Source organism: Ranitomeya imitator, chromosome 1 (genome assembly GCF_032444005.1).
Source record: "Ranitomeya imitator isolate aRanImi1 chromosome 1, aRanImi1.pri, whole genome shotgun sequence".
NCBI classification, from domain to species: Eukaryota; Metazoa; Chordata; class Amphibia; order Anura; family Dendrobatidae; genus Ranitomeya; species Ranitomeya imitator.
The window spans coordinates 849,514,966-849,659,144 of record NC_091282.1 but is presented as its reverse complement, the minus strand read 5'-3'; the positions used below and the strand labels follow the sequence as shown (position 1 = coordinate 849,659,144).

General features: G+C 45.6%; 3 protein-coding genes across 3 annotated transcripts; 2 read left to right on the top strand and 1 right to left on the bottom strand.

Moving 5' to 3' along the window:
- Positions 1-60,414: 60,414 nt before the first annotated feature.
- YJU2 (YJU2 splicing factor homolog) lies at positions 60,415-105,736 on the top strand. The gene is made up of 8 exons (XM_069741402.1): positions 60,415-60,498; positions 62,991-63,091; positions 65,896-66,040; positions 66,713-66,847; positions 85,355-85,536; positions 85,611-85,731; positions 88,704-88,971; positions 105,340-105,736. The coding sequence occupies exons 1-8, from the start codon at positions 60,475-60,477 to the stop codon at positions 105,432-105,434; spliced, it is 1,071 nt and encodes a 356-aa protein (XP_069597503.1). The 5' UTR covers positions 60,415-60,474; the 3' UTR covers positions 105,435-105,736.
- Positions 105,737-106,374: 638 nt separating this feature from the next.
- Positions 106,375-108,899, top strand: LOC138658164 (uncharacterized). The gene is made up of 3 exons (XM_069745692.1): positions 106,375-106,702; positions 107,481-107,900; positions 108,372-108,899. Exons 2-3 carry the CDS (start codon positions 107,481-107,483, stop codon positions 108,897-108,899), a joined length of 948 nt encoding a protein of 315 aa, XP_069601793.1. The 5' UTR covers positions 106,375-106,702.
- A 4,778-nt stretch (positions 108,900-113,677) lies between these two features.
- LOC138651298 (uncharacterized) lies at positions 113,678-119,094 on the bottom strand. Its single transcript, XM_069741391.1, has 3 exons — positions 118,992-119,094; positions 115,072-115,520; positions 113,678-114,593 (listed from the first exon to the last, which is right to left on the bottom strand). Exons 2-3 carry the CDS (start codon positions 115,513-115,515, stop codon positions 113,793-113,795), a joined length of 1,245 nt encoding a protein of 414 aa, XP_069597492.1. The 5' UTR covers positions 115,516-115,520; positions 118,992-119,094; the 3' UTR covers positions 113,678-113,792.
- Between the last annotated feature and the right edge of the window lie 25,085 nt (positions 119,095-144,179).

The window sequence follows — 144,179 nt, the reverse complement described above, 5'->3', positions numbered from 1 at the left end:
AGATGCTGGGATCCCTTCCAATGTTAATATAGCAGGGGAAGAGTTTGTAAAGCTGCGCTTTTTAGGCAATTTAGATGACTCACAGGAAGCCTCACTTGATGTAGAATATCCAGAATAATTATCCGTTTCATAGTCAGAGAAATTAAAGCCTTCACTATTCACAGATGACTCGTTTGATATTGAACGCTCTGATCCCTCTAAGGATCCATTACAGCTGTTAGATATATTAGTCATTACATCTTCTACTTCTTCTCCTTCCCCCTCCTGCTTTCTTCCTGTAGCTCTGTTTCTATTAAAGTAAGTAATTAGGGACTCATAAAACTCAGAATTAAACCCAAGATCATCCATTATTATTTTTTGACTCCTAGATATTTCCCCTAGTTGGGATTCTCTCTCTGCAGCTCTAAGATGGTATGGCAGGGGGGCTTACAACAGTTGGGCTGTGCTGTAATTGTACTTCAGTAGTGTCATGTTTCCCCTTAATGCTGGTAAACCCAGCTAAGCCCCCTGCAGTGCTATTGTAAGGAGATGACTGTTCATTTAAAATGGGGTAGTGCAGCACATTGCTTAAGGTACCGTCACACTTTAGCGACGCTGCAGCGATACCGACAACGATCCGGATCGCTGCAGCGTCACTGTTTGGTCGCTGGAGAGCTGTCACACACAGCTCTCCAGCGACCAACGATCCCGAGGTCCCCGGTAACCAGGGTAAACATCGGGTTACTAAGCGCAGGGCCGCGCTTAGTAACCCGATGTTTACCCTGGTTACCATCATTAAAGTAAAAAAAACAAACGCTACATACTTACCTACCGCTGTCTGTCCCCGGCGCTCTGCTTCTCTGCTCTGGCTGTGAGCGGCAGGCAGCCGGAAAGCAGAGCGGTGACGTCACCGCTCTGCTTACCGGCCGCTGGGGCCTGATCGCTGGTACGTGTCACACATAGCGAGATCGCTACTGAGATCGCTGTTGCGTCACAAAACTTGTGACTCAGCAGCGATCTCGCTAGCGATCTCGCTATGTGTGACGGGGCCTTTACCCACACAGAAGTCCCTTGATCCTCTCCTTTCTCAAGTCCGTGTGTTTTATAATCCACTCCTGTAGTAGTAGCGCATTCTTCTTTATCCAGGTTCCCTTGGTTCAGCAACCTGTCGCTCCATTCCATATGCAGCAGCGCTCCCTCTTGTAATTCCAGTGTGAAACTTCCCTGGGGCGATCCCGTTACCGCTTTCTCTGCATAGAGCGGCATTCCTTTCTGTGACCCCTGTTCAGCGGTCAGAGTCGCGGTCTCACTCCGGGTCCCGGCAGCTGTCAGTGTCTTCGGCACAAACTCCTGTGCCCTGTGGTTTAGGCTGCTCCTCTGTGCTTGGCTAGGCAGCTGCAGCTTGCCGGGCGCCTGTAAAGGATGAGCCATCTTTGTTCTCAGCTGTTGCTTGCTTCATCCCGGCGCCCAGTTCCACCACAGCTCCCTGCTTCTTTCTGCTGCCACTCACCAGTGACAGCACCGCTGGAAGGGGAGCTTTCTTGCTGGTCTGCACCCCGGAGATCAGCTTTACTCCAGGAGTCCTTGGTTTAGCTGGGGTCTGACAGGGTGTCGGCTTCAGCTGTGCAGATCCTCCATGCTTTCCTCCTTGCAGGGACAGCACTCCTCCAGAGCCACGGCTATGTTTCTGTCCTGGAGAAGGTTTTCTCTTCACAGGACTGGGTCCATTCTTCTTGGAGTCAGTTCCAGGCATGTTGATAGAGCTTTAGGACCCAAATAATCCACTTTTTGTAGCTTTTTAGTAGCTTGGATCTGGGAAATTACAGGAGCTCCTGTAAAGTAGGTCTGCTCCTGCTCCCGTGCAAACCACACCCCCGTGCAGTAAGTATGTTGACTCTACATGTGCCTCACAGAATTTTATACTATTGGGCGGTGAAGAATCAGTAGTTAAATTTTTACCACTAAAATGTTTTAGCCCCAAGTTTTTAATTTTTTTATAAGGACTAATGGAAAAAAATGGACCTCACAGTTTGTACTGCAATTTCTCCTGAGTGTGCCAATGCTCTACTTTTCAAGCACAGTGGAAAGTTTAGAAGGGAAGGAGGGGCATATTAATAGTGCAGCTTTTAATGCTATGGTTTGCGGGTGCCAGAACCCACTGTAGGAGTCCCTGAGGTGCCAGAACAGCAGAATCCCACATAAGTGACCCCATGTTAAAAACTATACCTCTTAATGAATTCATCTAGGTGTGCAGTGATATGGACACCACAGTTGTCACAGAATTTTAAATCTCTTGCAGTATAAAAATAAGCACATTTTTTTCCAACACAATTTGTTTTGGCCCCAAATTTTACATTTTCTCGTGGGGAAAAACTGCACCAAAATTGTCAACTTCTGCTGAATGTGGAAATACCGCATATGTGGCTGGTATTGTACTGCTTAGCCGTACGGCAAGACTCGGGAGGGATGGAGTGCTATTTGACTTATTTGGAGAACAAATTATCATAGTTTGTGGACTGCAAATACAGAGCCCCTAAGTACTAGAAGAGCAGAATCCCTCTCAAGTGAACCATTTTGGAAAAAGGGGTTCAGAGCAGAGAGGGGCATTTGAATTTGAGAGCGCAGAATTTGCTGGATTTCTTTTAGGATGCGAGGAGCCAATTTTGTTTTTTCAGAGCCTTTGTGCTACTAGTAACGTGGAAGCCCCCTATATTTCCATTAACAGATGACGGACCTGAGTGGGGACTTGTTTATTTTGTGAATTGACCTGGAGCTTTTATTGGGAACATTTTAAATTAACGTTTGGGATCACATTTATCCTGCGCTCTACGCTGAGCACTTATATCGGGGTTTCCATCTAAATCCCTGAGTGATGGGATTCAGATGAAACCCTAAAGGAATCCATTCACTATAATGCAGCAGCAGTGTTAGGAACTGCTAACATCTGCACATAAAAAGTAGCTGAGATTCTCAGCAAGAAAAGTTGGAAAGAGTCATGCAAGTGTCTTTTTTTTTTTTTTTTTCCCCTCACATCGGTATGACATGAATATGCAATGCGTTTTTAACATCAGCTTTTACATATAGTAATTTTGTCATTTCAAGCTAATTTTCTAACCAATAAAACAATGTTATTTACAAACAGATAACATAACTATTGCGATGCCTGTGTAGTTTACTGTACAGGTAGTAGGTACTAATCAAAGAATTAAAAGAAAAAATGGCGTGGAGTACCCCTAATCTTTAATAACAGCTGGGGGCTGATTTTTATTGCCTGGGAATAAGGTAACAAACATGGAGGTTCCCAGGCTATTAATATCGCCTCACAGCTGTCTACTTAGCCTTTACTGGTTATTAAAATGAGGTACCCTAAAAATAAAATGATGTTGGGTCCCCCTATAATTAATAACCAGCATTTTTTTATTCTATATATATCGCTTCTATTGTTTTCTAGTGGTTCACGCTGTGAATCTTCTGTACTTGGCTGATTAAATGACAGGTTTCCTATGGGACAGGTGCATAAAAATTGCACGGCACACATATGGTCTGTGGCGTGCAATTTTTTTTTTCTCGCACCCATTGACTTTAATTGGTGATTCCAGGTGAGGAAAAACTTGCACATGAGCACTGCCTCATTCACTAACTTTGTAGCGAGTGCAATGCAAGGTTTTCTCACATTGCACGTGCTGAGTTTAAACGCAGATGTGAGCGCACCATTAGGCCGGCGTCACACTCGGCATATAAAAATACGGTCTGTAATTTACGGCCGTAATACGCAGAAAAGTCCCCAAAATTGTAACATATATACTGTATATATATATTTATATTTCATCCAGCGCGAGATGGCTTTAAAGCCGGTAATTCAATTGCCGGCTTTTGCTATCTCCTTCCTAAACCCGACATGATATGAGACATGGTTTACATACAGTAAACCATCTCATATCCCCATTTTTTTTTTTGCATATTCCACACTACTAATGTTAGTAGTGTGTATGTGCAAAATTTGGGCGCTCTAGCTATTAAAGGGTTAAATGTCGGAAAAAATTGGCGTGGGCTCCCGCGCAATTTTCTCCGCCAGAGTAGTAAAGCCAGTGACTGAGGGCAGATATTAATAGCCTGGAGAGGGTCCATGGTTATTGTCTGGCACTTGGCCACTCTCTTCCCATTCCCGTGTAGCGGTGGGATATGGGGTAATGAAGGGTTAATGTCACCTTGCTATTGTAAGGTGACATTAAGCCAGATTAATAATGGAGAGGCGTCAATTATGACACCTATCCATTATTAATCCAATTGTATTAAATGGTTAAAAAACACACACACACATTATTACAAAGTCTTTTAACGAAATAAATACACAGGTGATGCGCCCTCTGCTGGTTGTCCTCATATGACCTCGAGCGTGGGAACTTTTCAGAATATTTTCCCAGCCTCGAGGTCATATGAGAACAACCAGCATCACCGCGAATGAAGGTAACTACAGGTCATTGACCTACTTTCCATTCATTCGCTGAGGTTTTACAGGCAGGAGCACAGCTGCATTTTAGTAGAGCTCCTGCCTGTAAAATAATTTAACCCCTTCAGATGGATTTACATCGTGGGACGTGACAGATCATCGGAAGGTATGCGATATTGTTGTTTTTTTATTTTTCCTTTGTTACAGAGCGAGGGTCTTCAGGTGGATTAAGAGTCTAATAAAACATTACAGCAACCTGTGTCTTTATTTCATTAAAAGACTTTTTAATAATGTGTTTGTGTTTTTTTTTAACCATTTCAGACATTTGGATTAGTAATGGATAGGTGTCATAATTGACGCCTCTCCATTATTAATCTGGCTTAATGTCACCTTACAATAGCAAGGTGACATTAACCCTTCATTACCCCATATCCCACCGCTACACGGGAATGGGAAGAGAGTGGCCAAGTGCCAGAATAGGCGCATCTTCCAGATGTGCCTTTTCTGGGGTGGCTGGGGGCAGATGTTTATAGCCAGGGGGGCCAATAACCATGGACCCTCTCCAGGCTATTAATATCTGCCCTCAGTCACTGGCTTTACTACTCTGGCGGAGAAAATTGCGTGGGAGCCCACGCCAATTTTTTCCGCCATTTAACCCTTTAATTTAATAGCTAGAGCGCCCAAATTTTGCACATACACTAACATTAGTAGTGTGGAATATGCAAAAAAAAATGGGGATATGAGATGGCTTACTGTATGTAAACCATGTCTCATATCATGTCGGGTTTAGGAAGGAGATAGCTTTAAAGCCGGTAATTCAATTGCCGGCTTTTGCTATCTAGCGCTGTATGAAATATTAATATATACATATGTGTCTCAATGATATATATATATATATATATATATATATATATATATATATTCTACCTATTCTATTGTAAGCTGTCAGTGTGATTTTACTGTACACCGCACTGAATTGTCGGCTTTTCTCTCTAACACCGCTGCGTATTTCTCGCAAGTCACACTGCTGGTCTGTGTGTAATCTGTATTTTTCTCGCCCCCATAGACTTTCGTTGGTGTATTTTTTGCGCAATACAGTGACTAACGCAGCATGCTGCGATTTTCTACGGCCGTAGAAAGCCGTATAATACGGATGCGTAATATACGGCTGATAGGACCTGACCCATTGCCAATCATTGGGCAATGTGTAATGCGTGTTTTACGGACGTATTTTATGCGCTCATAAGTCCGTAAAACTCGCTAGTGTGACGCCGGCCCTACTCTGTACTTCACCTGGCCTTTGTTCTGCGGCGTATTTTTTTCAGAGGTGCACAAAACTGTAACTGACTGTGCTTTTATGCACACTTAAAAAGACACCACAGAATCATGTGTTTCACAGATTCACATGGAAACACTCGGTGTAAGTGATCAGCATAGAATTTTTTTTAATGAAAATCCCAACTTATGTGATATTATTACTCCTGATGATCGCAGACATTCAAGATCGCTGCTGTATGAAACATGATATGGCTGTTGTCAGCGATATGCGCACTATTGATTTGTGGCATATAGGTTTGGGTTACAGGTATGAAAAAAACACGCATCATCTTCCCATACATCTGAAAATGTATAGTTCAATAGTGATGGAACATACAAATCTCAATTTTTATCATTTTCTTTCAGAAATGCCAAATCTGGTGGGAACAATAGTTTCTTCCTCTTCTCTATCTATGTGTAAACACTTGTACCTTGGTTATCCAACCCTATGAAAAGACCTTTTCTGCCTTAAAGGGAACCTGTCACCCCCCCCCCCCCCCCCTGCCATTTTTAACTAAAAGAGCCACCTTGTGCAGCACTTGGGGCTGAGTGATGGCTGGGAGGCGTTTGAGTCTGGGGAGAAAAGATGTGCCCCCCAGACAGACAACAGGTATGGCGGGCAAATAAAAAAAAACCGAATATTGCAGCTTTGGAAGGGACCCCAAATAAAAGACCCACCTTGACAGAATGCAGCATTAGTGCTGCACAAGGTAGCTCTTTTAGTTAAAAACGACGGGGGTGACAGGTTCCCTTTATTTACCTGTCCAACCTATATACCTTTGTCTACGTACAATAGACATCCTATTGGCACTGCTAGGGTCTTATACTTGAAATAGGAGCTGCCTGCATGTTAATTAAGACTGGCATTTCCCAACTATGCCCAATTTCCTACTTATGTCCATTGTAGCAGTCCATTTCTAAGAGATTCAGGATGTCATCTCTTGTTTCCTTACTGGAAATCTGTGAGAGAGGAGGAGGGAGGGCAGTGAAAGCCTCTCCACTCTCACTCACTCTCTCGGGGCTTCAGAGATTTTAATATTCCCTATCACAGTAAGCATTCAGAAATAGCAGCAACTTGGCCAGAAAGTGAAGACCACATAAAATTGCCTTGTCTTCTTATAAAAAAAAATGAAAATGTTAAATTCCTTACTTTTATAACATATTTTCAAGTGCACAGTATTTATAGTTTTTTTTTTTATTATTATTTTGCAGCCTCGGGGGGCTGCCATTTTACTTTGCAGGAGTGTAAGGGTATGTGCACACGTATTCTGGAGCACTGTGGATTTTTCCGCAGCGGATTTGGAAAAACCGCAGTGCAAAACCGCTGCAGTTTTTCCTGTGGATTTATCGCGGTTTATACTGCGGATTCCGCTGCGGCTTTACACCTGCAGTTTTCTATTGGAGCAGATGTAAACCGCTGCATTTCCGCGCGTTTTTTTCCGCAGCATGTGCACTGCGGATTTTGTTTCCCGTAGGATAACATGGTACTGTAAACTCATGGGAAACCGCTGCGAATCCGCAGCTGCGGAAACGCTGCAGATCCGCAGCGTGTGCACATAGCCTAAGAGTCGCTGCATGCACTTACACTCTGCAAATACAGCTGCCCTGGGCATAGACATCAGCGGTCAGAAGCCGACCCTATCTATAACACTGTAGCCGCTTTAGCTGTGACCTGGGCATGCCCTCCTGGGCTGTCCATGTCACAGCTGTGGGAGGAGATCACGGCCATTTTTTTTGTAGCGCTGCAGCATAGGCTGTGGGCTTTATTTTCCCTGTCTTCGCGCACACTGCTCAGTGCGTGCCATGACAGGAGCTGCGCGGTCATGCTGTCACATGTCAACGTAACCCCACAGCTACGACTGTCACCTGCAATAATGCTACCGCCGGGTATCGGTCACAGCGCTGCGGGATCAAGCTGGCAGAGGTCAGGGTGATCCCGCAGCTGACTGTGACCCGCAGCGGTGACCTGCGGTAAAAAAGCAGGTGCGGGGACGATGAGACTACTGCTCCCATCGGGCTATGTCTGATGGGAGAGTAGTGCCAAAAGATATGTGGTGCACTGCTATCACAATTATATCAATAAATATATTTGAAAAGTGGAGTGCAACACCTAGTTTGTATAGAAACGAGCAAACAGGAGAAAAAGACTAGACTAATAATGGTCTGCACATCCACTAGGTAAAATATGAAAAAAAACTTTATTCCACCTCAAAAACAAACAACATTTAAAAACACATAAAATACCTGTATATGACACAACCAATAAACCAACACCACCGAATAATGAAGAGAAAAAAAAATCACAAAATGCGTTTGTAGAGAGTTCAATGACCCTGTTATACCTTTCTAATGAATCTAAATGGTGCACGCAAACAAGTGTGAATGGCGACCTGCACAAACATCCCAAACAAAAAGGAGGGAGTGGTGTATCAATGAGGTATGGAAAATAGACACACTACGCCCTGTTTAGTATGCTGAAGGATGACAGCATGCATATGTTTGTGCCACCACGAGGACCCCTGTCAGTGTAGCAAACACATAAGCTAGCACATATAATAATGTGTATCAGCTCCCATGTCCCTGGTGGATGGAGCACCTGGGGGACAAATGTAGGCAAAACCCTTTGTAATTATGTGCCTCTACTCCGAGACCGCTCTGGTATATGGAAAATCGAATACTGACAAAAAAGATCAAGATGTCAAAAGAAGGAAATATACAACCTGATAAGTAATCGCTTGAGGTGGCCTGAGGATTACAAAAAGGCTATCATAGCCTAAGGGAGTGGTCCCCAACCTTTCTGACCTTGAGAGCCACATCCATCTATGAAAGAGGGTTGTGAGCCACATTCAGCTCTGAGAGAGGGTCGCGTGCCACAACCAGCTCCTTCCCCACTCACAGTAGTGACATTTAGAGCCTCCATTACCGGTATAATGACAACCACACTGAAATCACACCAAGGCAGTATGCCAAACTCCACGGTTTCCTATCTCACCCCCATTCATATCTACTCTTCTGTACAAGGTTACACAGGAAAGTCACCATTTAGAGATCTGCTCTTAATAGTTATTTATACCTGGCGTTAATGCAACAAGCTGTTAGGCAGCCGCGAGCCACACATCACGAGCTCGCGAGCCACATGTGGCTCCCGAGCTACAGGTTGGGGACCCCTGGAAGGGATGTGAGCAGGTGAAGCCCCATGATAAACTCAGAACAGGCTATAAAATAAAGCCATGCAAGCCTGAGCAAAAGGGGGTGAGGTAAAGGCCCCACGCGTATTGCTGTCGCCGCAGCTTCATCGGGGGATGTGACTTTGAGGCAGACCCTTTCGGTTTATATGCATGCAGAAATAAGATATAACGACATACCGGTGTGAGGCTGTGGAGCCAGGAACGAGAAGACAAAGCCAGCTGCGTGAGCAGAGTCAGGGCGCGAGTAATGATCTAATCGCGTCCGAGAACAGATGCCGTTGCCATAGTGCAGGTGGGCGCATGCACAGTGAAGATAAAAGAATATAGCGATAGCGCACGCGCTGGTACCAGCAATGGAAAGTAGCACAGATAAGATATAGAAGAGAGGGAATCTGTAAAGGTGAAGGCTAAAATGACCAGACTATCTACAGTAGATAAAGAGGCTTGACACCAGACCGCTTGGCAAACAACATAGGAAGACAATAAAACGCAAAACAAAAACTCAGAAAATCTGCAAACCTTTTTATACCTGCGTTTTTGCTGTGGATTTGACTGACTCAATTGAAGTGAATGGGTGCAGAAACGCAATAATAATAATTTTTATTTACTGTATACAGCGCCAACATATTCCGCAGTGCTTTACAGTTTAACAGTTTGAAACACAACAGTCATAAGAAACAATGTTAACAATACAATAATTAAAGCGAAATAAGACGACCCTGCTCGTGAGAGCTTACAATCTACAATGAGGTGAGGGAGATACAAAGTACGGGTGTGTATTTACAATGATGGTCCAGCCATCTTCAGGGGGTGGGGGGGTAGATGGAGATAGTGAATGGGCTACACACACACACAAACATAAAATGACTGATTAGTGAACGTGGTAGGCCGCTCTGAACAAATGTGTTTTGAGCGAGCACCTAAAACTATAAAAACATAAGTTGAGCGGGCACCTTCCAACTTAAATAAAGAAAAAGGGGGGGGGGGGGGGCCTCGACCAATCACCAACGGACACAGTATCAACGTAGATGTCATAACAGTTGCCATGGCAACGATGATGTCATAAAGGTTGCCTCGACCAACCAGCGACGGGCACAGTCTGCCGCGAATTCTGGAATCATCATTGTCCATATACTACGGGGACATGCATATTCTAGAATACCCGATGCGTTAGAATCGGGCCACAATCTAGTAATATATAGTTGCATATGAAGCGGTATATCTCTGCCGCAAGACATACAAAACCCACCCAAATTCTATATTTAGCAGCGACACCAAAAGGATATGTGTCGGGGCGGCGTATTATAATGGTCAGTGCGCAAGTGCTAAATTACCTGCTTGACCGGATACCTAACTCCAGCGCACCTTAGACTTAACAAGCGGGTATTGGCAAGTCCCTGTGGCTGAGAGAGATAAGGAAAAGACGGCATTCACCACACCAATGGGTCTATGTGAATTTAATCGCATGCCGTTCGGACTCTGCAACGCATCCGGTACCTTCCAGCGGCTGATGGAATGCTGCCTCGGACACAAGAACTTCGAGACCGTCCTCCTGTACCTAGATGATGTGATCGTCTACTCAAAGACTTACGAACAACACTTAATAGACCTAGCAGAAGTGTTCGAAGCCTTATCCAGGTATGGCATGAAAGTCAAGCCATCCAAATGTCACCTTCTCAAGCCAAAGGTACAGTACCTGGGACACATCGTGAGTTCGGAGGGAGTAGCACCAGATCCCGAGAAAATAAGCGCCATAAGGGATTGGCCAAGACCTACCAGCGCAAAAGAAGTGAGACAATTCCTGGGATTGGTGGGTTACTATCGCAGATTTATAAAAGGATTTACCAAGTTGGCAGCACCCTTGCAAGACACCTTGGTAGGGCAGAGGAAGAAACCTTCAAACCGAAACCCTCCTTTTCAGTGGAACGACGAAAGGGAAGACTCCTTGAACAACTAAAGAAGGCACTAACCGGAGAAGAGGTTCTGGCATACCCAGATTACCATCAACCTTTCATCCTCTACACCGATGCCAGTAATGTGGGACTAGGAGCGGTGCTGACACAAAAGCAAGAAGGTCGGGAGAAAGTCATCGCCTTTGCAAGTAGAAAGCTCCGGCCTACTGAAAGAAATCCAGAAAATTATAGCTCCTTCAAATTGGAACTACTGGCAGTAGTTTGGGCTGTGACTGAACGTTTCAAACACTATCTGGCCGCTGCAGAATTTATTGTCTATACTGACAACAATCCGTTGACCCACCTGGACACAGCCAAATTAGGTGCGTTAGAACAGCGATGGATAGCCCGGTTATCTAATTACAACTTCAAGATCAAGTATCGAGCAGGTCGCAAGAATGGAAATGCCGATGCCCTATCCCGGATGCCACACTTGAGAGATGTAGAAGAAGAAACGGGGGAGCTTGAAGAAATTGAACTACCAGCCTTCCATCATCCCAAGGCAAAACATCATCAGTCAAGTACCTATCAGAAACAACAAGAGGTGAATTTTAATCCGTTAGCACACCATAGATGGGCTGACACCCGAGACAGCAATCCGGCTGTGAAGTTGGTGAAGGAACTGTTAACTGAGCAAAGTGCATATCCCGATGAGGATGCCCCAGAAGAGACGCATCAACTCTGGAAAGAGAGAGGCAAAATGTTCCTGTATCAAGGGAAGCTCTGTAGAAGGTACACCAATCTGAAAACACATGAATTGGTTTGGCAAATTATCGTGCCTAAACAAGATGTCAAGATGGTCCTCGAAGCTTACCATAATGGTGCTGGTCACTTTGGTTGGAAAAAGTTAGAAGTACTTCTAAGAGAAAGATTTTATTGGGTCGGGATGAGAAAATCAATCGAACAGTGGTGCAGAAATTGTGGCCCGTGCAACCTCAGAAGAAACGATCAAAAGAACCAAAGAGCACCACTGCAGCCCATAATCACCAAACAACCACTTGAACTTGTAGCCATAGACCACGTGAAGTTGACACCAAGCCGGTCCGGCTATGTCTATGCCTTGACCATAGTGGACCATTATTCACGCTTCTTGGTAGTAGTACCCGTAAAAGATCTGACAGCAAAAACAGCAGCCAAAGCGTTCCAAACATACTTTTGTAGACCCCATGGATATCCGGAACGGGTTCTCACCGACCAAGGTACAGCCTTTGAATCAGAGATCTTCAGAGAATTCTGTAATATGTATGGTTGCAAAAAGATCCGGACGACGGCCTATCATCCACAAACAAACGGCTTATGCGAGAAGATGAACCATATTGTAATAGAACTACTAAAGACTTTACCTGAGACAGAAAGGAATCAATGGCCAGAGAAATTGCCTGACTTGGTGGATCTGTATAATCATGTCCCGGTGAGCTCCACCAATTGCACCCCAGCTTACCTTATGCGTGCAAGACCCGGCCAATTACCAATCGATCTAGAAGTGGGAATTCTGAAACCAGACGCAGAAGTCCAAGACTCCAATTGGGATATCATACGGCAAAAGCAGTATCGCCAAGTGCAAGAGAGTGTGGAAAGAAGCCTTCAGCAAACTAGAGAAAGACAAGAGCGAACTTTCAACCAGAATGCTCTAGCGACCCCATTAAGACCGGGTGACCAAGTGCTCAAGAGAAATCGTGGAACCAATAAACTAGACAATCAGTGGGAAACCGTACCCTACACAATTTTACCAACAAGAATGGATAATCCTAAAATGTGTCTCATTAGCAAAAACGGGGGCTTAACATCTGTACTAGTGTCAAGAGACAATCTTAAATTATGTCCAGAAGCATTGAAAGAGCCAGAAGTTGTCCAGCCAGAACCAGAAGTTATTCAACCCATGCAGGTCCAACCAGTAAAGGAAAAAGAAGATGAAATGTATCACACCTGTATAGGAGACTTTCCCAAAACCCTACTAACATACCATGGTGCAGTAGTTGTTCCCATGGTGACCTTTTACCCAACACCGAACCCAATACCAGAAGTCCCAAGACAGGAAGAGGCTGACCCCGTACTACAGGAGATTCCAGGCCAGGAAGAACAGATTCCTGATCAGAGTGATCCCATTCACGGTGGACTTGCCAACTCCATAGTCGTGGAATTATCTTTAGCAGAGCGGGCAGATACTACATCCGCAGTAGACAGTAGTACACCACATGAAGATATACCGCTATTACGTAGATCACAGCGTAGTACCCAGGGCCAATTACCGGCCAGGTATGCAGATTACCAACTATAAAGCTCATAATGTGAATTGTATATATGTTATGCCATATATAGTTAAACAGAAAATGTAGTATAGTCATTGTTATCAGTCTGCAACGTTTAAGCCCAGTACCTACAGAGACTTGTCTGTATGAACTTCTTGCATATTCTTGAACTTATCAGCCCGGAGGCACTAAATCAAAGCTCCGGAAAGACTGCTTTTTGAACTTTGCTTTTTGCTCTTTTTGAACTTTCTTTAGACTTTCTATTGAGTACCTTCAAGGGTAGAACTGTATTAATGGACGCTATTTGAAGTGACTTTTTACAGAACTCTATTTTTGTTTCCTTGAGTGGTTTTTGTAACTTTTCATTTTTAAGACTCTGTACATATTAATTGTTATTTCGAAATGTTATCGTCCCACAGTCCCGGAGTACTGTTCTTAACTAAGGGGGAATGTGGCACCCCTAGGGGTATTTGCCACAAAAATAGTTACTGACACTAAACACAAATATTAAGATAGCAAACCTGCACTACCACCTCCGGCCAGAAGGGGGAGCTCCAGAGACTTCCCTTGATCCATTCTGGTCTGAGAGAAGAAATGGCAGTTGGGCTAAGGAGCTGAAAGTGAGAGGTCATACAGTTGAATCTCTAACAGCCCTGTGACTGTTTCCAGGCCTAAATCACCGGCCTGAGGAGAAGAGGGACAGAGAAAAAGGACATTGTGAGAACCGGGTAGCATTAATCACTACCCAGAACAGGCGCAAAGACGGATACCGGATCCGTGGCTGTATTCATTATACATAATACAGCAACCGGAAAAACGTGAGGTGATATCAGCTTCACTAGGGTCGGACGCAGCAACAGACACAGAGTTCAGCGGTACTCCCGGAGGGGGTAAGCTGATAAAAGGACTCGGGTTGCCCGTCGAACCAGGACCCGGAGGGGACAGGTTGGGCCGGCAGCCAGTTCACATACAGCAGCAGGGCCACACAGAAATTGCGCACAATAAGAGGCGAAGACCCCGGCAGGGTCAAAGTAACTCAGAGTTCCCATACAGACTCCGTGCAGTATGGTAAGTCCCTGCTACAAACCCCACAGCCCTACCTAAACAATTTAAACTCAAAGTGTGTACAAGTTCACTCAAAGGATCTGCACAAAAGATGAAATAACAGCATACCATAATTGAGTGTAGGTAAGGGATAAGATTACATAAGGGCAGTCAAAAAGGGCAGAGGCAAGACCTGCAAAAGATAGAATTGTGGCAGGCCAAGAATAAAGGAGGAGTTTAGCCTCCACATACATGCTGGATCTGTCAAAATGTACACCCAAATGGATGAACTGTAATACAAATAACTATTGGCTGTAAGATAACGCATGGGCAGCTGATGTAGCTGAAAAGTGATATAGATTACCAAGTGATTGCTGCACATTTATTTAGAATGGAATACTCATAGCATGGCTACCAAACCCCAGCCAAATATGCTGATGAATAAATACACGCATTCCTAATCCTCCAAAATACAGCCTCTTCCCATTATCTGTAAACAGAGATGGGTGCCTAAGATAACTAAAGTGCAATGGATGCCTTGATTCACTGATATACAAAGAATGAGCAACACTCAGGGAGACTTAATAAAGGTAACAGAAAGTAAGCCTAAAGGCCCCTTCACATTAAGCGACGCTGCAGCGATACCGACAACGATCCGGATCGCTGCAGCATCGCTGTTTGGTCGCTGGAGAGCTGTCACACAGACCGCTCTCCAGCGACCAACGATGCCGGTAACCAGGGTAAACATCGGGTAACTAAGCGCAGGGCCGCGCTTAGTAACCCGATGTTTACCCTGGTTACCATCCTAAAAGTAAAAAAAACAAACAGTACATACTTACCTAACGCTGTCTGTCCTCCAGCGCTGTGCTCTGCACTCCTCCTGTACTGTCTGTGTGAGCACAGCGGCCGGAAAGCAGAGCGGTGACGTCACCGCTCTGCTTTCCGGCTGACCGACGCTCACAGCCAGTGCAGGAGGAGTGCAGAGCACAGCGCTGGGGACAGACAGCGGTAGGTAAGTATGTACTGTTTGTTTTTTTTACTTTTAGGATGGTAACCAGGGTAAACATCGGGTTACTAAGCGCGGCCCTGCGCTTAGTTACCCGATGTTTACCCTGGTTACCAGTGAAGACATCGCTGGATCGGTGTCACACACGCCGATCCAGCGATGTCAGCAGGGAGTCCAGCGACGAAATAAAGTTCTGGACTTTCTTCAGCGACCAACGATCTCCCAGCAGGGGCCTGATCGTTGGTCGCTGTCACACATAACGATTTTATTAACGATATCATTGCTACGTCACAAAAAGCAACGATATCGTTAACAATATCGTTATGTGTGAAGGTACCTTTAATGATCTGAGCACCAGATCAATCCCTGTAGAGAAAGATCCAGCATGCATATATGAGAAAAGGTGACCTAGACCCATATGTTACTTATACTGAATACAAAAAAAAAAGAGAGAGGAAGGAGAAAATATTATATTATTGTGTACAATTTTTTTTTTAAAAGTCCTGAACAATATTGTTCCAATAATCCAACAAATGTCCATATGAAGTTGAAGCAATTTTTTGGGCTTGATCTTGTGATTCTTCAAAAAGCCAAAGGATGATGTTCCATTTACTCCAAAGTCCAAGCAATCCAAACTGATGCGGGGTCTGCAAAAAAAAAGAAAGAATAATCAAAAGCTATTCCATTAGCCAGCACCCCTACCTAAAGGACTGTACCACTAGTAATTCACAAATATATGTGTCGCCAGGGTCACTATAGTCTTTTGTAGAAGCCCGTGTACAGTAGTTCCTCATTCAGACCACCAGGTGATAAGTTATTCAATTTGTAAATCCAACGGGATTCCCTTCTCAGGAGTTCATCCGTTATTCTACCACCCCTAATGTTCAAGGTAACCCCCTCCAATCCCATGACCCTAAGGGTTCTGGAGGTACCACTATGGTAGTGCAAAAAGTGAGCCGCAAATGAGGTGATCTGCTTACCCTTTTCTCTGTCGGTCCTGGCCGTAGAGATATTTGATACGTGCTGTTGGATCCTGCGGCGCAGTTCTTGAGTGGTCTGTCTAACATAAATCTTATTGCAACCGCAGATCAGGGCATAGACTGAATTTCGTGTACGATAGTTGAAGAAAAATCTTGGGGACACCTGAAAGGGTAAGAAAGGTATTGAGACTCCAACATCAGCTATCATGAATGTACATACAGAACACCCTCCACATGGATAAGATCCAAAGGTTGGGTGGTCTACACGGATTCTGGATATGGGTCGTCTGAAGTGACTTCTGGAGAGACAGTCCTACGTGGATATCCTCGTTCACAAAAACGGCTTGTAAGTAATTATGAGCCAGCTCTCTCATCCAACAGCAGTGTCTAACCTCACAAATGCTCTTACAAAAAAAAAAAGGACTCCTCAAACTTTTTATTGCCTAAGCCTGCGTATATGTAATGGTGTGTGTTAATATCCTCATCGATCACTGTTTTAAGTCTCACTTATCCACTACTATTAGCGCTTGAAACTAGGTAAGGCTATGTGCACACGTTGCGGATTAGGCTTAGGAATTTCTGGTGCGGATTCTGCCTCTACTGGCAGAAAACGCACCTGGGGATTTGTCGTGTTTTTGTGCTGTTCCGCAGCATTTTTTGTGCGTTTTTGCTGCGGGTTTTCTTGCGGATTTCCTGCGTTTTTTACACCTGCAGTTTTCTATAATGGAATGGGTAAAAAACCACTGCAGATTTACAAAAAAAGAAGTGACATGCTACTTCTTTTAAACCGCAGCGTTTCCGCAGCGGATTTTCCACAAAGTGTGGCATTTTTTTTTCTCATTGATTTACATTGTACTGTAAATCAATTGCGGATCTTCAGCGTTTCTGCCCCTCAAAAAATGCTGCGGATCCGCAGAGAAACCGCAACGTGTGTACATACCCTAAGGTGGTGTTCGGTGAGTATATTACCACAATAAGGCCGGGGTCAGACCTAACGTATAAAAATACGGTCCGCTTTTTACGACCAAGATACGTAGAAAAGTTCCTGAATAGTGATCCATATTCAATGCGAGGATGCTATTTTTTTTTTCTCCAAAAAGCATCCGTGTGTCATGGCATGGCATCCGTACAGCGAGATTTTCTCGCCGGCTTGCAAAATGGACATATAATGGATCCATGGGCTCAAATATTCCTGAAAACATATACAGATATATGTATATAATACATATAGCAGCGCTCCTGGTTGTAAATGTATTTAACCCCTTCAGATGGATTTACAGGGTGGGACATGACTGTACGGCGGACAGGTATGGGATATTGTTGCTTTTTTATTTTCCTTTTTTTTTCAGAAGAACAAGGGTCTTCAGGTGGATTGAGCGTACAATAAAGATATTAAAATCCCATGTGTTTATTTATTTCATTAAAATACTTTATTCATAATGTGTGTGTATTTTTAACCCTTTACTACTATTGGATTAATAATGGATAGGTGCCTTATTGTCATCTCTCCATTATTAGCCATTACCCCTTATTACCCCATATCATATCGCTACTCGAGAGTGGGAAGAGAGAGGCTAAGTGACAGAATAGGCGCATCATACAGATGTGCCTTTTCTGGGGTTGCTAGGGGTAGATGTTTTTAGCCGGGGGGGGCCAATAACCATGCTCCCTGTCTAGGCTATTAATATCTGCCCTCAGTCACTGGCTTTCCCACTCTGGTGGAGAAAATTGCGCGGGAGCCCACGCCAGTTTTTTCCATGATTTAACCCTTTATTTTAACACCTAGAGCTCCCAAATTTTGCACACACAAATTACTAACATTATTTGTGAGGAATATGTAAAAATATAACTGATATGAAATGGTTTACTGTATGTTAGCCATGTCTCATATCCTGTCGGGTTTGATAAGGAGATAGCAAAAGCCGGCAATTGAATATATATATATATATATATATATATATATATATATATATATATATATATATACAGTTAGGTCCATATATATTTGGACAGAGACAACATTTTTCTAATTTTGATTACAGACATTGCCACAATGAATTTTAAACAAAACAATTCAGATGTAGTTGAAGTTCAGATTTTAAGCTTTCATCTGAGGGTATCCACATTAAAATTGGATGAAGGGTTTAGGAGTTTCAGCTCCTTAACATGTGCCACCCTGTTTTTAAAGGGACCAAAAGTAATTGGACAGATTCAATAATTTTAAATAGAATGTTCATTTTTAGTACTTGGTTGAAAACCCTTTGTAGGCAATGACTGCCTGAAGTCTTGAACTCATGGACATCACCAGATGCTGTGTTTCCTCCTTTTTGATGTTCTGCCAGGCCTTCACTGTGGTGGTTTTCAGTTGCTGTTTGTTTGTGGGCCTTTCTGTCTGAAGTTTAGTCTTTAACAAGTGAAATGCTGCTCAATTGGGTTGAGATCAGGTGACTGACTTGGCCATTCAAGAATTTTCCACTTCTTTGCTTTAATAAACTCCTGGGTTGCTTTGGCTTTATGTTTTGGGTCATTCTCCATCTGTAGTATGAAACGACGACCAATCAGTTTTGCTGCATTTGGCTGGATCTGAGCACACAGTATGTGTATGAATACCTCAGATTTTGTTCGGATGCTTCTGTTCTGTGTCACATCATCAATAAACACTAGTGACCCAGTGCCACTGGCAGCCATGCATGCCCAAGCCATCACACTGCCTCCACCGTGTTTTACAGATGATGTGGTATGCTTGGGATCATGAGCTGTACCACGCCTTTGCCATACTTTTCTCTTTCCATCATTCTGGTAGAGGTTGATCTTGGTTTTATCTGTCCAAAGAATGTTCTTCCAGAACTGTGCTGGCTTTTTTAGATGTTTTTTAGCAAAGTCCAGTCTCGCCTTTTTACTCTTGATGCTTATGAGTGGCTTGCACCGTGCAGTGAACCCTCTGTATTTACTTTCATGCAGTCTTCTCTTTATGGTAGATTTGGATATTGATACGCCGACCTCCTGGAGAGTGCTGTTCACTTGGTTGGCTGTTGTGAAGGGGTTTCTCTTCACCATGGAGATTATTCTGCGATCATCCACCACTGTTGTCTTCCGTGGGCGCCCAGGTCTTTTTGCATTGATGAGTTCACTAGTGCTTTCTTTCTTTCTTAGGATTTACCAAACTGTAGATTTTGCAACTCCTAATATTGTAGCAATTTCTCGGATGGTTTTTTTTCTGTTTTCGCAGCTTCAGGCCATGTTCACACTATGCGGTTTTTCCTGCTGAACCGCGGCGATTTTGCCGCTGCGGGTCCGCAGTTGTTTTCCATGCAGGGTACAGTACAATGTTACCCTATGGAAAACCGAAACCGCAGTGCACATGATGCGGAAAAACCCGAAAAAAACCGCGCTGAATTACTGCGGAAAAAAAGAAGGACCATGTCACTTCTTTGTGCAGAATCGCAGCGATTCTGCACCCATAGAAATGCATTGATCCGCTTACTTCCCGCATGGGGCTGTGCCCACCATGCGGGAAGTAATGCGGATAATGTGCGGGTTATACCCGGGGTGGAGGAGAGGAGACTCTCCTCCAGGCCCCGGGAACCATATTTGTATTAAAAAAAAAGAATTAAAATAAAAAATCATGATATACTCACCTCTGAAGTCTCAGCGCTGCACGCGGCCGTCCGGTCTCAGGTTTGCTATGCGACCAGGACCTTTGGTGACGTCGCGGTCACATGACCGTGACGTCACCGAAGGTCCTGGTCGCACAGCATCTTTGGAACCGGACCGCCGCCTGCAGCGCCGAGGAGATCGGGACGTCAGAGGGTGAGTATACCATGATTTTATTATTTTTAACACTACTATTGATGCTGCATATTGCTGCATATGCAGCATCAATAGTAGGGGTAAAATCCCGCAGCGGAACCCGCAGCGGAACCCGCAGGACAAACCGCGATAAATCTGCAGGGATAACCGCAGCGGGTTTGCCCTGCAGATTTATCAAATCCGCTGCGGGAGAACCCGCAGGATAAAAAGGAACATGTGAATGTGGCCTAAGGATGGTTTGTTTCACCTGCATGGAGAGCTCCTTTGACCGCATGTTTACTTCACAGCAAAACACCACACCTCAAATCAACTCCAGGCCTTTTATCTGCTTAATTGAGAATGACATAATGAAGGGATTGCCCACACCTGTCCATGAAATACCCTTGGAGTCAATTGTCCAATTACTTTTGGTCCCTTTAAAAACAGGGTGGCACATGTTAACCCCTTAAGCCCCAAGGGTGGTTTGCACGTTAATGACCGGGCCAATTTTTACAATTCTGACCACTGTCCCTTTATGAGATTATAACTCTGGAACGCTTTAATGGATCCCGGTGATTCTGACACTGTTTTCTTGTGACATATTGTACTTCATGATAGTGGTAAAATTTCTTCGATATAACTTGCGTTTATTTGTGAAAAAAAACTTTTTTTGCCCTTAAATCACAGATATATGTCGTGTAAAATAATTAATAAGTAACATTTCCCACATGTCTACTTTACATCAGCAAAATTTTGGAACCAAAAATTTTTTTTGTTAGGGAGTTATAAGGGTTAAAATTTGACCAGCAATTTCTCATTTTTACAACAACAATATTTTTTAGGGACCACATCACATTTGAAGTCATTTTGAGGGGTCTATATGATAGAAAATAGCCAAGTGTGACACCATTCTAAAAACTGCACCCCTCAAGGTGCTTAAATCCACATTCAAGAAGTTTATTAACCCTTCAGGTGTTTTACAGGAATTTTTGGAATGTTTAAAAAAAAAATAACATTTAATTTTTTTTCACAAAAAATTTATTTCAGCTCCAATTTGTTTTATTTTCCCAAAGGTAAGAGAAGAAATTGGACCCCAAAAGTTGTTGTGGGGGTAAACCACTGTTCGGGCGCATGGCAGAGCTCGGAACCGAAGGAGCGCCGATTGACTTTTCAATGCAAAATTGACTGAAATTGAGATGGGACGCCATGTTGCGTTTGGAGAGCCCCTGATGTGCCTAAACATTGAAACCCCCCACAAGTAACACCATTTTGTAAAGTAGACCCCCTAAGGAACTTATCTAGATGTGTGGTGAGCACTTTAACCCACCAAGTGCTTCACAGAAGTTTATAATGCAGAGCCGTAAAAATAAAAAATCATATTTTTTCACAAATATGATCTTTTCGCCCCCAATTTTTTATTTTCCCAAGGGTAAGAGAAGAAATTGGACCCCAAAAGTTGTGCCATTTGTTCTGAGTATGCCAATATCCCACATGTGGGAGTAAACCACTGTTTGGGCGCACAGCATAGCTCGGAAGGGAAGGAGCGCCATTTGACTTTTCAATGCAAAATTGACTGGAATTGAGATGGACGCCATGTTGCATTTGGAGAGCCCCTGATGTGCCTAAACATTAAAACCCCCCACAAGTGACACCATTTAGGAAAGTAGACCCCCTAAGGAACTTATCTAGATGTGTGGTGAGTACTTTAACCCACCGAGTGCTTCACAGAAGTTTATAATGCAGAGCCGTAAAAATAAAAAATCATATTTTTTCACAAATATGATCTGTTTGCCCCAATTTTTTATTTTCCCAAGGGTAAGAGAAGAAATTGGACCCCAAAAGTTGTTGTGCCATTTGTTCTGAGTATGCCGATAGCCCACATGTGGGGGTAAACCAATGCAAAATTGACTGGAATTGAGATGGGACACCATGTCACGTTTGGAGAGCCCCTGATGTGCCTAAACATTGAAGCCCCCCACAAGTGACACTATTTTGGAAAGTAGACCCCCTAAGAAACTTATCTAGCTGTGTTTTGACAGCTTTGAACCCCCAAGTGTTTCACTACAGTTTATAATGCAGAGCCGTGAAAATAAAAAAAAATTTTTTTCACAAAAATTATTTTTTAGCCCCCAGTTTTGTATTTTCCCAAGGGTAACAGGAGAAATTCGACCCCAAAAGTTGTTAACAAATTTGTCCTGAGTACGCTGATACCCCATATGTGGGGAGGAAACACCGTTTGTGCGCATGGCAGAGCTCAGACGTGATGGAGTGCCATTTGGAATGCAGACTTAGATGGATTGGTCTACAGGCGTCACGTTGCATTTGCAAAGCCCCTGATGCACCTAAACAGTAGATACCCCCCAGAAGTGACACCATTTTGGAAAGTAGACCCCTTAAGGAACTTATCTAGCTGTGTTTTGACAGCTCTGAACCCCCAAGTGTTTCACTACAATTTATAATGCAGAGCCGTGAAAATAAAAAAAAAATTATTTTCACAAAAATTATTTTTTAGCCCCCCGTTTTGTATTTTCCCAAGGGTAACAGGAGAAATTCTAGCCCAAAAGTTGTTGTCCAATTTGTCCTGTGTACGTTGATACCCCATATGTGGGGGGAACCACTGTTTGGGCGCATGGCAGAGCTCGGAAGGGAAGGAGCGCCATTTGGAATGCAGACTTAGATGGACTGGTCTGCAGGCATCACAATGCATTTGTAGAGCCCCCGATGCACCTAAACAGTAGAATCCCCCCCACACGTGACACCATTTTGGAAACTAGACCCCCCAAGGAACTTATCTAGATGTGTTTTGACAGCTTTGAACCCCCAAGGGTTTCACTACAGTTTATAACGCAGTCGTGAAAATAAAAATAAATTTTTTTCCCATAAAAATGTTTTTTAGCCCCCCAAATTCTTTTTTTCCCAAAGGTAACAAGAGAAATTGGACCCCAAAAGTTGTTGTACAATTTGTCCTGAGTATGCTGATACCCCATATGTGGGGAAGAACCACCGTTTGGGCGCATGACAGATGTTACACTCGGTCTGTTTACTGTACCTCCAGGGGGTCTCTGTCAGGACTCTCGCTCTGTGCCGGCTTCACTCTGCCTGGACGCAGCCCCCACCTCTCCTTCCCCTACTGCTTCCTGGCGTGCAACCAGCAGGTTCCCTGGAAGGGTTCTTAGGACGCACGTGCGCCTGCTCCCGGTCTCTTAAAGAGACAGTGTGCATTTTTCAAATGTTGCCTCTAACCGATGGCGTGTGTTTGTCTATTTTTTCTAGCCCTTCCACCATAGGGAGGGCGCCGGAGCAACAAGTGTCTACTGTTGCTAACTTCCGGTTCCTGTTATTCTGCGCTTCTATTTCTGTAGTATCTGCAAGGAACTCCGCTTAGGGTACCGTCACACTAAGCGACGCTGCAGCGATACCGACAACGATGTCGATCGCTGCAGCGTCGCTGTTTGGTCGCTGGAGAGCTGTCACACAGACAGCTCTCCAGTGACCAACGATTCCTAGGTCCTCGGTAACCAGGGTAAACATCGGGTTACTAAGCGCAGGGCCGCGCTTAGTAACCCGATATTTACCCTGGTTACGAGCGTAAACGTTAAAAAAACAAACACTACATACTTACCTTCAGCTGTCTGTCCTCCGGCGCTCTGCTTTCCTCTGCACTGTCAGCGCCGCTCAGCCGGAAAGCAGAGCGGTGACATCACCGCTCTGCTTTCCGGCTGGCCGGCGCTGACACAGGATGCAGGAGGAGTGCAGAGAAGCACAGCGCCGGGGACAGACAGCTGAAGGTAAGTATGTAGTGTTTGTTTTTTTAACGTTTACGCTGGTAACCAGGGTAAACATCGGGTTACTAAGCGCGGCCCTGCGCTTAGTAACCCGATGTTTACCCTGGTTACCAGTGAAGACATCGCGGGAAGTCCAGCGACGAAATAAAGTTCGAGACTTTCCTCAGCGACCAACGATCTCCCAGCAGGGGCCTGATCGTTGGTCGCTGTCACACATAACGATTTCCTTAACGATATCGTTGCTACGTCACAAAAAGCAACGATATCATTAACGATATCGTTATGTGTGACGGTACCTTTATTCTGTCTGTTTCCACAGATCCTCTGCTACCAGTTACCCGGTTACAGGAACACATGGGCTACTTGCACAGTGAACAAGTCTGTAAGAACATGTTCACACACCACCAAGAAACCTGAAGACACAAAAGAGAATGGTAAAACCAAAAACACTCAGTTTGAAAAAATGTTTGCAGCAATCCGCAAGTGCTAGTAAAAGATGTAAATAACAGGGTATTTGGTTGATAAGTTTTTTGCAAAAAATGTATACTAAGCTGCTCTACCAATCTTCACGGTATACCCATATCAGAGCAGTCCTAACTAATGTATGCAATCCCTATCTGATGTATTTAAAAACCTGATCATCTGTATATTACCTGTGTGAACAGGGTTCAGAGAGGAAAAATCCATGTGTGCATACAGGACAGAACAGCTTTTGTGCAGCTAGCCCAAGAGGAGTGGTGGAACTCCCCAGTCTTGTAGACACAAGAGAACAATCATGGAAACAGGAACACATGGGCTACTTGCACAGTGAACAAGTCTGTAAGAACATGTTCACACACCACCAAGAAACCTGAAGACACAAAAGAGAATGGTAAAACCAAAAACACTCAGTTTGAAAAAATGTTTGCAGCAATCCGCAAGTGCTAGTAAAAGATGTAAATAACAGGGTATTTGGTTGATACGTTTTTTGCAAAAAATGTATACTAAGCTGCTCTACCAATCTTCACGGTATACCCATATCAGAGCAGTCCTAACTAATGTATGCAATCCCTATCTGATGTATTTAAAAACCTGATCATCTGTATATTACCTGTGTGAACAGGGTTCAGAGAGGAAAAATCCATGTGTGCATACAGGACAGAACTACTTTTGTGCAGCTAGCCCAAGAGGAGTGCTCTGATATGGGTATACCGTGAAGATTGGTAGAGCAGCTTAGTATACATTTTTTGCAAAAAACGTATCAACCAAATACCCTGTTATTTACATCTTTTACTAGCACTTGCGGATTGCTGCAAACATTTTTTCAAACTGAGTGGTTTTGGTTTTACCATTCTCTTTTGTGTCTTCAGTTACCCGGTTAATCTGGACTGCATCTGCAGTATCTACTCTGGACCCGTCTAGTTCTGCCAGTCCGCCAGCCTCACTTCCGGACCACGCCAGTACCACCGGCACCAGCTTCTACACCTGGTATCCTCCAGTCAACTCTGCAATACCCGCTGACCTTGCTGGTCCGTCTGTTCCGCTGGGACAGCCTCCACGAGTACGGGGTCTAACTGAAGGTAGCACCCGTGTCCTCCAGGCATTCCATTCTGTCCCTGTTCGAGGAGACTTACTACGGGTGTTGTGAATTCTGTTGTCGAATTCCCTCCTGTGGTCGTGAATGGTACTTCGGCGAGTTCTTTCTATGGGCTCCCTCTGGTGGCTATGAGTGAAGCTGCTGCTTCTGAGGTTCCTTACACAGGTGACGTGGTTTAGCCTTTGTGGGCTGCTCTATTTAACTACTCTCAGATCATTACTCCATGCCAGCTGTCAATGTTTTTGCATTGGTTCAGTTTGCTCCTGGATCTCTCTGGTGACCTGCCTTCTCCTGCAGAAGCTAAGTTCCTGATAGTCATTATTTGTTCACTGTTTTCTTGTCCAGCTGGTTATCATGATTTTGTCTTGCTAGCTGGTAGCTCTGGGATGCAGAGTGGCCCCTCCGCACCGTGAGTCGGTGCGGAGGTCTTTTTTGCACACTCTGCGTGGTCTTTTGTAGGTTTTTGTGCTGATCGCAAAGTTACCTTTCCTATCCTCTGTCTATTTAGTAAGTCTGGCCTCCCTTTGCTGAAACCTGTTTCATTTCTGCGTTTGTGACTTTCATCTTTACTCACAGTCAATATATGTGGGGGGCTTCCTTTACCTTTGGGGAATTTCTCTGAGGCAAGGTAGGCTTTATTTTCTATCTCTAGGGCTAGATAGCTCTTAGGCTGTGACGAGGCGCCTAGGTCTGGTCAGGAGCGCTCCACGGCTATTTCTAGTGTGTGTGATAGGATTAGGGCTTGCGGTCAGCAGAGCTCCCACATCCCAGAGCTCGTCCTGTATGAGGTTTAACTATCAGGTCATTCCGGGTGCTCCTAACCACCAGGTCATAACAGTACAGCTGGCCCAAAGTATTAATGCATCTCAATAGAGGGATAAGAGAACTTCTGAGACCATTTTTTTTTTCTATGCACTGTGTTTTGTCTTTCTTTTCCCCTAGACCTTTGGGTGGTTCAGGACACAGGTGTAGATATGGACATTCAAGGTCTGTCCTCTTGTGTGGATCATCTCACTGCAAGGGTACAAAACATTCAAGATTTTGTGGTTCAGAATCCTATGTTAGAGCCTAGAATTCCTATTCCTGACTTATTTTCTGGGGATAGATCTAGGTTCTTGAATTTCAAAAATAATTGTAAACTGTTTCTAGCTTTGAAACCCCGCTCTTCTGGTGACCCCGTTCAACAGGTAAAAATCATTATTTCTTTGTTGCGTGGTGACCCTCAAGACTGGGCATTTTCCCTTGCGCCAGGAGATCCTGCATTGCGTGATGTTGATGCGTTTTTTCTGGCGCTTGGATTGCTTTATGATGAACCAAATTCAGTGGATCAGGCAGAGAAAATCTTGCTGGCGTTGTGTCAGGGTCAGGATGAAGCGGAGGTGTATTGTCAGAAGTTTAGAAAGTGGTCTGTGCTTACTCAGTGGAATGAATGTGCCCTGGCGGCAATTTTCAGAAAGGGTCTTTCTGAAGCCCTTAAGGATGTCATGGTGGGATTTCCCACGCCTGCTGGTCTCAATGAGTCTGTCTTTGGCCATTCAGATCGATCGGCGCATGCGTGAGCGCAAAGCTGTGCACCATCTGGCGGTATTCTCTGAGCATAGGCCTGAGCCTATGCAGTGTGATAGGACTTTGACCAGAGCTGAACGGCAAGAACACAGACGTCGGAATGGGCTGTGTTTTTACTGTGGTGAATCCACTCATGCTATCTCCGATTGTCCTAAGCGCACTAAGCGGTTCGCTAGGTCTGCCACCATTGGTACGGTACAGTCTAAATTTCTTTTGTCCGTTACTCTGATTTGCTCTCTGTCGTCCTATTCTGTAATGGCATTTGTGGATTCAGGCGCTGCCCTGAATTTGATGGACTTGGAGTATGCTAGGCGCTGTGGTTTTTTCTTGGAGCTCGTGCAGTATCCTATTCCATTGAGAGGAATTGATGCTACGCCTTTGGCCAAGAATAAGCCTCAGTACTGGACTCAATTGACCATGTGCATGGCTCCTGCACATCAGGAGGATATTCGCTTTTTGGTGTTGCATAATCTGCATGATGTGGTCGTTTTGGGGTTGCCATGGCTACAGGTCCATAATCCAGTGTTGGATTGGAAATCTATGTCTGTGTCCAGCTGGGGTTGTCAGGGGGTACATGGTGATGTTCCATTGCTGTCAATTTCGCCTTCCACTCCTTCTGAAGTCCCTGAGTTTTTATCTGATTACCGGGATGTATTTGAAGAGCCCAAATCTGGTGCCCTACCTCCTCATAGGGATTGCGACTGTGCTATTAATTTGATTCCTGGTAGTAAGTTTCCTAAGGGCCGTCTGTTTAATTTATCTGTGCCAGAGCACGCCGCTATGCGGAGTTATATAAAGGAATCCTTGGAGAAGGGTCATATTCGTCTGTCGTCGTCACCATTGGGAGCAGGGTTCTTTTTTGTGGCCAAGAAGGATGGTTCTTTGAGACCTTGTATTGATTACCGCCTTCTTAATAAGATCACAGTCAAATTTCAGTATCCTTTGCCGCTGCTGTCTGATTTATTTGCTCGGATTAAGGGGGCTAGTTGGTTCACCAAGATAGTTCTTCGTGGTGCGTATAATCTTGTGCGAATTAAACAGGGTGATGAATGGAAAACGGCATTTAATACGCCCGAGGGCCATTTTGAGTACCTGGTTATGCCATTCGGGCTTTCTAATGCTCCATCTGTGTTTCAGTCCTTTATGCATGACATCTTCCGAGAGTACCTGGATAGATTCATGATTGTATATTTGGATGACATTTTGGTCTTTTCGGATGATTGGGAGTCTCATGTGATGGACAATTTGACATTGTCCCAGGAGAAGGCACAACGTTTCGCTAACCGCCGGCGTTGTGTTGGTCCCCGACTTCGTGTTGGGGATTTGGTTTGGTTGTCATCTCGTCACGTTCCTATGAAGGTTTCCTCTTTTAAGTTTAAACCTCATTTCATTGGGCCATATAAGATTTCTGAAGTTCTTAATCCTGTGTCATTTCGTTTGGACCTTCCAGCTTCTTTTGCCATCCATAATGTGTTCCATAGGTCGTTGTTGCGGAGATACGTGGCGCCTATGGTTCCCTCCGTTGATCCTCCTGCCCCGGTGTTGGTCGAGGGGGAATTGGAGTATGTGGTGGAGAAGATTTTGGATTCTCGTGTTTTGAGACGGAAACTCCAGTACCTGGTCAAATGGAAGGGTTATGGTCAGGAAGATAATTCCTGGGTTTTTGCCTCTGATGTTCATGCTGCCTATCTTGTTCGTGCCTTTCATTTGGCTCATCCTGATCGGCCTGGGGGCTCTGGTGAGGGTTCGGTGACCCCTCCTCAAGGAGGGGGTACTGTTGTGAATTCTGTTGTCGAACTCCCTCCTGTGGTCGTGAATGGTACTTCGGCGAGTTCTGTCTATGGGCTCCCTCTGGTGGCTATGAGTGAAGCTGCTGCTTCTGAGGTTCCTTACACAGGTGACGTGGTTTAGCCTTTGTTGGCTGCTCTATTTAACTCCTCTCAGATCGTTACTCCATGCCAGCTGTCAATGTTTTTGCATTGGTTCAGTTTGCTCCTGGATCTCTCTGGTGACCTGCCTTCTCCTGCAGAAGCTAAGTTCCTGATAGTCATTATTTGTTCACTGTTTTCTTGTCCAGCTGGTTATCATGATTTTGTCTTGCTAGCTGGTAGCTCTGGGGTGCAGAGTGGCCCCTCCGCACCGTGAGTCGGTGCGGAGGTCTTTTTTGCACACTCTGCGTGGTCTTTTGTAGGTTTTTGTGCTGATCGCAAAGTTACCTTTCCTATCCTCTGTCTATTTAGTAAGTCTGGCCTCCCTTTGCTGAAACCTGTTTCATTTCTGCGTTTGTGACTTTCATCTTTACTCACAGTCAATATATGTGGGGGGCTTCCTTTACCTTTGGGGAATTTCTCTGAGGCAAGGTAGGCTTTATTTTCTATCTCTAGGGCTAGATAGCTCTTAGGCTGTGACGAGGCGCCTAGGTCTGGTCAGGAGCGCTCCACGGCTATTTCTAGTGTGTGTGATAGGATTAGGGCTTGCGGTCAGCAGAGCTCCCACGTCCCAGAGCTCGTCCTGTATGAGGTTTAACTATCAGGTCATTCCGGGTGCTCCTAACCACCAGGTCATAACATACGGGTGTCTGGGGCTCACGCAGATAACGCCCCCTTCGGAGCCCCCCGGACTGTGGTCTAGTGGTTCCACATCAAACCTTAATAAATACGAATGTGAACTTCTACATCTGTGCCTCCGTTTCCATTCGTTACAGCAGAACTCGGAAGGGAAGGAGCACCATTTGGAACGCAGACTTAGATGGATTGGTCTGCAGGCGTCACGTTGCATTTGCAGAGCCCCTGATGCACCTAAACAGTAGAAACCCCCCAGAAGTGACACCATTTTGGAAAGTAGACCCCCTAAGGAACTTATCTAGATGTGTTTTGACAGCTTTGAACCCCCAAGTGTTTCACTACAGTTTATAACACAGAGTCGTGAAAATAAAAATTTATTTTTTTCCCACAAAAATGTTTTTTTTTAGACCCCCAAATTTTTATTTTCCCAAGGGTAACAAGAGAAATTGGACCCCAATAGCTGTTGTCCAATTTGTTCTGAGTATGCTGATAACCCATATGTTGGGCTAAACTCCTGTTTGGGCGCACGGGAAAGCTTGGAAGGGAAAGAGCACGGTTTTACTTTTTCAACGCAGAATTGGCTAGAATTGAGATCGAACGCCATGTCGCGTTTGGAGAGCCCTGATGTGCCTAAACAGTGGAAAGCCCCAATTCTAACTGAAACCCTAACCCCAACACACCCCTAACCCTAATCCCAACCATAACCCTAACCCTGACACACCCCTAACCCTAATCCCAACCGTAAATGTAACCCTAACCCTAACTTTAGCACCAACCCTAACTTTAGCCCCAACCCTAACTTTAGCCCCAACCCTAACTTTAGTCCCAACCCTAACCCTAGCCCTAACCCTAGCCCTAACCCTAGCCCTAATGGGAAAATGGAAATAAATACATTTTTTAAATTTTTTTTATGTTTCCCTAACTAAGGGGATGATGAAGGGGGATTTGATTTACTTTTATAGCGGGTTTTCTAGCGGATTTTTATGATTGGCAGCCGTCACACACTAAAAAATGCTTTTTATTGAAAAAAATATTTTTTGCGTTACCACATTTTGAGATCTATAATTTTTCCATATTTTGGTCCACAGAGTCATGTGAGGTCTTGTTTTTTGCGGGACGAGGTGACGTTTTTATTGGTAACATTTTCCCCCCCGTGAGCGTGGTCGATCGCGTATGACTTACTATCCCGTCACTGGGAATTAAGTCCCAGGTCACCTTGACGGGATAGTACGTCATATGGGATTAAGGGGTTAAGGAGCTGAAACTCCTAAACCCTTCAACCAATTTTAATATGGATATCCTCAAATGAAAACTGAAAGTCTGAACTTCAACTGCATCTGAATTGTTTTGTTTAAAATTCATTGTGGTAATGTCTATAAACCAAAATTAGAAAAATGTTGTCTCTGTCCAAATATACAGTACAGACCAAAAGTTTGGATACACCTTATTTAAAGATTTTTCTGTATTTTCATGACTATCAAAATTGTACCTTCACACTGAAGGCATCAAAACTATGAATTAACACATGTGGAATTATATACTTAACAAAAAAGTGTGAAACAACTGAAATTATGTCTTGTATTCTAGGTTCTTCAAAGTAGCCACCTTTTGCTTTGATGAATGCTTTGCACACTCTTGTGTCTAGTCACCGGGAATGGTTTTCACTTCACAGGTGTGCCCTGTCAGGTTTAATAAGTGAGATTTCTTGCCTTATAAATGGGTTTGGGACCATCAGTTGTGTTGAGCAGAAGTCTGGTAGATACACAGCTGATAGTCCTACTGAATAGACTGTTAAAATTTGTATTATGGTAAGAAAAAAGCAGCTAAGTAAAGAAAAACGAGTGGCCATCATTACTTTAAGAAATGATGGTCATCTGTCCGAAAAATTGGGAAAACTTTGAAAGTGTCCCCAAGTGCAGTTGCAGAAACCATAAAGCGCTACAAATACACTGGCGCACATGAGGACTGCCCCAGGAAAGGAAGACCAAGAGTCACCTCTGCTTCTGAGGATAAGTTTATCTGAGTCACCAGCCTCCGAAATCGCAGTGACAATGAATGAATCAGTGACAAAGTTGAAGTTACACAGGGGATGGATCTTTCAGCAAGACAATGATCCAAAACACCGCTTCAAATCTACTCAGGCATTCATGCAGAGGAACAATTACACTGTTCTGGAATGGCCATCCCAGTTCCCAGACCTGAATATCATTGAACATCTGTGGGATAATTTGAAGAGTGCTGTCCATGCTCGGCGACCATCAAACTTAACTGAACTGGAATTGTTTTGTAAAGAGGAATGGTCAAAAATACCTTCATCCAGGATCCAGGAACTCATTAAAAGCTACAGGAAGCGACTAGAGGCTGTTATTTTTGCAAAAGAAGGATCTACTAAATATTAATGTAACTTTTCTGGTGGGGTGCCCATACTTATGCACCTGTCAGATTTTGTTTGAATGCAGATTGCACATTTTCTGTTAGTACAATAAACCTCATTTCAAGGCAGAAACATTACTGTGTCCAACAGTTATTAGATATATGAAACTGAAATAGCCGTTGCAAAAAAAAAAAAAAAAATTTTATAAAACATTAAGCTTAAGATTAATAGGGGTGCCTAAACTTTTTCATATAACTGTATATATATATATATATATATATATATATATATATATATATATATATATATATATATATATATATATATATACAGTTAGGTCCATATATATTTGGACAGAGACAACATTTTTCTAATTTTGGTTATAGACATTACCACAATGAATTTTAAGCAAAAAAAATTCAGATGCAGTTGAAGTTCAGACTTTCAGCTTTCATTTGAGGGTATCCACATTAAAATTGGATGAAGGGTTTAGGAGTTTCAGCTCCTTAACATGTGCTACCCTGTTTTTAAAGGGACCAAAAGTAATTGGACAATTGACTTCAAGGCTATTTCATGGACAGGTGTGGGCAATCCCTTCGTTATGTCATTCTCAATTAAGCAGATAAAAAGCCTGGAATTGATTTGAGGTGTGGTGCTTGCATTTGGAAGGTTTTGCTGTGAAGTAAACATGCGGTCAAAGGAGTTCTCCATGCAGGTGAAACAAGCCATCCTTAAGCTGTGAAAACAGAAAAAACCCATCCGAGAAATTGCTACAATATTAGGAGTGGCAAAACCTACAGTTTGGTACATCCTGAGAAAGAAAGAAAGCACTGGTGAACTCATCAATGCAAAAAGACCTGGGCGCCCACAGAAGACAACAGTGGTGGATGATCGCAGAATAATCTCCATGGTGAAGAGAAACCCCTTCACAACAGCCAACCAAGTGAACAACACTCTCCAGGAGGTCGGCGTATCAATATCCAAATCTACCATAAAGAGAAGACTGCATGAAAGTAAATACAGAGGGTTCACTGCACGGTGCAAGCCACTCATAAGCATCAAGAAGAAAAAGGCTAGACGGGACTTTGCAAAAAAACATCTAAAAAAGCCAGCACAGTTCTGGAAGAACATTCTTTGGACAGATGAAACCAAGATCAACCTCTACCAGAATGATGGAAAGAGAAAAGTATGGCAAAGGCGTGGTACAGCTCATGATCCAAAGCATACCACATCATCTGTAAAACACAGCGGAGGCAGTGTGATGGCTTGGGCATGCATGGCTGCCAGTGGCACTGGGTCACTAGTGTTTATTGATGATGTGACACAGGACAGAAGCAGCCGAATGAATTATGAGGTATTCAGAGACATATTGTGTGCTCAGATCCAGCCAAATGCAGCCAAACTGATTGGTCGTCGTTTCATACTACAGATGGACAATGACCCAAAACATAAAGCCAAAGCAACCCAGGAGTTTATTAAAGCAAAGAAGTGGAATATTCTTGAATGGCCAAGTCAGTCACCTGATCTCAACCCAATTGAGCAGCATTTCACTTGTTAAAGACTAAACTTCAGACAGAAAGGCCCACAAACAAACAGCAACTGAAAACCACCGCAGTGAAGGCCTGGCAGAGCATCAAAAAGGAGGAATCACAGCGTCTGGTGATGTCCATGAGTTCAAGACTTCAGGCAGTCATTGCCAACAAAGGGTTTTCAACCAAGTACTAAAAATGAACATTTTATTCACAATTATTTAATCTGTCCAATTACTTCTAGTCCCATTAAAAACAGGGTGGCACATGTTAAGGAGCTGAAACTCTTAAACCCTTCATCCAATTTTAATGTGGATACCCTCAAATGAAAGCTGAAAGTATGAACTTCAACTGTATCTGAATTGTTTTGCTTAACCCTTTCATGACCTTGGGATTTTCCGTTTTTCCGTGTTCGTTTTTCACTCCCCTCCTTCCCAGAGCCATAACTTTTTTATTTTTCCATCAATATGGCCATGTGAGGGCTTATTTTTTGCGGGACGAGTTGTACGTTTCAACAACATCATTGGTTTTACCATGTCATGTACTAGAAAACGGGAAAAAAATTCCAAGTGCAGTGAAATTGCAAAAAAGTGCAATCCCACACTGTTTTTTTGTTTGGCTTTTTTGCTAGGTTAACTAAATGCTAAAACTGACCTGCCATTATGATTCTCCAGGTCATTACAAGTTCGTAGACACCTAACATGACTAGGTTATTTTTATCTAAGTGGTGAAAAAAAATTCCAAACTTTGCTAAAAAAAATATAAAAAATTGTGCCATTTTCCGATACTCGTAGCGTCTCCATTTTTCATGATCTGGGGTCGGTTGAGGGCTTATTTTTTGCGTTCCGAGCTGGCGTTTTTAATGATACCATTTCGGTGCAGATACATTCTTTTGATCGCCCGTTATTGCATTTTAATGCAATGTCGCAGCAATAAAAAAAACGTAATTCTGGCGTTTCAAATTTTTTTCTCGCTACGCCATTTAGCGATCAGGTTAATGCTTTTTTTTAATTGATAGATCGGGCGATTCTGAACGCGGCGATACTAAATATGTGTAAGTTTGATTTTTTTTTATTGATTTATTTTGACTGGGGCAAAAGGGGGGTGATTTAAACTTTTATATTTTTTTATTTTTTTCACATTTTTTTAAACTTTTTTTTTTACTTTTGCCATGCTTCAATAGCCTCCATGGGAGGCTAGAAGCTGGCACAACATGATCGCCTCTGCTACATAGCAGCGATCTGATGTTCGCTGCTATGTAGCAGAATTGCAGGTGTGCTGTGAGCGCCGACCACAGGGTGGCGCTCACAGCTACCGGCGATCAGTAACCATAGAGGTCTCAAGGACCTTTATGGTTACAATGTACAAGAATCGCCGACCTCCGATCATGTGACGGGGTCGGCGATGCGATCATTTCCGGCCGCCCGGCCGGAAGCGGTAGTTAAATGCCGCCGTCAGCATTTGACAGCGGCATTTAACTAGTTAATAGGCGCGAGCAGATTGCTATTCTGCCCGCGCCTATTACGGGCACATGTCAGCTGTTCAAAACAGCTGACATGTCCTGGCTTTGATGCGGGCTCACCGCCGGAGCCCGCATCAAAGCGGGGCTTCTGACCTCGGACGTACTATCCCGTCCGAGATCAGAAAGGAGTTAAAATTCTTTGTGGTAATATCTATAAACAAAATTAGAAAACTGTTGTCTCTGTCCAAATATATATGGACCTAACTGTATACATATATATTTATATATATAAATAATCTCTACCTATTCTATGTGTAGACATTTATTCTATCTATTCTTTTCTAACCTGTCAGTGTGGTTTTACTGTACACCACACTGAGTTACCGGCTTTTCAATAGAACACCGGTCGTATTTCTTGCAGGTCATGCGCATGGTCCGTGTCTAATCCGTAATTCTCTCGCCCCCATAGACTTTCATTTGCGTATTTTTGGAGGAATACGCTGACAAACGCACCATGCTGCAATTTTCTCAACCCGTAAAATACGGCTGAGAAATATACGGCTGATGGAAGCTGCCCCATAGAGAAACATTGGTCCACCTCTCCCTGGTCCGTATTTCTCCCTAGTGTGACGCCGGCCTTAAACTCACATTTGGTACTGCTGCATCTGTAGATGACCGATCTATGAAATATAGAATTGTGCAACCCATATTATGCTATAAGCCAAACAAATCTAAATTGCCATTTTTGAGTTTTTTGGGGGGTTGCAGTTACCACAAAAAAATACAATAAAATGTTCTCAAAATGTCATAGGTACCAAAATTACACCACTAAAAACTACATCTTTTACCCACAAACCAGCTCACCCTAGACAAGGTTGTGACACAGAATAAACCATTCCTGCCTAATGTGGTAAAGCAAAGGTCAAAGGTAACAAGTCCTCCAGCTGTTTTCAGGACAAAAGTTATAAACTTTAGTTCAACAACGGTTAAAAGATGACATCCCCAAATAAATCCAAAATAATATTGGTTTTCCTTAATGCTAGGGATGCACAACATTTTTGGGTACAAGACCACCATTGTCATACTGAACCAATCCAAAGGGCCACAAAAAATGTACTTAATTGATCTACATCACTAGTACCTATATGAATATATAACCAGAAACTTTGTCAGTACATTAATGCATAACTGGGACCAAGTGTTAAGTATTTGATGAAGATTTGGAGAGTTTTTGCTTCCCAAAAAAATCAGTGTGAATACACCCAAACACTTAGGCCGGGTGACCACCATCCAAAACTAGCAGCAGTTTGGACACAGCGAACATGTTCGCTGTGTCCAAGGCGCTACCTTGTATTGCACACAGGGAAATCCGTATGTGTTCACTGAACCGTGTGGATTTACCCCATTCCATACCTTTCTATTGATGTAATTTGACATGGTGCGGTCTTGATAGATGCACCGCATGTCAGTGTCTGCGGTTGATCCGCAGGCGACTGTACACGCACAGTGAACATGGTATTTCTAGAAATCCCATCCACAATGTTGTCACAGCTGGCCGCTGCAGGTTTGATGCTGCATAAATACACAGCGTCAAGCCCGCAGTAGTTCCTGATTGTGGCCACATACCCTTAGGCTATGTGCACACATTGAGTACCATATATATTTGGGCATAAGTCGACCCGAGTATAAGCGGAGGCACCTAATTTGGCCACGAAAAACTGGGAAAACGTATTGACTTGAGTATAAGCCAGGTATGCATTATCCCCTTATCCCTATCCTTGTATGCGTGGCTCCCCATCCCTGTCCTTGTATGCATTGTCCCCTCATCATTATCCTTGTATGCATGGCTTCTCATCCCTGTCCTGGTATGCATGGCTCCTTAGCCCCTCCTTATTAAAAAAAAAGCCCTCCTACTTACCTTTCCCACGCGCCCTCGCAGCATCCTGTTCCAACTTCCAGCAGCTCATGCGGCCGAGTGATCACGTGACCCCGCTCATTAAGGTAATGAATATTCACCTCTCTCCACTCACTTGGGACACGTGATTGATCGATCGCAGGAGCTGCTGGAAGCCAGAAGAGGATGTTGCGAGGGCACGCAGGGAAGGTAAATAGATTTTTTTTACAGCTGCTGGAAGCCGGAAAGCCGGTAGCTGTGGCTGTAACTGTGCCCGCTGCTAAAGAGAAATGAATATTCACTGCCAGTGCAGTGAACATTGATTCCTCTTTAGCAGCATGCACTGTTCCAGCCACCAGCTACTGCCTCATGTGACCAGCGGCTCCGCCGCTCCCCCTCCTCGCTGGCTTCTAGGACAATGACTTGTCTATAAGCCGAGGGGGTCATTTTCAGCACAAAAAAATGTGCAGAAAAACTGGGCTTATACAGGAGTATATACTGTAAATGGATGCAGAAATTTCAGCACCATTTCTGCATCTCTTGGCAGAAAAACGCAGCTGACAAAATGCGCGTTTTTGATGCATTTTTGGCCTGCAGTTTCCAACTGATTTGAGTGAGGTCAATGGTGAAATTTGTAAGTCAAAAACGCACAGAGAATTGACATGCTGCAGTCAAATATGCTCAACATGTGCATGACACTTCAGGTTTCTCATTCAATTAGCTGGCATTAGAATTATTTTAGGTTTTACTAGCAAATCTACATGGCAAAAACACAGCAAATCTACAAAGTGTGCACAAGCCCTCATACTGAGTTTTTGGAGAAGGAACTCAACCAAATACTCATAATCTCAAAACTAAGGTTTGAGGATTTTTCAGATTTAACTTGAAGCACGTTATGGATTGCTACATGATCAAAACCACCATTAGTACATGAATGCAGTGCCACAACTACTGTCAGTACATGAATGCAGTGCCACAACCACTGTCAGTACATGAATGTAGCGTCAAAACCACCGTCAGTACATGAATGCAGTGCCACAACCACCGTCAGTACATGAATGCAGTATCCCATCCACCTTCTGTACATGAACATAGAGCCAGAACCACTGTGAGTACATGACACAACCTTACTACAGTGATCAATTGCAGTTTCAAGTCAGCCTCATATACACTTGTGTCATATGAATCTCAAGCTCCCAGTAGCTCATTAACAATGGTGAGGAAATGCTGGGAGTTGTTGTTACTAGTTATCATCAGACTGCAAATCATGCAGGAACCAGTACTGACAAGATATGGAGCATCATAAATAAACATTTAAATCCACGTACCTTATATGTGACATCTTTGATTGAAGTCATTCCCATCTCTTTTGTCTCTAACCTGTGAAGCTAGTCACTACTAAACAAAGGGGTGAGACAAAGGCATAGTCAAGTAGGAAGTAGGAAGGTAGCAAATCAAAATGGGGGCTAGGCAAATGGATGGTGTAGCATAGCTGGGAAGAGCATTGTTAAATCCCAGCTCTGCAGTTCTTGATTAATTGTGCCTGCAGTGTTTTCCTAAGGCTATGTGCACACGTAGAATGGTCCTCTGCGGATTTTTCCGCAGTGGATTTGATAAATCTGCAGGGCAAAAATGCTGCGTTTTTGCTGCAGATTTATCGCGGATTTACCGAGGTTTTTGTGCGGATTTCACTGCGGTTTTACACTTGCGGTTTTCTATTGGAGCAGGTGCAAAACCGCTGGGGAATCCGCAGAAAGAAGTGACATGCTGCGGAATGTAAACCGCTGTGTTCCCGCGCGTTTTTTTCCGTAGCATGGGCACAGCGTTTTCTGTTTCCCATAGGTTTACATTGTAATGTAAACTCATGGGAAACTGCTGCGGACCCGCAGCTGCGGATCCGCAGCAAAATCCGCAACGTGTGCACATAGCCTAAGAAGCAGGAATCAGACTGATGTAATGGCAGTCTCCTGAGAAAGTGTCAGTCTGCTGGATGATGGTGAAACTCGATGTATGTGTCCAAATCTGCGCTGCTGATAAAGATGGATGGTGGACGATATTCTTCAAAGCTTTATTTCAAACAGGTTAATAGTCCATGCTTTTCGAGGTCATGCAGGACCTCTTCCTCAGGACAAAACCTTGCAAAAACTTTTTGGACTATTAACCTGCTTGAAATAAAGCTCTGAAGAATATCGTCCACCATCCATCTTTATCAGCAGCGTAGATTTGGACACATACACTCGGTTTCACCATTATCCTCGGTCTCTGGACCCGTGTCCTGCAGCAGCTAATCCATGCTTTTTTACATGTTGCTTCATTGCAACAAAACAAGGTGAGCGCATCTCTCCCCGCTGCACCCCATGTTTTTAACCAGTGAAGACCCTATTTGTGCTTTTTTTGCTCTCCAGATCTTCTACTTCTAGTCTGCTGGATGAAGCAGAATCAAGTGTGAACTGTAGCTGAAAGAGAAGACATGCCAGGGTCTCTCACTGAATGGAGACTGCAGTAAGCGGTCTGTTTGTGAGAACTGCAGAGAATCGTGTGGAAACTGCAGCTTGTTTAGGGTTAACTGTGCCCGAAGTTGAACACTTCTGTTTGGCGCTGGAAGTTGCTAGAGCTCATGGGATACTGAGACTGGTAGGATCGTGCCTCTTCTTTGTATGAAGTGTTCTGGTGAGCCCACACTGACATATGTGATCATGATTAAATGCACAGGTCGTGTGCAGAGAACCACAAGTATCAGTGGTTGCTATGGACAATGTCTATATTGTTTGACCGAGCTGGGGCTGGCTCAGCTGAGTATGAGTAGCCAGGGCTCGTTCTGTTTAGTTAACACATAGACAAGGCTAGGGATTTAAGTTTATGATTATGTTTTGGTGCTGAGCACCCTGTGGAAAGCAGTAAAAACTGCTCGTGTTTGGACCAAAACTGCCTTGAATGTGAGAACACTACCTAATGGCTAATGTCTGCCTGAGAGTGAACCCCCACTATTGGAGGAAGAAATGCGGGTGTGAAATCCTTGAGAGCACAGGCAAATGCAGTGTAAGGCCGGCGTCACACTCAGCGTAAGGAAATACGGTCCGTATTTTACGGCCGTAATACGCAGAAAAAATCCAAAAATAGTGTTCTGTATGTAATCCGTTGGCAAGGTGTGGTCGCGTATTTTGCGCATGTAATATTGCGTATCTAATCTGTATGACATCCGTAATGCGTTTTTTCAACGCGACCTGACAAAATGGACATTTAACGGTTTTTGAGGCTGAAATTAATTTAAATCAGCATCAGCAACCCTATTTAAGGCCACTACAACAGGTGGCACCCTCCCATATGGTCATTTTGTGGTTGTGCATCTGTTGTTGTGTTGTGGCAACGTTTGTACCATGTCTGACCTACTGCACTTCACCCCAACTCAGCGGGTTTTGTTTAACTGGGTCTTGTCGCGTCGGTTTGGCCAGCCATATCCTGTGATTGTAGATCCGCGAAGGAGGAGAAGCATCCTCTTTTGACCCAACGCCTCACTAAAGGCCATGTTCAGAAGCTCTATACAGCTCTGCGTGCACATCATGATAAGTTTTACCTATACTGTCGAATGATAATACCAACATTCGATATCTTATTGGTGACAGTACATCCAGGACTCACGTATCAGGACACCAGGATGCGAAAAAGCATATCCGCAGAGGAGCGTCTTCTCCTTACCTTACGGTATGTATTCAACATCCTCACATACTGTATGTTGATGATGTTTTTTTTTTCTGGGTTGTTTGCTATCAGCTCTTTTAAAATATAAGTGTAACTTTGGAGCAAACCACAAGAAAAATATATTTTTTTAATGTTCTACTTACCGTATATACTCGAGTATAAGCCGACCCGAGTATAAGCCGACCCCCCTAATTTTGCCACAAAAAACTGGGAAAACTTATTGACTCGAGTATAAGCCTAGGGTGGAAATGCAGCATTTACCGGTGAATTTCAAAAATAAAAATAGATCATTATTTCCCCATAGCTGTGCCATACAGTGCTCTGCACCGTTCATATTTCCCCATAGCTGTGCCATATACGGTGCTCTGCACCGTTCACTGTGCCCCATAGATGTGCCATATACGGTGCTCTGCACCGTTCACTGTGCCCCATAGATGTGCCATATACGGTGCTCTGCACCGTTCACTGTGCCCCATAGATGTGCCATATACGGTGCTCTGCACCGTTCAGTGTGCCCCATAGATGTGCCATATACGGTGCTCTGCACCGTTCACTGTGCCCCATAGATGTGCCATATACGGTGCTCTGCACCGTTCACTGTGCCCCATAGATGTGCCATATACGGTGCTCTGCACCGTTCACTGTGCCCCATAGATGTGCCATATACGGTGCTCTGCACCGTTCATTGTGCCCCATAGATGTGCCATATACGGTGCTCTGCACCGTTCATTGTGCCCCATAGATGTGCCATATACGGTGCTCTGCACCGTTCACTGTGCCCCATAGATGCATTGTGCCCCATAGATGTGCCATATACGGTGCTCTGCACCGTTCACTGTGCCCCATAGATGTGCCATATACGGTGCTCTGCACCGTTCACTGTGCCCCATAGATGTGCCATATACGGTGCTCTGCACCGTTCACTGTGCCCCATAGATGTGCCATATACGGTGCCCTGCACCGTTCACTGTGCCCCATAGATGTGCCATATACGGTGCCCTGCACCGTTCACTGTGCCCCATAGATGTGCCATATACGGTGCCCTGCACCGTTCACTGTGCCCCATAGATGTGCCATATACAGTGCCCTGCACCGTTCACTGTGCCCCATAGATGTGCCATATACAGTGCCCTGCACCGTTCACTGTGCCCCATAGATGTGCCATATACGGTGCTCTGCACCGTTCACTGTGCCCCATAGATGTGCCATATACAGTGCCCTGCACCGTTCACTGTGCCCCATAGATGTGCCATATACGGTGCTCTGCACCGTTCACTGTGCCCCATAGATGTGCCATATACAGTGCCCTGCACCGTTCACTGTGCCCCATAGATGTGCCATATATGGTGCCCTGCACCGTTCACTGTGCCCCATAGATGTGCCATATACAGTGCCCTGCACCGTTCACTGTGCCCCATAGATGTGCCATATACGGTGCTCTGCACCGTTCACTGTGCCCCATAGATGCTCCACATAAATCTCTGTCGCCGCCGCTGCTGCTGCTGCAATAAAAAAAAAAAAACACATACTCACCTCCCTTGATTGCAGCTCCCGGCGTCTCGTTCCGGCGCCTCCATCTTCCCGGCGTCTGCGCTCTGACTGATCAGGCAGAGGGCGCCGCGCACACTATATGCGTCATCGCGCCCTCTGCCTGAACAGTCAGAGCGCAGACGCCGGGAAGATGGAGGCGCCGGCCGGGAAGATGGAGCGACGCCCGGCGGCTGGAACGAGGACAGGTGAATATGCTATACTTACCTAGTCCTGGCGATCCTCGCGCTGTCCCTCTGCCTGGTCTTCGGTGCCGCAGCCTCTTTCTCTATCAGCGGTCACCGGCACTGCTGATTAAAGGAATGAATAGGCGGCTCCACCCCTATGGGAGGTGGAGCCGCTTATTCATTTCTCTAATGAGCGGTCCCACGTGACTGCTGAAGAGGGGAAGAAGCTACAGCACAGAAGACCGTGGGACGGCAGGGACAGCGCGAGGATCGCTGGGACTAGGTAAGTATGCCTCAGCGCCCTCTCCCCCTCACCCGCCGACCCTGCCACCCACCTTGACTCGAGTATAAGCCGAGAGGGGCACTTTCAGCCCAAAATTTTGGGCTGAAAATCTCGGCTTATACTCGAGTATATACGGTATGTCCCCTAGGTAAATATCGATAAATTTCATTTATATTCCAGTGTTTTCTAGTATGCGATTTCTTATGTTTATCTAAACTATTGTTACATAACTAATAATTTTTTGGGGGTCCTTTCAGCTTCCTGTCAACTTGCTTGTCTTATGCGGGACTACACCTGGAGTTTCTGATTGATCGCTCCACCATTTCTGGCATTGTGGGTTCCACATGTAGTGAAATATGGGCAAAACTACATGAAATTGTCATGCCTGAGCCAAAAATGGCTGATTGGCTAAAAATAGCCCGTGGATTCAATGACATTTGTGACTTCCCACACTGCATTGGAGCCCTGGATGGGAAACATATCCGGGTGCGTAAGCCGCCAAACTCTGGCTCCCAATTCTACAATTATAAGCAGTTTTTCTCTGTAGTTTTGTTAGCTGTAGTTGACAGTAACTACAGGTTCATAATTGTAGACATTGGGGCCTATGGGCGAACAGGAGACTCAAGGGTCTTCAATTCGTCAATTATGGGTCGGCGGCTACGTGAAAACCAGTTAGACCTCCCACCCCCACAACAACTCCCAGGCTCCAATACTGAAGCAGTGCCATATGTTCTTGTGGGAGATGAGGCCTTCCAATTGACAAGCAATGTCATGAGGCCTTATCCCAGGCGCAACCTGGACCACCGGCAGCGTGTTAATTTGAGGCTTTCCAGGGCGTGTAGACTGGTGGAGCGTGCCTTTGGGATTCTGTGTGCCAATTGGCGTCTCCTCCAGTCTGCCATTCAGCTGAGTGAGGCTACTATTAATGAAGTGATTAAGGCTTGTGTTGTTTTGCACAATTTTACTAGACTTCATGATTGCCCGTCATCTGTTATTGGTGAAGAAATGTTGCCCAATGTGAGTAGCCCTAAACCACATGTCCCTCCTCCGCGCCGTCCCCTTTCTGGAATCAAAGTGAGAGATATTTTCACAAATTATTTTGTTTCTCCTCAGGGTGCTACTCCCTGGCAACATTATGCTGTTTCTCAGTTGTGATTTACTTATTTTCCAAAAATATTATCAACATTATACATTTGTTTCATACAGAAACTGTACTCTGTGTGTTGTATTTACTTATTTATCTGATGCTTATGAACACAGCATATGTGTGTGATGTAATAATGATTGTCCCACAAACGTCAATTGGCTTTTGACAACATTTTTTACTTACAGCAAAAGCCTTTTGTTGTAAACTTGAAACCATATTTTTTTCTTATGGTTTTTCTTTGTGTTTCTCTTTTTTTTTTTTTTAGATCCACAACAGAACAAACTGCAATTATAGCACAAAGTGAAACAAAACATGGTTACGCGTAACAAATATAAACCAAAATAACTTTGTGTTACAGATTCCTGTAAGTTGGTGGAGGTGACGGCGGCAGATCAGGGTCCTGCTCAGGGGGCCTTTGTTGGTCCAATTGTCCTTCACCCTGTGTGGATGCTGAGTGTGGCGGATTAAAATAAAGGCCTTGCTCATACTGGCCAGTTGGGTATTGGCCATAAGAGAATTGTCTCTGGCCCTCATGCTGCAGAACATATTGGCTGGATTCATAGCCACCCCCAATATGGCCATGTCGTCCAAACCCAGGTTGGGACCAGCCTCCAGCACTGGGTCTGGAAAAGTGGCCATATTGGGAAGGTTGGTTGTAGGCTGTCATATGGTATGGTGCTGGCCTCGGTTGATTTTGGGTGGGGAGGGGTTGCGGTGTAGGCACACGTGGAGGAGGTGCTTCAAATCCTGATTGACTATGCACCTGTTGAGGTTGTGGAAGGCGCAAGTGGTTATGTGGTATAAGCTGCCTTCTTTCAATAAATTCCAAAACCTCATAGGGGTTATTTGGGGAGGTGCATAAATCAATCAGGATTTGAATACACCCTCTCACACGTAGCCTCACCTAACGGGGAAGGGGACGAAGGTACCGGGCAAGGCTACGAGCAAAGGCCTCCTCTCCATCATCTGTGGCTGCCCTGGCCAAATAATTGAGGACACCAGCGTCCACATCCCTCCTACTGGCTTGCAGCGCTCTCCTTCTGTGGCCTCTGTGTAAAGGCCCAGCTGCCTGTGGGGAGGACACCAGTGGGACAGTAGGGCTGCTGCTGTGTCCATGCTCTTCCTTGCTTCCAGGATCAGGTGCTGATGAGGGTGGTGGTGCTGCTTCTTGGACACTTGCTGTCTCTTGTGATGCAGAAGCCGATGGTCCAGGAAGGATGGAGGTAGAAGAGGCCAAAGATGGGCCTGCCACCTCTTCTTCAACACCAACGGGATCGATCACAGCCTCACAGCCTCCGAGTCCGACCTGGTCTCCCTCTCAGTGAGGTTGGACTGTGTTCTGGTATTAAAAAAAATTATAAAAAAAAAAATAAAAATTGTTGAGTCATTTGCTAGTGCAGCGCCCCAGAGATCTGGTCGTTGCAGTAATGTCGCTCTGCCACTAAGGGGAGTGATGGTACGTCTGATGACACTAAAGGAGTTCTACTGACCAGGTATCACCAAGCACACACTACACTTCACACTCCGGCCACTAGGGGGAGCAAAAGGCTTATTTATTGGGCCACTTCTCACATTGGTAAAACTAGGGGTCGGACAGGAAGTTAGGCAGAACGAAGCCTGGGAGAGCTCCAGGGAGGACCTGTCAGAACTGGGAAATCTGGCAGGTACCTAGCGAAAGGACAGATTGTTACGGAACCGCGCCTGCACTACCTTGCGGCGGTATCTTAAGAAAGAGACAAGAAAGGAAGTATATTGTGGAACAGTGAGAAACGAGATCAGCACAAAGGAGATCCAGTAGGAGTCGTGCCACGAGAACGGCAACATCTTACTGAGGCGCATAGCCGGTGGCCGGAGCACCGAATAATTAACAGTCTCCACGCATTACTTCAAACAGCGGCAGGACAGTTAATTACAGGTTAGCTTTCTACCATACAACACCTAAGAAGGACATAGGAGGCAATCGTGGGAGAGGGGTGACACTAGGGTTCCAGAATAACTCCAGGCCTTCCTGTCATAAAGGTGCGTCCTAGCCATATCATACCTGGGGGACGGAGAAGAGAAAGATCTAGAACGAACGAGAGCAGAAGTTGTGAGGACTATCCTGAATGCTCAGCAAGGAAGCAATACAGCACACAGGCGCTAGTGGATAGACACTGATTTCCACCTGCAAAGGGAACTCTGGATGTGCCTTCGGACCGGCCGGTCTCAGACAGCCCTGTTGAAAGTGCCCTGGATTGAGGATCCTGAAACCTTCAGTAAAAGGTAAAGAAACTGAACCCTGTGTCCTCGTTATTCCTCGCACTACGCACCATCATCCTTTATTGGACGCCCCTTAGCAGGGTCACGGACCAGGTCCAGCCACCGTGACAACCCCAGAACTGAGACAGAAAGGACCGGTACCAAGTAACCTGTGACCCTGTGTCTGGGGGCGATCCAACTTGGCGTCACGAACAGGATTGTACTTAAGCCTGAAGAATCAGGTCATGTGTGCCTTGGAACTGTGATTGAACTGTGACTTATTGCAAAGACTATGTACTGCTATTTGCCGCCAAAAATCCGCCATTGCCGCGCCGCGTGGAGCGCGAAGGGAGGAGCCATAGCTTCGTGGGTGGAGCCGGCTGGAAAAGCGCGTGGAGCGGAAGACGCCGACCCCGGAAGGAGAACCCCGACCGATTAGCAAGGGGGAGGAACGGCCATGTCGGACCCCCGGAGGAGCGGCGGCCACAGCTGCAGACTCGGGAGCACTTCCGGATTCCGCAGTAAGCACAGCCACAAACCTGGTATCACCGCTAGAGGCCGCGGGGCTTACCGCTCCCACCAACCAGCCGGATAATGCCGCCGCTACAGCAGCCATAATGCCCTTCTCTATGCCGTACCTACCAGGGGCCGCCTGGCTCCCGCGATACTTTGGAGAAGCTCATACGTTAACTGACTTTAAAGAAGGGATTTGTAGCCTGCTCGAGTTTTATCCCTTGACGGAGCCTCAGAAGGTTCATATGATAATCGGCCAACTCTTTGGAGCGGCATTGAGGGAAGTAAAGTCCTGGCCTGCTGCGGACAAGAAAACTGCGCAACAATTATTTGCCAAGCTTAAAGTCACCTTTGACACCCGCACCACTACGGAAATTAAATTGACGTTCTATGGGTGCAAGCAGCGGCCGCAGGATAGCTTACGGGACTATGCCCTTAATCTGCAGGAGGCGCTGCGGGCCATCAAGCAAAGTGACCCAAGCAGCATGCAAGATGAAGATAAACTCCTGAAAGAGCGGTTCATCGAAGGGCTCCTGTGCAGTAACCAAAGGGCCCAGCTACACTTCCTGGCCATGCAGAATCCAGACCTGACTTTCGCGCAATTCAAAGATAAAGCTATGCAGGCGCTACCGGAGTGGCAGCCCAGCCGTGCCACACTTCCCAGGCGGCAAGCCCTCACATACCACCAGGAGGTGGCGCCGGACGCACCTGTCTCCGCCGAGGCCGATGCCCAGATCCTGGACGACGACTCCCCTGCAGGACTGCGCCTCCAGGTACAGGAACTGACCAGGAGCGTTGCTGCCCTAGCCTGGACCATCCAGTCCCTACAGGAGGCCCCCAAGGAGAAGATCCAGCTGGCTTCCAGACCGGAGGATGTCCCCTGGCAACGACCAAGGAGGGTTCCATCGACCAGAGGCAGAGACGACGATGGTTTTCATCAGGATGGACGACCTATCTGCCGCCGCTGCCATCAGGTGGGCCATCTTGCAAGGTACTGTCAGTTAAACAAGCAACCCCTGGGGCCAAGGGCCAACCCCCAGGAGTAGAACGCCCAGGCCCGCAAAATTAGAGAGCCAAATACGTCGGGGGGCGTCCTGTTCTCCCCATCGTGATCGACGGTATCCCCATGAACGCTTTGCTGGACACCGGTTCCCAGGTGACAACTATGCCCTACATTCTTTATAGGCATTATTGGGAGGACACTGACATCACCTGTGCCCCTGATGATGATTTCACCATAATAGCTAGCAATGGTCAGCCACTCCCGCAAGTGGGATATAAAGAGGTCACTATTAAGGTGGGGCGGGTAGAATTGGAGGCCCAAGGAATTGTCACTGTTGATATTGACCGACGTGAACGTAACCCCATGATGACCATCGGTACTAATGTCATAGAAAATTGTCTTGCAGAAGTTATCGTTTTGTTGCAGCAAGTAGCAGAGACAGCTGGTCACAGCGAACAACGTGCCCTACAGAAAGAAATCAGAGCCCTAATGTGGAGACAGCAAGTGGAGCTGACTGGTGGTGAAATTGGCCGGGTCACAGTGAGTGATTCGAACCCCATTGCAATACCCCCCAGGAGTGAAATGTTAATATGGTGTCGGGCAGCCATAGGTCTCGGGGGTAAAGACTATCAGGCCCTGGTAGAACCCGTGTATTCAGATAATAGGCCTACCCTCCTGACAGCCAGTGGGGTGGTTGATGTCCGCAAGGGGAGGGTGCCGGTACGTGTTCTTAACTGCGGGGAGGAGGAAGTCCACCTAACTAAATATGTCACACTTGCCAAGTTGTTTACTGTTAATAATAGTGTGATACAGGCACCCGGGCCCTTGGCTCCGTCCAAGTCGGCGGAGGACAACGGCTCTGCAGAGCAATCAAAAGATTGGTGCCAAGAATTACATGTGGGTACTGATGCTACTCCATCCCACCAGATACAGGGGGCCTACAGGGTGGTTCACGAGTATGAGCGGGTATTCAGCAAACACCCTCTTGATTTCGGGCAGGTAAAAGGGATTCAACATCACATCCCCACAGGAGATCACCCGCCCGTAAACGAAAGATACCGTCCTGTACCCCCAGCTCATTATCAGTGTGCCAAGGACATGTTGCGAGAGATGAAGGAGGCTGGGGTAGTGAGAGACAGCTGTAGCCCCTGGGCAGCTCCATTAGTCCTCGTTAGAAAGAAAGATGGCACCATGAGGATGTGTGTGGATTATAGGCAATTAAACCGCATTACACATAAGGACGCATACCCCCTGCCTAGGATAGAGGAGTCCTTGGCTGCGTTAAAGTCTGCTAATTACTTCTCTACTTTAGATCTCACCAGTGGGTACTGGCAGGTTCCCGTGGCAGAGGCGGACAAAGAAAAGACAGCCTTCACGACGCTGATGGGTCTCTGCGAGTTCAACTACATGCCCTTCGGATTGTGCAACGCCCCGGGGACGTTCCAGAGGATGATGGAGTGCTGTTTGGGAAACAAGAACTTTGAGACCGTGCTGCTGTATCTGGACGATGTCATTGTCTTCTCTAAGACCTATGAAGACCATCTGAAGCACCTGGCCGAGGTCTTTGAAGCGCTGTCCAACTTTGGCTTAAAGGTGAAACCGTTCAAATGCCATCTGCTCAAACCCAAAGTACAGTACCTGGGCCATGTGGTGAGTGCCGAAGTAGTGGCCCCAGACCCCGACAAGGTCACGGTGATCAGGGACTGGCCGCAGCCCAGTAACATTCATGAGGTCCGGCAGTTCCTCGGGTTGGTGGGTTACTACCGGAGGTTTATCAAGGACTTCACCAAGAAGGCCGCGCCGTTGCAAGACCTGTTGGTGGGCCAGCCCAAGAAACCCAAGGGTAAGAATACCCCGTTGGATTGGAATGACGGACTGGAAGGATCGTTCACTTGCTTAAAATCGGCATTAACGGGAGAGGAAGTACTAGCCTACCCGGAATACGACCAACCATTTGTATTGTACACGGACGCCAGCAACGTGGGGCTGGGAGCGGTGTTGTCCCAGGTCCAGAAGGGCAAGGAACGAGTAATCGCTTATGCCAGCAGGAAGCTTCGCCCCACTGAAAGGAACCCAGACAACTACAGTTCCTTTAAGCTGGAGTTCCTCGCAGTCGTTTGGGCCGTGACGGAGAGGTTCAAGCACTATCTGGCCTCAGCCAGTCTTCACGGATAATAATCCACTTACGCACTTGGACACAGCGAAACTCGGCGCCTTGGAGCAGCGGTGGATGGCCCGGTTGTCTAATTACGATTTTACCATCAAGTACCGGGCAGGGCACAAGAATGTGAATGCCGATGCATTGTCCCGAATGCCTCACCTACCCGAAACAGAGGAAGACCCAGAAGCATTTGAAGAAGTGGAGCTGCCCGCTTTCCATCGTCCCAAGGCAACTCAGTGTTCCCATCAGGTGGAGAACAGGCGCAGAAACAAACGGCGCGCCCCGTTGAATCCCCTGCCCCACCATGGGTGGACAGAGAACCAGTATGGTGACCCTGCGGTCCGTCGGGTGAAGGAGCTCCTGACGCAGGCAGGTTTGCATCCTGGCCCGGATGATCCACCGGAGACATTACAGTTGTGGAAGGAGAGGGGCAAACTGTTTCTTCACGATGGCAAGCTGTGCCGAAGGAACATCGACCCTCGCACTCACAAATTAGTGTGGCAGATTGTGGTCCCCAGACAAGATGTGCCCATGGTCCTGGGAGCATACCACGATGGGGCAGGACACTTCGGATGGAGAAAGCTGGAGAGGCTACTCCGTGGGAGGTTCTATTGGGTCGGCATGAGGAAGGCCATCGAGAAGTGGTGTCAAGAGTGTGGCCCCTGTGGCCTACGCCGGAAGGATCGTGACAGCCAATGGGCTCCCCTGCAGCCCATCATCACCAAACGGCCGCTCGAGTTGGTCGCGCTGGATCACGTAAAGCTAATACCTAGCCGGTCAGGGTATATCTACGCTCTCACCATTGTGGACCACTATTCCAGATTCCTGGTAGTCGTACCAGTCAAAGATCTGACGGCTAGGACGGCTGCCAAAACCTTCCAGCAGTACTTCTGTCGACCCCATGGGTACCCAGAGAAGGTGTTGACCGATCAGGGGCCGGCATTTGAGGCGGAGGTGTTCCAGGAGTTCTGCAATTTGTACGGGTGTAAGAAGATCAGAACCACGCCGTACCATCCACAGACCAACGGGATGTGTGAAAAGATGAATCAAGTGGTGATCGACTTACTGAAAACCTTACCTGTAGAGGAGCGGAACTTGTGGCCTACAAAGTTACCAGACTTGGTGGACATGTACAACCACATTCCGGTGAATTCCACCAACTGCACCCCAGCGTACCTGATGCGAGGAAGGTCTAGCAAGTTACCCGTCGATCTGGACATGGGGGTTCTGACCCCCGAAGATATATCACCAGATGCGGATTGGGATACCGAGAGGCAGCAGAAGTACCGCAAAGTACAGGAATGTGTGGAAAAGAGTCTCGCTCAGGCCAGACAGGAGCAAGAGAGGGACTACAACCAGCATGCTCCCGCGGCTCCATTGGCACCTGGTGAGCAAGTACTCAAAAGAAAGAGGAGACTACACAAGCTTGATGATCAATGGGAAGCGGAACCGTATACCATTCTCCCCTCCGACTTCGACAATACAAAGGTCTGTCTCATCAATAAGGACGGAGGAGAGACCTCAGCGGCCATATCCAGAGACCACCTGAAAATATGCCCAGATAAGCTGAAAGATGGGGAAACAGATCCCAGAATTTCTCCGCCTGTGGAAGAAGAGAAGATGATACACACTGTTCTTGGCGATTTTCCCCAGTCCTGGACTCAAATAAATCAGGCCATTGTGGTACCTGTCCTAACGTTCCGTCAACCGAGACCGCCAGAACTAAATGTGGTGCCAGGGCAGCTGGACCCGCCAGCGCAGCCGACCCCACCAGAAGATGCGATGCCAACGGTCGAACCAGCGGGTCCTCCCACTGTCATCGGTGAATCTGCCATGCCCACCACTAATAGTGGTAGCACTGAGGACGCCAGTATGCCAGTGCTGCCCAGACTCACTAGAAGTGTAGCTAGAAGACAGTGCACTACACTAGCGATAGCAAGCGTAGCGGGTCCTGTCAGGCCAGTAGCAACCCCTGCGCTGCGGAGGTCCACGCGTAGCACCAAGAATCAGCCTACACTTCGTTATAGACCTTGGCGATATTAACGATAGTTGTTATTTGGTTGAAAATGCTTGCGTAAATATTTGTGTTATAGGTTAAAAATGGACAATGGTGTGATGGACAGTGAATCACTCCAAAACTTTCACAGGGGCCCCTTTGTTTACCCGGGGTCCCTGCTATTCTATGGTTACACCTACAGAACTGGGAGTCATGGACTGTGCATGACCAATCTTCTGCAACGTTCAAGCGTCCTTATCTTCCATAATGGAAAGCACTGTTATGTTTATTTGTTCATAGTATATATATAAGAATTTTTGTGCGTTTTCTATTAACATGTATTGTTGTTCTTCTTTTCCCAGTCCAGGAGTACTGGATTTAACCGGGGGGGAGTGCAGCGCCCCAGAGATCTGGTCGTTGCAGTAATGTCGCTCTGCCACTAAGGGGAGTGATGGTACGTCTGATGGCACTAAAGGAGTTCTACTGACTAGGTATCACCAAGCACACACAACACTTCACACTCCGACCACTAGGGGGAGCAAAAGGCTTATTTATTGGGCCACTTCTCACATTGGTAAAACTAGGGGTCGGACAGGAAGTTAGGCAGAACGAAGCCTGTGAGAGCTCCAGGGAGGACCTGTCAGAACTGGGAAATCTGGCAGGTACCTAGCGAAAGGACAGATTGTTACGGAACCGCGCCTGCACTACCTTGCGGCGGTATCCTAAGAAAGAGACAAGAAAGGAAGGATATTGTGGAAGTGAGAAACGAGATCAGCACAAAGGAGATCCAGTAGGAGTCGTGCCACGAGAACGGCAACATCTTACTGAGGCGCATAGCCGGTGGCCGGAGCACCGAAGAAGTAACAGTCTCCACGCATTACTTCAAACATCGGCAGGACAGTTAATTACAGGTTGGCTGTCTACCATACAACCCCTAAGAAGGACATAGGAGGCAATCGTGGGAGAGGGGCGACACTAGGGTTCCAGAATAACTCCAGGCCTACCTGTTATAAAGGTGCGTCCTAGCCATAACATACCTGGGGGACGGAGAAGAGAAAGATCTAGAACGAACGAGAGCAGAAGTTGTGAGGACTATCCTGAATGCTCAGCAAGGAAGCAATACAGCACACAGGCGCTAGTGGGTAGACACTGATTTCCACCTGCAAAGGGAACTCTGGATGTGCCTTCGGACCGGCCGGTCTCAGACAGCCCTGTTGAAAGTGCCCTGGATTGAGGATCCTGAAACCTTCAGTAAAAGGTAAAGAAACTGAACCCTGTGTCCTCGTTATTCCTCGCACTACGCACCATCATCCTTTATTGGACGCCCCTTAGCAGGGTCACGGACCAGGTCCAGCCACCGTGACAACCCCAGAACTGAGACAGAAAGGACCGGTACCAAGTAACCTGTGGCCAGGGCCGTATTTAGAGTTTATGCTGCCCTAGGCACTTTTCGTGCTGCCTCCCCCATTGGTATGACTAATGCAGATACTGCCGACACTGACTTAGGCTTCTTTGACATCAGCAATTTTTGCCATTTGCGGCAGATCCAGCAGTTTTTCTGCATCTGCCACGTAACGGATCACTTACGGCAACACTGTGTTCGGCCTCATTCGTTCAATATGGGGCTTGCAGACATGTGTGGCACTTGCCACGATCCGGTTAGCAGTGTTTTTGTCTCACCACAAGTGCAAAACTGCAAGTGCCGCACATGTCCGCAAGTAGCCATCACTACCTGTCCCTGCACCTTGCTAGCTCATCCCCAACATCCCACTCTGACCTAAAACTACACTATAAAGCTTTAGAAAAACAATTTATTAACTGCCGGCCGGCGCTCACCAGTCAGTGCACTGCGGGAAGCTGAAGGCGAGGGACCTGACCAGACACCGGGAATGTAAGTATGTAGTGTTTTTTTTTTTACATTTACAACGGTAACCAGGGTAAACATCGGGTTACTAAGCGCGGCCCTGCGCTTAGTAACCCAATATTTACCCTGGTTACCAGTGAAGACATCGCTGAATCGGCGTCACACACGCCGATTCAGCGATGTCAGCGGTAGATCAGCGCCGAAATAAAGTTCTGAACTTTCCCCAGCGACCAACGATCTCCCAGCAGGGGCCTGATCGTTGGTCGCTGTCACACATAATGATTTCGTTAACGATATCGTTGCTATGTCACAAAAAGCAACGATATAGTTAACGATAGCGTTATGTGTGACGGTACCTTAAGCAGCTTAAATGCAGCTTTAAATTTGCATTAACAAAAATGCAACATGTGAACATAGACTAACAGTTCCATACATGTCGTCATCACTATGTACAGCGCTGCCTAAAATAAAATAGTGGACAAGCTGCTAAATATCACAAATGTCACAATAACAATCAATCATAAATGCTGACAACCCCATATGTAGGCGCAGACCGTATGCCAGGGTAGTGTCATTATGGATAGCAGAGCTCATATTGGACCTGTCTATGACCTTCTATGGACCACCTAGTATTTTCCCCCATAGTGACCCTTAGGCTAAGTGCACACGCTGCAGATTCCATTGCGGAATTTTCCACAGCGGATTTGCAAAATCCGCAGTGAAAAACCGCTGCGGTTTTTACTGTGGATTTACCGCAGTTTCTTTTGTGGTTTCCTCTGCGGGTTTTGCCCTGCAGATTTCTATTGGAGCAAGGGCAAACCCGCAGCGGAATCCGCAGAAAGAATTGACATGCTGCGGAAAATAAACCGCTGCGTTTACGCGCGTTTTTTCCGCAGCATGTGCACTGCAGATTTCATTTCCCATTGCTTTACATGGTACTGTAAATGCATGGGAAACTGCTGCGGATCCGCAGCAAAATCCACAGCGTGTGCACATACCCTTAGGCTAGGTTCACATTGCGTTAATGGGTTAACGATAGCGGACTCCATTACATGGTGAAATTGTCGCAATTAACGCCATGCAACGGATCCATTAAGCGCACCCATTGACAGCAATGTGCTAACAGATCTCTAGTGCATCGCTAGCGCATGCCATTTTCGGCACGCGCTAGCGATGTCCCATTAGTTTCGGACGGACCTCGGACGCTGCTTGCAGCATCCGAGGTCCGTTCCTCGCTAGCGCAGATCGGGCATCTGCGCTAGCGGGATCGGCAAACGCGATCCCTTTTGAGACATTGCGTTAGCGCAGTCCGCAGCGCTATGTGCTAAACGGACTGCCCTAACGCAATGTGAACCTAGCCTTACATGACAGGCGGCTGCAGACCATCTGCTGACAGCACAGTGACATGATGAAGGTGCCAGGACTTGCAGGCATTGCTGGGACCATGGCATCCTCTGGAGGTGCACAGAGCAGTATCAGCCCCCATTCCTCCCCCAAGACGTTTCACACATCATTACCTTTCTCTCCAACACAGACTCCTTTGATCAGTGCTCCCCGGCTATACCGCCCCCATCGCAGCCCCAAGCCCCTGCCGTGCACTTACACTATCCACGTCTCCGTAAAGAGAATGCTGGCAGCGTGTTGGGCAGAATCACTTAGCCTGGATTCCCGGAGAGACGCATGCAGGTGCCAAGGCTGTGCTGACGGATGTCCTGGCCTTCAGCACTTCACAGTACATTGCCGGGATCCAGGTGGAGGCTTCACCCTCTGTTTCAGCTGCTCTTCTCCCAGGATGGCACGCCCCACCACCAGCGCCCCCCACCGCCAGCCGCTCGCAGAGGTCCTGATGGTGATGGGCAGAGGGCTTCAGCCTTTCCGATCCCCGGCCAAGGCATCAGCAGTAATGCCGGGGTACAGCAGAGAGACGTGATCTAGGATGTGATCCTCAGCAGCCAGGACACTGAGGTGGGCGGGTGGACTGTCAGGGAGCAATTGAATTAGGCGCCTCAGCGAGGAGGGGGCGGGGCCTATGATGTGACGTGTTTCCGCTTCTGGCTCCCTGTGCAGTACATTTGACTGCGTGGGATCTGAGACCCGCTGCAGCCAGAAAACGTAGGTGGGTGGAGGGAGCAGGGAGGAGGAGGAGGAGGGCGGAGGGCGGAGGGCGGAGGGCGGAGTGAGGAGGGCGGAGGTGGGCGGGCATGCCCCGGACTATTGAAAAAAAAAAAAAAAAGCAACAAAAAAACAAAACCCTTGTTCAGGTGCCGCCCCCCCGCATCCTGCCGCCCTAGGCACGTGCCCTCAAGTGCCTAGTGGTAAATACGGCCCTGCCTGTGGCCCTGTGTCTGGGGGCGATCCACTAACATAAGTTTATTATACATCTGTGACCTCGTCTCCCGGTAATTACCTACACGCAACCTCCGATACTCACAAGATCTCCTTCTCTACTCCCCTCTTATCTCCTCTTCCCACAATCGTATACAAGATTTCTCTCGCGCATCACCCCTACTCTGGAACCCTCTACCACAACACATCAGACTCTCGCCTAACATTGAAACCTTCTAAAAGAGGCTGAAGACCCACCTCTTCCAACAAGCATATAACCTGCAGAAACCACCTATCAACCAAACCACTGCATGACCAGCTCTACACTCGCATACTGTATTCTCACCCACCCCTTGTAGATTGTGAGGCTTCGCGGGCAGGGTCCTCTCTCCTCCTGTACCAGTTCTGACTTGTATTGTTTAAGATTTTTGTACTTGTTTTTATGTTTATCCCTCTTTACATGTAAAGCTCCATCGAATAAATGGTGCTCTAACATTCAAAAATAACAATAACAAGATTTATAATAATGGTGTTGTGATGTTTTTACTTACGGTCTAAGATCCATAATGGAATCCAAAAAGGAAAGTCTATCATAATATATGTATTTTCCGTATTTGCGCTTTTTGGGTGGAGCTGCTGACCCACTTCTTGCCCGCTGCTGCCTTTCCCGGCGGTATTGATCCCTGATGCTGCGCCATCGTGTCATAACATCTTCCACTGCAATGACATGGTAAAAAATATTGTTTAAGCTCATTCTGCACATTGCTTAACCCCTTCATGACCTTGGGATTTTTCATTTTTCCGTGTTCGTTTTTCACTCCCCTCCTTCCCAGAGCCATAACTTTTTTATTTTTCCGTCAATTTGGCCATGTGAGGGCTTATTTTTTGCGGGACGAGTTGTACTTTTGAACAACATCATTGGTTTTAGTATGTTGTGTACTAGAAAACGGGAAAAAAATTCCAAGTGCGGTGAAATTGCAAAAAAAGTGCAATCCCACACTTGTTTTTTGTTTGGCTTTTTTGCTAGGTTCACTAAATGCTAAAAATGACCTGTCATTATGATTCTCCAGCTCAGTACGAGTTCATAGACATCTAACATGACTAGGTTATTTTTTATCTAAGTGGTGAAAAAAAATTCCAAACTTTGCTAAAAAAAAAAAAAAAAAATTGTGCCATTTTCCGATACTCGTAGCGTCTCCATTTTTCATGATCTGGGGTCGGTTGAGGGCTTATTTTTTGCGTGCCGAGCTGGCATTTTTAATGATAGCATTTTGGTGCAGATACGTTCTTTTGATCGCCCGTTATTGCATTTTAATGCAATGTCGCGGCGACCTAAAAAACGTAATTCTGGCGTTTCGAATTTTTTTCTCACTACGCCGTTTAGCGATCAGGTTAATGCTTTTTTTTAATTGATAGATCGGGCGATTCTGAGCGCGGCGATACCAAATATGTGTAGATTTGATTTTTTTTTATTGATTTATTTTGATTGGGGCGAAAGGGGGGTGATTTGAACTTTTATATTTTTTTTATTTTTTTCACATTTTTTTACTTTTTTTTTTTACTCTTGCCATGCTTCAATAGCCTCCATGGGAGGCTAGGGGCAGGCACAACTCGATCGCCTCTGCTACATAGCAGCGATCTGCTGATCGCTGCTACCGTATGTAGCAGAAATGGAGGTGTGCTGTGAGCGCCGACCACAGGGTGGCGCTCACAGCTATCCGGGATCAGTAACCATAGAGGTCTCAAGGACTTCTATGGTTACCATCCTGACGCATCGCCGACCCCCGATCATGTGACGGGGTCGGCGATGACGTCATTTCCGGCCGCCCGGCCGGATGCGGTAGTTAAATGCCGCTGTCTGCGTTTGACAGCGGCATTTAACTAGTTAATAGGTGCGGGCAGATCGCGATTCTGCCGGCGCGTATTACGGGTACATGTCAGCTGTTCAAAACAGCTGACATATCCCGGCTTTGATGCGGGCTCACCGCGGAGCCCTGCATCAAAGCAGGGGATCTGACCTCGGACGTACTATCCTGTCCGAGGTCAGATAGGGGTTAACACAGTTGGCATTGATTGATCATATTTTAACGATGCTAATGAAATGCCTTCTTAAAGGAATTTCCTAAAGTTTAAATTGCTTAAACCAAAAAAAACATTATACACAATAAAATAAAACAACACAAGGACAGGGTACACTCCCCTCTGCACCAGTCTGGCGTTTACAAAAATAGGACCCAACGCAACATCTAGATTATGTACGTATGTACGTAAACCCTTTCTCATGTTCAGCATCTTTGTTTTTGGACAAAAATAAAAAAAAACATACCTGACTAAGCCAAAAAAAAAAAAGGAAATCATGTAGGTAAAGCATTTGTCAATGTTAATTAATGTCGCAACATGAGTGCACTTACAAAGTTGTGTCTCCTCCAAGCTGCCTCTTTCCTGGCCCGGTTTGAATAATTTGGATCACGCTGGTCCCAGATTTCAGGCCTTTCTTGGACCAGGAGGAGGAGCATATCAACATTGATGATGCTTGCCATGCTGCTTGCAACTCCGTGGAGGCGAGCACCAGACTTCCGGGATGTTTGTCTGGCTTTTTCAGCTAATTAGCATGTCTGAGCTTCCTGATTGAGGGCTTGGCACATTTCCTGGCACCTGGAGATGTCTGGCGTATTTCTCGCAAGTCACACTGCTGGTCCGTGTGCAAATCCGTATTTTTCTCGCCCCCATTGACTTTCATTAGCGGATTTTTTTGCACAATACGCTGACAAACGCAGCATGCTGTGATTTTCTACGGCCGTACAAGACAGTATAATACGGATCCGCAGATAGGAGCTGGGCCATAGAGAATCATTGTACCGTGTCCAATCCGTATTTTCTGCGCCTCTCATACATCCGTAAAACTCGCTAGTGTAACGCCGGCCTAAGGATTACATGTCCTGGATAAAAGCAGCTCCAGCGTTGGATACGTGGTCTGAAAGCATGAAGGAGCTGTCCTAATGGAAGGTGACATTGCCTCGGTGTTATGGTGTCACTGGTGCAGCTCAGGGGAGCGCTGAGAGCGGGGACCTGTCACTTTAAGTGGCGTTGTGTGGAGGACTGGGTGCCATGATGCCAGTAGCCGATGGACTGCAGCACTGGCCGCTGCAACCCCTACTTTGCCTACACTGCCTGCAGTGCTGTTCCTCATCCTGGCGAGGGACCTCAGGAGTGCAGATGGCTGTGAAACAGTGTCCAAGGGAGTTTGGTGTTAGTCCCTGGGGTGTAAGGCGTATTGATGGCGACACCAAGAACTATCCCTTGGCCCAGGTTGACATTCGCATAGCCCTTGGGCCGTATGTTGTGCAGGCCTACTTTATGCGTTTTACACTGAAACTCAGTCCTTAGTCATCGATAACAAGGGACCTTTGTTGCTGCCTTGTTCTCTCACCCACGCCTCGGTGGTCGGCCCCTAGTGAATCCTCTTCAGCACGCTGTCTGTAGGATGCCATACAATTTACCCTGAACAGGATCATCAGTGTGTATGTTTGAAAAGTGTCTATGTAAGAGTGAAACATAACACTTTCTGGACACAGTTTGGGCCCCATAATCTTCTCCATTCTGCGAGTCTGCGGAAATCCAAGAGCAGTCTGATTTCCACGCACCCAAAGACTTGAATGCTTGAGTGCGATCGGATTTGCGCTGTTAATTATAGCATGCTGCGATTTTTTTTCTCATGCCGAATTGGTATGAGAAAAACCCAGCTGATCAGCATCGCCCCATTACACAGAATAGGTCTGAGTGCTATCCGATAAAACAGTACTAGTACGATGCATACGCTCGTGTGAGCCCTCCAGCTTATCCCCTTTCCTTAGTATAGGGGATACATTCCCAATTTCTGGGGGTCCGACTGCTGAGACTCCCACTGATCTCAAGAACTGAAGAGCCCCAGGTGAATGGAATGGTGGCTGATCATGGTTGTCAGCACTCCAATTAAAGGGGTTATCCATTACCTGGACAACCCCTTTTAAAATGAGGTTGCTCCCCCTTGTAAAATAAAACCACCGTATACTCACCTCCAGCACGGACTGTGTTTCAACAATGTTGGCGCTAGGTCTCCCAGGGCTTGTGTGACATTATGCCACGTGAGCCCTGCAGCTAATCAGAGGCGGCTATTGGGCTTTGGCGCTCTTACTATCTGTGGACGACTGCCGGGCAAGCAGAAGACATGGAAACGGTGCAGCCCAATGGCAACCATCGATTGTCTGCAGTGCTCACGTGGCCTAACAATGTCACACAGACCACGGAAGACCTAGCGCCATTGCTGGACTGCTGCGGGAGGGGAGGATATGGGATTTTTATTTTTACAAGGGGGGCGACCTCATTTAGGAAGGGGCTGTCCAGGTAATGAAGAGGCAGTGCGCATCACCCACTTTAGAATATAAAGATATGGGGGCACCACAGGATATTCAACATTGGGATCCAAGTTGGTAAGGGATCACTTCCAAACTTAATACCCTTTAAGAAAAAACAAGTCCTCATAGGACTACGTAGAAAAGCTTTAAAATAAGTTATGGCCTTAAAACAACCGAAAAAAAAAATAACAGCTGAAAATGAAGCTATTGTCTGGCCTGGTCGGTAAGGAGCTGAGGAGCGCACTGAGGGCACAGTGCACACAGCGAAGCCGGCGGAGTCTACAAGAAAATGGCCGCCGCGGAGCGAGTTATTGAAGACACAGTGATCGCTTGCTGGATTCACCACTTTCACCGCTGTTAAACCGGGGCCGTGAAGGCTGTGACGTCACTGACGTGTATTCCGTGCGACGGGGAGACGCCTGAGGAGCAATAATGTCGGAGCGGAAAGTTCTCAATGTAAGTTTGTGGCCGGTCTGTACTGCGCAGCCGCCGAACACAGGCGTCCTACCCCACATTAGTACAGACCATTAGAGGGGCTCTATGGGTCCTCATCACAGGGGCATGTCTCCGTGGAAATAAGGGTCTTGTGAAATGAGCAGCCCCCCACTGAATCCCAGCAGTGGCCCCTGAGCCCCTCTACCTGCTTCATGTTGGTTATGGAGAAACTGTTCCCACAGTGGTGTGGTTTCCACGTAGATTTCCTCAGGTGAAAATCTCCCACGTAGCGCCTGAGTGGGTCATTGACCGAGGCAACTCCTCAGCAGACCACCGGCAGCTGACATTTGGGGTCACCACGGATTCCTGCATATACATGTCGGGGTTTGCAGCTGAATTCTGGTGTAGGACAGTTACAATTGGAGCAACATGTTCTCCGGTCCCTCACTGGAGTATATTTCTGGCGTACGGAGGCCGAATGATGCGCTAATTCATTAAGAATCGCACACTTAAAGGGGTTGTCCAGTTACCACGTGTGTGCACCTTCCCTCGTCTATTCTTTGCCCTCGTTCTGGGGTGTACGGCCACTTTATGTTTCAGTCTATACACGGTGTCCCCTATTCACCGGTGGGAACCTTTATCCCTCTTAATAAAATCAGTGGCCCAACCACCGCTCCATTTACTGTCCAGGGGGCTGCTGGGAAAAGCCAAGCACAGCATTCAGTAGCCCTATAGGGAATGTGTTGGGTCATTTTTAAAGGAGAATGTGTTTTTTTCTTTTTACTGGGCTAGTATTGGGGGTGTCTGATAGACACCTCTTCATTACTAACACCAGGGCTTGATGTCCGCCGTGATTTTGGACAATTCACAGCTGCCATCAACCCCACATACCATTACCACGATTGCCACCACACCAGGGCAATCGAGAAGAGTCAAGGCGAAGTGCCAGAACTGGTGCATGTAATGTGATGTTCCACTTCTGGGGCGGCTGCGGGCTGGTATTTTTAGGCTCGGAAGGGCCCAACAACCAGGGATCTTCCCAGCCTGATAATATAAATCCCCAGCTGTCTGCTTTACCTTGGCAGGTTATCTAAAATAGGGGGGGGCCCATGTCTTTTCGTTAAATTATTTATTGTGTTAAACCAGCCCAAACAGCCATCACTGCCACATGAAAAGCAAGTTGTGTGTGTTTCTTATTTACTTGCATTGGTGAGTCTCAGCTGTTTTACGCGGCCATACGCAGCATACTGCAATTTTTGATTCCAGCTGAGGAAAAACTCACAGATGAACACTGCCTTATTGAATAACAGTAGTGGGAACGCAATACTTTTATTTATATATAGATATATATATATATATATATATATCTATATATATATATATATATACGGTATATATATATATATATCAAAATTGGAACAGCATCACGTATTACCGCAGTTGTCGTACAGCGCTTTCCCAACCAATGTTCAAATGGCTTCCAATAATAGAGATAAAAAATGGAAAACAGCACAAAAATGAAAGAAAAACGGGCTTTAGTGCTTGAACAGCGTGGCAACGTTTCGGATATGGTATCCTTTCTCAAGGCTTGAGAAAGGATACCATATCCGAAACGTTGCCACGCTGTTCAGGCATTAAAGCCCGTTTTTCTTTCATTTTTGTGCTGTTTTCCTTTTTTTTTTTCTATCTATCTATCTATCTATCTATCTATCTATCTATCTATCTATCTATCTATCTATCTATCTATCTATCTATCTATCTATCTCTCATATTGCACTCAATGTATCTATACGCAAGTGTGAGCCAACCCTTACTTGTATTATCTGTCTAATGGATGAGTTATGGCACCTGTACAGACATGGCTTTTAAGAAAACGGCTGTATTTTTGGCATTTTTTTTTTTGCGACAAAATTTCACGGTATCCATCTATTGGCCGTAAGTCAGTAGGGAAGTATGAACACTACAGTGAGTTACTTTTGTGGTGTTTTTTTGTCTTGCTTTCTTTGGTGTTTAAGATCACCTGTTCTTTTCAGAAGTCGACATGCGCTAGGTTTGCCTTTTTTTTTTTTTTTCTTCATATGTTTTACCAAAGGCTTCTCTATTTGAGGGCCGTATCTCCACCAATGGCTGAAACCAGTTTCAGGGCACTTTTGGGATGACTACCAGTCAAATACAGCAATCACATTTCACTTATTATTATGAAGTACTGGAGGTAATGGATGTAAGAGAACGGTCACCCATAATATGCCGACCAGCCATGTTGTGGCTAGCAGCCATCTTGGACAATGTCTACACAATTAGAGTTGAGTCTTTCCCCAGAATGAAGGTATAAAAGGACATCGGTAAGTATGGATGGAGGCCAGCAAGACCTACCTGCGTGCTTCAGCTATCTGGTCTTCTGTATCTGCTGCTTCATATGGGAATTGTCTGCAGTGTCTTCTCCAACTTTGTAAAGCTCTCAGGACCTTCTAGCAATAGAAAATTACTACATTTTGCTTTTTTTCCACTTTTAGAAATACTATCCACCAGATTTTGACCCATCTAAAATCCCTAAACTAAAGCTTCCTAAAGACCGTCAGTATGTGGTACGTCTGATGGCCCCGTTCAACATGAGGTAAGCCTTCATAACGGTTGGTGTTTGTGGCCAGGTAAGAATGTAAGCTTTTCACCCACTACAGAGGGAACGTTGCATCTGTAATCTGCCGTTTTCTTCTCTAGTGCTGCCCCTATTGCAGTTGTGCCCTGGCCCTTTGTCACTACCTAGTGTGATACACCCTAGAGGGCTCCATGATTGTATTGTCAATGTCTATTTCCTACTAAATCTTATGTAAAGTAACACTAGGCATAAATTCTATGTACTGCCAACTATACCCTCCTCAGGATATACCATGGTCACAAGGATACATTCACATGGATTTGTTGCTGAAAACTTTCACTGCAATTCTGATACATGGGGCAAATCTGCCCAAATTGGGCCGCTTTTGTTTGAAGAGTCTTGTATTATACTCGGCTTCCACCATCTTCTCCGGGATCCAGCACCGTTCTGCTCTTCTTCTCGGTGACATCTCCACACTCCAGACTCTCCGGATCACTTTGTGTGAGCCAGCAGTCTCTTTTACAGTAAAAGCCTCGTACTGACGTTCCATAGACACACTGTAAAAGTCATTTCTGTGTCGCTCAGGGTGCAGCGTGACCTGGAGAGTCTGCAGAGCGGTGACGTCACTGAGAAGAGCAGAACGGTGCTGGATCCCGGAGAAGATGGTGGTAGCTGAGTATATTACAGTCGCACTACACTACATGCGTATACACATTTAATGAAGAAAATATTCATGGGGCTGCTCCTTTAATTATTAATGTAAATGAGCTATTCAGGACTATGGTCGGGACACAGATCTCCCTGAGAATCTGCCATCGGGGCTTATTTTACTCTAGAGGGGCAATACCAGTGCATTGTAAATGCTGCTCTCATTGCAGAGCTGTGAATAAGACAGCTGCACAGAATTTCTGTCACGCTCGGGGCAGGAGCGCCCGCCACCAACAGCCGGTCGGAGTATTGTGGTCCTCAGGTGAGTAGCACAGCAGTCTAACGGACACATCCGCAGGTTCCTCTCTGCACCAGCTGCCATCTCATAGGCAGACAATGGTGTTGCAGCAGAGCTGTGGGAGCTGCAGCTGCTAACGTGTTTGTTATGAGACTCAGTTCAGTTCTGCTGTCTTGTGTTAGTTACATGTCTCACACGGGTAATGCCTCCTTTTATTTATATAAGCTATGGAGGCAGATTCTCAAGTCCTATAAATAATTAGACGTTAGAATACCAAACCATGGTATGCAAAAAAAGAGAAACTCCCTTGAACAGCAATATTTGATCTTTATTATATATATTCCACTAATGTGTGCATCTGACTTTGGTGTATTTCCTGCCTCAGGAGGGTCTTCCTAATAAGACATTTGAGCACTAGCACTGTCTGGGGTGGTGTGGCATCTATACACAAAATTCCAGTATAGAACCTTCATCATTTACTCTGTATTTAATGTATAAATGTGTTTCCATCTTTGCATTAGCTGTGTGCTGGGGGGATATTCATTTTTTGACAGCTTTCAGCTGTTTTACTGCTTCCACCACTTCTAGTTATGGGTTATGCATTTTTGTTGTGTTTTATTGTCTGTTAAATTATATTGAATAAGGATCAAATATTGTTCTTCAAGGGAGTTTCTCACTTTCGGATACTCTCATGCAGATCAGTGTCCGGCCCATTTACATAGAAGAAAAAAAAGTGGATATCTCTGCTATAGGATATTGGCTCACAGATATCAAGGCATCATTTTATTCTTCTTCCTAGGAGGGATGATCCTACTCACGGATTCCATTATAACGTAAAAATCCTCTCCGTACACATGTGAGACAGAGTGTAAAGGGACCCACGGCCTGGTTCACATGATGAGTATTCAGTGCGGTTGTTTTTCTTCCGCGTAATTTCATGCACAAAAAAACACAGCGCCTTACAGTTCTAGCAAAATGTTTGGGATTTCTATAAATCCTATGTGCACTGAGCTTTATTTTATGGTGTGTAAACTGATCTGCGGTGCGATAATTTTTTTTTTTTATTGTTAATATATGTCTGCAACATCTTAATTTCTCTTGCAGTAATTATGCAATTTATTTCAGGATTTACCCCATAGATTTGAATGATATGCAGAAAATCTGCGATTAAAAAACACATACGGTATATGTTTTTAGTTGATGTCTGCAAAAAAATGCATGTAATAACGCAGATGACTTTATCAAGAACGTTTTATCAAAGCCAGTTAACAGGAAGTATCAAAAGCAAAGTATTTTATCAAAAAGAGACAAAAAAGCAGAAAACTAATGCAATAAAAACACGTGGAAAAAAACAGAAATTAACTACCGTAAATTATTTAATAGATGCAAAAATGCTGTGGAAAATCTGCATCACCAAATGCTCATGGTGGGAACACAGCCTTAGTATGACTGGCACATTACCATGTGGTGTTTTTGTAAGTCATAGTCCAGTCAGGCAATATGTCTCCTATGTTTACTAGCCTTGTAATGGCCGCTCTTACCTCAGGATGGGCTTTATTTGCACTGTGTAGCCGTCTTTTACTAGCCACGTATGGTTATTCCATTAGCATTGCATTCAGTACCAGCCTATATATGCAGGCGTAATGTCATGCCATGGACGATTGGGCAGCATTTAGGGAGAAGGGGGTTGGAAGTGACACTTTACCCATTGGCTACATTGCCTCTGCCACGCTCCGTTACCCATGGTATTACCAAAGCAGTTTAGTCCTTATATATAGTGTCTGCTATGTGTAGTTTTATTTCTGTGAGCAGAACCCTGTACCCCAAGTCCCATTCCATGCTATGCTTTGGAAATGAACACTTTTCTCTCTTCTAGGTGTAAAACATGTGGAGAGTACATATATAAAGGAAAAAAGTTTAATGCCAGAAAGGAAACCGTGCAAAATGAGCAATATTTGGGACTCCCCATCTTCCGTTTCTATATCAAATGTACCCGATGCTTAGCTGAAATCACCTTTAAGGTATGGAAGCCACAAGAAAGCCATGTACACAGTCACTGTGATGGATGATGTGAAAATAGCCTATATTGCTATAAACATGCACGGCCTTGCACGATGGTATCTGAAGGTAGTGCCAGTATTGTAGTTGCCCCACTTGTAAGTGCATCCCCAAAAACCGCGAAATGTATCAGGCCGTGCAGTTATAATGATTGGGTGCGGTAATTCTGCTCTGTGGGTACGTTGGCGCTGGTTCAGAGAGGGGTGCCAGCACTAATGAGGAACATTAGCTCAGTTACACCCCAGAGTGCTAATAGACCCCTTTGACTTAGTCCCCTTGTCAGCTTAGGTCTGTGCACTGCATCCGATCCCTCTGACTTAAGGCATTTCCACTCTATGGGCATACAGTGCTATGTGCCATACGGAAAAAAATGTATACCTCTCTGTATCCTTTTTTTTTTGGGTGGGGGTAAAGGGGCACTGTATAGGAAATTGCCTCATCCTGCCCTGTTACACAGTCGGAAGCAGGCTACATTTCTATGGCTGCCACAGTCTGATCTGCTCTTCCACCTGCTCTAGTTGTCTCTTAAGACATGGATGTAGGCGCAGGAGAGTGGCAATAGCAGTCCTGAGTTTGGTCTGGTTTTCATTTTTTACTTTAAGTTGTAACTGTCTCACAACTTGTCGTCCTACTAGACAGATCCAGAAAATACAGACTACGCCATGGAGCATGGAGCTACACGAAACTTCCAAGCGGAAAAGCTAATTGAAGAGGAAGAGAAACGGTTTCAGAAAGAACGTGAAGACGAGGAGCTCAATAATCCCATGAAGGTACTAAAAAACGCTGCTATTGAGCTTAAATGAGTCTTGTAGCATAGACCAGAATGGACCAGTAATAGCAGCTACTTAACTCCTTCATGACCGATGACATATGTTTACATCATATGAGCCCGCATCTTTCCCTGCACTTTATGGCTGATTTAATCAGCCATCAAGCGCCTCTAACAGCCGCGGGTGGATCCAAGATCCACCCACGGCTGTTAGCCAGGTTATTGCTGCTGTCAGTCACTGACTGCGCGTGTTAAGTCCTGCTGACAGGAAGCACGTCATTGATCCTGCCTGTCACCTAACCACAGGGTGCCAATGGGTTGTCATCACAGCCAGGGGTCTGTTGAATACCCTCAGTCCTATCATCACGATACTCCTAGGAAATTATGACTTTTGCTATGCATAACAAAGGCGATTATACAATCGCAGCTCCAAGTCTCTTAAGGGAACTGTTAAACACAGTAAAAAGTTTAAAAAAAAGTTAAAAAAACAAGTTCAAATGGCCCCCCTTTAGCCCAATTAAAAATACAACAACAAAAAAATACACATTTGGGATCGCTGTGTTCAGAAACACCCGATCAATTAAAATGAAAAATATATTAATCCGATCTGTAAACTGTGTAACGAGAAAAAAATCAAAACGCCAGAATTACGTTATTTTGGTCACCGCAACGTTGCAATAAAATGCAATCAAAACATTGTACCTACACCAAAAAGGTATCAATACAAATGTCAGCTCAGGGCGCAAAAAATAAACCTTCACACAATCCCAGATCCCTAAAAATAAGAATGTTACAGTTCTCTGAAAATGGCAATAAAAACAAAAAATTGTTTTTTGGGGGGGTTTTATTACCACTTAAATAACAAAAAACTATACATGTTTGGTACCTTCAAACTCGTATTGACATGGCGAATCATGATGGCAGGTCAGTTTTACCACGTATTGAACATGGTAAATAAACCAAAAAGCCATTATGGAATTGCATTTTTTTTCTTTTTTGCAATTTCACCACACTGAGAATTTTTTTCCCGTTTTCCAGTACACTATATGGTAGAATCAATGGTGTTATTCAAAAGTGTAACTCGCCCTGCAAACAACAAGCCCTTATACAGCTTTATGGCTGGAAAAATACAAAAGGTATCTTAAAGAGTAAAAAACGTAAAACCACACGGGGTAAAGAGGTAAAAGGGCTATTCTCAAGTTTTAAAGAAATCCCCAATTGCTGGGTTTCTGACCACTTGGACACCCACTGACCCCGGCAACTAGGGCTGTGAAGATCCTGTGTGAATGGAGCAGAGGTAAATCTTGTGCACTGCTGCATTCGGTCCCATGGGAGTGCCGAAGACCAGCAGAGCCCAGCATGATCAGTGCAGTATTCCAGAGCTCAGGCTGGGGAATGGATTGTATGAGTGTGGGCAGACATAGCCCAATATGCCCAAACGGCTGCCTGGGTAGTATTAGGACAGGCTTATACTGTAGCTAAACATACCTTCTAATATTTCAGTCCCCATTCACAAAACATTGTAAGTCCTGCCTTTACCCACCTAGGAATACTCCACATGTTGGGATACAGGCTCATACATTAAATTAATAACTATGGTGAAATGGATTTTTTCCTACATTTTTTTTTTTTTTCAAATATATATTTTTTTTAAATTGAAGTGGCTTCAGTTGACATTGATGCAACTTATTACATCATTTGTATTATTCTAATGGTTGCCGCTATTAGTAATATTTTTATTTTTAAATAGAAGATAAATCTTCTATAAAAATACTAGATTTCATAAATGAAGTTCTGATGTACAGGAATCATATAGCGTATGTTTGGTAGCTTTCCTGTGACAATCAGACATCCGCTTTCCTCCGGTAAAAGTAGACTGATTTTTGCCTGTGTCATCCTCTTGATTGTCTTGTGCATGGTTTTTCCTTCAGTTTTTAAAAGCCCGAAAAAGGTAAATTATCTTAACTTTTTCTCCCACTGTCGCTTATCAATGGATGGAGCATGGAAAAAATTTTTTTTTAAAGGATGTCTGTCCTATGACATTCTCCTAATGGATAAGACCACGCAAACTTACAATACTTTGCTTGTTCTAAAAGATTGTTTTTTTCCCCCCTTTGAGATTTCAGAGCTTCCATATCTGTGGCTGTCCCTTAGTAGTTTCATATGTCTTTCTGTATTGACTGCTAATACTAGAAGAGAATTTTTACACAAATTTAATAAAATATCATAAATCAGTGTCCAATTACAAATGGCGATTTGTTGAAAACACTCATTACAAACGTTGGCTTATGCTCTGACATCTGATGTATGCAGTTATAAGTGTGCAGGACCGATTGCTGCCCAAAATACGTACAAATGGCCACAGGTGGCTGTCAGTGTGTGCAGAGCGAGCTGTGTTACTGTGCCAGGGAGTGATTCTAGCGAGCGGTGACTGTAACCCCCCACTACTGCAGGAAGCCGACTAATCTGGACTTACACACTACTTACCTACTATATATGCAGGGGAATGGCGCTCAGAGAGGACACCGGTTCCATTTCAGTAATCCTATAACAATCACTAGCGTATTAGCAGTGCGGTGGAGTCGGTGTCATGGAACTTGAGGAGTCGGAGGTTTGGCTCACAGACTCCACAGCCCTGCGTATTAGTATGAAGAATCCAATAGCGTTAATTCTGAGGCCATGCGCAGACAGTGATCACCCTTTATTTGCCAGCTACTATTGTTTGATTCACGGACGGCTGTTTGCTATTCATGTGTGGCCAAGTGCTTCTCCTGCTGCTGTTTATTTAATTACCATATTTTTGAGGTTATTCTGTAAGGGTATGTGCACACGTATTTTGGAGCTCTGCTGATTTTTCCGCCCCCGGATTTGAGAAATCCGCAGGTAAAAGGCACTGCGTTTTACCTGCGGATTTACCGCGGTTTTTATGTGGATTTTGTGCGGATTCCACCTGCGGTTTACACATGCGGATTCCTATTGTGGAGCAGGTGTAAACCGCTGCGGAATCCGCACAAAGAATTGACAAGCTGCGGAATGTAACCCGCTGCGTTTCCGCGTGTTTTTTTTCTGCAGCATGGGCACTGCGGATTCCATAGGTTTCATTGTACTGTAAACGCATGGAAAACTGCTGTGGATCCACAGCAAAATCCGCAACGTGTGCACATAGCCTAAGACACGCCTAAAAATATACACTAATAAAGCTTCTTTGATGGTGTGAGCTGTTTGGTTAAAAAATACTCAAGTCAATTCTATAGGGAGGGGTAATGGGTTAAAGGGGTCCGGTCTTCAGCGTCTGGGGCCACTCTGTGTGACTGCACACTTGTGAATCCTTACATCATGTGCGCAGTGAGGATTTTCCGGTTGCGGGGGCTTGACCGCAGGTATGTGAATTGCATGCATGTTGTCAAGTACCGACTAGATGCACCGGCCTCACTCAATGCAAGTGTATTGACAGAGGCCGGAAACAGTCTAGTGGGAATGTGGCCGTTAGTATGCAAATCCCATACATGTGCTCACATGACTGCACGTTCCTGGCCCCCGGGAATCATCACAGCACACAGTCTGCAGTCACTTACAGTTTAACAATCAGATCCTTTGTAGCATTAATTCATGTATACAAGTCTACGATGCACACAGCACTACTGCATGTACAGTAGACACAATAAGCCCTGCTGTATGAACCGTATATAAACGCACCACTCTCCGGCACAAACGGCACTGCTGCATGTACAGTAGGCACAATAAGCCCTGGTGTACAGACAGTATATATACACCGCTCTCCAGCACAGTAGGCACAATAAGCCCTGGTGCACAGACAGTATATATACACCGCTCTCCAGCACAGTAGGCACAATAAGCCCTGGTGTACAGACAGTATATATACACCGCTCTCCAGCACAGTAGGCACAATAAGCCCTGGTGTACAGACAGTATATATACACCGCTCTCCAGCACAGTAGGCACAATAAGCCCTGGTGTACAGACAGTATATATACACCGCTCTCCGGCACAGTAGGCACAATAAGCCCTGGTGTATAGACAGTATGTACACACCGCTCTCCAGCACAGTAGGCACAATAAGCCCTGGTGTACAGACAGTATATATACACCGCTCTCCAGCACAGTAGGCACAATAAGCCCTGGTGTACAGACAGTATGTATACACCGCTCTCCAGCACAGTAGGCACAATAAGCCCTGGTGTACAGACAGTATATATACACCGCTCTCCGGCACAGTAGGCACAATAAGCCCTGGTGTACAGACAGTATATATACACCACTCTACGGCACAGTAGGCACAATAAGCCCTGCTGCACAGACAGTATATATACACCGCTCTCCGGCACAGTAGGCACAATAAGCCCTGGTGCACAGACAGTATATATACACCGCTCTCCGGCACAGTAGGCACAATAAGCCCTGCTGCACAGACAGTATATATACACCACTCTACGGCACAGTAGGCACAATAAGCCCTGCTGCACAGACAGTATATATACACACCGCTCTCCAGCACAGTAGGCACAATAAGCCTTGGTGTACAGACAGTATATATACACCACTCTACGGCACAGTAGGCACAATAAGCCCTGCTGCACAGACAGTATATATACACCGCTCTCCGGCACAGTAGGCACAATAAGCCTTGGTGTACAGACAGTATATATACACCACTCTCCGGCACATTAGGCACAATAAGCCCTGGTGCACAGACAGTATATATACACCGCTCTCCGGCACAGTAGGCACAATAAGCCCTGCTGCACAGACAGTATATATACACCGCTCTCCGGCACAGTAGGCACAATAAGCCCTGCTGCACAGACAGTATATATACACCGCTCTCCGGCACAGTAGGCACAATAAGCCCTGGTGTACAGACAGTATATATACACCGCTCTCCAGCACAGTATGCACAATAAGCCCTGCTGCACAGACAGTATATATACACACCGCTCTCCAGCACAGTAGGCACAATAAGCCCTGGTGTACAGACAGTATATATACACCACTCTACGGCACAGTAGGCACAATAAGCCCTGCTGCACAGACAGTATATATACACCGCTCTCCGGCACAGTAGGCACAATAAGCCCTGGTGTACAGACAGTATGTACACACCGCTCTCCAGCACAGTAGGCACAATAAGCCCTGGTGCACAGACAGTATATATACACCGCTCTCCGGCACAGTAGGCACAATAAGCCCTGCTGCACAGACAGTATATATACACCGCTCTCCGGCACAGTAGGCACAATAAGCCCTGGTGCACAGACAGTATATATACACCGCTCTCCGGCACAGTAGGCACAATAAGCCCTGCTGCACAGACAGTATATATACACCGCTCTCCGGCACAGTAGGCACAATAAGCCCTGGTGTACAGACAGTATATATACACCGCTCTCCGGCACAGTAGGCACAATAAGCCCTGGTGTACAGACAGTATATATACACCGCTCTCCGGCACAGTAGGCACAATAAGCCCTGCTGCACAGACAGTATATATACACCACTCTCCGGCACAGTAGGCACAATAAGCCCTGGTGTACAGACAGTATATATACACACCGCTCTCCAGCACAGTATGCACAATAAGCCCTGCTGCACAGACAGTATATATACACACCGCTCTCCAGCACAGTAGGCACAATAAGCCCTGCTGCACAGACAGTATATATACACCACTCTACGGCACAGTAGGCACAATAAGCCCTGGTGTACAGACAGTATATATACACACCGCTCTCCAGCACAGTATGCACAATAAGCCCTGCTGCACAGACAGTATATATACACACCGCTCTCCAGCACAGTAGGCACAATAAGCCCTGGTGTACAGACAGTATATATACACCACTCTACGGCACAGTAGGCACAATAAGCCCTGCTGCACAGACAGTATATATACACCGCTCTCCGGCACAGTAGGCACAATAAGCCCTGGTGTACAGACAGTATGTACACACCGCTCTCCAGCACAGTAGGCACAATAAGCCCTGGTGCACAGACAGTATATATACACCGCTCTCCGGCACAGTAGGCACAATAAGCCCTGGTGCACAGACAGTATATATACACCGCTCTCCAGCACAGTAGGCACAATAAGCCCTGGTGTACAGACAGTATATATACACCGCTCTCCAGCACAGTAGGCACAATAAGCCCTGGTGTACAGACAGTATATATACACCGCTCTCCAGCACAGTAGGCACAATAAGCCCTGCTGCATAGACAGTATATATACACCGCTCTCCGGCACAGTAGGCACAATAAGCCCTGGTGTACAGACAGTATATATACACACCGCTCTCCAGCACAGTAGGCACAATAAGCCCTGGTGTACAGACAGTATATATACACCGCTCTCCAGCACAGTAGGCACAATAAGCCCTGGTGTATAGACAGTATATATACACCACTCTCCGGCACAGTAGGCACAATAAGCCCTGGTGTACAGACAGTATATATACACACCGCTCTCCAGCACAGTAGGCACAATAAGCCCTGCTGCATAGACAATATATATACACCGCTCTCCGGCACAGTAGGCACAATAAGCCCTGGTGTACAGACAGTATATATACACCACTCTACGGCACAGTAGGCACAATAAGCCCTGCTGCACAGACAGTATATATACACCGCTCTCCGGCACAGTAGGCACAATAAGCCCTGGTGTACAGACAGTATATATACACACCGCTCTCCAGCACAGTATGCACAATAAGCCCTGCTGCACAGACAGTATATATACACACCGCTCTCCAGCACAGTAGGCACAATAAGCCCTGGTGTACAGACAGTATATATACACCACTCTACGGCACAGTAGGCACAATAAGACCTGCTGCACAGACAGTATATATACACCGCTCTCCGGCACAGTAGGCACAATAAGCCCTGGTGTACAGACAGTATGTACACACCGCTCTCCAGCACAGTAGGCACAATAAGCCCTGGTGCACAGACAGTATATATACACCGCTCTCCGGCACAGTAGGCACAATAAGCCCTGCTGCACAGACAGTATATATACACCGCTCTCCGGCACAGTAGGCACAATAAGCCCTGGTGCACAGACAGTATATATACACCGCTCTCCGGCACAGTAGGCACAATAAGCCCTGCTGCACAGACAGTATATATACACCGCTCTCCGGCACAGTAGGCACAATAAGCCCTGCTGCACAGACAGTATATATACACCGCTCTCCGGCACAGTAGGCACAATAAGCCCTGGTGTACAGACAGTATATATACACCGCTCTCCGGCACAGTAGGCACAATAAGCCCTGGTGTACAGACAGTATATATACACCGCTCTCCGGCACAGTAGGCACAATAAGCCCTGGTGTACAGACAGTATATATACACCGCTCTCCAGCACAGTAGGCACAATAAGCCCTGCTGCATAGACAGTATATATACACCGCTCTCCGGCACAGTAGGCACAATAAGCCCTGGTGTACAGACAGTATATATACACCACTCTACGGCACAGTAGGCACAATAAGCCCTGCTGCACAGACAGTATATATACACACCGCTCTCCAGCACAGTAGGCACAATAAGCCTTGGTGTACAGACAGTATATATACACCACTCTACGGCACAGTAGGCACAATAAGCCCTGCTGCACAGACAGTATATATACACCGCTCTCCGGCACAGTAGGCACAATAAGCCCTGGTGCACAGACAGTATATATACACCGCTCTCCGGCACAGTAGGCACAATAAGCCCTGCTGCACAGACAGTATATATACACCGCTCTCCGGCACAGTAGGCACAATAAGCCCTGCTGCACAGACAGTATATATACACCGCTCTCCGGCACAGTAGGCACAATAAGCCCTGCTGCACAGACAGTATATATACACCGCTCTCCGGCACAGTAGGCACAATAAGCCCTGCTGCACAGACAGTATATATACACCGCTCTCCGGCACAGTAGGCACAATAAGCCCTGGTGCACAGACAGTATATATACACCGCTCTCCGGCACAGTAGGCACAATAAGCCCTGCTGCACAGACAGTATATATACACCACTCTACGGCACAGTAGGCACAATAAGCCCTGCTGCACAGACAGTATATATACACACCGCTCTCCAGCACAGTAGGCACAATAAGCCTTGGTGTACAGACAGTATATATACACCACTCTACGGCACAGTAGGCACAATAAGCCCTGCTGCACAGACAGTATATATACACCGCTCTCCGGCACAGTAGGCACAATAAGCCTTGGTGTACAGACAGTATATATACACCACTCTCCGGCACAGTAGGCACAATAAGCCCTGGTGCACAGACAGTATATATACACCGCTCTCCGGCACAGTAGGCACAATAAGCCCTGCTGCACAGACAGTATATATACACCGCTCTCCGGCACAGTAGGCACAATAAGCCCTGCTGCACAGACAGTATATATACACCGCTCTCCGGCACAGTAGGCACAATAAGCCCTGGTGTACAGACAGTATATATACACCGCTCTCCAGCACAGTATGCACAATAAGCCCTGCTGCACAGACAGTATATATACACACCGCTCTCCAGCACAGTAGGCACAATAAGCCCTGGTGTACAGACAGTATATATACACCACTCTACGGCACAGTAGGCACAATAAGCCCTGCTGCACAGACAGTATATATACACCGCTCTCCGGCACAGTAGGCACAATAAGCCCTGGTGTACAGACAGTATGTACACACCGCTCTCCAGCACAGTAGGCACAATAAGCCCTGGTGCACAGACAGTATATATACACCGCTCTCCGGCACAGTAGGCACAATAAGCCCTGCTGCACAGACAGTATATATACACCGCTCTCCGGCACAGTAGGCACAATAAGCCCTGGTGCACAGACAGTATATATACACCGCTCTCCGGCACAGTAGGCACAATAAGCCCTGCTGCACAGACAGTATATATACACCGCTCTCCGGCACAGTAGGCACAATAAGCCCTGGTGTACAGACAGTATATATACACCGCTCTCCGGCACAGTAGGCACAATAAGCCCTGGTGTACAGACAGTATATATACACCGCTCTCCGGCACAGTAGGCACAATAAGCCCTGCTGCACAGACAGTATATATACACCACTCTCCGGCACAGTAGGCACAATAAGCCCTGGTGTACAGACAGTATATATACACACCGCTCTCCAGCACAGTATGCACAATAAGCCCTGCTGCACAGACAGTATATATACACACCGCTCTCCAGCACAGTAGGCACAATAAGCCCTGCTGCACAGACAGTATATATACACCACTCTACGGCACAGTAGGCACAATAAGCCCTGGTGTACAGACAGTATATATACACACCGCTCTCCAGCACAGTATGCACAATAAGCCCTGCTGCACAGACAGTATATATACACACCGCTCTCCAGCACAGTAGGCACAATAAGCCCTGGTGTACAGACAGTATATATACACCACTCTACGGCACAGTAGGCACAATAAGCCCTGCTGCACAGACAGTATATATACACCGCTCTCCGGCACAGTAGGCACAATAAGCCCTGGTGTACAGACAGTATGTACACACCGCTCTCCAGCACAGTAGGCACAATAAGCCCTGGTGCACAGACAGTATATATACACCGCTCTCCGGCACAGTAGGCACAATAAGCCCTGGTGCACAGACAGTATATATACACCGCTCTCCAGCACAGTAGGCACAATAAGCCCTGGTGTACAGACAGTATATATACACCGCTCTCCAGCACAGTAGGCACAATAAGCCCTGGTGTACAGACAGTATATATACACCGCTCTCCAGCACAGTAGGCACAATAAGCCCTGCTGCATAGACAGTATATATACACCGCTCTCCGGCACAGTAGGCACAATAAGCCCTGGTGTACAGACAGTATATATACACACCGCTCTCCAGCACAGTAGGCACAATAAGCCCTGGTGTACAGACAGTATATATACACCGCTCTCCAGCACAGTAGGCACAATAAGCCCTGGTGTATAGACAGTATATATACACCACTCTCCGGCACAGTAGGCACAATAAGCCCTGGTGTACAGACAGTATATATACACACCGCTCTCCAGCACAGTAGGCACAATAAGCCCTGCTGCATAGACAATATATATACACCGCTCTCCGGCACAGTAGGCACAATAAGCCCTGGTGTACAGACAGTATATATACACCACTCTACGGCACAGTAGGCACAATAAGCCCTGCTGCACAGACAGTATATATACACCGCTCTCCGGCACAGTAGGCACAATAAGCCCTGGTGTACAGACAGTATATATACACACCGCTCTCCAGCACAGTATGCACAATAAGCCCTGCTGCACAGACAGTATATATACACACCGCTCTCCAGCACAGTAGGCACAATAAGCCCTGGTGTACAGACAGTATATATACACCACTCTACGGCACAGTAGGCACAATAAGACCTGCTGCACAGACAGTATATATACACCGCTCTCCGGCACAGTAGGCACAATAAGCCCTGGTGTACAGACAGTATGTACACACCGCTCTCCAGCACAGTAGGCACAATAAGCCCTGGTGCACAGACAGTATATATACACCGCTCTCCGGCACAGTAGGCACAATAAGCCCTGCTGCACAGACAGTATATATACACCGCTCTCCGGCACAGTAGGCACAATAAGCCCTGGTGCACAGACAGTATATATACACCGCTCTCCGGCACAGTAGGCACAATAAGCCCTGCTGCACAGACAGTATATATACACCGCTCTCCGGCACAGTAGGCACAATAAGCCCTGCTGCACAGACAGTATATATACACCGCTCTCCGGCACAGTAGGCACAATAAGCCCTGGTGTACAGACAGTATATATACACCGCTCTCCGGCACAGTAGGCACAATAAGCCCTGGTGTACAGACAGTATATATACACCGCTCTCCGGCACAGTAGGCACAATAAGCCCTGGTGTACAGACAGTATATATACACCGCTCTCCAGCACAGTAGGCACAATAAGCCCTGCTGCATAGACAGTATATATACACCGCTCTCCGGCACAGTAGGCACAATAAGCCCTGGTGTACAGACAGTATATATACACCACTCTACGGCACAGTAGGCACAATAAGCCCTGCTGCACAGACAGTATATATACACACCGCTCTCCAGCACAGTAGGCACAATAAGCCTTGGTGTACAGACAGTATATATACACCACTCTACGGCACAGTAGGCACAATAAGCCCTGCTGCACAGACAGTATATATACACCGCTCTCCGGCACAGTAGGCACAATAAGCCCTGGTGCACAGACAGTATATATACACCGCTCTCCGGCACAGTAGGCACAATAAGCCCTGCTGCACAGACAGTATATATACACCGCTCTCCGGCACAGTAGGCACAATAAGCCCTGCTGCACAGACAGTATATATACACCGCTCTCCGGCACAGTAGGCACAATAAGCCCTGGTGTACAGACAGTATATATACACCACTCTACGGCACATTAGGCACAATAAGCCCTGGTGTACAGACAGTATATATACACACCGCTCTCCAGCACAGTATGCACAATAAGCCCTGCTGCACAGACAGTATATATACACCGCTCTCCGGCACAGTAGGCACAATAAGCCCTGGTGTACAGACAGTATATATACACCACTCTACGGCACAGTAGGCACAATAAGCCCTGCTGCACAGACAGTATATATACACCGCTCTCCGGCACAGTAGGCACAATAAGCCCTGGTGTACAGACAGTATATATACACCACTCTCCGGCACAGTAGGCACAATAAGCCCTGGTGCACAGACAGTATATATACACCGCTCTCCGGCACAGTAGGCACAATAAGCCCTGGTGTACAGACAGTATATATACACCACTCTACGGCACAGTAGGCACAATAAGCCCTGCTGCATAGACAGTATATATACACCGCTCTCCGGCACAGTAGGCACAATAAGCCCTGGTGTACAGACAGTATATATACACCACTCTACGGCACAGTAGGCACAATAAGCCCTGCTGCATAGACAGTATATATACACCGCTCTCCGGCACAGTAGGCACAATAAGCCCTGGTGTACAGACAGTATATATACACACCGCTCTACGGCACAGTAGGCACAATAAGCCCTGGTGTACAGACAGTATATATACACCGCTCTACGGCACAGTAGGCACAATAAGCCCTGCTGCACAGAGAGTATATATACACACCGCTCTCCAGCACAGTAGGCACAATAAGCCTTGGTGTACAAACAGTATATATACACCACTCTACGGCACAGTAGGCACAATAAGCCCTGCTGCACAGACAGTATATATACACCGCTCTCCGGCACAGTAGGCACAATAAGCCCTGCTGCACAGACAGTATATATACACCGCTCTCCGGCACAGTAGGCACAATAAGCCCTGCTGCACAGACAGTATATATACACCGCTCTCCGGCACAGTAGGCACAATAAGCCCTGGTGTACAGACAGTATATATACACCACTCTACGGCACATTAGGCACAATAAGCCCTGGTGTACAGACAGTATATATACACACCGCTCTCCAGCACAGTATGCACAATAAGCCCTGCTGCACAGACAGTATATATACACCGCTCTCCGGCACAGTAGGCACAATAAGCCCTGGTGTACAGACAGTATATATACACACCGCTCTCCAGCACAGTAGGCACAATAAGCCCTGGTGCACAGACAGTATATATACACCGCTCTCCGGCACAGTAGGCACAATAAGCCCTGGTGTACAGACAGTATGTACACACCGCTCTCCAGCACAGTAGGCACAATAAGCCCTGCTGCACAGACAGTTTATATACACCGCTCTCTAGCACAGTAGGCACAATAAGCCCTGCTGCACAGACAGTATATATACACCACTCTACGGCACAGTAGGCACAATAAGCCCTGCTGCACAGACAGTATATATACACTGCTCTCCAGCACAGTAGGCACAATAAGCCCTGCTGCACAGACAGTATATATACACCGCTCTCCGGCACAGTAGGCACAATAAGCCCTGCTGCACAGACAGTATATATACACCACTCTACGGCACAGTAGGCACAATAAGCCCTGCTGCACAGACAGTATATATACACACCGCTCTCCAGCACAGTAGGCACAATAAGCCCTGGTGTACAGACAGTATATATACACCGCTCTCCGGCACAGTAGGCACAATAAGCCCTGGTGTATAGACAATATATATACACCACTCTACGGCACAGTAGGCACAATAAGCCCTGCTGCACAGACAGTATATATACACCGCTCTCCGGCACAGTAGGCACAATAAGCCCTGGTGTACAGACAGTATATATACACACCGCTCTCCAGCACAGTAGGCACAATAAGCCCTGGTGTACAGACAGTATATATACACACCGCTCTCCAGCACAGTAGGCACAATAAGCCCTGGTGTACAGACAGTATATATACACCGCTCTCCGGCACAGTAGGCACAATAAGCCCTGGTGTACAGACAGTATATATACACCGCTCTCCGGCACAGTAGGCACAATAAGCCCTGGTGTACAGACAGTATATATACACCACTCTCCGGCACAGTAGGCACAATAAGCCCTGGTGTACAGACAGTATATATACACCGCTCTCCAGCACAGTAGGCACAATAAGCCCTGCTGCATAGACAGTATATATACACCGCTCTCCGGCACAGTAGGCACAATAAGCCCTGGTGTACAGACAGTATATATACACACCGCTCTCCAGCACAGTAGGCACAATAATCCCTGGTGTACCGACAGTATATATACACCGCTCTCCGGCACAGTAGGCACAATAAGCCCTGGTGTACAGACAGTATATATACACCGCTCTCCAGCACAGTAGGCACAATAAGCCCTGGTGTATAGACAGTATATATACACCACTCTCCGGCACAGTAGGCACAATAAGCCCTGGTGTACAGACAGTATATATACACCGCTCTCCAGCACAGTAGGCACAATAAGCCCTGCTGCATAGACAGTATATATACACCGCTCTCCGGCACAGTAGGCACAATAAGCCCTGGTGTACAGACAGTATATATACACCACTCTACGGCACAGTAGGCACAATAAGCCCTGCTGCATAGACAGTATATATACACCGCTCTCCGGCACAGTAGGCACAATAAGCCCTGGTGTACAGACAGTATATATACACACCGCTCTCCAGCACAGTAGGCACAATAAGCCTTGGTGTACAGACAGTATATATACACCGCTCTCCGGCACAGTAGGCACAATAAGCCCTGGTGTACAGACAGTATATATACACCACTCTACGGCACAGTAGGCACAATAAGCCCTGCTGCACAGACAGTATATATACACACCGCTCTCCAGCACAGTAGGCACAATAAGCCTTGGTGTACAGACAGTATATATACACCGCTCTCCGGCACAGTAGGCACAATAAGCCCTGCTGCACAGACAGTATATATACACCGCTCTCCGGCACAGTAGGCACAATAAGCCCTGCTGCACAGACAGTATATATACACACCGCTCTCCAGCACAGTAGGCACAATAAGCCCTGGTGTACAGACAGTATATATACACCGCTCTCCAGCACAGTAGGCACAATAAGCCCTGGTGTACAGACAGTATATATACACCGCTCTCCAGCACAGTAGGCACAATAAGCCCTGGTGTACAGACAGTATATATACACCGCTCTCCGGCACAGTAGGCACAATAAGCCCTGGTGTACAGACAGTATATATACACCGCTCTCCGGCACAGTAGGCACAATAAGCACTGGTGTACAGACAGTATATATACACCACTCTCCGGCACAGTAGGCACAATAAGCCCTGGTGTACAGACAGTATATATACACCGCTCTCCAGCACAGTAGGCACAATAAGCCCTGCTGCATAGACAGTATATATACACCGCTCTCCGGCACAGTAGGCACAATAAACCCTGGTGTACAGACAGTATATATACACACCGCTCTCCAGCACAGTAGGCACAATAAGCCCTGGTGTACCGACAGTATATATACACCGCTCTCCGGCACAGTAGGCACAATAAGCCCTGGTGTACAGACAGTATATATACACCGCTCTCCAGCACAGTAGGCACAATAAGCCCTGGTGTATAGACAGTATATATACACCACTCTCCGGCACAGTAGGCACAATAAGCCCTGGTGTACAGACAGTATATATACACCGCTCTCCAGCACAGTAGGCACAATAAGCCCTGCTGCATAGACAGTATATATACACCGCTCTCCGGCACAGTAGGCACAATAAGCCCTGGTGTACAGACAGTATATATACACCACTCTACGGCACAGTAGGCACAATAAGCCCTGCTGCATAGACAGTATATATACACCGCTCTCCGGCACAGTAGGCACAATAAGCCCTGGTGTACAGACAGTATATATACACACCGCTCTCCAGCACAGTAGGCACAATAAGCCCTGGTGTACAGACAGTATATATACACCACTCTCCAGCACAGTAGGCACAATAAGCCCTGCTGCACAGACAGTATATATACACCACTCTCCAGCACAGTAGGCACAATAAGCCCTGGTGCACAGACAGTATATATACACCACTCTCCAGCACAGTAGGCACAATAAGCCCTGCTGCACAGACAGTATATATACACCGCTCTCCGGCACAGTAGGCACAATAAGCCCTGGTGTACAGACAGTATATATACACCGCTCTCCGGCACAGTAGGCACAATAAGCCCTGGTGTACAGACAGTATATATACACCACTCTCCAGCACAGTAGGCACAATAAGCCCTGCTGCACAGACAGTATATATACACCGCTCTACGGCACAGTAGGCACAATAAGCCCTGCTGCACAGACAGTATATATACACACCGCTCTCCGGCACAGTAGGCACAATAAGCCCTGGTGTACAGACAGTATATATACACCGCTCTCCGGCACAGTAGGCAGAATAAGCCCTGGTGTACAGACAGTATATATACACCACTCTCCAGCACAGTAGGCACAATAAGCCCTGCTGCACAGACAGTATATATACACCACTCTACGGCACAGTAGGCACAATAAGCCCTGGTGCACAGACAGTATATATACACCGCTCTCCGGCACAGTAGGCACAATAAGCCCTGGTGCACAGACAGTATATATACACCGCTCTCCGGCACAGTAGGCACAATAAGCCCTGCTGCACAGACAGTATATATACACCGCTCTCCGGCACAGTAGGCACAATAAGCCCTGGTGTACAGACAGTATATATACACCGCTCTCCGGCACAGTAGGCACAATAAGCCCTGGTGTACAGACAGTATATATACACCACTCTCCAGCACAGTAGGCACAATAAGCCCTGCTGCACAGACAGTATATATACACCGCTCTCCGGCACAGTAGGCACAATAAGCCCTGGTGTACAGACAGTATATATACACCGCTCTCCGGCACAGTAGGCACAATAAGCCCTGGTGTACAGACAGTATATATACACCACTCTCCAGCACAGTAGGCACAATAAGCCCTGGTGTACAGACAGTATATATACACCACTCTCCAGCACAGTAGGCACAATAAGCCCTGCTGCACAGACAGTATATATACACCGCTCTCCGGCACAGTAGGCACAATAAGCCCTGGTGTACAGACAGTATATATACACCGCTCTCCGGCACAGTAGGCACAATAAGCCCTGGTGTACAGACAGTATATATACACCACTCTCCAGCACAGTAGGCACAATAAGCCCTGCTGCACAGACAGTATATATACACCGCTCTCCGGCACAGTAGGCACAATAAGCCCTGGTGTACAGACAGTATATATACACCGCTCTCCGGCACAGTAGGCACAATAAGCCCTGGTGTACAGACAGTATATATACACCACTCTCCAGCACAGTAGGCACAATAAGCCCTGCTGCACAGACAGTATATATACACCACTCTCCAGCACAGTAGGCACAATAAGCCCTGGTGTACAGACAGTATATATACACCACTCTCCAGCACAGTAGGCACAATAAGCCCTGCTGCACAGACAGTATATATACACCGCTCTCCGGCACAGTAGGCACAATAAGCCCTGGTGTACAGACAGTATATATACACCGCTCTCCGGCACAGTAGGCACAATAAGCCCTGGTGTACAGACAGTATATATACACCACTCTCCAGCACAGTAGGCACAATAAGCCCTGCTGCACAGACAGTATATATACACCGCTCTCCAGCACAGTAGGCACAATAAGCCCTGCTGCACAGACAGTATATATACACCGCTCTACGGCACAGTAGGCACAATAAGCCCTGCTGCACAGACAGTATATATACACACCGCTCTCCGGCACAGTAGGCACAATAAGCCCTGGTGTACAGACAGTATATATACACCGCTCTCCGGCACAGTAGGCACAATAAGCCCTGGTGTACAGACAGTATATATACACCGCTCTCCGGCACAGTAGGCACAATAAGCCCTGGTGTACAGACAGTATATATACACCGCTCTCCAGCACAGTAGGCACAATAAGCCCTGGTGTACAGACAGTATATATACACCGCTCTCCGGCACAGTAGGCACAATAAGCCCTGGTGTACAGACAGTATATATACACCGCTCTCCAGCACAGTAGGCACAATAAGCCCTGCTGCACAGACAGTATATATACACCACTCTACGGCACAGTAGGCACAATAAGCCCTGGTGCACAGACAGTATATATACACCGCTCTCCGGCACAGTAGGCACAATAAGCCCTGGTGCACAGACAGTATATATACACCGCTCTCCGGCACAGTAGGCACAATAAGCCCTGCTGCACAGACAGTATATATACACCGCTCTCCGGCACAGTAGGCACAATAAGCCCTGGTGTACAGACAGTATATATACACCGCTCTCCGGCACAGTAGGCACAATAAGCCCTGGTGTACAGACAGTATATATACACCACTCTCCAGCACAGTAGGCACAATAAGCCCTGCTGTACAGACAGTATATATACACACCGCTCTCCGGCACAGTAGGCACAATAAGCCCTGGTGTACAGACAGTATATATACACCACTCTCCAGCACAGTAGGCACAATAAGCCCTGCTGTACAGACAGTATATATACACCGCTCTCCAGCACAGTAGGCACAATAAGCCCTGCTGTACAGACAGTATATATATACACCGCTCTCCGGCACAGTAGGCACAATAAGCCCTGGTGTACAGACAGTATATATACACCGCTCTCCGGCACAGTAGGCACAATAAGCCCTGCTGCACAGACAGTATATATACACCGCTCTCCGGCACAGTAGGCACTGCTCATTACTTAGTAAATTTACACACACTGCTTTGCTGCTTACCCATGTAGACACACACTGCTCTGCAGCATATATACATACATCTCCCTGCTATAGGCAGCTTTCATCCATTGTAATCATGTTTAGTACCAGGTCTAACGTCTTCTTATTTCCTGTACTTTGGAATTGCCTCACTTTTTTTAGGTTCTTGAAAATAGGACAAAGGACTCTAAAATGGAAATGGATATCTTGGAGAATTTACAAGAATTGAAGGAGCTGAACCAGCGTCAGGCCAATGTGGATTTTGAGTCTATGCTAGGGGTCTACAGAGAAACAGAAGAAGAAATGAGGAAGAGAGAGGAGGAGGAAGATGAGAATCAGATTAGGTACTTGACTCTACATTTAGTGTGCATGTGTGTTCATTCAGAACTGTATTCTGATATAACATTGTTATCCCTAGGGAAATGTTGGCTGAGGCGCAAAAGAGGCGACAAGTCTCAGACTCTGACTCAGAAGAAGAAATGACCCCTGACATACCCAGGGGGGCCATGGACATGAAACCAACTGATGTCCTGACTAAGGTGACTAACAGAATTGTAACACTGCATGTCTTTTCCTTTAGGATAATTTTAGACACTTAAAGGGGTTGTCCAGTATTTTTCTATTGATGACACCAGCTGCTTGCGGTGCTGGCGTCTGCCGGTGTGGAATAGCACAGTCAGCTCACTAGTAGTTGCATTACCCCGCTGCGAACAGTATACACACAGTATGTCACTACTGCTGAAGGTCTCTTTATCAGTAGAAGCCCAGATTTTAAAAATATAGACAAAGCAAGACATCAATTTTAATCACTACACTTTTAAATAAAGGAAAGAAAAAAACAAATGTTGTCACATCAGTAAAATTAATTAAATCAGCACAGTAAACAACAATGGAAAGATAAAAATAAAATTGAAAGGCAAAATAATTTTTTTTTTAAGTCGTCTTGTCTCAATAAAAATGTGCAAATAAAAGCATAAATGTCAATGTCATATGTACCCAAAGATGGTATCGATAAAAACGTCCGTTTCATTGATGAACAAATAGCTGTCACAGGTCTCAAAGGGCTCGTTGAGACATGCAGATTTTTCAACCGTGTTTGTATGCCAAAACCAGGTGTGTAACATAGAGGAAAACTATAAAGAAAGATTGTCACCTGTTCTGGCTTTGGCATACAAATACTGATGGAAAATCACTGATGTCTGAGTGAGCACAAATAATAAATGAAAACAATGCAAGTTTGATTTGGCCGTAATCAAACTGACCGAGAGATTCATGCTGCCAGGTCATTCATATCACAAGATCAGTGCTAAAAGCAAAACCAAAACAAACTCTCTTAAGAATAAGGATCTGTGCACAAGTTAAGTATTTTCTGTAGAAATTTCTGCACCAAAATACTGCTGATTTTCTATATCTCATACACACTTTATTTTTTCCTTGCAAATTAGAAGCCGTTTCAAAACTCTAGCATTTCCGTCATTCTTATGTTTTTTCAGTGTTTTTCGCCTACTCAAATGAAAGGGGAAAGAAACGTGTCAAAACCGTGTATATTTTACTATTTTACTCAGCATTTTCCCTAACAACACGAGATGCGTTTTTAGTGCGAAAATATTTTCTGCAAATATCCTAAAGGTATAATCATACTTATGATGATTTTGGAATGCAGAAAAAATGTATGTTTTTTTTTTTCATTTTCTCCATTATATTAAAATTTATATTAAATATAACACTAATGTATATGTAGCCTAGAGTGCAGCCTTAAAGGGCTTATCCATTATTCAGACAACCCCTTCTTAATCCCTTTGTTTCCCTCCGTAAAATAAACACACATACACTAGCCTCCAGTGCCGTTGTCGTAGTGTCGGCACTGACTCTCACAGGGCTTGTTGGTTTCGCGCTCCCCTCCTTTAGACATAACCATAATCTGGAGGTACTGAGAGCAGCTGCAGCGCTCACTTGTGCCTGATGTCTGATTTGTCAGAAGAAAGGGAGAGTGAAGCCAGCACTGATTGGCCACAGGGATTGCATGACATAAGAATATCACACGAGCCCCAGGAGAGCCATTGCTGACAGCCCTGAATCCGTGTGCGCACCAGAGTGGAGTATAGATGTCATTTTTTTACTGGGGAAAATATATAGATTGAGAAGGGTTGCCCAAGTAGTGGATAACACCTTTAGGAAAGTTTAAGTTGTCCCACTAAAAAAGGCCTCCTACAGCTCATTAGGCAGTTTCACTTAATGTTAGGCTTCAATGCTTCAGTGTATGCAGGAAAAGCTGGCAATCACGAAGACCACCAACTGGACCACTAAGCATAGAAAGAGTAGAGATATAAATAAAACATAAAGTGTGCTTAGAGTGAACCTGTCAGCAGGATTTTGCTCAGAAAACTACAGGCATTGTCATGTTGCCGCTGTTATGCTGATTAAATTGATACCTGGGGTGAAGAAATCCGTCTTGTAGTTCTTGTGTAATCAGTGATAGACGTATTGAGTTAATGATACGCCCTTGCTCCGGGGCAGGACTGTGGACAGAGTCTTATCTTAGTGTTCTAGGCCAGAGAAACCAAGAAGAGACCGGCCCACAGGACACCCGGAAGCACAAACTTGTTCCTCATCATAGAGACAGACTGTGCTGCGGGGCGGTTTGTGGGCTGGTCTCTTCTTGGTTTCTCTGGCCTAGAGCGCTAAGATAAGACACTGCCCACAGTCCTGCCCTGGACCACAAGCATCTCATTAACTGAAAACTTCTTTACACTTATAACTTATAATACGGATTTCTTCACCCCTGGCATAATTTTAATCAGTATAACAGCGGCAACCTGACAGTGTCTGTAGTTTACATAGCAAAATACTGCTGGCAGGCTTGCTTTAATCTTCATTACCAAACTGTATATTGATTTGCTTGACACTTTTTTTTTGTCCTGCTGCCAACAGATGGGAGTGCATGTCAGATGTGACTGTCCCATTTAATAGGTTAAAAGGCTATCTGTCGCGCTCCATTAAAGTCTGTAGGAGAAATGGATGCAGTCAAGTAAATGTGTATATTCAAGACTAAGCTAAAGGGGTATTTCCATTTCCAAGATCCTATCACAATATGTAGTAGGTGTAGTAGTAATAATGTTCACAAATACCTCCAATTAGAAATATTGTAAAGTTCTTCTGATACCGGAGTGTCCTGCACATGGGGTTATCTTAGGTATCCATGGTAGCTATCTCATAGTGCCAGTTAGTGGTCGTAACCATGGATATGTAAGCTATCGCAATGCCCTGCCCATGGGGTAAGCAACATAGCTTATCAGAATAACTATACTACATTTCTCATTGGAGGTATATTCTAATATTATTATTATTACACCTACTACATATTGGGGTAGGATACCCCTTTTAAATGTATATTCCCAAATGCTTTGTTGCTGGAAACCCTGTATAATGCGGTCTCTTTTGTGAGATGCAGGTTACATGTGTTTTATATAGTTTTTTGCTTTACATATACCATTTGTGCTGTTTACTGTAGATTTCCTATCCCAACAAGAAGCACTGTGGTGAAAAACTAGGTACTGATTTCTGTAAACCTAGGAGCCATAATCAACTTTCTGGACTTGTAAGAAAGAGAAAAGTTCCTGAAACAAGTGCTGATTCATTGGCCAGTGTTAGCCAAGATCCACTTATGACTACAAAGAAAACTGACTCCGTTAAGGTGAAAAAAGCAGAGTTCATCCAGACTAATGTCCCTCAGTGCACAGATATGAAGAATAAATGTGAAAAGGCATCTCATAGCACAGGTAACTGTCTTGATCCACGTCATGTTGTTATCCCTGTGCTGTTTTATCTGGTATATTAAGGGTATCCAATCTTCCTCTGCTGCTAGGAGAGCAGGTTTTCTGGTTATAACAAATAAATATTACTTTCTCCTTCTCCTCATTGAGGGACACAGGACCATCTGTGTATTCTGCTACCACTAGGATGCTGACACTAAGTTAAAGGGAACCGGTCACCCCCAAAATTCTGTAATGCTGTAGGTAAGCTCCCGATGTATCCTGAAAGATGAGTAAAATAAGTTAGATTATACTCACCCAGGGGCGGTCACGGTACGGTTCTGGTACGCCTGCGTCGGAGCGGCAGAGTGAATACAAGTAGAGGACGTCATCGTAAGAAGATAGGAGGCCCCGGACCGGACCGCGACGCCCATCAGACCAGAACCGTACCGGGACCGCCCCTGGGTGAGTATAATCTAACCTCTTTCTCATCTTTCAGGATACATCGGGGGCTTATCTGCAGCATTCCAGAATGTTGTAGATAAGCCCCTGATGCTGGTGGGCTTAGCTCACCTTTGATTTTGGTGGTGACAGGTTCCCTTTAATACAAAGAAAGTTAGCTCCTCCTCTGCAGTATACACCCTCTTGCTGGCTCTCAGAGAACCAGTTCATGCTTAGTGTCCCTAGGAGACACACGGGTCTTGTCTTCAGACCAAAAACTCTGTTATTTTAATTTTCAATTTTTAAGATTTTTTTTTACCTGGATGAAGGGGCGACGGATCCTTTCAAGGCTCCGATCTCCCCAAACCAACAGGCGAGCATGTGGAGTGTCGCCTCCATGTATCCTCTCTTGCGACGTGGGATGCCATGCCTGGGCTGATTTTTAGGGGCGACGGGTCCCTTAAAGGGTACCGATCTCCCCGCACCTTCAGCACACGAGCACAAGGAGTGTTGCCTCCATGTATCCTCTTCTGCAGCCAGGCCTAATGCCGTACAATCAGCCCTGTCCACCCGGGGGCATGAACTCCGTGGATGTACAGAGGCACCCTCCGTTTTGGCGTCCGTGCAGCCCCCACTGCTCCACCACTGTTTAGCAGATGAAGCAAGAAGGCGGACGGTCCCTCTCCATCTCCTATAAAAGGGAAAGTGGATTGAGGGTTTTTACCCCTTTATCCCTGCACCGTCCAAAAATCACCATCGACAGCAGCTGCACAGTGGAGGTACTTGCATACAGCGGAGGTACCTGCAGCATCATCCGAAGGACATCTCCAGCCTCTCCGGGTAAGCGCTGAGAAGGAGGGGGGCTCTGAGCAGTCCGGGCACAGGCAGCAGACTTTTTCTGGCAGGGGTAGCGTTTTTCCATTTTTTGGGCCTAGGTAAAAATGTAGTCCCTGGCTTTGGCCTTGTACAGTCTGCAGCCGAAGCTCCTCCCTCCGCTATGACGTGATCCGGCGGCTCCGCCCACTTTTTTCAGCGCTTCTCCTTCTGATCGAGAGGCGCCAAAATAATCTCGGCGGCCATCTTCCTGCACACTGTCGCACGCTAACAGGGCCTCCGGGTGCTCTGGAAGCCTCCTGCTTTCCTGGATAGTGACGCGGAACGTGATACTCGTGGCTGGGACACAGGGCCTGGGTAAGTAGCGCTGCTAATGGCTCTCTCTCTTTTTCAGTATCCTATCCTCTGTGGGAACCCTTATTAAGAGAGCACATAGGAGTACATCATGTCCCAGCCTCGGGTACCTAAAAAGTCCCATAAACCTTAGTCTTTTTCACTTCATGTAACCCCTGCCAGTCTGCGTTTCCAAAAGCTCAGAGTTCGCCGCTCTCCAAAGCCTGTGACCCCAAATGCGCTCAGGAGCCCCATGCTGACACTGACCCCAGTGTCCTTAGTCCCCCTGAGTGGGTTTAGTCTGTCGCAATCTATGACCTCTCTCTCTTGCCAAAGTGCTTGAATCCTTCAGTGTTCTTTCTGGTGATTGTGGCGTTCGCATGTCTGACGCAGAGGGACCCTCCCCTACATGGGAACAGTCGGCTAGCAGTCGCCGCACACAGTCTAGAAACGTACAGGCGTCTCCCGTACAATGACGTACCCTGGCATCCGTGAGCTCCGTTTCTCGTTCTCCCTCTCCTGACGTTGATGGCGAACTCGATTCTGAGTATGAATCAGACGTCTCCTTAGATTCGGATTCACCAGACTTTCAGAGGATGGTTAATTCTCTGATTGAGGCCGTCAACCAGACTCTGCAGATTGATGAAGACTCCGGCTCTGTGCCTCAATAAAGCTAAGCGTCCTCATAGAACATTCGCCATTCACCCGGAGTTTCGGGATATAGTTAATCGGCACAGGGAACGACCGGATAAGCGTTTTACAGGTCAAAAACCGCTTGAGGTGAAGTACCCTTTCTCGGTGGATCTGAGAAAAGATTGGCCTGGGTACCCTGTAGTAGACCCGCCAGTCTCTCGCCTCGCATCCAAAACCCTTCTATCCCTGCCGGACGGATCATCTATTAAAAACCCCAGAGACCGCCAGATAGAAAATTTGGCTCACTCTGTCTGAGGCCTCAGGTGCTTCTCTATATCCTTCCTTTGCTTGCAGCGTGGGTAGCTAAAGCAATGGTTTCCTGGTCGGAGACCTTGGCTAATTCCATTAAGATCAGTAATCCTCCTCCGGAGGCAGTGCAGCTGGCTAGCCAGATTTCTCAGGCAGGAGATTATCTGGTACACGCTTCTTTGTGGCTAACTGTGCTGCTCTGTCAGCGGCAATTGACATCACCATCAGAAGGTCTTTATGGCTCAGAGAATGGAAAGCGGATTCTGCGTCAAAAAAGTCTCTGACATCTCTTCCTTTCCAGAGTGGGCGTTTGTTTGAAGAGAAGCTGGATCAGCTTATCTTGTATGCTATGGGGGGAATGAGCAAATTTCTTCTCCAGCAGAGGCTTAGGCGTCCTTTTCGGCATCAACAAATCCGTTTCCGATCCTTTCGCACCTATCCGGGTTGGTCCACTACTACTACCTCTTCAGGATCAGGTCCCTCTCCTCGCACAAACAGTAACCTAGGCATCCTATAGGTCCAATTGGCAATGGACGAACCGGCCCAACCAGTCTGGATCTAAGGGATATAGGTCCTAGAGATTTTCCGCTCCATGACTCAAGGGGTTATCCCGTCGACACCAGCAGGGTAGACTGTCTCCTACTCCTGTTTCACCAGGTCTGGCTCTGTCGTTCACGACGAATGGGTCGGAGACCTGGTGTCTTCCGGATACAAAATCGAATTTTCTTCACGTCCCCCAACTCGTTTCTTTCCTTCCCGACTTCCAGCATCAAGGGCAAGGGTAAAAGCTCTTTCCCGAGCCATATTCACATTTTGCGCTGCGATCGAGTCATTGTTCCGGAAAACGAAAGGTTCGAGGGTTTCTCCTCCAACCTATTCGTTGTTCCAAAAAAGGATGGAAAAGTGAAACCCATACTAGACCTCAAACTTCTAAACAGGTTTGTCAAGGTCTGTCATTTCTGCATGGAGTCTCTGCATTAGGTCATTACCTCAGTAGAAAAAGGAGAGTTTCTAGCATCCAGCGATATTTGGGATGCTTACCTGCACATCCCGATTTTTTTTTTTTTTTTTTTTTTTTTTTTTTTTTGATTTTTTTTTTTTTGATTTTTTTTTTGTTCCCCTTCCCCCTTCCCCACCACCAAAAGCTCCTGCGTTTCGCCATTCACGAACAACATTTTCAATTCACGGCCTTGCCCTTCCGTCTTGCTACCACTCCTAGGGTGTTCACAAAGGTCATGGCGGCCGTCATGTCCATCTTGCACTCTCGGGGTATGGTCGTCCTACCCTATCTGGATGACCTCCTAGTCAAGGGACCTTCTTTCCACGATTGCGCGGAGTCCGTTCGTATCACTTGCGATACTCTCTCTCGTCTGGGTTGGCTGATAATCTTAGCCAAGTCTTCCCCCGTTCCAGCCCAGCAGATATCCTTTCTAGGCATGACCCTGGACTCTTCCCGAGGGTTGGTGAGTCTCCGTCAAGACAAGGTCCTATCCCTTCAGCAAGGAGCCTGCGCACTTTCTCAGTCATCCCCTCATTCCATATGCTTTGCAATGAGGGTACTGGGCAAAATGGTGGCAGCAATGGAAGCGGTTCCTTTCGCACATATGCACCTCCGTCCCCTACAGCATGCTCTTCTAGCAGCTTGGGGCAGGAACCCGTTCTCCCTCGACTGCCGGTGACGCCTATCCCTCCACGTCAGGCAGACTCTCAGATGGTGGGCATTGAGTTCTTCCCTCAACCAAGGAAAGTCCTTTCTCCCGATTCAATGGCTTGTGGTGACTATCGATGCCAGTCTTCTAGGCTGGGGAGCAGTTTTTCCTCACCACACCGCTCAGTGCCGCTGGTCATCTCAGGAATCGAAACTTATCCGAGCGATATGGCTAGCACTACTGCAGTTTTATTATCTCCTAGCAGGTCACCCCATCCAAATTCAATCAGACAACGCCACAGCTGTGGCATACATCAACCAACAAGGGGGTACCCGCAGTAGGGTGGCCATGTGCGGGCTATCTCACATCCTTCGATGGGCAGAGAGTAACCACTCGGTAATCTCAGCAGTGCACATACCAGGCGTGGAAAACTGGGCAGCAGACTTCCTCAGCCGCCAGGGTCTCACCTCGCGGGAGTGGGAACTTCATCTGCATGTTTTCCAACAGATCTGTCTTCGCTGGGAGACCCCCGGATATGGATCTGATGGCATCCAGACTGAACGTCAAAGTCTCCAGGTTCATAGCTCAGTCGTGATATCCTCGAGCCATAGGAGTGGATGCTCTGCTTCTTTTGTGGTGACGGTGCCGTCTTCCGTACATTTTTCCCCCGCTGCCACTTCTTCACAGAGTCATCAGAAAGATCAAAGCGGAAGGGGTTCCAGTCATCCTGGTCGCTCTGGATTGGCCGCGCCGGGTGTGGTTCGCAGAGTTGGTGCGCCTCGTCGTTGACGTACCCTGGCGACTGCTGGATCGTCCAGATCTGCTCTCCCAGGGGCTGACTTACCACCAGAACTCACCAGCCCTGTGTTTAACAGCTTGGCCGTTGAATCCAGGATTCTGACCCAGGCTGGTTTTTCACAACAGGCCGTGTCCAGAATGAACAGTGCTTGTAAGCCTGCGTCGATACACATTTATCACTGTACCTGGAAGACCTTTTTTGCTTAGTGCAAAGCTCGAGGACGTCTCCCCCTCGTCTTCTCTATTCCCACCATTTTAGAGTTCCTACAGACCGGTATAGACTCAGGCCTGGCGCTCAGCTCGCTCAAGGGCCAGATATCTACCTTATTTGTCTTATTCCAACGTAGGATTGCTACAAAACCTCAGGTGAAGACGTTCATTCAGGGGGTTACGGATGTGCTTCCCCCCCATTACATGCCTTTAAACCCTTGGGACCTTAACTTGGTCCTGGGAGTCTTGCTGGATGCTCTTTTTGAACTGCTTCAGGACATTTCACTCACCTTTCTGTCCTGGAAAGTTGCTTTTCTTGTGGCAGTCACATCAATCAGCGGGTTTTGGAGCTGGCAGCTGTGTCCTCTGTCCTCGGCACCTTACCTTATTTTCCATCAGGACAAGGTTGTCCTCAGGCCATCCCCATCCTTTTTGCCCAAGGTTGTCTCATCCTTCCACCTAAATGAGGACATTGTTCTTCCTTCATTTTGTTTGACTCCAGTCCACAGGGTGGAAAGGGCTCTCCATGCTCTGGATGTAGTCAGAGCTCTGAGAAGGTACGTATCGAGGACGGCATCCTTCCGAAGGTCGGATTCTTTGTTCGTGTTTCCAGAGGGGCACAGGAAGGGCCTAGCCGCTTCAAAGGCCATGATAGCTAGGTGGACTCGTTCCACCATTCAGGAGTCCTACCGCATCAGAGGTAAGCCTATCCCAGCGGGGATCAGAGTGCACTCCACTCGGTCTGTGGGTTATTCCTGGGCCATTGGGCATCAGGCATCGGCAGAGCAGGTCTGTAAAGCCGCGACTTGGTCCAGCCTACATACTTTCTCGAAGCACAATAATGTTCATACCCAAGCTTTGGCTGATGCGGGGCTGGGCAGAAGAATTCTGCTGGCTGCGGTGGCGCACATCTAGGCAGTTGTTACGTGAAGCCTGATGTTTTCTGTTGTTTTCCCACCCAGGGACTGCTTTGGGACATCCCATGGACCTGTGTTCCCCAGTGAGGCGAAGGAGAAACAGGGATTTTTGTGTACTCAGCGTAAAATCTTTTTCTCTGAGCCACTCATTGGGGGACACAGCACCCACCCTGTTAAGGTACCTTCACACATAACGATATTGTTAACGATATCGTTGCTTTTTGTGACGTAGCAACGATATCGTTAATGAAATCGTTATGTGTGACAGCGACCAACGATCAGGCCCCTGCTGGGAGATCATTGGTCGCTGAATAAAGTCCAGAACTTTATTTCGTCGCTGGACTCCTGCTGACATCGCTGGATCGGCGTGTGTGACACCGATCCAGCGATGTCTTCACTGGTAACCAGGGTAAACATCGGGTAACTAAGCGCAGGGCCGCGCTTAGTAACCCGATGTTTACCCTGGTTACCATCCTAAAAGTAAAAAAAAACAAACGCTACATACTTACCTACAGCCGTCTGTCCTCCAGCGCTGTGCTCTGCACTCCTCCTGTACTGGCTGTGAGCGTCAGTCAGCCGGAAAGCAGAGCGGTGACGTCACCGCTCTGCTTTCCAGCCGCTGTGCTCACAGACAGTACAGGAGGAGTGCAGAGCACAGCGCTGGAGGACAGACGGCTGTAGGTAAGTATGTAGCGTTTGTTTTTTTTTACTTTTAGGATGGTAACCAGGGTAAACATCGGGTTACTAAGCGCGGCCCTGCGCTTAGTTACCCGATGTTTACCCTGGTTACCGGCATCGTTGGTCGCTGGAGAGCGGTCTGTGTGACAGCTCTCCAGCGACCAAACAGCGACGCTGCAGCGATCCGGATCGTTGTCGGTATCGCTGCAGCGTCGCTTAATGTGAAGGTACCTTTAGCCTAATGGCTTGTGCCTGTTCTTTAGTTTGACATGTTGTACTCTTATGTGTGGTTAATGTTCTCCTACTGCTTTTGCACTGGACTGGTTCTCTGGGAGCCAGCATGAGGGTGTATACTGCAGAGGAGGAGCTAACTTTCTTTGTATTAACTTAGTGTCAGCCTCCTAGTGGTAGCAGCATAACACCCGTGGTCCTGTGTCCCCCAATGAGTGGCTCGGAGAAAAGGATTTTATGGTGAGTACACAAAAAAAACCTTCTTTTATTGATTGAAAATGTATTTCTAATGCTTACTTTTATAGCCCGAATATATACACAATGTTTACAGACATCATCATCACCATCGCTGTCCCCAGTGGGGGGGTCACAATCTAATTTCCCTATCAGTATGTCTTTGGGGTGTAGGAGGAAACTGGAGAACCCGAAGGAAACCCATGCAAACACGGGGAGAACATAAAACTTCCTGCAGGAAGTTGAACCTCAAGGCCCTAGCGCTGCTAACGAAGGAGCCAAACTATTGTATTAGGCCAATTTCACACGTTCGGTATTTAATCAAGTGTGCCTAAACCACATCTAGCGTCCACATGTTTGTCATTTTTGTAGCTAGGAGAGTCCGGCTAATTTACAGATGCATGAGCTGAGCGCAATGTACTGGTCACTACAATGGTAGTTTTGCAATTTTCACTCAGCAACATCCAATGCTACTTGTTTCTGGAAAACACCTGTAAATTCCTAAAGGGGCATAATTTACAAAATGGGGTCACTTGAGGGGGGGTCCTGCTTTTCTAGCACTTAGGGGCTTTGTATGTGGAGTCAGCAAACTTATGGAAAATTCTTTGCTCCAGGATGCCTCCTGCATAACAGTACTGCTTAGCCATACAGCGAGACTCTGGAGGAATGGAGCGCTATTTGCCAATAGCGCTCTATCCCTCCTGAGTCTCCATGTATGGTTAAGCAGTACTGTACAGCCACATTTGGGGTGTTTCTACATTCAGCAGAAATTGTGGGACAAATTTTGGTGCCATTTTTACCCATTTCCCCATGTGTAAATGTAAAATCTGAGGCTAAAACAATTTTGGTGGTAAAAATATACTGTGTTTTGCAGGTTATAAGACGCACCACAAATTTTGAGGAGAAAAATAGGGAAATATTTTTTTTATATATATAAAATGGTGGTGTTTATAATCCATGCGTCTTATTGCTTACTGGGGGTGGTGACTGCGGTGAATTCGGGGCCCCAGTGTCGCTGCTGGAGGAGGCAAGAGTGTTGCTGCAGGCTGGGATGAGGGGGTGTTCGGATGTGCGCCTCTGCTGGTGTTCGGTGGTGCTAGGGCTCTGACTACATTTTGTGAAAGACCAGAGCCCCAGCACTTACATGGTTTACTATGCGGAGGACTCCGGGAAAATGTCTGCCAGGGGCGACTCATGCGCAGATGGAGATCCCGGCACCAATATCTCGGGAGATGAGATCTCAGTGCTGTATCCGGTTGACCATATGAGAGCCCCAGACAAGAAGACACCTTAACCCCTTCCCGACCTTTGAGGCACCGTATGCGTCATGAAAACCTGTGCCAATCCGACCTGTGATGCAGCATATGCGTCATGGTCGGATCGCGCTCCTGCAGGCCGGGTGAAAGGGTTAACTGTATTAACTGTAATTTCACCCGGCCTGCAGGGACAGGGGGAGTTGTACTTGAGCCAGGGGGGGTGGCTTAGCCCCCCCGTGGCTACGATCGCTCTGATTGGCTGTTGAAAGTGACGTTTCTTTTCAATCAGAGCGATAGTAATATTTCACTAATGAAAATTGGTGAAATATTACAATCCAGCCATGGCCGATGCTGCAAAAGCATCAGCTTGGCTGGAGATCGTGATCTGACTCAACCCCCCCCCCCCCCCGATCTGCTTTCCTCCGTCCGGTCATGTGCTCTCCTCCGCTCCCCTCCGTCCTCCTGTGGGCTCCCCCCGCTGTCCGATCCCCTCCCCTCATACTTACCGACCTCCTGTGTCTCTCCCGGTGTCCGTCCGTCTGTTCCATGGGCGCTGCCATCTTCCAAAATGGCGGGCGCATGCGCAGTGCGCCTGCTGAATCTGCCGGCCGGCAGATTCGTTACAGGTACATTTTGATCGCTGTGATAGCTTCTATCACAGCGATCAAAATAAAAAAAATAATAAATAAACCCCCCCCTTTATCACCCCCATAGGTAGGGACAATAATAAAATAAAGAAAATATATATATATATTTTTTTTTTGCCCCACTAGGGTTAGGGTTGGTTCACACTGCGTCTAGGCAGTCCGTTAGACGGACTACGTTACACCACAGCATAAACGCGGTGTAACGTAGTCCGTTACGGCCGCCATTGACAGCAATGTCGGACGCATCGCTAGCGCACGCCCACAATGGGCGTGCGCTAGGGATGTGCCGTCATTGAGTGACGGACCCAGAGACGCGGGCTGCAGCGTTTCCGGGTCCGTCACTGCTAGCGCAGATAGAGCTAGCAGATGCTCTATCTGCGCTAGCGCGATGCAGACGTCACCACTTGCGCTAGCAGCAGCCCGTTAGCGTATGTGCTGAACGGGCTGCTGCTAGCGCAGTGTGAACCTGGCCTTAGGGTTAGGGTTTGGGTTACGGCTAGAATTAGGGTTAGAACTAGGGTTAGGGTTAGAATTAGGCTATGTGCACACGGTGCGGATTTGGCTGCGGATCCGCAGCGTATTGGCCGCTGCGGATTCGTAGCCGTTTTCCATCAGGTTTACAGTACCATGTAAACCTATGGAAAACCAAATCCGCTGTGCACATGGTGCGGAAAATACCGCGCGGAAACGCTATGTTGTATTTTCCGCAGCATGTCAATTCTTTGTGCGGATTCCGCAGCGTTTTACACCTGTTCCTCAATAGGAATCCGCAGGTGAAAGCCGCACAAAAAACACTGGAAATCCGCTGTAAATCCACAGGTAAAACGCAGTGCCTTTTACCTGCGGATTTTTTTTTAAAAATGGTGCGGGAAAATCTCATACGAATCCGCAACGTGGACACATAGCCTTAGGGTTAGGGTTGGAATTAGGGCTAGGGTTGGAAATAGGATTAAGATTAGGCTTGTGGTTAGGGTTGGGTTTAGGGTTGGGATTAGGGTTAGGGTTGGGATTAGGGTTAGGGGTGTGTTGGGGTTAGTGTTGGAGTTAGAATTGAGGGGTTTCCACTGTTACGGTACATCAGGGGTTTCCAAACGCAACATGGCGCCACCATTGATTCCAGTCAGTCTTGCATTCAAAAAGTCAAATGGTGCTCCCTCCCTTCCGAGCCCCGACGTGCCCCCAAACAGTGGTTTACCCCCACATATGGGGTACCAGCATATTCAGGACAAACTGGGCAACACTTATTGGGGTCCAATTACTCCTGTTACCCTTGTGAAAATAAAAAAATGCTTGCTAAAACATCATTTTTGAGGTAAGAAACATGATTTTTTATTTTCACGGCTCTGCGTTGTAAACTTCTGTGAAGCACTTGGGGGTTCAAAGTGCTCACCACATCACTAAATAGGTTCCTTGGGGGTCTAGTTTCCAAAATGGGGTCACTTGTGGGGGGTTTCTACTGTTTAGGCACAGCAGGGGCTCTGCAAATGCAACGTGACACCCGCAGACCATTCCATCAAAGTCTGCATTTCAAAAGTCACTACTTCCCTTCCGAGCCCCGACGTGTGCCCAAACAGTGGTTTACCCTCACATATGGGGTATCAGTGTACTCAGGACAAACTGGACAACAACTTTTCGGGTCCAATTTCTCCTGTTACTCTTGTGAAAATAAAAAATTGTGGGCTAAAAAATAATTTTTGAGGAAAGAAAAATGATTTTTTATTTTCACGGCTCTGCGTTATAAACTTCTATGAACCACTTGAGGGTTTAAAGTGGTCACCGCACATCTAGATTAGTTCCTTGGGAGGTCTAGTTTCCAAAATGGGGTCACATGTTGGGAAGCTCCAATGTTTAGGCACACAGGGGCTCTCCAAACGCGACATGGTGTCCGCTAACGATTGGAGCTAATTTTTCATTCAAAAAGTCAAATGGCGCTCCTTCTCTTCCGAGCCCTGCCATGTGCCCAAACAGTGGTTTGCCCCCCACATGTGAGGTATCAGTGTACTCAGGAGAAATTGCCCAATAAATTTTAGGATCTATTGTATCCTGTTGCCCATGTGGTAATGAACAAATTGAGGCTAAAAGTATTTTTTTGTGAAAAAAAAAGTACTTTTTCAATGATTTTTTATTTTCACGGCTCTGCGTTATAAACTTCTGTGAAGCACTTGAGGGTTTAAAGTGCTCACTATGCATCTAGATAAGTTCCTTGGGGGGTCTAGTTTCCAAAATGGGGTCACATGTGGGGGAGCTCCAATGTTTAGGCACACAGGAGCTCTCCAAACGCGACATGGTGTCCGCTAATGATTGGAGCTAATTTTTCATTCAAAAGTCAAATGGCGCTCCTTCCCTTCCGAGCCCTGTCGTGCACCCAAACAGTGGTTCCCCCCACGTATGGGGTATCGGTGTACTCAGGACAAAGTGTACAATAACTTTTGGTGTCCAGTTTCTCTTTTTACCCTTGGGAAAATAAAAAAATTGTTGCTAAAAGATAATTTTTGTGACTAAAAAGTTAAATGTTCATTTTTTCCTTCCATGTTGCTTCTGCTGCTGTGAAGCACCTGAAGGGTTAATAAACTTCTTGAATGTGGTTTTGAGTACCTTGAGGGGTGCAGTTTTTAGAATGGTGTCACTTTTGGGTATTTTCAGCCATATAGACCCCTCAAACTGACTTCAAATGTGAGATGGCTCCTAAAAAAAAAAAATGGTTTTATAAATTTCGTTGTAAAAATGAGAAATTGCTGGGCAAACTTTAACCCTTATAACTTCCTAGCAAAAAAAAAAAATTTTGTTTCCAAAATTGTGCTGATGTAAAGTAGACATGTGGGAAATGTTATTTATTAACTATTTTGTGTCACATAACTCTCTCGTTTAACAGAATAAAAATTCAAAATTTGAAAATTGCGAAATTTTCAAAATTTTAGCCAAATTTCCATTTTTTTCACAAATAAACGCAAAAATTATCGACCTAAATTTACCACTAACATGAAGCCCAATATGTCATGAAAAAACAGTCTCAGAACTGCTAGGATTCGTTGAAGTGTTCCTGAGTTATTACCTCATAAAGGAACACTGGTCAGAATTACAAAAAACGGCCAGGTCATTAAGGTCAAAATAGGCTGGGTCATGAAGGGGTTAAGTTAGGACCGATCCTTTGTGTTAACATGGATGAAATCAAAGGAATAGTCCACCAGAAGATTAAATCTTCCCTGGCCTCTTTCTCCCAGTCCACACCATCTCCCAGTATTCCCGTCCCCCGCGGCTAAAAGAAGGAAGATTAGCCTGGAAGAGGAAGGTGACGGGGACTGTTAATAGGAGATGTCCATTCCGGAGTAGCTTCTGGAGGAAGGCGAGCTAAGCCTAGACCCTGATGCCTCCCAACATAAGAAATACTATTTTTCCTCAGAAAACATGGAAGAGCTCCTTATGGTGGTAAAGGGAACCATAGAGGTAGAATAAGAGAAGACTTCTCAGACAGTACAAGAAGAAATGTTCAGCGGTCTCCGTTCAAGGAAGAAACTAGTATTTCCCTTACAAAAGAATATTCGGCGCTCTCTATCCTGATGGCTCAGCCCAAAGAACCTGAACAGAGGAGTTCCCTGGATCCAGGGCCCTATGGTCACAATAAAAGTAGACACCAGCAGAAGGGGATGGGGAGCCATGGTTTCCCAAGATATATTCCAGCGACTCTCTGGTCAAGAGAGATCAGCCAACAATTCTCCAACTTCAGAGAACTGAAGGGTGTAAAGGGAGGGCTTGGATAGGCAACATCTTTGATTCAGGATACCCATGTAAAGATCTACTCAGACAACATGACTACGGTAGCCCACCTCTGTCACCAAGGAAGCATGACACTCGAGGACCGAAGATCAATCTTAGCAAGAATATTCTCCTGGGCTGAAGAACACCGTCTCCTTGTCAGCCCTCCACATAAGATTTGGTCAACGTACAGGCCTATTTCCTCAGCAGGAGAAAGATTCACCAGGAGAATGGAGTCTAAATCTCAAAGTCTTCCAGATACTAACCAAAAGATGGGGTCACCCAGAGGGTAGATCTTTTTGCAGGATATCAGAACGCGAAAGTGGCTCATTTTTTTTCCCCTTAAATCCAGATGATATTTGCCTAGGTGTGGACGCGTTTGCCCACCAATGGAAATTCAAGCTGGCATACTCCTTCCCTCTGGTTCTAATCTTTCCAAGAATTCTGTGAAAAATAGGATCCGAAAGGGCCAAGGTGATCCTAGTAGCACTGTTCTGGCCGAGAAGGAGCTGGTTCGGCACCTTAACCAGCCCGAGTATAAATGGCCCCCTGATCCTCCAATCAGAGACCTCCTTCTCAAAGGGCCAGTTCATCATTCAGACCCCGAGAAGCTACACCTGGCTGCCTGGCTTCTGAATTCTCAATTTTGAAAAACAAGGGTCTTTTAAATAGTACTGTATTTTCTGGTGTATAAGATGACTGCGCGTATAAGACGACCCCCAACTTTTCCATATAAAAGACGGGGTCATCTTATATGCCCAGTCATCTTATACGGCGTGTGCGGTACGGATGGTTCCCAGTGTCTGGAGGAGAGGAGACTCCTTCAGGCCCTGGGATCCATATTCATGTAAAAAAAGAATAAAAATAAAAAATATGGGATATACTTACCCTCCGACGGCCCCCGACTCTTAGCGGTGCAAGCGGCGGCCTCCGTTCCTAAGGATGCATTGAGCGAAGGACCTTAGATGACGTTGCGGTCGCATTCAACATTCAGACCCACGTCAACCTAACATTGCCCAGATCCTGAATTTTCTGCAGGAAGTCCTAGAACAGGGTCTCAAACTAAATACCCTCAAGGTCCAAGTGGCAGCATTGAGTTCCTATTTTGACCTGAGCCTGGCCAAGCATCACTGGGTGAAGAGATTTAGAACGACAGCTTCTCACCTTTGTCCTAGAATAGAGAATCTGGGACCCTTAGAGGGCCGACACTTCCTCCATTTGAGCCCTTATCTATAAAGCTGAACAGACTCTCTTGGAATACAGCCTTCCTTGTAGCCATAACCACAGTCAGAGGGGTGGGCGAACTACAGGCTCTCTGTTAGGCTACGTTCACATTTGCGTTGTGCGTCGCTGCGTCGGCGACACAACGCAAATAAAAACGCACCAAAACGCACGCAAAAACGCTGCGTTTTGCGACGCATGCGTCGTTTTTTGCCGAAATTTGGACGCAAGAAAAATGCAACTTGTTGCGTTTTCTGCACCCGACGCTTGCGGCAAAAAAAAAACGCATGCGTCGCACAATGCATCACAACGCATATTCATGCGTCCCCCATGTTAAATATAGGGGTGCATGACGCATGCGTCGCCGCAGCGTTTCCCGACGCTGCGTCGGGAAACGCTAATGTGAACGTAGCCTTAAGGAATCATACTTGAGAATCCTAGAGGACCGACTCATTCTTCGTCTGGAACCATAATTTCTACCCAAAGTGATCTCCGAGTTCCACAGATCTCAAGAAATACCCCCCTTCTGTCAGAATCTGACAAATGAGAAAGAAGAAGAATTCCACACTCTGGAAGTACGGAGAATGGTCCTTCATTATCTCCAAGAAATGCAAAAGGGTAAAAGAGATCTGAATCTGTTTGCCCAGCTTCAGGGCGAGGAAAAAGACTTCAAGATCCACTATCACCAACTGGATCAAAGATTTATTACTGAAGCATACCAGATCCAGGGCCTTCCACCTCCGGAGAAGCCTACAGCTCACTCCACTAGAGTGGTATCAGTCTCCTGGGCTGAGAAAGCCAGCACTTCCATTGAAGTCCTTGTTCTATACATTCTACAGACATTACAGGTTAGATCTACAGGCTAGATCAAATTTAGCCTTTTGGGAGGAAAGTTCTCCAGTAGTGATGAATGAGTGTACTCGTTGCTCGGGTTTTTGTGAGCACACTTGGGTGATCTCCAAGTATTTGTTAGTGCTCGGAGATTTAGTTTTCATTGCCTCAGCTGCATGATTTACGGCTACGAGACAGCTTGATTACATGTGGTGATTCCTTAGCAACCAGGCAACCCCCACATGTACTCAGGCTGGCTAGTATCTGTAAATCATGTAGCTGAGGTGACAAAAACGAAATCTCTGAGTAGTTACAAATACCCGGAAAACCCGAGCAATAAGTACACTCGCTCATCACTATTCCCCAGGCTATACTTCCCTAAACATTACTCTTGGGTATTCCTCTGGTGTGCTGTCGTGGGGGGGGGGAGGGGGGGAGGGTGTGTTTTTAGAGAAAATTGAATTAGACTTACCCATTATTTCGGTTTCTAATGAACCACCATGACAGCACGGGTAATTCCCTCCCCGTATTTTTTTTGCATTATTCAGTCAGTGATAATAAATATAATTTGAAGCATTCATACTCTTGTGGTCCTTTATAATAACACGGGAGGGAGGATGTGGAAGGGACCATTTGACCTATTTGTGTTTCCTGTCTCTGTGTGCTGTCATGGTTGATTAGAAACCGAATTAGTGGTAAGTCTAAATCTATTATCACCAGACAACTCCTTTTAATGTCTGAGATTAGTAGTAGCTACCTATTTTCCAAAATACCAATCTTTAGAATGTGAACAAAAGCTGAACAAACTAGAGGTAATTGTATATAATGCAAAATATCTGGCCACGTCTGCAGCTTCTCCTTCCCCTTTGTGCATAGCATTGTGTAGGCACCAGTCTTCCACAATAGATGGGGAAGCCCCGCGCTCCAACTAGAGACGTAGACAAGTAAAGCTTCAAGTTTTCCAACAGTTTAACAGAAATTCCTCATTGCTTCAATCAATGTGTCTCATACCTCTGTGTTTTTTTTTGTTTTTTTTTAAATCATGGCTTTAACAGATTGGTAATGTGCTGACATACCATTCATCATTATTGGTACATCATCTTACCATGTAAACAGGAGATGTGCTGCTGACAACAAGATGCTGTATACTGGTAGCATAATTGTACTACGGAGGGTTGTGTTTCACTAGTTTTAGTTGGCGTGTATAAAAAAAAAAAAAAAAAATCAGTAAATGAGCACCGATTGGCTTGTATATACTCATTAATGGGCTGAAGTTGGCATAAATGTGTAAATGGCCTTTACTAATGCTATAGTGATTGGCTAGTAGGAGTTCCATTATGTTCGTTTCTGCTATTCCTGATATCTAAATATGCTGGAATATTTTGTGCTATATAGAGTTATGATCTACTCTTTTTCATAGGAAACACGTGTAACATCAAAATTGCTACATCAAATACAGGAGCATCGTCCTTGTCTTTGTTGGGTGCTTATTCTGACAGTGAAGACAGCACGTAGAGAAGAGCAGATGATAAAGAAAAGATATCCGCAAATATTTTGGATCCAAGAGTCATTGGAAAAAGGTGGAAGATTTAGGGGGAAAAAACTGTGCAAAGTTACACTGGCGTCAATTTCACCTGGAATCCATCACATTGCTGCTTTTATATATTCTTGTCTGAAACTTGATTGATTACTATGTGCTTCATCTTTTTGTGTTGGTGTTAAGAAATCTTCCTGTTTGTGTTGTAGTAAGTTATTTGTGCTCTGGCTTCTGCTGGTGTTTTTATCTTCTGCATTAAAATTCCCTTACTGAAAACTTACTGCACAAGCTTTTCTATAGCAGAATCTACTTAGAACATCTAATCCTGATTATTGATTACTAGATGGTGACCCGATTCTAACGCATTGGGTATTCTAGAATATGGATGTGTTTTATTTATGAAGATTTAAGAATAATGCAATGAATACACAGGATTTTCCGGGTAAAATATATACATTATCAATAATTGTATTGCTCATAGAACTTAATACAACTGAATGAAATTATTAAAGAGATCATCAAAATATATAAACCATTACATGAATATCTAACTGTATTTAAATAAATCAGTACATCGACAATATATTTGTGCGTGGCACTGTGACTGACTGAACTTGTTCAGTAAACGTGACTGAACTACGTAGCACTGTGACTGACAGAACTTATTCAGTAAACGTGACTGAACTACGTGGCACTGTGACTGACAGAACTGCGCCTGTCGCTGATTGGTTGCGGGCGGCTGGCGCGACCAATCAGCGACGCGGGATTTCCATTAGACAAACAGAATTAGGGTGCCGTCACACAGTGCAATTTTGATCGCTACGACGGCACGATTTGTGACGTTGCATCGTCGCTTAATTATCGTTTCAAACATCGTAGACTGCGGTCACACTACACTATGCACGGCGCTGAAGCGATAAATTCATGACGTATTTGCGATGTAGAAGTCGTATGGGACAGTCGTACGGTCGTGTCACACACGACGATTCAGAGCAAATTTTGCATAATCTGTGCGTGACGTTGTTCACTAGGGGCGTGTTGTGCTACTAGCTAGTGTGCTGATAGGCCAAAGGTTCTGTGCACACAATTGGTTGGAAAATTTGTCACCTGAGCGCTATTGTTCCCAATGCCACCTCACTGCTTTCAAAATTTCCTTTCTTCACTTCGTACTTGGACACTTGGTGGACCTGGACATTGGAATTTTGTACTTCGCTGAATATACCACGCTTTGCACCGCTGCTTCGAGGTATGTAAACCGCTTGGGCGTGGTGGATGGAACGCTGTATGGACGGCATGAGTGCTTCGTTCCACCGCTGAAGCGAAGCGGATGGTACACTGTTGTGACTGGAGGGCTACAATGTGACAGATGGTACGCTGTTGTGACTGGTCGTGACTGGTGGGCTACAGCGTGGTAGATGGGACGCAGTTTGGTCGGCATGACCGCTTCGTTCCGCCGCTGAAGCGATGCGGATGGTACGCTGTTGTGACTGGTTATGACCGGTTGTGTCTGGTGAGCTAGAGCGTGGCAGATGGTACAATGTATGGTCACCATGAGCGCTTTGTGTGGCTGCTGTGGGGAAGCGGGCGGTAGTGGCCTATGGCGCGGCAGATGGAAGTAGCGATGCGGATGGTACGCTGTTGTGACTGGTTGTGACTGGTCGTGACTGGTGGGCTACAGCGTGGTAGATGGAACGCAGTTTGGTCGGCATGACCGCTTCGTTCCGCCGCTGAAGCGATGCGGATGGTACGCTGTTGTGACTGGTTATGACCGGTTGTGTCTGGTGAGCTAGAGCGTGGCAGATGGTACAATGTATGGTCACCATGAGCGCTTTGTGTGGCTGCTGTAGGGAAGCGGGCGGTACACTGTTTTGGGTTATGGTGGCCTATGGCGTGGCAGATGGAAGAAGCGATGGTAGGCATGAGCGCTTTGTGTGGCTGCTGTTAAGCGTTTGGCACACTGGCAAAAGTATTGTTTAAAGGACTCTTTGTCAACCATGTAATTTTTTTTTATAATTATTTTTCAGATGTCAAATCGTGTGGAGTTCATCAGGGATTTCATCGAAATTTATCAGTCTTTTCCCTGCCTCTGGAAAATCAAATCTCCTGAGTATTGTAACAGGGAAAAGAGGAGGGAGGGTTACTTAAAGCTCATTGAGCTTTACAATCGTCATGCACCAGAAGAGGCAGCAAACGAAGCAGTTATTAAAAAGAAAATCCAGGCGCTCCGCACGGTGTGGAGGAAGGAGCTGAACAAGGTTCTTCAGACTACAAGGTCCGGAGCTTCCACTGAAGATGTTTATGTGCCAAAACTTTGGTATTTTGAACATCTTAATTTTCTGAGGGACCAAGAGGTGCCACGGACTTCCACGTGTCTTCGCTTGTTGGCACCTGTGGAACAAATTGTTTCGGAGAACCACGCCGAGCAGGAGTCACAAGGGCAACAAGTAAGTAGCTCTTTGGACGAAAGTTCACCAATGTGTCCTATAATTACATAATTTTTCTCTGCATTTTATGTTTTATACTTCTGATTATCACATCAGTTTGAAGTTGTTACAAAAACATGTACACATAAGTAACCCTGTCGCAGTCAAGTATTATATGGGGAACTTAATATGTATGAAATGGCGATATATCTAAACCATACCATCTAAGCAATATAGAAAATAGTATCGCTTCAAGCTGCCGATGTACTCTTGTTGAGACTATTTAGACTATAAAATATTCGTCAGGTTCCCCTAGCAGTCAGAACAGTGTAGTTCAAAGTATTAAATAAAAGGGAGGGTTAAAGAATATTACTAAGCTTAAAATATATTATAATTTTTTTTTACCTACTACGAATATATAGTTTGGATGCGGTTATGGTGGTACAACTTTTTGTTGCCGGGTTCATAACTTGTTTTTTTTTTCCCCCCCAGGATGACAGTGCGCAGGAGAGTACACTGGACTGTTCACAGGACTGCACGACAACAGATTTAGTGGAGGCTGCACCTGCCAGGACTCAATCGAGGCAAGGTCCAAGAAAACGGAAAGCCACCTCAGACGCCTCACATGAACTATTGAGCCTTGCAAAGAAGGTGTTGACAAGAAATGTTAGCCCTGCGTTGCAGGGGTTTGGACACTATGTGGTTGACAAACTGGCCAAAATGGACGACAACCAAAGAATACTAGCAGAGCGTCTGATTATGGAAGCAGTAAACAAGGGTACAGATGGCGATTTGGACAAGAACACTTGTTTGGTCTCTTCCCGGCCAATACAGCGGACAGAGCCATCAAATTACAATGGTTGGTCACAGTGTCAGACATCGATGCGACACAATGCTCACGTTTCCCACTTCGGCCAGCCACCCCCTAATAACTCCTACACGCCAATACCTTCACATATGGCTTCGCCCATCAGGCACCAAAGTTTTCAGCCGGAACAATCGTCGTATCATAATTTGTGATTTCCTAACTTCTTTTACATTCCTTTTTATTTTATTGTCTTGTTAAAATAATGTTTCAAATAAAAGCTTTTATTAGAAATTCTATCACTACTTTTTGATTGGTGTGTCTCGATCACAGCACTGTATGAGGGCACAAATTAACGTAACAAATTCATGTACAGTTAACTAATACAAAAAAAATGGAATGATAGTTAAACTAAATATTTTTATTGTAACAACCAAAAATGTATTATTGGCCCGCCTACAACTGCTGGCACATGTCCCGCAGCTTCTGCAGCTCCTCCATTGCCACATTGTGCTGCTCCTGAATACGCGCCATAGTGTGGATTAGCTTTTCTATGCCGGCTTCAAGATCCTCCTTGTTCACAGTGACGACAGCTGTGGGTCAAAAAACATAACATTAATAACACAGTAGTCTCCCGATGTGTCTTTGCTTCTGTGAAGGAAAAAAAAAAAAAACAGTCAGCATATAAGGGCAAAACTGACTTGAGGGGGGGGTGTTTGGGTTGGGGGTGAAAGAGTGGGCCTGCAACAAAATCAAAATAACTTTATTGTGGGAACCTACTAGGATGTTGAGGCACGGAGGGCACTTCGGGATCTGAGTCTGTGTCGAATGCCTCGTGCTGTCGGCGGCGGCGCTGTCTCTTTGCCTCTGTGAAGGGAAAAAAAAAAAAAAGGTCTGTCAGCATATATGGCAACACTGGCTGCCGGGGGAGGGGGTGGGGGGGAAGAGGGACCTGCAACTGAATCCAAATCACATAATTGTGGGAACCTACTAGGATCTGGAGGAGTAGACCCGGAGGGCACAGATGTAGAAGAGGCTGTGCGGGATGCCTCGTGGCGGCGGTGGTGCTGTGTCTTTGCCTCTGTGAAGGGGAAAAAAAAAAAAAAAAGGTCTGTCAGCATATATGGCAACACTGGCTGCCGGGGGAGGGGGTGGGGGGGAAGAGGGGACCTGCAACTGAATCCAAATCACATAATTGTGGGAACCTACTAGGATCTGGAGGAGTAGACCCGGAGGGCACAGATGTAGAAGAGGCTGTGCGGGATGCCTCGTGGCGGCGGTGGTGCTGTGTCTTTGCCTCTGTGAAGGGAAAAAAAAAAAAAAAGGTCTGTCAGCATATATGGCAACACTGGCTGCCGGGGGGGGGGGGGGGAGGAGGGGACCTGCAACCAAATCCAAATCACATTATTGTGGGAACCTACTAGGATCAGTTGTCTTTGACCCGGAGGGCTCTGGGACTTCAGAGGCGGTGTGAGAAGCCTCGTCGCTACGGCGGCGCTGTGTCTTTGCCTCTGTGAAGGAAAAAAAAATTTAAAAAAAAAAGGTCTGTTACCATATATGGCAACACTGGCTGCCGGGGGGGGGAGGAGGGGACCTGCAACCAAATCCAAATCACATTATTGTGGGAACCTACTAGGATCAGTTGTCTTTGACCCGGAGGGCTCTGGGACTTCAGAGGCGGTGTGTGATGCCTCGTGTCTACGGCGGCGCTGTCTCTTTGCCTCTGTGAAGGAAAAAAAAAGTTCGGTCAGCAGTTAGCTGTGCCACATAGTACTTTTCACCGTTCATACTGTCCCATAGCTGTTGGACATAGTGGCTCTGCAACGTTCAAACTGTCCCATAGCTGTGGCACTGCAACGTTGAAACTGTCCCATAGCTGTGGCACATAGTGGCTCTGCAACGTTGAAACTGTCCCATAGGTGTGGCACATAGTGGCTCTGCAACGTTCAAACTGTCCCATAGCTGTGGCACATAGTGGCTCTGCAACGTTGAAACTGTCCCATAACTGTGGCACATAGTGGCTCTGCAACGTTCAAACTGTCCCATAGCTGTGGCACATAGTGGCTCTGCAACGTTGAAACTGTCCCATAGGTGTGGCACATAGTGGCTCTGCAACGTTCATACTGTCCCATAGCTGTGACACATAGTGGCTCTGCAACGTTGAAACTGTCCCATAGGTGTGGCACATAGTGGCTCTGCAACGTTCATACTGTCCCATAGCTGTGGCACATAGTGGCTCTGCAACGTTGAAACTGTCCCATAGGTGTGGCACATAGTGGCTCTGCAACGTTCATACTGTCCCATAGCTGTGGCACATAGTGGCTCTGCAACGTTGAAACTGTCCCATAGGTGTGGCACATAGTGGCTCTGCAACGTTCATACTGTCCCATAGCTGTGGCACATAGTGGCTCTGCAACGTTCAAACTGCCCCATAGCTGTGCCACATACTTTTGGGTACCTGAGTGCTAACCTCTGCGAATCTCCTTGCGAAGCTCCTGCAGGCGCTCTGGGCTTTTGGACTTCAGATCGCCCCATTTTTTCACAATCTGGGCCTTGCTGCGAGTTATCCCAAACCGCTTCCTGAGGCCCTCAGACACCACACGGACAACTTCCTCCTTGTGCTGGTTGCGGTGCAGCACCATCCCTGTGGTTTCATACTGCATCCTATCCATTGTTCCAATAAGGAACTTGAGCTCTGGGATGCCCATAGGTGGACCACGGCGACTGGCAGCCATTATCACGATGTCAGGGGACAAAAACAAGCTAGGGCAGGCACGCAGGAACGCTGTACGTCATCACGCCGTCATAGACCACGAGCGTACATTACTTGCCGCTCCGGCGTTATATAACGATCCTTCGAACGGCATTTACTATGTGCGTTCCTTTCGTAACGCTCAGTCGTCACAAATGTGACGCTGTTCATAAACGGCAACGCTATTGCGATGCCAATCGCGCGGCAGGACGGCGGAGCGCTGCTCCTCCTCTGGGCGTTGCTGTTCAGGGTCATTCCATCTAAAATGGCGGCGAGAATGCGTTCTGCTCCTCTGGGGCAGCCAGAAATCCTTTTTTTTATTAGTCAGATGGATGCCATGGATTACGAGGGTCTGGAGAGCCGCCCTGCCCACCCACACATCCACAAGCGAGAAGTGCTTGGCCACATAACAAGAATGATGGAGAGGAGGTTTGGCGTCTGCCGCAGTCAGCTTCAGCTGCGTAAAAAATGGGCTGACCTCCGCTATAAAACGCCACAAATGTTTGCTGAGTTGCGTGCGGAGGCAAGGCGAGGCAAGTACTAGTATGGGGGGATTGGGAGATGCATGCTGTCAGGAGGGGGGGGGGGGGGGTTTGGGAGGGAGGCTTGCGCTCATGGTTGCCAACGTGACCTCAAATGCATTAAAACACATGCCCCGTTTTGTTAAAATTTAGTTATTTTCCAAGCAGAATATGCGTTGTCCGTGAGAAAACTTGTCGGGTTCCCTAATCTCAACCACCATCTTGAAATTATTAAGATGTCCATAATTTTTACTTTCTCAATTTCCCATAAATATTAACGGAGGAGGTTGGCCTACTGATGAAATAATACGTTTTCCAAAGACAGGAAGACCATTGAACACCAGAGCCCACATACATGTCTGAGTATCGCACCCCTGTAAAGTGTGATCTCTATTTTATGTTTGAGTATATTGTAAGCTTTGATCTGCAGCACTCAACATTTGTGTGTAAACATTGTGATTCTTTACTTTAGGTGTAGAGAGACAGCGGCGGCAAGTCAGACCCACCATTGCCACCAGTACCCCATCTTCAGGCACCAGTGGGAGCCCACAGTCCGGGACATCACGTAAGTTCACAATCATTTATTGCATTTTTTTTTAACATCACACGGGACATAACAGGGTAGCTGAAATATTTGAAGACATTACAGACGCAGTAATGACCCAGCGGCCTACCACGCCTCCACCATCTGTTGCGACCATGCACCCTCGCACCCCTGTGAAGTGTGATATAAATTTTATGTTTCAGTATATTGTTAGCTTTGATCTGCAGCACTCTACATGTGTTTTTAAAGATTGCGTTTGTTAACTTTCTGTGTAGAGAGACAGCGGCGGCAACAGGTACCTGCCATTGCCAGCAGCACCACAGCATCCACCACCAGCGGGAGCCCACAGTCCGTGACGTCACGTAAGTTAACAATCATAGATTACAGTTTTTCAACTGCATATGGGACATAAGAGGGTAGCGGAAATATTTGAATACATTACAGACGCAGTAATGACCCAGCGGCCTACCACGCCACCACCAGACAGCAGACGGCCTCGCACCCCTACACCACCCTCAACACCTCCCTTTCGACACTCCTCTTCCTCCCCCGGGTCGGCGGCATTCTCCCCAGAAGCTAACATACGTAAGTGACCAAAACAGCGAGCGCTTCCCAACGGCGTGTTCCATAGTTAACCAGATCTGTTATTATTTCCTTTTAGCTGCTGCAGCAGAGGCCAGATCGCTGGGATGGGACATTAGCAGCTCTGGTTCTGGCAATGAGGAACCGGCGTCCCTTCTCCGTAAGTATCAAGATAATGCGAGTGGTTTTCTGCTGGATGTCACCATAGACAACTAAAACTGTAAAATTTAATAAAATTTACATCGCCCTGTGGTGCCAGACCAAATAGAAATTTACAACACAGAAAATTTGGTCCTGCCCCAGAGGTCGAGATGTATTTTCAGTGGAATCAACGTTGGTTCTCCAACCTCTTCTATCCACAGAACCGCCCACCGTAAGAGAGCTCCTGGCGAGACAATTGCGACTGGAGCGGACAGCAGCGCTCCTGCAGCAGACAGCAGCGCTCCTCCAGAGTCAAGTGGAGCAGCAGGGCGTGACGCTGCGACACCTCTTGGGCCGGAGATAATTTTTTTTTTTTGGGGGGGTTATGTTATATTTTGTTGTAAAATAATTTAAAACCAAGAAAGTGTTACAAAAAAACCCAAAAATCTTCGCATTATTTCTTTAATGTTTACCAAGCTATAAGGGTTAACAGCACCATTTTATAGGCATCACATTTAAAGTTATTTAGAGAGGTTTATATGACAGCAAAGCAAAAAAAAAATTTTTTTTATACGGCGCGATCCTGCCAGGGTACAGCTCCAGAACCATTAAAGTACTGACAGTATTTTTCGCGACAGTCCCTTGCATCGTCTGCCTGTCTGCCAGATCCAAGAGCTTGAAGAGCTGTAAAATTATCAGGTTGTGTACGCCATTCCCCGGGCACAATATCTCCGGTTCTTGCGTCCACTGCATCAATAAACGAAGGAGGAGAATAGGAGCTCGTATCATGACGTCTCAGGAAATTATGGAGCACACAGCATGCCAAAACCACAAAGTCTATAGACGGCAGCTTCAAGTTGATAGCTGTGTGGAACACTCTAAACCGATTTGCCATAATCCCAAAGGCATTTTCAACCACACGACGGGCCCTCGACAACCGGTAATTAAAGATTCTGCGCTCCGGTGTGAGTGTTCTCTGTGCAAATGGCTTCAGCAAATGTGGATGAAGAGGGAAAGCTTCATCAGCGATGAAGACAAAATTTAGGTTTGCTTTTGTGTCTTCATTTAGTGGCAACAGCAGTTCATTGTTCCTCAAGCTTTCCCCAAATGAAGTGTGTTCAAAAACACCACCGTCGGAGACTCGACCATTCATGCCAACATCCACATCGACAAACTCATAGTTTGCATTGACAAGGGCCATGAGGATCACACTGAAATATCCTTTGTAGTTGAAAAAAAAGGATCCAGAGTTGGCTGGTTGCGTGATGCGCACATGCTTTCCATCTAATGCACCACCGCAGTTTGGAAACTGCCACAGCTCATCAAAATCGGAAGCAATCCTCTTCCAGTCATCCGCCGTCTTGGGAAACTGCAAGATGAGAAGGAAACATGTACAAATTAGGTCAAATATATTATGCACATACACTCTCATGTGGACATCCTACAGTGATTGAGGCGCAGTATGGATTAGTATAACAAAGTCAACAACCCAGAGTATGCAGGCAGCCATTTTTTCAGATGGCTTCGGTGACTCAGAGGGGGTGCTAAACAATATATCTAAATAATATAATCAATAAAATTACATGGGAGCAGCAAATAAAAAAGGGTGGCGCAGGGTTGGAGCAGCACATATCAGAATGGAGCCGCAAAATGGTAGCAGCACATGTCAGAATGGAGGCGCAGGATCACAGCAGCACATGTCAGAATGGGGGCGCAGGATGGGAGCAGCACATGATAGGATGTAGAACATATACCTATAGAAATGCTCGCCATCAGGGCGTAGAACGGGTTCAATAGCTAGTATAATATATCGACATAACACAGCAGCCAAAAAAATATAGTAGTACCTCCATATAATGCCTTAAGCTCTGCACAATGGCCTCGCATGTCTCCGGAATCACAACGCTCAGGAAAAGTCTGGAAACAGCTGCGGAAAACTGCAAATCCTGAAGAGACCTTCCTGTTGCCAGGAAGCGCAGTGTCACCGCCAACCTTTCCTCCACGGGCACGGCTGCACGCATCGGCGTATCACACCTTTGTATGAGTGGCGTAACAGCAGACAGTATTATTTTGAAGGATTCCTCGGACATCCGAAGGTAGTTTCGGAAATCTTGAGGGTTATGGTCACGTAACTCTCTTATGAGACCCATGTGTGACAGTGTGGATCTTTTCTGCAGCCAGCTCCGGGTCCACATGCGACGTTTTCGTTTAGGACGTCTCTCCTCTTGGAGACGTGCTGCCTCAAACACCAGGGCAGCAGCAACAACAGAACTCTCATCGGAAGTGAGCATAGTTCCTAAAAAGAAAACAAACGTACAATAAATACACGTGCTTACAAAACAATGTTCTGACCATTGATCTAACAACTATATATGTTACTACTGGTATTAAATGGGGCAGTCAACCATCTCGATCTGTAAAAGGATTACCGTATTTTCCGCTTTGTAAGACGCACTTTATTTCCCCCAAATTTGGGGGGGAAATGTGGGTGCGTCTAACAAAGCGGATATACCGCTTACCATTACAGGCTGGGAGGAGGGGGTGTCCGCCGCCGCTACCGCCTGCCGCCGCTGTCGTCCGCCGCCACTGCCGGGGTTGTCCGCTGCTGCCCCGGGTGATGCTGAAGGCTCCGGTGCTGCGGGGGGCTCTGGCGACATTTTGTGAAAGACCAGAGCCCCCCGGCAGTTCTTCCATGCGTTCCAGTATGACTAATTCCGGGAAAATGGCCGCCGGAATCTCGGGAGATGAGATTTCAGCGCTGAGATCTCATCTCTCGAGATTCCGGCGGCCATTTTCCCGGAGTTAGTTCCAGTATGACTGACTCCGGGAAAATGGCCGCCGGAATCTCGGGAGATGAGATTTCAGCGCTGAGATCTCATCTCTCGAGATTCCGGCGGCCATTTTCCCGGAATTAGTCATACTGGAACGCATGGAAGAACTGCCGGGGGGCTCTGGTCTTTCACAAAATGTCGCCAGAGCCCCCCGCAGCACCGGAGACAGCCCTACAGCACAGGAGCCCCCTGCAGACCCCTCATCCCAGCCTGCAGCAAAGGAGCCCCCCTGCAGCACAGGAGCCCCCTGCAGACCCCCTCATCCCAGCCTGCAGCAATGCTCCACTCCTGCCTCCGGCAACGAGCCTGGGACCCTGATCCACCACAACCACAACCCCTGGTAAGTAATAAGACGCATGGATTATAAGACGCCCCACCAATTTATTAAAAAATAGTTTTTTCCTATTTTTCTCCTCAAAATTTGGGGTGCGTCTTATAATCCGGAGCGTCTTACAAAGCGAAAAATACGGTAATTAATTGGGCCACGCAACAGCTGTGTACCTGAGGTTCTCAGGCCTACCCTACTCAAAGGAACAATCAACCACACTCCAGCGTTTATCCCCGTTGAAGCGCAACATATGCTACGCTGTAGCGTTATACATACCTTTTGCGGTAAAAGTCTAGTAGTTAAAAGTCCAGGGAATCCAGCGAATTTAGGAGTTCTGTTCACAGCACGTGCTACAGAGAGAAATGAATAGCGCGCTCGAGAGCTCCGGTTTTATCCGCTGGGAACAATAGTCCTTTGTCGAATGAGCGCACAGTATTGTACCGCCCAATCAGCACACGGGAGGTGGAGAATTCAGCGCTCCTACGTAGCCAGCTCCTCCGCCCTTTACATCGTATACAATATCGTGCACACCTTTGTCACACCATGCGATCATGCCGCCACAGCGGGACACTGGACGACGAAAGAAAGTTTCAAACGATGTGCTACGACGTACGATTCACAGCGGGGTCCCTGATCGCAGGAGCGTGTCACACGCTGCGATATCGTACCTATATCGCTCGAACGTCACAAATCGTGCCGTCGTAGCGATCAAAATTGCACTGTGTGACGGTACCTTTAGACAATTATATAGTAGATATATCAAGTGCAAGGTGTAAAAACTACCTTTCTGCCTCTTCCCTCAGATGTCACCAGGAATTTATACTACTGCCGATCCCGACTTCTGCCTACTGTTCACTATGATCTAGCACAGCCCGTCAGACACCACACTTTATATTTGTAGTACCTCTCATCCTCACCAGGTTGGATAGTATGCCTGGTTCTTGTGGCTGCTCCTCGAATAAACTCTGTACCTATATTATATAAAGTTATCTAACACCTTACTGGTGAACCATTTTTCACTTTGCCATAGTAAACTGCACCCTATCACACACCCACCCAAAAATGGGCCCTGGAACAGATTATCTTGTTGCACCCTTGGGTTTACCCTGATGAACCGCCATTAACACTAGAAGTCCCAGAGAGGTGTCATTTAACATTTCTACCTTTTGGAGCTCGAAATTTCTGGGACTTCTAGTGTTAAGGACATTTGACAGGAAATCCATTAGGAGAAAGTTAACTGGATAGGGACAGAGTGAGATTTGACCCTTTAATGATATGACATATTTGGGACAATATGACATAGTCCCATTTTTCAAATTTGGCATGTCTCACTTTACATAGCCATAACTTTAGAATGCCTTTACGTATTCAACTGATTGAAATAGTTTTTTCGTGACATTATCTACTTTAAATTATTTCTACCTTTAGGGCAGTGGTCCCCAACTCCAGGCCTCGAGGGCCGCCAACAGTGTAGGTTTTCAGGATTTCCTTAGTATTGCACAGGGGTTGGAATCATCACCTGTGCAGATGATCACATTACCACCGATGCAATACTAAAGAAATCCTGAAAACCTGCACTGTTGGCGGCCCTCGAGGCCTGGAGTTGGGGACCCCTGCTTTAGGGCAATGTGCCTTTTTTAAAAAATGGGAAACTTAGCCATTTTCAAACTTTTAACACCTCATGACTGATCTGTTTGTTGAGGAGTGAATTGTGGGGTGAGGAGCGGGTTCAGGAGCTGAGCATGCTCCATAAGTTGCCGATGCACAGTCGGCATGCATGTGTCAAACAGTCATGGCCGCAGATGAGTGCCGCTTGCTGCTGTTAAATTATTTAGATGCCGCTGTCAATCTCTTACAGTGGCATTTAAAGGCATGATTGCCTGTGAACGGACAGGTTATTATAACAGCCAGGTTCATGTTGAAGACCCTTTGTCACTGCCGACTTAGTACCCAGTTAAACTCAGCTGCACATTGTGATTTACACTAAATACAGTTCAGTATATAGTGTAAGTGATAGAACAATCTCAGACTATAAAACAGGAGTAAAAAAAAAAAGTTTTATAAATTTTATATATAAAAATTTGATTTTCTCCTCTTTTCCTTTGGTTAAAAATAAATCAATGTCGAAAAAAAAGCATATCTTGTATCTCACATCTGTAAGAGTTTGGCCTATCTAAATATAAAATTAGTTAACGTGTATGGTAAGCACCATAGGAAGAAAAAAAAAATGTAATGCTAGAATTGGGTTTTTCGGGCACCACATATCCCTAAACAAAAAACAAACAAACCATACGAAGCTATCAATATGTCTGTTTCTCAAAATAGTATCAATCATCCCCCCCCCCCCCCCCCCCAAAAAAAAAAAAGAAGGAATTGCAGTATTTTCGCCATTTTATCCCACTTTTAAGCACAAGATATGGTATAAGGAATGGTATCATTCAAGCTACAATTTATCTGACAAAAAAATAAAGACCTCATATGGCTGTGGTGACAGAAAAATAAGAAAGGGGTTGCCTTTTGGAAGAAGAAAAATAAAAAATGCAAACAAAAATAAAAAATTCTCTTGGTCCTTAAGGAGTTAATTGTACCCTTGAACAGTTGGTCTCACCATGTCTTCCTGAGAACACTGAGCTCCAGCCTTCTCCCTTCCTAGTTGCAGGGGAGCACTCCTGTGCTCTAAATAGGCTATTGTTGTCAGAGCTCTTGTTCCAAAGTCTGCACTGCTATCTGTACATTTCCATAAAGAGATAACCGTGTCTTTCAACAAGCTAAAGGCCCCTTCACATTAAGCGACGCTGCAGCGATACCGACAACGATCCGGATCGCTGCAGCGTCGCTGTTTGGTCGCTGGAGAGCTGTCACACAGACAGCTCTCCAGCGACCAACGATGCCGGTAACCAGGGTAAACATCGGGTTACTAAGCGCAGGGCCGCGCTTAGTAACCCGATGTTTACCCTGGTTACCATCGTTAAAGTAAAAAAACAAACACTACATACTTACCTACCGCTGTCTGTCCTCGGCGCTCTGCTTCTCTGGTCTGGCTGTGAGCACAGCGGCCGGAAAGCAGAGCGGTGACGTCACCGCTCTGCTTTCCAGCTGACCGACGCTCACAGCCAGTACAGGAGGAGTGCAGAGCACAGCGCCGGGGACAGACAGCGGTAGGTAAGTATGTAGTGTTTTTTTTTTTTACTTTTACGCTGGTAACCAGGGTAAACATCGGGTTACTAAGCGCGGCCCTGCGCTTAGTTACCCGATGTTTACCCTGGTTACCAGTGAAGACATCGCTGGATCGGTGTCACACACGCCGATCCAGCGATGTCCATGGGAGATCCAGCGACGAAATAAAGTTCTGGACTTTGTTCAGCGACCAACGATCTCCCAGTAGGGGCCTGATCGTTGGTCGCTGTCACACACAACGATTTCCTTAACGATATCGTTGCTACGTCACAAAAAGCAACGATATCGTTAACGATATCGTTATGTGTGAAGGTACCTTAAGGGTATGTTCACACTAGCGTTGTGCGCCGCTGCGTCGGCAACGCACCGAAAAACGCGTGCAAACGCACGCAAAAACGCTGCGTTTTTCGACGCGTGCGTCGTTTTTTGACGAAAATCGGACGCAAGAAAAATGCAACTTGTTGCGTTTTCTTGGTCCGACGCTAGCGTCAAAAAAGACGCACGTGTCGGAAAACGCAACAAGCAAAAACACATGCGTCCCCCATGTTAAACATAGGGGCGCATGACGCGTGCGTCGCCGTTGCGTCGCCCGACGCTAGCGCGACGCACACTAGCCGAACGCTAGTGTGAACGTAGCCTAACGATGGAGGGAAAACCGCTTCTCTATAGAAATTAATTATTGGAAGGGGCCACATGAGATACTCTGACTATCGTGTAGGGCTGTACCAAGCAGCCAAACTTTATTCTGCTTATTATAGTTTTATATTAAGTGAGAAAAATTAATATTGACCAGAATTAAAGGAGTTGTCGGCTACTAGGATAACCGCTTCTTGAACTAAATGTTTGGTGTCACAACAAACGCACCAGAGCTCCGGGACCGCGATTGCCAACACTGCTAGAATGACGTCAGCACAGGAGGCGAGTATTGGTTTTTTAATTAGTTCAGGAATGGGTTGTCCTAGTAGTGGACAAGCCCTTTAAGCATGGTGACTCAATGCTACTGTTAATACATGTTACGTTATAGCTTACTGTAATATGTATTTTTCCGGGTAGCAGATAACGGCATAAAATACACTGCTTTATATAAAGCAGTAAGTCATATGCTCCTGTTGTGTAGTCAACAGCTCCCAACACAATATGATGCCCCACACAGGCCCTAAACATAGTATAAAGTGATGTCACCACACAGCCCCTAAAACTGTAAGTATCCCCACAAAGTCCACTACATAGTGTTCCCCACGCAACCCCCATGCAGAATGATGTCTTCACACAGCCCCCTAGAACGGTAGAGATGGCCCTCACGTAGAAGGGTTAGTACAGTTCTATATTTTGTGGAGCATTAACCAGTCTGGAAGTCTCAAAATGTTTACTAATTTCGTAAGGTCTAATATTTTCCTATCTCATAATGTTTTGAGAAAATGTGTGTTTATGGTTCATTAATAGTGATGAGCGAACGTGCTCGGATAAGGGCAATCCCTGCATGAGTTGCGGATGTTGAACAGCTGCGAGACATGCAAGCGCGGGGACTCGAACATATTATTCGAGCACGTCGAAGACACTGTTAGCACACGAGCATGTTCAGATAAAGCCTTATCCAAGCACGCTCGCTCATCACTATTAGTTCATTAAGAAAAATACAAAATTAAAACAGTCATAATAAGGGAAAGAACTCATAACATATTTGTCAGAAGAGGGTGGCAAGTAAAAATTTTTAATCAGAACTACGTTTGTCTATAAATGGTGTAAGAAAAACTACTCTCAAATGAATAAACAGAATTGATTTGCTCAAAGATCGTGTATGCATTCCTTTCTTCTAATGCTTGTAATTGTAGGGGCCTACTCTCTTAATTTGGCCTCACGTGTGATCCCGTAATCTGACTTTGGGTCAGGACAAAAAAAACACCCCTTTACACAGTATTATGTCCCACACAACCCCCTAGCAGAGTATTATTTTCCCACACTGCTCTGGTATCTGTATTCCGAGGATACAGTTACTAGGGAAAGTGAGTCGGAGGGAAGCTGTCTGGTGCTGAACGCCATTACATAAACCCTTTGCTGGGGCACACCAGAACAGCCAAAGAGTTGCATGTGGCCTGAAGGCAGCGCTTTGTCCATGTATGAGCTAGAGATGGGTGACTGAGATATCAGGAGACAAAGGAGTTGCTCTGTCTAAAACTTCAGACTTGTGAATCCTCACATCGTGCGCACTGCAAACTGTGAGGTTCCTCTGGTGTTGGCACCAGGTGCACTTGCGCAAGTATGCGATATGCATAGTCCCAGCCACATTCCAACTAGATGGGTGCAGCCTTGCTCAATTCATGTGAATTGAGCAAGACCTGAAACAGTCTAGACGGTATGTGGCCGGGAGTATGCAAATCACATATTTGTGGTCCCATGATCGCCACTGCTGGCACTGGAGAAACCTGACAATGTGCAGTATTTGCAATGTGACGATTTCAAAGTTTGCTGTCATATAGAGTGACTGCCACTTGTAGTCTAAGGTGTTATGAGAGGCAATTCAGTACCACAATGGACATAGCGGTCAGAGCACATACAGTGATCTGACAATAACCCAAAATCATAGAACGAGCTCTGAGATGTGGGAACTCTGCAGACCGCAATCCCTAATCCTCTCCAAACAACACTAGAGGCAGCCGTGGATTGCGCCTAACTCTGCCTATGCAACTCGGCACAGCCTGAGAAACTAACTAGCCTGAAGATAGAAAATAAGCCTACCTTGCCTCAGAGAAATACCCCAAAGGAAAAGGCAGCCCCCCACATATAATGACTGTGAGTTAAGATGAAAAGACAAACGTAGAGATGAAATAGATTCAGCAAAGTGAGGCCCGACTTTCTTAACAGAGCGAGGATAGGAAAGATAACTTTGCGGTCTACACAAAACCCTAAAGAAAACCACGCAAAGGGGGCAAAAAGACCCTCCGTACCGAACTAACGGCACGGAGGTACACCCTTTGCGTCCCAGAGCTTCCAGCAACAAATTAGACAAGCTGGACAGAAAAAATAGCAAACAAATAGCAAGAAGAACTTAGCTATGCAGAGCAGCAGGCCACAGGAATGATCCAGGGAAAAACAAGTCCAACACTGGAACATTGACAGGAAGCCAGGATCAAAGCATTAGGTGGAGTTAAGTAGAGAAGCACCTAACGACCTCACCAGATCACCTGAGGGAGGAAACTCAGAAGCCGCAGTACCACTTTCCTCCACAAACGGAAGCTCCCAGAGAGAATCAGCCGAAGTACCACTTGTGACCACAGGAGGGAGCTCTGCCACAGAATTCACAACACTAAGGCCATTAAGGCTGCCATCACACTAGGAGTATTTGGTCAGTATTTTACATCAGTATTTGTAAGCCAAAACCAGGAGTGGAACAAATAGAGGAAAAGTATAATATAAACATATGCACCACTTCTGCATTTATCACCCACTCCTGGTTTTGGCTTACAAATACTGATGTAAAATACTGACCAAATACTGCTAGTGTGACGGCAGCCTAACTGATCCAAGCCTTGGATGTAGCTACTATGCATGTTTGGCCATCCTCTGGAGGTCAGTTCCCTTGGAAAGAGCTATAAACCATGTAAGACAAAAGTTTCATAACAGAACGACAGCAGATAGAAAAAGCTAGCCAATTACAATCTTGCTTATTTCTATGCTAACTATACCAATTTACAAACCTGAAAATAAATCTTTAAGTGGCAACAGTACTTACAAAAATTGTTGCATGAATCAATAGTATGGGTGAATATAAGAAACTGTAAAATATCTCAACAGAAATCTGCTTCCTTCCTCCAACCTCTTAAATTTCTTCTTCCTCTACCCCCCCCTGCCTTTTGGACTTATCTTCCACTCTGAAGAACAGCTCAAGTCTGTTTTTTTTTTAATCAAAAAATGACTGACTGCAGCTTATTATGGAGTCATGGTACAGAGACTATTATACACTGCTCAAAAAAATAAAGGGAACACTTAAAACACAGAATATAACTTCAAGTAAATCAAACTGTCCACTTAGGAAGCAACACTGCTTGACAATCAATTTCACATGCTGTTGTGCAAATGGAATAGACAACAGATGGAAATTATTGGCAATTATCAAGACATACTCGATAAAGGAGTGGTTTCTGGCTGATGTTTTGGTCACTTTTGAATGTTGGTTGTGCTTTCAACCTCATGATAGCATGAGATGGACTCTACAACCCACACACAAGTGGCTCAGGTAGTGCAGCTCATCCAGGATGGCACATTAATGCGAGCTGTGGCAAGAAGGTTTGCTGTGTCTGTCAGCGTAGTGTCCAGAGGATGGAAGCGCTACCAGGAGACAGGCCAGTACACCAGGAGACGTGGAGGGGGCCGTAGAAGCGCAACAACCCAGCAGCAGGACCGCTACCTCAGCCTTTGTGCAAGGAGGACCATGTAGCCCGTCGTAGGGAGGTCATATTCAGGCACATGGAGGCTACACACACTACTGAGCATCATTTCCTTGTCTTGAGGCATTTTCACTGAAGTATAATCAGCTTGTAACTTAATTTTCCACTTTGATTTTGAGCATCATTCCAACTCCAGACCTCCGTGGGATATTAGTTGTGATTTACGTTGATAATTTTTAGGTTTTATTGTTCTCAACACATTCCACTATGTAATGAATAAATATTTACAACTGGAATATTTCATTCAGTGATATCTATGATGTGGGATTTTAGTGTTCCCTTTATTTTTTTGAGCAGTGTATTACATGGAAAAGTGAGGAACAGAGTAAGGAAATGGGAGATAGAAAGATCATGCTGAGCTTTATAACTATTTTTTTTTATCCTCAGAGATGGCTTCACATCCAGAGAACTCCTTACTTCTGTATAATTTCCTCAAAGAAAGCCCCAGATGTGCTTGATGGAAGACAAGGCCAGAGATACTGCAGGCCATGGTAGTATGTTTAGGCCACGCAAGCTGCACCCATGAGCAAAATGCAGCCTTGCATTGTCATGGTGAAAAACAGCTACGGGTACACTTTGGCGCACAGGTTTCAGCAGGGGCAGACATAACGCATGTGCAGCTGCATCGGAGGTGGAGGGGCCCCTGCAGGGCGGCTAATAATGAGAGCAATCTGGCCTGTTTCTCCGACTCCGGGGGGACCCTGGGCAGATTGCCCTCTGTGCAGCGGGCAGGGAGTGATCCCTTAATCTCCGCTGCCTGCAGGAGAAAATGGCAGCGGAGTGGAGCTGCAAAGATCCGCCTTGTGCTTCCTGCTCACGCTTCCTAGATATAAATACCACTGATGCATATCACCACAAAGAATCAAACAGGGATTTACCCTAAATGGACATCTGTAACAGGGAAAACTCCACTAATGGATATATCCTACAACAAGAAGGAGTAAATACAGCCCATCTCCATATATTGTATATAAAGTAACAAATTTTATTATAAATATATAGCATGACATATAAATGAACACAATAAAGACAAGGTACACGCAGAGCTAATGTACAATGGACCTAGGACACTGAAAAATAACACCATAAGCAGATAGAACTATAGGGGGTCAAACACCTCTGAATAGAAACCCTGGGACAACTAGTGTGTCATAGAAAGTGCATAGTGCTTAGTTAAGTAATCCTCTTAATTGCGTGATACTATTCAGCTCGCCCATATGGGCACAGAGGAATCCAAACCCCCCACCCTATCTTACCCATTAATAGGTGCCAGTGTCCGTCCAGGTAGCCCCGACGCGCGTTTCGCGTTTGCTTCCTCGGGGGGCGTGTTTTTGTGTTAGCCAGGCGTTCTTTTAAAGGAAATAGCAGCTGTAACTGTTCACCGGCGCCATAATTGGTGCATGCGTACCGCCAGCATGGGGACATCCAACACATCCCTGCCGGCCCTCCTAGTGTACAGAGCGGGACGAGGAAAAATCCTCTGGACGTCACTTCCCGCTACGTCACTTCCGGATGCCGGGAGGAATGATCGGCAAGTCCCCGCTGTGGCGCGCATGCGTACGTGCCGAAAACGCCATCTTGCTCCAGGGAACAACTACGGGCAGTACGTATGTAGTATATGGACTAAGAACAGAGATCAAGTTCTGTTCATAAACTATATTTAGTGATAAGAAAGTGCTTATAAATGTTAGAATATGATCACTACTATGGCGATCATATCAAGGAATAAGTGAAGTGTGAATAGTAAGTGCCGTCACTCATAAGGGATGACGCATCCCAAAATTCAACTATTGAGCACTTCCGAATAATCCCGTGCTCAGTGCAAATGAATGTACAAACATATATCGCATAATACAAAGATAATATGCAAACCCATACATCTAAATGGGCTGTATAAAAAACATAAAACACATAAAAAACATAATAAATGTGCAAACACAACTATACAAAAAAATGCAAAAAATAAATAAATACAAAAAATAAAACCATATACTACTGCCCTACATATCGAAAATTTTACATATTTCCCATGCAAGAATGGACATCAAATCTTCTTGTATGATACAATGTCCATGGTGGATCGATATTCTGTTTTCTTTCGATCTTTTTCTCCTTCCAGGACATAGCCGCCATATAAACCAGATGTCTCAGAGAGGCCCAGAAACATACAGATGGTAATAGATACGTGTAAGATAAATTCTAAAATAACATAAACACACACAAAAAGAATTAAAATCCAGAACACAACAAATCAATAACAGACCTGAGGTAATACTTATGAAACAATCTAAAGAAAAGACGCAAAGCTGAGTTGTTCGTTAAGTCCATGTGGGGCCATTGTACCCAACACTGCTATCCACCGGCATTCAATTTGCGCGAGTTTTTTTCTCAGATCACCACCTCTTATACCACTCCTGACGTGGTCAATACCACAAATCTTGAGATCCTTAGGATTACACGCATGATGTGGTTTAAAATGACGGGGCAGCGTTTTAGGGTTGCACAGTCATTTACGTCTTTAGCCGCCATGATGTCTCTAATATGTTCCCGGGTCCTAATCCTCAACTCCCGTGAGGTCAGACCAACATAGCACAGAACACAGCTGCAGCTAGCCATATGTATCACATGTGTAGTGCTGCATGATATGTAGTCTGTAATCTTAAATTCCCTTGTCCCATCAGCGGAGACAAAGGATACCGCCCTCACATGGTTCCGACAGGCCAGACAATCACCGCACGGAAAAAATCCCCATCTCCTTTTTCCTGCCCCAAAGATGGATGGAGTCTTTGCCACATAATGACTTTTGACCAAAATATCTCTCAGATTTTTAGATCTCCTTGCTGTCATTAAAGGTTCATCCGAGAGATACTTGGCCAAAGTAGAGTCTGTTTTCAAGATCGGCCAGTGTCTCCTCAGGATATCCCTCATGGAACTCCACTGATGATTAAATGTAGAGATGTACATTTCTAAAACAATCCACAGCGAGGCGATTGGAACAAAACAAAATCCTCTAAACTGCATGCTCGCAAACGCCAGAAGCCTGACAAACAAGATGGAAGAACTAGAAGCAGAAATATCTACAGATAACTTTGACATAGTGGGAATAACCGAGACATGGTTAGATGAAAGCTATGACTGGGCAGTTAACTTACAGGGTTACAGTCTGTTTAGAAAGGATCGTAAAAATCGGAGAGGAGGAGGGGTTTGTCTCTATGTAAAGTCTTGTCTAAAGTCCACTTTAAGGGAGGATATTAGCGAAGGAAATGAGGATGTCGAGTCCATATGGGTCGAAATTCATGGAGGGAAAAATGGTAACAAAATTCTCATTGGGGTCTGTTACAAACCCCCAAATATAACAGAAACCATGGAAAGTCTACTTCTAAAGCAGATAGATGAAGCTGCAACCCATAATGAGGTCCTGGTTATGGGGGACTTTAACTACCCGGATATTAACTGGGAAAGTGAAACCTGTGAAACCCATAAAGGCAACAGGTTTCTGCTAATAACCAAGAAAAATTATCTTTCACAATTGGTGCAGAATCCAACCAGAGGAGCAGCACTTTTAGACCTAATACTATCTAATAGACCTGACAGAATAACAAATCTGCAGGTGGTTGGGCATCTAGGAAATAGCGACCACAATATTGTACAGTTTCACCTGTCTTTTACTAGGGGGACTTGTCAGGGAGTCACAAAAACACTGAACTTTAGGAAGGCAAAGTTTGACCAGCTTAGAGATGCCCTTAATCTGGTAGACTGGGACAATATCCTCAGAAATAAGAATACAGATAATAAATGGGAAATGTTTAAGAACATCCTAAATAGGCAGTGTAAGCGGTTTATACCTTGTGGGAATAAAAGGACTAGAAATAGGAAAAACCCAATGTGGCTAAACAAAGAAGTAAGACAGGCAATTAACAGTAAAAAGAAAGCATTTGCACTACTAAAGCAGGATGGCACCATTGAAGCTCTAAAAAACTATAGGGAGAAAAATATTTTATCTAAAAAACTAATTAAAGCTGCCAAAAAGGAAACAGAGAAGCACATTGCTAAGGAGAGTAAAACTAATCCCAAACTGTTCTTCAACTATATCAATAGTAAAAGAATAAAAACTGAAAATGTAGGCCCCTTAAAAAATAGTGAGGAAAGAATGGTTGTAGATGACGAGGAAAAAGCTAACATATTAAACACCTTCTTCTCCACGGTATTCACGGTGGAAAATGAAATGCTAGGTGAAATCCCAAGAAACAATGAAAACCCTATATTAAGGGTCACCAATCTAACCCAAGAAGAGGTGCGAAATCGGCTAAATAAGATTAAAATAGATAAATCTCCGGGTCCGGATGGCATACACCCACGAGTACTAAGGGAACTAAGTAATGTAATAGATAAACCATTATTTCTTATTTTTAGGGACTCTATAGTGACAGGATCTGTTCCGCAGGACTGGCGCATAGCAAATGTGGTGCCAATATTCAAAAAGGGCTCTAAAAGTGAACCTGGAAATTATAGGCCAGTAAGTCTAACCTCTATTGTTGGTAAAATATTTGAAGGGTTTCTGAGGGATGTTATTCTGGATTATCTCAATGAGAATAACTGTTTAACTCCATATCAGCATGGGTTTATGAGAAATCGCTCCTGTCAAACCAATCTAATCAGTTTTTATGAAGAGGTAAGCTATAGGCTGGACCACGGTGAGTCATTGGACGTGGTATATCTCGATTTTTCCAAAGCGTTTGATACCGTGCCACACAAGAGGTTGGTACACAAAATGAGAATGCTTGGTCTGGGGGAAAATGTGTGTAAATGGGTTAGTAACTGGCTTAGTGATAGAAAGGAGAGGGTGGTTATAAATGGTATAGTCTCTAACTGGGTCGCTGTGACCAGTGGGGTACCGCAGGGGTCAGTATTGGGACCTGTTCTCTTCAACATATTCATTAATGATCTGGTAGAAGGTTTACACAGTAAAATATCGATATTTGCAGATGATACAAAACTATGTAAAGCAGTTAATACAAGAGAAGATAGTATTCTGCTACAGATGGATCTGGATAAGTTGGAAACTTGGGCTGAAAGGTGGCAGATGAGGTTTAACAATGATAAATGTAAGGTTATACACATGGGAAGAAGGAATCAATATCACCATTACACACTGAATGGGAAACCACTGGGTAAATCTGACAGGGAGAAGGACTTGGGGATCCTAGTTAATGATAAACTTACCTGGAGCAACCAGTGCCAGGCAGCAGCTGCCAAGGCAAACAGGATCATGGGGTGCATTAAAAGAGGTCTGGATACACATGATGAGAGCATTATACTGCCTCTGTACAAATCCCTAGTTAGACCGCACATGGAGTACTGTGTCCAGTTTTGGGCACCGGTGCTCATGAAGGATATAATGGAACTAGAGAGAGTACAAAGGAGGGCAACAAAATTAATAAAGGGGATGGGAGAACTACAATACCCAGATAGATTAGCGAAATTAGGATTATTTAGTCTAGAAAAAAGACGACTGAGGGGCGATCTAATAACCATGTATAAGTATATAAGGGGACAATACAAATATCTCGCTGAGGATCTGTTTATACCAAGGAAGGTGACGGGCACAAGGGGGCATTCTTTGCGTCTGGAGGAGAGAAGGTTTTTCCACCAACATAGAAGAGGATTCTTTACTGTTAGGGCAGTGAGAATCTGGAATTGCTTGCCTGAGGAGGTGGTGATGGCGAACTCAGTCGAGGGGTTCAAGAGAGGCCTGGATGTCTTCCTGGAGCAGAACAATATTGTATCATACAATTATTAGGTTCTGTAGAAGGACGTAGATCTGGGGATTTATTATGATGGAATATAGGCTGAACTGGATGGACAAATGTCTTTTTTCGGCCTTACTAACTATGTTACCTAATTTTGTCTCCTTCTCTTTTCTTAGGTTTTGGTAGATATGACAACAGGTCATTTCTCTTCTGTTTTTTTGCCTGGGCATAGCCACGTTTGATGCTTCTATTGTTATACCCACGTGACCGGAATCTCTCCCCAAGGTCCACAGACTGTCTTTCAAAAGCCTCCTCCATAGAACAGATCATCCTCATCCTTAAATACTGCCCAATGGGGATAGCTCTGATAGTCGAGCCATTATGGGATGAGGAGGCATGGAGGAGTGCATTGACTTATGGTGTTACTTTTCAGTGTCCTAGGTCCATTGTACATTAGCTCTGCGTGTACCTTGTCTTTATTGTGTTCATTTATATGTTGTGCTATATATTTATAATAAAATTTGTTACTTTATATACCATATATGGAGATGGGTTGTATTTACTCCTTCTTGTTGTAGGATATACTGCTCACGCTTCCTGTCTGACACAGACGCGCGGCTGGATGACTTCAGCATTTTGCTCGCTTCTGTGTCAGAAAGCTGCCGGTAAAGAAGATGCTGCGGGGGAATGTGTGGTGGTGGAGGGCTGTGTGTGGGGGTGGTGGGGGAGAAAGCAATAATGGAGGTGGTGGAAAGGGAAATGATGGGGATGGTGGAGGAGGAGGCAATGATGGAGGTGGTGGGGGAGAAGGCAATGATGGGTGTGTTGTGGCAGAAGGTAATGATGGAGGTGGTGGGAGAGAAGGCAATGATGGAGGTGTCGGAAAGGACAATGGTGGGGGAGAACAATGATGGATGTGGGGGATTGGGATGGAAATAAGGGGGACATTAGATATGGATGTGAAATCATTTGGGTGGTGGAGGAGGGTGCTAAGCCCTTGATAGTGTCCTCCCATCTCACAATTCATTGTGATGCTATCGGGGACTTAAAATTTATTGGGGAGAGGAGGGTGTGCAGTGCCTAGGACCCTTGATAATGAACTGAAAGGTGGGAGAAGACACTGTCATGGACTTGTAATGAATTGGGAGGTGGCGGAGGATGCTCAGTACCTGATGGTGTCTTCTCTCTCCCGTAAAATCATTACGATAATATCAAGAACTTATACTGATTGGAGAGACACAGAACAGGGACTAAGGCTATGTGCACATGTTCCGGATTTGCAGGAGAAAATTCTGCTGCATATCCTAATTTGTTGGCAGGAAGGACGATGCGTAAAACACATTTATTTTTTGGCAACGTTTTTACATGGTTTAGTTACGTATTGTCCCCCATTAGTATGAGAGAAATTAGCTGCAAGAATTGACATTATGTAGATTTGAATTTATGTATGTCTTACATTTTCTTATTATTGCTCCCACAGTTGATTTCATCCCACCAAGCTGCTTGCCTATTGCAGATTCAGTCTTCCCAGCCTGGTGCAGGGCTACAATTTTGTTTCTGGTGTCCTTTGACAGCTCTTTGGTTTTCACCATAGTGGAGTTTGGAGTGTGACTGAGGTTGTGGATAGGTGTCTTTTATACTGATAAGTTCAAACAGGTGCCATTACTACAGGTAATGAGTGGAGGACAAAAGAGCCTCTTAACCCCTTTCTGGCATTGGATGTACTATTCCATCCATGTGACCTGGGCCTTACTTCCCATGAACGGAATAGTATGTCATACACGATCAGCCTCGCTCACGGGTGATAACGCGATGTGATCACGTTCCGAGGGTCTCCTCCCTGCAGGCCCCCGGATCCAAGATGGCCACGGGGTCCTTCCGGGTCCTACAGGGAGGTGGCTACTCAGTGCCTTCTGAGAGCAGGCGCTGAGAAGCCTCCTACACTGCCTGTAAGATCGCTGATTCAAACAGGTGCCATTACTACAGGTAATGAGTGAAGGACAGAAGAGCCTCTTAACCTCTTTCTGGCATTGGATGTACTATTCCATCCATGTGACCTGGGCCTTACTTCCCATGGACGGAATAGTACGTCATACACGATCAGCCGCGCTCACGGGTGATAACGCGATGTGATCACGTTGTTTTCCGAGGGTCTCCTCCCTGCAGGCCCCTGGATCCAAGATGGCCACGGGGTCCTTCCGGGTCCTGCATGGAGGTGGCTACTCAGTGCCTTCTGAGAGCAGGCGCTGAGAAGCCTCCTACACTGCGTGTCAGATCGCTGATTCAAACAGGTGCCATTACTACAGGTAATGAGTGAAGGACAGAAGAGCCTCTTAACCCCTTTCTGGCACTGGTTGTACTATTCCATCCATGTGACCTGGGCCTTACTTCCCGTGGACGGAATAGTACGTCATACACGATCAGCCGCGCTCACGGGTGATAACGCGATGTGATCACGTTGTTCCGAGGGTCTCCTCCCTGCAGGCCCCCGGATCCAAGATGGCCACGGGGTCCTTCCGGGTCCTGCAGAGAGGTGGCTACTCAGTGCCTTCTGAGAGCAGGCGCTGAGAAGCCTCCTACACTGCCTGTCAGATCGCTGATTCAAACAGGTGCCATTACTACAGGTAATGAGTGAAGGACAGAAGAGCCTCTTAACCCCTTTCTGGCATTGGATGTACTATTCCATCCATGTCACCTGGGCCTTACTTCCCATGGACGGAATAGTACGTCATACGTGATCAGCCGTGCTCATGGGGCGAGCGCGGGCCAGAAGTCAGCATATTTAATATCGCCACATCCGTAACGACCTGACCTATAAAACTGTTCCACTAGTTAACCCCTGCAGTGAACACCGTAAAAAAAAGGCAAAAAACAATGCTTTATCATCATACCACAGAACAAAAAGTGGAATAACATGCGATTGAAAAGACAAAATATAAATAAACATGGTACCGCTGAAAACGTCATCTTGTCCCGCAAAAAACGAGCTGCCATACAGTATCACCAAAAAAAAATAAAAAAGTTATAGCCCTCAGAATAAAGCGATGCAAAAATAATTATTTTTTATATAAAAGTTTTTATTGTATAAAAGCGCCAAAACATAAAAAAATGATATAAATGAGGTATCGCTGTAATCGAAATAACCCGAAGAATAAAACTGCTTTAGGGTATGTGCACACATTGCAGATTCTCTGTGGATCCGCAGCGTTTTCTGAGGTGCAGAAATGCTACACATCCGCAATTGATTTACAGTACAATGTAAATCAATGAGAAAAAAAAAATGCTGTGCACACTTTGTGGAAAATCCGCTGCGGTTTAAAAGAAGTAGCATGTCACTTCTTTTTTGTGAATCTGCAGCATTTTTGTACCCATTCCATTATAGAAAACCGCAGGGGTAAAAACCGCAGCAAATCCGCAAGAAAACCGCAGCAAAAAATGCACAAAAACCACTGCGGAACCGCAGGTGCGTTTTCTGCCAGGAGAGGCAGAATCCGCACCAGAAATTCCTAAGGCTAATCCGCAATGTGTGCACATAGCCTTATCAATTTTTCCACAGATGGAACGGTATAAACGCCCCACCCAAAAGAAATTCATGAATTGCTGGTTTTTGTTCATTCTGCCTCCCAAAAATCGTAATAAAAATGCGATAAAAAAATGTCATGTGCCCGAAAATGGTACCAATAAAAACGTCAACTCATCCTGCAAAAACAAGACCACACATGACTCTGTGGGCCAACATATGGAAAAATTATAGCTCTCAAAATGTGGTGATGCAAAAATTATTTTTTGTAATACAAAAGCATCTTTTAGTGTGTGACAGCTGCCAAACTAAAACCATCTATAAAAACCCGCCATAAAAGTAAATCAAACCCCCCTTTATCACCCCCTTAGTTAGGGAAAAATAATGAAATTAAAAAAATGTATTTCCATTTTCCCATTAGGGTTAGGGTTGGGGCTAAAGTTAGGGTTGGACTAAAGTTAAGGTTAGGGTTGGGGCTAAAGTTAGGGTTAGGGCTGGGGCTAAAGTTTGGGTTGGGGCAAAAGTTAGGGTTGGGGCTAAAGTTAGAGTTAAATTTAGGGTTGGGATTAGGGGTGTGGTTAGGTTATGGTTAAAGTTCGGATTAGGGCTAGGGGCGTGTCCGGGTTAGGGGTGTGGTTAGGGTTGGGATTAGGGTTAGAGGTGTATTCGGGTTAGGGGTAGGTTAGGGTGGAGTTAGAATTGGGGGGTTTCCACTGTTTAGGCACATCAGAGGCTCTCCAAACACGACATGGCGTCCAATCTCAATTCCAGCCAATTCTGCGCTGAAAAAGTAAAACGGTGCTCCTTCCCTTCCATATATGGGGCATCAGCGTACTTAGGACAAATTGGACAACTATTGTGGTCCAATTTCTCCTGTTACCCTTGGGAAAATAAAAATTGGGGGCTAAAAATCATTTTTGTTGTAAAAAATTTTTTTTTACTTTCACCGCTCTGCGTTACAAACTTTAGTGAAACACTTGGGGGTTCAAAATTCTCACAACACATCTAGATAAGTTCCTTGGGGGTCTAGTTTCCAAAATGGGGTCACTTGTGGGGGGTTTCTACTGTTTAGGCACATCAGTGGCTCTGCAAACGCAACATGACACCTGCAGTCCATTCGATCTAAATTTGCATTCCAAAACACTACTACTTCCCTTCCGAGCCCTGACGTGTGCCCAAACAGTAGTTTTCTCCCACATATGGGGTATCAGCGTACTCAGGACAAATTGGGCAACAACTTTTGGTGTCCAATTTCTCCTGTTACCTTTGGGAAAATACAAAACTGGGGGCAAAAAGTTCATTTTTGTGAAAAAAATGTATTTTTTATTTTTACGGCTCTTCATTATAAACGTCTGTGAAGTACAAAGTGCTCACCACACATCTACATAAGTTCCTTAGGGGGTCTACTTTCCAAAATGGTGTTACTTGTGGGGGGTTTCCACTGTTTAGGTACATCAGTGGCTCTCCAAACGCGACATGGCGTCCTATCTCAATTCCAGCCAATTTTGCATTGAAAAGTCAAATGGAGCTTCTTCTCTTCCGAGCTCTGCCATGTGCCCAAACAGTAGTTTACCCCCACATTGGGGTATCGGTGTACTTAGGACAAATTGTACAACAACTCTTGGTGTCCAATTTCTCCTGGTACCCTTGGTAAAATAAAACAAATTGGATCTGAAGTAAATTTTATGTGAAAAAAAGTTAAATGTTATATCCTCATAAAGGGACAGTGGTCAGAATTGTAAAAATTGGCACAGTCATTAACATGCAAACCACCCTTGGGGGTTAAGGGATTAAAGAAGAAGTTACAGGTCTGTGAGAGCCAGAAATCTTGCATGCTTTTATGTGACCAAATACTTATTTTCCACCATAATATCTACTATATAAAGCTGAATGTGTGTATGTGTGTGTGTGTGTATGTGTGTGTATGTCCGGGATTGGCATCTGCACCGTCGCAGCTACAGCCACAAAATTTTGCACAGTCACACGTCTGGACCCCGAGAGCGTCATAGGCTATGTTGTGAGGCGAAATTTTAACCCCGCGCGTTCCAATTCACCAAACAATTTTGCCCCTATCTACATAATGGGGAAAAAAGTGAAAGGAAAAGTGTTGGAAGCGTCGCAGCTACAGAAACAAAATTTTGCACAGTCACACGTCTGGACCCTGAGAGCGTCATAGGCTACGTTGTGAGGTGAAATTTTAACCCCGCGCTTTCCAATTCACCAAACAATTTTGCCCCTATCTACATAATGGGGAAAAAGTGAAATGAAAAGTGTTGGAGGCGTCGCAGCTACAGCCACAAAATTTTGCACAGTCACACGTCTGGACCCTGAGAGCGTCATAGGCTATGTTGTGAGGTGAAATTTTAACTCCGCGCTTTCCAATTCACCAAACTATTTTTCCCCTATCTACATAATGGGGAAAAGTGAAAGGAAAAGTGTTGGAGGCAAATTGACAGCTGCCAGATGTGAACAAGGGGGACTTAAAGAGTGAGATCGATGGCGCCAAAGAGTATATACCGTACAGTTGCTAAGGTGGGACCCCGACATGGGATACTCACCACACACGGGGATATGAACACACACACAAAATGCGCCACATACTACCACGTGCTTGAACACATATACCACCCTCAGCACACATTTCACCACACATACACCAACCTCGCCACATAAAAGTCGAAACACAAAAGTCGTCGCTCAAAACTCACCACGCGCAAAACTCGCCACATGCAAAAAATAGGCTCACGCAAAACTCGCCACAAGTGCAAAGCTCACCTCATGGAAAACTCGCCACACGCAAAACTTGCACATGTGGAAAAATTGCCACATGCACAAAATTTGCAACACATGCAACAGTTGCCTCACACAAAACTTGCACATACTCAAAAGGCACCAGACATAAAACTCACCACGCGCAAAACTCGCCATGCGCAAAACTTGCTGCACACAACTTGCTACACTAACCTGTCACATGCAACTCGACACACAAAAAGTTGCTACACACATGTTGCCACACAAAACTCATCTCACAAAAGTCGCTACATGCATGTCGCCACACACAACTCAACACACACAACTTGACAAACGAAACTCGCCCTAAAACACACACAAGTCTGGTATTAGCCTTCAAAAATATAAATCTGATTAATAAGCAGACAAACTACAAGAGCAACAAATGTACCATATAGGAAATACGGCAGCTGTCAGTCACATGACCTGTCTATTATGTGTATGTGTGAGCTAATATATACTGCCAGGGGGAGGGCTTCCTGTTGGCTGGGGATTTATCAGGCTGCCAATTTATCTTACAAATACTGAGGTAAAAATACTGAGCAAATAACGTGTTAACGAGGTCTAATACAGGAGATCACACAGGTATATACTATATACAGGGGAGATGACACACAGATATATACTATATACAGGAGAGATGACACACAGGTATATACTATATAAAGGAGGAGATGACATACAGGTACATACTATATACAGGAGGAGATGACATACAGGTATATACTATATACAGGAGGAGATGACACACAGGTATATACTATATACAGGAGCAGATTACCTACAGGTATATACTATATACAGGAGGAGATGACATACAGGTATATGCTATATATAGAAGATGACATACAGGTATATACTATATACAGGAGGAGATGACACACAGATATATACTATATACAGGGGAGATGACACACAGGTATATACTATATACAGGAGGAGATGACATACAGGTATATACTATATATAGAAGGAGATGACATACAGGTATATACTATATATAGGAAGAGATGACATACAGGTATATACTATATATATTAGAGGAGATGACATACAGGTATATACTATATAAAGGAGATGACATACAGGTATATACTATATACAGGGGAGATGACACACAGCAGGTATATACTATATACAGGGGAGATGACATACAGGTATATACTATATACAGGAGATGACATACAGGTGTATACTATATATAAGGGAGATGACAAACATGTATATACTGAGGTGAAAATGAGAGGTGTGAGGTGAAAATGAAAAGGTGTGAGTGCAAAATGAGAGGAGTGAGGGAAAATAGTGTAGTGATCGGAAAATGACAGATGTGAGGTCGAACTGACAAGTGTTAGGCGGAAATGAGAGGAGTGAGGGAGAAAATGAGAGGTGTGAGGGAGAAAATGAAAGATGTGAGGGGGAAAATTAAAGATGTGATTGGGAAAATGAGAGGCGTGATGGGAAAATAAGAGAAGTGACGTGCTATAACTAACCACAGATATTTACTATGCCCAGGCAACGCCGGGCTCTTCAGCTAGTGCTAAATAAATCTTGCCAAATTAGACAAGGTGATTTTCTGGATTTGTTTTCTCATTTTGATTCTCATAGTTATGGTCTACCTATGATGTCAATTACAGGCCTCTGTCATCTTTTTAAGTGGGAGAACTTGCACAGTTGGTGGCTGACTATATACTTTTTTTTCCCCACTGTAGGTTCCTCTGCTGTTATGTACAGCGCTGTTTTACATATTGTATTTTTGTTGTTTTTGTTATTCACAGCGCCCTCTTTTATTACATAGTCCTCCCTCTTGTTAGATATAAAATGACTGCTGATGGAACAGCCAGCTCCACCATTAGAAAAGACACTTTCCCATGCTCTATCAGCCGTCATTGTATTATATATCTAAATATCTAAGAGAGGGCAGTATGTAGTAAAGAACAGGGCTCTATATACTCCGATATGCAAAGGACGGAGCTGAATATAACAAGAGACTCTGTGTTTGTGTATATAAATATATATATATATATATATATATATATATATATATATATATATATATATATATATATATATATATACTGTATAATCTGTAGCTTTGTTGCCATAAAAGGAGGGGGCCCAGACACACTTCTTGCTCAGGGGCCCCAAGCTGTCAGTGTCCGCCCCTGGGTTTCAGGACCAAATCAACATGACATGTGCCCGTAATAGGCGCGGGCAGAATCGCGATCTGCCCGCACCTATTAACTAGTTAAATGCCGCTGTCAAACGCAGACAGAGGCATTCAACTACCGCCCGGAAATGACGGCATCGCCGACCCCCGTCACATGATCGGAGGTCGGCGATGTTTGTACATTGTAACCATAGAGGTCCTTGAGACCTCTATGGTTACTGATCATCGGTAGCTGTGAGCGCCACCCTGTGGTCGGCGCTCACAGCACACCTGATTTTCTGCTACATAGCAGCGAAAATCAGATCGCTGCTATGTAGCAGAGGCGATTGTGCTGTGCCTGCTTCTAGCCTCTCATGGAGGCTATTGAAGCATGGCAAAAGTAAAAAAAAAAAGTTAAAAAAATATGAAAAAAATAAAAAAAATATAAAAGTTTAAATCACCCCCCTTTCGCCCCAATCAAAATAAATCAATTAAAAAAAAATCAAATCTACACATATTTAGTATCACCGCGTTCAGAATCGCCCGATTTATCAATTAAAAAAAAGCATTAACCTGATCGCTGAACGGCGTAGCGAGAAAAAAATTTGAAATGCCAGAATTACGTTTTTTTGGTCGCCGCGACATTGCATAAAAATGCAATAACGGGCGATCAAAATAACACCAATCTGCACCAAAATGCTATCATTAAAAACGTCATCTCGGCACGCAAAAAATAAGCCCTCAACCGACCCCAGATCATGGAAAATAAAGACTCTTCGAGTATCGGAAAATAGCGCAAATTTATTAATTTATTTTTTTAGCAAAGTTTGGAATTTTTTTTTCACCACTTAGGTAAAAAATAACCTAGTCATGTTAGGTGTCTATGAACTCGTACTGACCTGGAGAATCATAATGTCAGGTCAGTTTTAGCATTTAGTGAACCTAGCAAAAAAGCCAAACAAAACAAAAACAAAAAACAAGTGTGGGACTGCACTTTTTTTTGCAATTTCACCGCACTTAGAATTTTTTTCCCGTTTTCTAGTACACGACATGCTAAAACCAATGATGTCGTTCAAAAGTACAACTCGTCCCGCAAAAAATAAGCCCTCACATGGCCAAATTGACGGAAAAATAAAAAAGTTATGGCTCTGGGAAGGAGGGGAGTGAAAAACGAACACGAAAAAAACGAAAAATCCCAAGGTCATGAAGGGGTTAAGTTTGTGTATTTCCGGTGCTCACACTCGATAAATAAAGGTGCCTGGAAAATGTTGTTTTCATTTTGTGATGATTTACATACTATTAACAAATGTATTTATCTTGTGATCTCCATAATTCCACATTTCCTTCTTGTTGTTGCAGTTTCAAATTTGAGTGATTCTGTGTGAATTATCTTCTGATAGAAAGTATTCGGCCCTCAATCTAAAGGATTCCTACTATTACTAGCATCACAATTTTGGGACCAAAGTAGACATCATAGAAGTTTGCAAACTTTTCATAGATAACCCTGCAGAAAAGATGCCATCTTTGTCCCCTGCTTTTCTTTCCTGGCTTACTTTGTTTCCCTTTTCGCTCACATGTATAAAGGAAATACTCTGCTATTAAGAATCTGTGCCAACAATGAGTTTCTAGTGAGTTTTTGACACGGTGTATTCATGCTAAGCTAAAAAATGCAGCGTCTTACAGTCCCAGCAAAGCTGAAGGGTTTTATAGAAATCTCATGTCTTCCCCTGGGGTGAGGGGGAAGTGCCAGCCATCTGCATCTGTGCTCCTGTCTCTGACTTATACCAGCCCTTGTATGTCCATATGCTTTTTACCTACGTGTTTCTTGTGGTTACACTGGTTTCTTTTTTTGTTTGTGCCTTATCATATTTCAGAATATATATTCCTATAGCATAAGATTATATATAGAGGGTTCCCCTCAGTATAGACTTTTTCAGTGTTAAACTAAGGCATACTTACTTTCTAACCCAGTGTCATGACCCGTTCCAGGGTTTTATCCTGTCTGCCCTTTTTCCAGGCGGATCATGTCAAGGGTTAACTTTGCTGTGCCTCGTTCTGGGTTCAGGTTTGCTATTTAACTCCGATGCATCCTGCTGGCGGTGTCAGCTATAGATCTGCCTTCAGTGTGTGAACCTGACTCTGGTAGCTCTTGGTTTGTCTTAGGCTGCCGTCACACTAGCAGTATTTGGTCAGTATTTTACATCTGTATTTGTAAGCCAAAACCAGGAGTGGAACAAATAGAGGAAAAGTATAATAGAAACATATGCACCACTTCTGCATTTATCACCCACTCCTGGTTTTGGCTTACAAATACTGATGTAAAATACTGACCAAATGCTGCTAGTGTGACTGCAGCCTTACTGTGATCCCTGACTTGCCCCATGAATGTTGACTCCCTCTGTGTGCCCTTTTCCTAGCGTTTCCCTGTGTTTCGGTTTTGATTCTCTGGTTTCTGTCTTGGCTTGTATTCGCACTCTCTTCTGCCTTCTGACTTTGTCTTATCCGCTTCTGACCATTGCTGAACCTCCTGGCTTGTTCCTGACCACGTGTATTGCTGATCCCTTTAGTACTTCTGCCTATTGTTGTTTTTTGACTCGGCTTGTTTGACCACCTCTCGCCACTTGGTGGAGCTTATGCTGCTGCTCTGTGGTGCTTCTCTGTGTACGCAGTCTCACGTCCCTCTCAAGCTCCCTCTGGTGGAGGTTGCATTATACTGCACTGCAGCAGCATGACACCCAGACAAAGAAAGATACCCGCAGCGTGATTTAGATTTGGTTAAATACAGGAGACTTGTTTTTCCTCACAGAGAGAGCATTACCATACCTCCATCTTTTCTATATTGTATGGTATACACCTTCCCCTTCTGGGCATTCTGCTTTTTTTATTGGATTGTTTCTATTAGTGATGAGCGAATATACTCGTTACTCGAGATTTCCCGAGTACGCTCGGGTGTCCTCCGAGTATTTTTTAGTGCTCGGAGATTTAGTTTTCATCGCCACAGATGAATGATTTACATCTCCTAGCCAGCATAAGTACATTTGAGGGTTGCCTGGTTGCTAGGGAATCCCCACATGTAACCAAGCTGGCTAAGATATGTAAATCATTCAGCTGAGGTGAGGAAAACTAAATCTCCGAGCACTAAAAAATACATGGAGGTCACCCGAGCGTGCTCGGGAAATCTCGAGTAACGAGTATATTCGCTCATCACTACAGTAGTTTCTATGTAAGATTTTATTCATATGTTTAAAGGGAACCTGTCACCCCCCCAGGCGTTTTTAACTAAAAGAGCCACCTTGTGCAGCAGTAATGCTGCATTCTGACAAGGTGGCTCTTTTAGTTCTGGGTGCCGTAACTGCCGAAATAATCAGTTTTGTAATTTGTCCTAAATACCTTTTCATGCTGATTTTTCCCTGAGGAAGCCGCCACAGCTGCGGCGATACGCGTGGGTTGCACCCCACAGCCCATTTTCTTCTCTCCCATGTTTCTCCCTCTGTTACCTGCATACGATCCGGTCTCTCATATGCCTATGGATCTTTTTGCAGTGTGGGCTCCTGTTTAATTTTGACATGTATGTGACCATTGTGTCCAGCATGCTCTTTACCTAGGTGCTAGGAGCCTTGTTTCAACAACTGCCCAGGCATGGGATTGCACGTGCCGGTGAGCATTACATTTTGGTTGTTTTTGTAGGTCTATATGGTACTGTGATATCAAGTAGCGACATGCGCTTGTATGCACTGCATTGTCCCTTCTGAGGTTGAGAATTTCCTATTGTTTATATAGTATATGTGATCGCGGAACTGTTCTTTGGGTTACCACGTTTGTGTACATATATATATCCTTGTTATCTTGGGAGAAGATAGGGTTGTGGGTTGTCATTTTCCCTATATTAGGATATGACTGCTGTGTTTTTCTTTTTGTCTGTTGCACTTTGCACTTTTAAATGTTTTTATATTCTATGTTTTTTGTGTGTGGTATATTATCTTGTTGATATATAATAAAAACTTTGCATTTTATTTATCTGTCTGAGGTGCTCCCATTTTTATGGACATGATCTTTTTTTTTTTTTTCTTTCTGTTCTTATTTAATCATACTACGGGCTGGGATTCACAGGCAGGGCGTCCGTACAGGCGCAGTCAGCTGGACTGCATATGAGGACAGAGGACGGGCAGCGCTCACTGCGCCTGCCCAAGGCAGTAGAAAAGAGCGCAGGCGCCGGCTCATTTCAAAACAGCGGTGAGGAGGTGGCGCCCGGCGCCAAGAAGATTTGATTGACGGCTGTGTGGCATTTGCAGCAGGGGGCAAAGGCCTGCTTCCTTGACTGAAGAAAAGGTATTTAGGACAAATTACAAAACTGATTATTTCGGCAGTTACGGCACCCAGAACTAAAAGAGCCACCTTGTCAGAATGCAGCATTACTGCTGCACAAGGTGGCTCTTTTAGTTAAAAACGCCTGGGGGGGTGACAGGTTCCCTTTAAACATATGAATAAAATCTTACATAGAAACTACTGTAGTGATGAGCGAATATACTCGTTACTCGAGATTTCCCGAGCATGCTCGGGTGACCTCCATGTATTTTTTAGTGCTTTAGTTTTCCTGGGGGGGGGGGGGGAGGGGAGGGGCGACAGGTTCCCTTTAATAAAAATTGATTTTATATTCTAACATCTGGTTCTCTTCCTCAGCTATTGTGATGTAAGTCTGATTTTTTTTGTTTAAATGTCATAATATAAAGTGCCAGCTTTTCTACAAACGGACAATATTTGATATATTAACCCCTCAAGGTGCGCAAATCCACATTCAAGAAGTTTATTAACCCTTCAGGTGCTTCACGAGAACTACAGCAATGTGGAAGGAAAAAAATGAACAATTTACTTTTTTCAAAAAAAAAAAATCAGTTTGGAACCAAACTTTTTTAGTTTCACAAGTGTATCAGGAGAAAATGGAACACAAAATTTGTTGTGCAATTTCTCCTGAGTACGCCGATTCCTCGTATGTGGGGAAAATCCACTGTTTGGGCGCATAGCAGAGCTCAGAAGGGAGGGAGCACCGTTTGACTGTTTGAATGCAAAATTGGCTGGATGGAATCAATGGGGGACGCCATGTCGCGTTTGGAGACTCCCTGATGTACATAAACAGTGGAAACCCCCTCAATTCTAACTCCAAACCTAACACAGCCCTAACCCCAACACACTCCCAACCACAACACTAACCCTAAGGCTATGTGCACACGATGCGGATTTACTGCGGATCCACAGCGTTTTTTCCGCGCAGAAACGCTGCAGATCCGCAAAGTGATTTACAGTACAATGTAAATCAATAGGAAAAAAAAATGCTGTGCTAATGGTGCGGAAAATTCTGCATGGAAAACGCAGCGGATTGAAAGAAGGAGCATGTCACTTCTTTTGTGCGGATCTGCAGCGTTTCTGACCCCTTCCATTATAGAAATCCACAGGGGTAAAAAACACATGAAATCTGCACAAATCCACAGCAAATCCGCAATAAAAACACACAAAATCCACATAAAAAAAACCACATCAAATCTGCGCCTGCGTTTTCTGCCAGGAGATGCAGATTTTGTGCAGAAAATTCTGCACCCAAATCTGCAACGTATGCACATAGCTTTAAGCCACCCTAACCATAACACAACCCTAATCCCAACCATAACCCTGGTTCTAATCCCAACCCTAATAGAAAAAAATAGATTTTTTTAATTTTATTATTTTTCCCTAATTAAGGGGGTGATAAAGGGGGGTTTGATTTACTATTTTTTATATTTTGATCACTGTGATAGGGTCTATCACAGTGATCAAAATGAACTAATAGGAAAAATCTCCTGTTGTTGCTGGGTGCCGGCCGGCAGATGTTGGTGGGTGCACTGTGCATGCACCTGCCATTTTCTTCCTGGAAGAAGACGCCAAAGGTCGGGGGATGCAGGAAGTACAGGGGGACCTCATTTCTCTCTCCTCTGAT

Bases quoted from the DNA above. Each gene is read 5' to 3' on its own strand.
- LOC138658164 (XM_069745692.1), top strand. From the start codon at position 107,481: ATGTCAAATCGTGTGGAGTTCATCAGGGATTTCATCGAAATTTATCAG. The intron at 107,901-108,371 runs GTAAGTAGCTCT...TTTCCCCCCCAG, and splicing joins AGGAGTCACAAGGGCAACAA to GATGACAGTGCGCAGGAGAG.
- YJU2 (XM_069741402.1), top strand. From the start codon at position 60,475: ATGTCGGAGCGGAAAGTTCTCAAT. The intron at 63,092-65,895 runs GTAAGCCTTCAT...TCTCTCTTCTAG, and splicing joins ATGGCCCCGTTCAACATGAG to GTGTAAAACATGTGGAGAGT. The intron at 66,848-85,354 runs GTACTAAAAAAC...CACTTTTTTTAG, and splicing joins AGCTCAATAATCCCATGAAG to GTTCTTGAAAATAGGACAAA.
- LOC138651298 (XM_069741391.1), bottom strand. From the start codon at position 115,515: ATGCTCACTTCCGATGAGAGTTCTGTTGTTGCTGCTGCCCTGGTGTTT. The intron at 114,594-115,071 runs GTACTACTATAT...CTCATCTTGCAG, and splicing joins GCTTAAGGCATTATATGGAG to TTTCCCAAGACGGCGGATGA.